Source organism: Rousettus aegyptiacus, unplaced genomic scaffold (assembly GCF_014176215.1).
Source record: "Rousettus aegyptiacus isolate mRouAeg1 unplaced genomic scaffold, mRouAeg1.p scaffold_m13_p_7, whole genome shotgun sequence".
Taxonomy (NCBI): Eukaryota; Metazoa; Chordata; class Mammalia; order Chiroptera; family Pteropodidae; genus Rousettus; species Rousettus aegyptiacus.
The window spans coordinates 21,137,785-21,246,951 of record NW_023416310.1 but is presented as its reverse complement, the minus strand read 5'-3'; the positions used below and the strand labels follow the sequence as shown (position 1 = coordinate 21,246,951).

The following is a 109,167-nucleotide window of genomic DNA, read 5'->3' as shown; positions in this document are numbered from 1 at the left end:
AATTATTTAACTATATTAAATATGAATGGTCTAAATACCATAACTAAAAAGCAAGATCGATAGATTAGATGCAGATAATAAGACCTTAACTACATGAAATGCTGCATGCAAGAAACCTACTTTCAATATGAAGACTCAAATACATTAAAAATAAAAGGATAGAAAAAGACATGCCATACCAAAAGTAAGCTTCAGTGACTATATTAGTATTGGACAAAATAGATTTCAGAGCAGAGAATATTACCAGGAATAAAGAGGTTCGTTTTATAAGAAGGTCGGTTCATCAAGAGAACATAACTGTCCTAAAAGTTTATGTACCTAATAACAGAGCTTCAAAAAATGAACAAAACCCAATAGAATGAAGAGAAAAATAGACAAATCTACAATTATAGCTGGAGATTCAACACTCCTCTCTCAATAATTGATAAAACAAGTAGAAAATCAGGATATAGAAAACTTGAGTAAGACTATCAACCAAATTGACCTAATTAACATTTATATAGAACATTTTGCCCAACAGCAGAATATATTTTTTTATTTCAAGTGCCAAGAACATTTACCAAGATAGATTGTATTCTGGGCCATAAAACAAGTCTCAATAAATTTAAAAGGATTGAAATCATACAAAGTATGTTCACTGATCAGTGAAATTAAATTAGAAAGCAATAAAAGATGTCTGGAAATTTCCCAAGTATTTGGAAACTAAATAACATACTTCTAAGTAACCAAAGGGTCAAAAGAGAAAGAGTATTTGACTGGTAAGGATGTAGAGCAACAGTAATATTCATTCATTGCTGGTGAAAATGCAAATGGTACAGCCACTTTGAAAGACAGTTTGGCAGTTACTTACAAAACTAAACATATGCTTAGCATACAATCCAGCAATCATGTTCTTTGGTATTTACACACCTGAGTTGAAAGCTTATAATCACACAAAACCTGCATAAGGATGTTTGCAGAAGCTTTATTCATAATTGCCAAAACCTGAAAGCAACCAAGATGTACTTCAGTAAGTGAACAGATACACTGTGGTACATCCAGACAATGTAATATTATTCAGCACTAAAAAGAAATGAGCCATGAAAAGATGTGGTGAAAAATGCATATTACTAAGTGAAAGAAGGCAATCTGTGTGATACATACTGTGTGAATCTGAATCTATATGACATCCTGACAACTATGGAGACAGTAAAAAGAGCAGTAGTGTCCAGGGACTAGCTAGCAGGGACGAGGGACAAATAGGCAGAGCACACAGGAATTTAACACAGTGAAACTGTATGATACTGTAATGGTTGATATATGTCATTTTAAATTTCTCCAAGCTCATAGAATGTACAACACCAAGGGTGAACCATAATGTAAACTATGGGCTTTGGGTAATAATGATGTGTCAATCAATTGTAACAATGTGTGGAATATTGATAAGTGGGGGAGTCTGTGGGGGAGGGGTATAAGTGAAATCTCATTTCTTCTGCTAAAACTATTCTAAAAAATAAGGTCTATTTAAAAATATTGGCAGGGAGAAGTATTTTCAACTGAATGAAAATGAAAACACAACATGCCAAAATTTGTGGGATGTAACTAGAGAGTGCTTAGAGGGAAATTTATAGCACTAAATGCCTATATCAGAAAAGAAGAAAGCTCTCAATTCAGTGAAAGCTCTTAATTCACATTAAGAAATTAGACAAAGAAGAAAAAAGGAAACCCCAAGTAAGCAGAACAAAGAGAATGATAAAGAGCAGAAACCCATAAACTATAAAACAGAAAATGGAGAAAAATCAATGAAAACATAAGCTGGGTTTTTTGTTTGTTTGTTTGTTTGAGAAGATGAATAAAATGAAGGCTATTCTATAGGCAGGTTCTCCAAACAAGATCCTGCCTGCATAGGTCAAGGTGGGGACTTGCAACACCTCTTCACACCCAGGAAAAATGACAAAAGAGGTGGCCAAGTAACGAGAAATACTACTTTCCTACATGTTGGAGACTGATCTAATACCACAATCAAGTAAGCCCTAATGTGTTCTTCCGTGAGGAAAAAGCATAGGATTTTTTAGTTCCTCCCAGAAAGCTCTTCTTACCTAGTCATATGAGAAGTTTCTATATATACTTGAAATTTCTAAAACAATATTTCTTCAAATAATTCTAATTTCTGACTTCACATTTTAGACATTCCTCTTTCATCTTTACTCCATTATTCAAAGTTTATAAATTTAAACAACTTCATGTGTCACTTAATTTTATTCCATGGCTTTTTAGCTTATTGGCTTTCTGTTTTCTTCTACGAGGAGCAAACTTTAAATAATTGTTTTCCCCCAACTTAAATTGTAATTATTAAAATAATTTTTTTTCTGAGAAAGACTTGGGTTTAAACCTGCCTTGTATCAAATATGTGACCTGAGACAAATTACTTAAGCTCTCTGTCTCTATTTTCCCATTTAAAAGTGGTGTCTTCACATCTTTTATCCCAGTTAAATCCCTCAAATACAGTGCCAGAAACATGAAAGCCCCTCAGGAAGGCTTCTCCAATCACTTTCTGCTCATCCTCACCCCTGCAAACCTAGGGCAGCCTCTAACAGCGCCTAGCCCACAGCGAGAAACTTCACTGTGGAGAATTCTGGACCTGGTAACCAAAAGCAACACATTACAAAGACCTCTTGGTTTAGAAACATTCATAACCTGAATGTTTCCAGGTGATTTATTTAGAAACTTCCTTTAAAAAGGAGTCAAACAGAAGGAAAATTAATTTTCTCCAGTCCTATTTTTTTTTCAGAAAAGAGATTTATTTAAGAGAATTTATAGGCAATGCCATACTCATGAGCAAAAGCTAGGAAAGTTTCCTTTGAATTCCCCAAGTGTGCTTTTCAAGATGCAGCCTTGTTCCTTAAACCACAGAGGTGGGTAAGTACCAACCATGAGAACTGACACTACCTACTCCTTCTGCCTTGACAGACATCACTAAGTGATTTTAGCATCTCTTTCATTAAGGGTGTTAGTCTCAGAATCCTTCTCTATATGGTTCTTCAGGCAGTCACAACTATCTGATCTGCCCAGGCAAAACCTATGCACCATCGCAGCCAAAGGCTTTCTGGGCTCTCCCTACCCCCACTGTGGTGAAGACAGTGTAACTGCAAACATTCATAGATATGAGGAGAGAATTTTGTACTTTTCTCCTGAGCAAGAAAAAGTTTCCCAATCACTTGCAGCTGGAACAGGTGACTGGGGAAGGGCTTGGCATTGTTGTGGATGTGCAGGATCAGGAGCATTCAGAAACCTCTTTGGGGACACCGTCGTGGCAGGGAGGGCTTCCTAGGGCATCTGGAAAAAATAGTTGCTGTCAACCAGACAGTCTCTATGCAACAGGGATTACTGCCATGGCTGGATGGGCTTGTTACTCTGCAACAGGTTTCACAGGTAAGGATATAAGAGACCCAAGTGGATAAAGACTGTTTACTATATAGTCAACTTCTTTGTTCCATGGGACAACACCAAATAAAAGGGGCCAGATGACAGGCTGCGTGAGTGGCAGGACTATTCTAATGGCTAGTGAATTAAGCTACATCTGGACCCTAAGGAGGGGCCAGGGGGAAAATCCTAGGCATCACTGAAACCGTGTAGGCTGAAAAAGAATGTCTTATGGACACTTTCTAAGAGATGGAGAGGTGAATGAATGTGGCCTTGTGAAAGCTCTTTGCAAACTTCCTACCTTACCAGGTTCTTTGGATGATCTTGGGGCATTTCAAGCAAACTTCGGTCAAACTGTAGCTGAGCCTTGCCCAAGTGGCCTCTGTGGAGTTAACAATGTTGCCAGAGTGCTAGGCAAACTTGATTATACCTGCCGAGAAGGACTCTCATGGTTAACAACACAAATTCATAATGAGTCTCGCGGTCATTCCTGACAGAGGCCTCTCACTACTTTGCATGTCAGGGAAAAGCCACACACTGAGCTATCAGCCTTCTGCATTGCGTACCAGCCTTCTGAGTCAATTCTTTTAAATGAGTTCCTGGTATTGACTTTCCCGCTGAGACCTGCCTTGTCCAATCAGAACTGTGCAGCTATAGTCTCATGGCATCTGACCAATCCGAGCAACTCCATAACGACCAATAAGAACGTGTAATTATGACCAATCAGGACCTTGTGATTTGGACCAATCAGAATGGTGGGATTTGGAGCCCTCATTTACATAAAAATGGACCAATCAGTAATCAGGGTGGGAACTATATAAATGGCAGCCTTCGGAGCTGTCTCAGTGGAATGAACTTCAGGTTGCTATCAGAGGCTTCATTTCTCTGGTTTGCAAACTTTTCACCTGACTAAAGTCTCTTCTCTTTCTGCACTTTCGAGTAGGAATTTTTGTTGGAGATCCATGTCCTTACAGTGGCCACCCCATTTTACTCCGTGTAAGGAAGCAAATATGGGAAAAGTTTTTACCATGGAGTCTGGAGTCGAAGAGTGCAGACCGACAGACCTGAACTGGCTTTCACTGGAGGTAATTATTCTAAGATATAATTAGAGTTTGGTCAAAGAAAATTTCCCTGAGCAACTTGTTTCTAAAATGTTTGGTGATGTGAATGTTCAGAGTCCCTTGAAAGCCAAAACAATTCATTAACCAAATATTTTCTCCTTAAAATAGAAAGGTTGGGAGAAGTTCCACATTGGGACCTTCCTTTTCACCCCTCAGCTGCCTGGAGAGGTGCAAAAGGCACTGGGCACATCCAGGTAACTTTCTAGGATCTTGGATTCCATGCTGCAGAGTAGAAATAGAGAACAAATATATAGGCACAAATTGTGTAAAGCTGAAAAGATGGGAGCTGGAGGAAGAGGGAAACACAGCTGAGAATAAAGTAGCTGGTGATTCACAGGTGAAAAGAGAGGAGAAAACAGGGCTGGCAAGGAGGCTGTTCTGTAATCAAGAAAGCACTACAGCTGGAGTCAGGAGTCTCAAGGTTCACTTCCTAGTTCTTCCCATCTGCTGTGTGATTTGGGCCAACTTTTTAACCTCTCTGAGCCTCACTGTCCTCATTTGGAAAACAGAATACTAATTGAGGATGTAATGAACTATGAAAATATGTTCATCTCATAGCTCAGGGGTCACCAACCCTTCGGCCACAGACCAGTACTTGTTCGTGGCCTGTTAGGAACTGGGGCTGCACAGCAGGAAGTGAGCAGTGGCAAGCGAGCCAAGCTTCATCTGTATTTGTAGCTGCTCCCCAATGCTAGCATCATGGTCTCAGCTCCACCTCAGATCATCAAGCATTAGATTCTCATAGGAGCACCGGTCCCTTGTGGCAAAAAGTTGGGGACTGCTGCCATAGCTGACTCCCAATTGTGGTTGTCATTCAAGACCAGTTTCTAAGTATGGAACAAAAATGGTTTTGACATACACATTTATTTCACAACACGAATTCTGTGTGTATTCAATGACATGGTGAATGTAAAGCTGCACTACAGTTCGTGGTACATTGGGATTTCATAACTGATGCCTGTGATTGGTTTTATTCTTGTCACTAGAGTTTCCCTAGGCCTCCCCAGCCTGGGGACACAGATAAAGTCATATCAACAAGAATTACTTAGTGTTATTGGCTTGTCCTCACTTGGCATAAGACCAAGTATTTCCAGGGCATCTGAAGGATGTCCCAGACTTGCTCATGAACAAGCCTGTGGTCCTGCCAGGATGGTCTTGGCTGCCCATGTGGACAACCCCCACCTAAGGCTGCCATGGCTCCACTGGTATTTTGTTTCCAGAGATCTTTGCTAACTGCCTAAGATTAGAATGACTCCAGGATGAAAGGGTTGATTTTCCCCTTCAGGAGAATGCTCCATGTCTGTAGGGAGAAACAGGCTTGTGGGTGTTCCAGGCCTTGCATTTAGGTCACAGAAACTGGAAAGGTCCCCTGAGTTTTCACATTGCGTTTATGCCCCAGTTCAATGAAGGTATTCTCTTAGGAGAAAACCAAATTACACTGCTACTTTGCCCTTCAGAAAACTTCATCTGCTCATTTATTTTGCTTGGTGTGTATCTTAGACAGTCATTAAACAGCGGTCTGTAAACTTCAACTTGTCCCTGTTCCCTCTTTGGCTTTAAAATGCCACACAACCCCTCCCATCCCCATTCAGATTGGAAAGAAACTCCCTTTCACTCTGATTGCAAGGAGAACTTGTAGAGTAGGGTAACTGAAAAAAATCAGTATCATAATATCAAGATGCAAGTTTACCAATGCCTTGGGAATGTCAGACCAACAATTAAAATTATTTTGGGTCTTTTTTTGGTGTTTACATAGTCCCCATGGCTTCCACACTCTCCTGTTTTCTGTGCCCTGGGCCGTTATGTAAAGGCTCTTTGTTGAAAACCCAGATTCCAAGTTGCCATTAACCTGAATACACCCTGCTCACCTCAATGAAGTGTGAAACTAGAGGAGTTGCAGAAAGGAACTATTCAGCCAGAATTGTGTTTTTTATAAGACTCAGCTGCCAAGCCGAGTATAGCATTTGCTTACTTGGGCAGCTTGTTTGCTACAGGCCCAGTATGTGTAAGAGGGATGGCAGGAATAAAGTTAAACTCAGTATTTTTTCAATTATAGAACATTAAAAAAGAAGAAGAAAGAAAAGAAAAAGAGCAAAGCCTGCATTGAAATTGTGGTCTTTCAACCAAATTGGTTTTCTGTATGGATGGTTATTGAAATAGTACATTTCTCTCCAGTAGTATATTTCTGCTAAAAGCAGAATTGGATCCCAGAATCAGCACCTCTGCCTTCCTGACAGTCTGAACAGTTTTCAATTGCTAATGGCCTATAAACTAGTAACATCTTGTAGCCTTGAAGCCAAAAGGAATGAAAGGGAGTCTTAGAGAGACAGCCATTGGTTTTTTTGGGCATAACTTCTAAGTAAAATAGAGGAAGACTATTTTCAGCCTTCATTTGGTTTTCCAGACTTAGGTACTTGTGGACATGCTTTTTTCAGCATTCAAGACAACCTAATGCTTGAAGGAATTTTGAAAGGTTATTAATTGCAAGGTGGTCAGGTAGAATAATGTGGATCATTGGTGACCCTACTGAAGAAGGCTGCATCATGGGGTCAATCTTTTCTGGAGGGGGAAGTTTTACTCTGTTTCCTCTGCAGGGCTGTTCAACAATTTCCAAATGAAGATCCTTCTGGAGGAGAGTAGAATGAGAGGGCTATGTGGTTCTCCTGTCCTTTCCACTTCTGAGACTTTGCTATCTCCCTGACCTTGGAGTTCATGAGTTATTCTAGTTTCCATCCAAAAATTTCTTCTTTGCTTGAGTTGCTGTGAATTTAGTTTCTGTTACTTGCAACCGAGAGAACTTTAATGAACACAGCTTCCATGACCTGGCCCCTGCCTCTCCAGCTTCATTTCCTGTCTTGAGTTTCATACTGTCATTCTCTCTGTGCGTCACACTGTTTCATGACTCCTTGCCTTTGCTTTTGCCATTCTCTCTGCTGGGAGACCTTTTCCTTCTTTCTTCATCTGGCTAAAATAGGCAAAAGCAAGCCCAGCAAGCCTTCCCAACCTTGCCTGTCACATCAGTCAGATGTTATCTGTTTATGTGTGTCTCACACTGGCCTCGAAGCAGGGACCAGGTATTCCCCAGTGCCTATCACAGTGCTTGGTACATAATAATAGTGCTTAAAACATGTTTGTTGATTGAATCTCATGAAAGTAAACAGAAAATAGAACTTTCTTTTCTGTAGGAAAAATGAGAGCAGAAAGTGAGGAACAGAATAACCCTGTGGGTAGATACTTGAAGAGGATTCTAGTCCTATAAAAACAGTGACTATAACATATGTTAATGAACCACATAAGGATATTTGAAAGAGTGGTACAGTCTGGATGGAGGTTAATCTTCTATTTTCCCTCTTCCTGAAATATCTTTGACTCTCATTCTACCAGTGCCATTGTGTTAGGGGTTGGCACTGCCAGATGACTTAGACATAGTCAGAACTAGACTTAATTCTCATTCCCTGTATTCTGTGTCCCTCATGACATGTGTGGATTGTGTCTCTTATTGAGAACAGATTAAAAAGATTGCTGGAAAATAGGTAGGTCATGATTCCGTAACCAGAGGACCTCAGTCTATCCGAGCAAGTCAGAGAGGGCTCCAAATAAGAGGAGGCATTTGGACTGAGACTCGAGCGATGAGTAGGAGTTTAGCAATGGGATGAAGAGCCCAATGTGTTTAGGGAGCTACAAGGACTATAAACTATAGATTAAAATCATCCACCCTAAGTGAAGGTGGGATGGCTGTTCAGAGGACCAAGAGGAGTGACGGGGGAAAGTGCAATTTGCATTGTACATTTAATAGACCCTGAGAGTACACTTCGTAGAATTGTACATACATTTTAAGTTGTCAAGGTTACTAGCAAACACCCTATGTAGCCACTTTGGTTATTTTATGTTACTATTTTAAGAGAGAAATTGGTTAAGTACATAGATCCTGGAGTCAGATTGCCTAGGTTTAATTCCCAGATCTCCCTTTATCAGCTTTATGACCTTGGGCAAGTTCCTTGACATCTCATGCCCTGGCTGCATGATCTGGAGAATGTGAATAATAATGGTACCTCTCTCAGCAAATCATAGAGATAAGATAAGTGAGTTAACACATGTGAAGCCCTTAGGACAGTGCCCAGTGTGTAGCAAACACTCACTGTTAGGCACTATTACAATTTAATTTCTCATGAGGTTGTTTGCAATCACCAGTCATGCACTTTGTGCATAATCCCATGATGTTAATTATACGATTTTAATTGTTCATTTGTGTGCGGTTTCCTACTGAACTGTGAATTCCTCAAAGGCATTAGTTGAATAAATGTCTCCTTTAAAAATAATTGAATTCATGCTTTTAAGCATATTTCCTACTTACTACATTTGTCTGTTGGTAATCTAAGGGGAGAACTTTTCTTACGAATGTGACTGGAAAACAACATTATAACTTGGAAATTCCTTTTTGAGGCTGAAAATCCCTGGACACACAAGCATTGTCTTCTTTGTACACCCATGCCAGTCTCCTGAGACTTCTGCTGGAAAACTTGCTTCATGGAGCTTTTGTCTTGTTCAAAAGGGTTTAAAGAACCTAGAGAATAAGAACTATCTGAACCTGTCAGTGAGGTTGAAAACTTTTAGCAGAGCCTTGTTGCAAAAGCTTTAGTGAAGCAACTTCTTTCAAAGGGCTCTAACTCCTGAGAGGTGAGATAATTGAGTGGAGTTTAGACATCATATGCACTCAGAGAAGCTGGCCCAATGCTCCTTTGTCTGCTTGTTTTGATTGACTTAGAGGAGAAAGAGTGTGGAAGAACTTTTTTGCTGAGACCACCTTAGGAAGAGATTGGTTCCAAGTCTGCAGGGCCCAGAGAGTTCTGCAAAGGCTAGACCAGAGTCCAGGAGTGTGCAGAACCAGGTGTGTGTGTGTTGGGTAGGTCTGGGGTTGGGGCTAGGGTTCTGACCCCGCCACCTGCACCCCAAGAAGGCAGTCAAGTGAGTCAGTAGATTAGAAGACAGAAGATCTGAATCCTACTCCTGTTCCTTCATATTTGCTGCACAACATTCTTCTGGTCTGGGTTTCTTTGTTGCCATCAGAGGGTTTGGCATGAATTGTCTCTAAGGTTCTGTTTCTAGTGCCTGATTTTAGTGCTGCTCAACAGTATTGGTCACAGTTTAGGTTGAGCAAGGTAGTGTTTACATCTAAGTCTTCTACGTCACCCAAACTGCTTGGTGCAAACTCTGACCTCATCCAATTCCACTCCCACCCCAGCCTTCCCGCTGCATTGTAGGGAGCTGCTCTCAGTTGTCCGTGAGCTCCCCAAAGCCCCCATCCCTTCTTGCCCCCATTTACCTGAAAGCTGGTTGTCTTCTGCAGCTTCCCAAGTGGAGGCCGCTTGTGCTCCCTCACTCCATGGGTGTCAGGCCTGGAATGGGGTACTTCCGCTCTTCACCCCCATTGCTCTTCCCATCTCCCTTTCTTTCTCCCTCGAAGCACCCGCTCCCTTGAAGACCTAGCCTCAGCCTTCCATCCCCGTCACTGCTGCCCTCTCCCAACCTCGCAGTTCTCTTCTCTCATTTGCTGAACATACCAGAGCTTGGATCACTATTTCTCTCTATCCTGAGTTCTGTCACTATCTCTGGTGACTTGGAGATAGAACATTTTGATAATTCCATAGCCTCTGAGCACCCCAGTCATCTTGCTTTCCTCCACACTCAAATATTTATTGACGGCATACAGACAATGGGCCCATTTGAGGAGGTTTCATTTAGCTTCAAAATTATAATATCTATAACTAGGGTGACCATATAATTTATTTTCCAAACTGGGACAATTTTGTAATAAAAAAGGATACCAAAATAATATTATTTTGGGAAATATTTACTTATTAATGACAGATAGATTTTATATTAAGCCCCCTACAAAATAATTATATTTCAAAACTATTTTCCAAAAGAAAATTATTCTTTAAAAAAATTAAAATAACGTGTGTTTACATTGAAGCAACATTGAAAAAAAATTCCTTTATATTGATTATCTACATATTCAAGTTCTTTAATTAGTTTCTTAGCTGAATCTGTCACTCACTAATAGTGTGTTGCTGGTATCCTTATAAGAATTTCCTTTTTGAAGATAGTTTTTACATTTCGAAGTTTTTGAACATATTTGTTTGCAGTTGCCTTGTCTTCAAAGTAAAATGAATAGTTAATAAAATTTAAATTGCTAACATGTTTAATTAATTCTTTTCTGTAGACAACAATACTTTCAATTGATATGTTCCCTCTCCAAGTACTAGAGATTTGGTAAGCTCTATAAAAATTGTGCTAAATGAATATCTTCAATGCAAAATTTTTTATGTAAATATTTTTTTGTATTGACACAGGTGCTATCTTTTTGCCTCCATTCAGAGTAGCATTGTTCAACACTCATTTTTACAAAACATAACTTGTCAGGTAATCATCTCTATTTATGATTCTTTTAAATGTTTCCCTGTTGCACATGAGTTCTTGGCAGAAGCTAGACGTAAAAAATGGAATTTGACCAAATTGATCCCAGCTCATTTTAATGCAACTATTAATAGTAATAGCTAGTTAACAAATGAAAAATCCAGGACAAATGCCAAACTGGATGGGATCCTGAACAACAGGCATAAATAGGGCTCTCCCAGGAAATAGCTATAACACTCCTGCTCAGAGGTAGCTCGGTGGTTGTCAGTCCTGGCAGCATTTCATCAACACCAGAGAGCTCTTCAAACAGGCCGACGTCAGGCTCCCTTCCCAGAGACTCAGATTTTGCTGGTATTGAGATGGGGCCTGAGAACAAGTGTTTTGGTCTCCAAATGATTCTAATGTGCAGCTTGAGTGTCTGTACTAGCCTAATGCACCACTTTTAAATCAACTTGGTTCTCCTGGGTCATTTCCCGCCTGTTTGTAAAGCTAGAGGTTACAGGAACACAGTGATTTAGATAATAGAGAAGCAGGTTAATCAGGAGAAGCCATGCTGCTGCCACATTTTCTCTGTACTCCCGTGGATGTGTTGTTACCTTGGACCAGGAGTGAATGCACAGCAAGTGCTCTGGGGAACAAGAAGAGCAGAGGGTGGTGGCCCCGCCACAAAGCCTGCGAACACTACTCATGACACAGTCAGAATGATCACACGAAATTCTTTTAAATATTTAATTAAGCAACTCCTATATTGTCATGACAAAAATGAAACTCGTTGAGAGTTACAGAGTTCTAATGAGAAATAAAAAATAAAATAACCTCACAAAAGCTTTGGTTAAGCCTGTCATAAGTGTTGTACTCTATTCTGAATAGTTATTTTGAACACAGTTGTCAAAGTCTAAAATCCCCAGCACCCTCAGAAGGATGTATCATTCTGGCTCATTCTACAGATTTATGATCACCTTTCTAACTCCGAGTTTTGAAGTATGAAACACCACACTGGTAAGGAATAGTAACGGCACATCGTTTCCCCAGCCCCATGGGCCTTGCTGCCCCGTGGAGCACAGGGGGTCCCAGAGCCAGTCGGGAAAGTGGCATTTGCCGGTGCTTCGCCTGCTCTGAATTCAGTTCCGAGGCCGTGAGTTGAACTCTGTACAAATGTTCTGGATGACCTTGGGGACAGATTTGTAGAGGTGGTCAAACTCGTCCACAAAGAAGGCGTGGTCCTTGGCAGGGTAACTGGCGATGATATCCAGCTCGTCCTGTGCAGCCCAAGCAACGCCTATGGCATAGGTAATCACTCCTGTGGGGACAAAGTTTAGATGAAGCAAAAATGCCCAAGAAAAGGTCCTGCTAATGAATCCTTGCCTTCCTGTTGCTCTGTTGCCTGTTGCATTGAAATGCAACCAAAGCCAAAAATCAGAAATATGCCCCAGAGCATGGACATCTGCTCTATGCCAAAAGTAACAAAATTGATATATTTGCTAGCTCTATAGTCGTTTGAGGGTGAAAAAAAGACAACATGGAATAAATGCATGATAAGAATTTTATATCTAGGAGCAGCAAAAGGGATGATATTTTGGGACAAGTGAAATTTTTGTTGCCATGCAGCTCACACCACATGGCACAAGCCTGCTGTACTGGTGTGTAGAGCCAAACAAAATCTCAGAGAGTCTTACATGCATCAAAAGTCAGTTCAAGATCTTTTTAACTAGAACAGTGGAATTCAATCACTTTAGGCTTGAGAGTGACTTTACAAGCCACAGAATCTAAATTCATGCCAGTGCAGAAATCCTTCCACAAGGATCTGGAGAGATAGCCACCCAGCATCTGCTCCGTCACTGCCATGAAGAAGGGGTTTCAAGATAAGGAAGTGGCCAACCATATTCAATGCTGCAGGGAAGTCATAAAAGATGGCGTGGGGGGGGGGGGGGAGTGCTTATTGGATTTAGAAAAAACAAAGACAAGACATGGATAGTTTGGAGAGAGCAGTGTCACGGTAGTAGATGCCAAAGAAACCGGATGAATTGCTGTGAGTTGAGAGTGAAAAGGGAATGAAGACACAGGGACGAGCACACATAGCTAATCCTTTCCACAAGTGCAGCCGTACAGGGGAGGGGCAGGTGGTAACGGGAGCAGAACGTGGGGCCAAAGAGATTTTTAAAAAATAGTGTTTAGGAAGACAGACTTGAGGATATCTAAATACAAGTGGGAAAGAGTAAAGTGAGATTAAAAGAGTTAGACTGTAACAGGGAACCGGAAGCCCCAGGGGGCAGGGGTAGATCCAGAGACAAAGCATCTGTTCTCAGTGGGAAAACTGGGTGACTAACTAACGGCCTGGTGTATGGTTCTCAATTTGGGTTGGGGGCATCTGGTCAGCAGGTACGTGACCTTACTCTGCAAAAGACTATATCCACGCCCCCTTCAGACTCTCCAGAGTAGGGTGAGCAAGATGGCTGCGAAACAGAGGGCAGAGCCTGGGTATGGCCTTCCTGCCCAGACATCTCTCTCCCAACTGCCCACAATGGCTTGTCACCATCTCTGGTGTCTTTCTGAGTGCCTCGTCCGGCTGATTGGAGAGCCATCACAGCTCGCATGGTTGTCCCTCATTAAGTTGCATTTATGCTGCTGGTCTCTTACCTCTTCAGTGTCTTCTCTTAATCTTGTCTACACTGGGAAAATCCAGCTTTGGGCTTTAAAAGGCTGGCAAGTGGCAGAGTAACAGCTTGCTGCAGAATGGGGCTGGCATAGACTAAGCCCTCATTTCTGCTCAATAAAAACAGTGCAAACAGTGTTAGAAATTTAGTTTCTCAGATCCTCAAGTCCACCCTTGTTGTAGAGAATCTTGTACTAGTGATTCTGACAGATGCTCACCCAGCCTTGGCTCGGACATTTCCAGGGACACAATGCTCCTTGCCTCCATGTAATTTGCATCTATTGGTCCTAGTTCTTTAGAGCCACCCAGGATATGACAGCCCTTATAGCTCCCAGGACATCTTTTTCAGGAGGTACATGTAGAAAAATAATTGAGAGTGGAGCTGAACATGAGCTGGGGACAGAAGTTTGGAGAAAGTAGAGGAGTCTTACAGTTAAAAGCTGACCCCCTTGGCTCTGAGCACCCACTTTGGAATTTTGGGTACGTTGCTTCTGAGCCTTAAACGATCTGCACTCTGCTAACGTGAGCACGCTGGCCATCTACCATTCCACCATTATGAATATGCCCCACAGGCTCCACTGGGGTAAATCACTGGGAAACCTTTGCCTGAACCTCGTGTCTGGTTCCTTTGGTTTCCAGAACTACTTGTTTGTTTTAAGGCTTGTTTTTTCATATTTGCCCTTCCTCGTTTCAGGAAGAAGTATAAACAGCTTTAAAGAATACCTGAGGTACTGCGAACAAAAGGAAGAAGAAGAAGAAGAAAGAAAACTACCCCTGCCCTGAGTGAGTACTGTTCACTAGCACTTATCTGTAGGATGCTGGTGTTTGCCGACTACGTGGTTTGCTTTTGTTATCATCACTAGCATCACTTGAGGTTTTCTTTAGGTTGGTTGTACTTTTGTGATATGACACTTTTCAGAACAGTGATTATACGTAGATTCTGTGCAAGAGGCATTAAATGTTACTGATTTTCTAAAAATGTATAAAAATATCTCGTTCTTTTTTTTTCATGGTTTTAAACTCTCTGTTGCCCTTGTATAAATTTGTATATGGAAATGTCGCTTTAAATATTTCGAAAGAACATTTCTTTGAGGTCTTCCTTAACCCCCTGACAACTAGTTAGCTGCTAATTGCCAAAATAGTACTTTTCTTTGAAAACATCGGTTTTCTTCAAATTTAGTCTTCAATAGAGACTAAAGAGTCAAATTCCTTTTCGAGGCGTCGCACCTTCCTGCGCACTGACTCAGGGCGCAGGATGCGAAGGAGAGGGCTGACGTTCCCTGTCATCGCAGGCCTCGGGTTTGCCAGCGCATGAAACCGCCTTGCTGCTCCCTGCCATGTTCCTTCCTCGTTGCTCAGAGGGGCCTGCGGTGTTTAATTATACCCCTCATAATACCCCCTGTGGTTTTGAACATCCTATTAGGTGGTAGACAAAACCAGTGCATGAAAGAGACAGCCCCTTCCTTGGCCCACCCGCCCACCGAGCGTCAGAGGGCTGCCAAGCGCCGGACTGGCTGGGAAGACCAGCTTACCTTTGTGATGGGCGGCCATGGCTGGTATTCGGATGTCATCATAGGACCGCCCGTCAGTGATGAGGATCATTAACTTCCTCTTGTTGGGCTTGGACTTCTTGAAGAGCTGTTCCAAGGCGAAGCTGATGGCGGCCCCCGTGCTGGTCCCACCGCTCCAGTAGCCCACGCTTTTGATGGCATTGAGAATGTCTGGCTTGGTGCTGTACGCGTCGAACCCAAATTCCAGCCGCTGCTCGTAGGTGTACTGCACGGCGCCGATGCGCGTGTCCGTGTCTGAAATCTCAAACTCTTTGCTGAGGTTGGCCACGAACTGGAGAACGGTGCGGAAGTTGCCCGTCCCCACGCTGCTGGAGCCGTCAATGACGAAGCCGATGTCGGCTGAGTTGAAGCAGGTCTTGCTGCAGGCCAGTCGCTCCGTGTCACAGACCCGCTTCACCAGGGGCTGCACAATCTTGTGGAGGCTGAACCAGCTCTGCACGCTGAGCGAGTAGAAGCCATTGGTCCTGCACACGGCCTGGAAGACAGAGGGAGGGATGCCCACTAGGTCAGGGGCTGAGTTCTCCAGTCTGTGACCGTTACCCTCGGCCAGGGGAAGAAGCAAACGGACTCTTGTTTTCTGCACTAGTTCGTCTCCTAAAGCTTTTTCTTCATCTCGGTTCACCTAGTTGGGCACTCGCTGGGGCAGGAACCCCTCACGCTATCTCTGGACCCACTCCTGCTCCCTCAGCTGGGTGTCCGTTTAGTGGAGAGCCATCTGTTAAGCAAATCCACAGGGACAGATGAAGAAGCACTGCTTACAGCTTCATATTCATACCTCTGCAGATTCCTCAGTTCATTTGTGCTGACGGCCAGCCATTAGACTGGCACTGGTGAGCACCAGCGCTTGAGAGGATTAGAGAAAGCTTTTGTTTTGATTGGGGACACATGAGAAATAGCTAAAGAACTATTTCCAGAGCAGCCCTGTACCCAGCGAGAAGGGGTCCCACACGTGTATCAGGTGTTGCACTAGATGCTCTTGGAGAGATTCTCCCATTAAAATCCCACCTTCATCCTATGCACTGGAATTACAATCTCCCTGTCATGAAGGAATGAACTGAGGGCCAGCTGGGAAGGGACATCCCTAAGTCTCTGAGCCTGGAACACAAATCTCTCTGCCTTTGAAACTCAAGCATTGTTCTCCAGACAGCCCTGCCTTCAGGCAATGAGTATTTATTTACTTATGCCCAAGCTCAGTCCAGGAAAAATGAGCAGCCCAGTCAGTGCGCTGTGGCCCTGGAAGAGACCGGGCTGGTGTTGTGCGAGTGTGACATTTCCTCCTTGCCACTTCCTCTCCAGAGGTCACAGACCCGATGACTCCAGATGAACTCGTCTAATTAAAACATTATTTTAAAACGAGAAATGACTTAAAAGTAGCCTAGGAAATATTTTTAATTGGTTTAGAAAAACCTAAATGGGGTTCACAGAACTTTCCATGGACTAGGTGACATTTGAGATGAGTGTTGGGGCTGAGCTGAATTCTAGCCGGTGGGCAGAGAGGAGGGCTCCCCACCAGGCAGCCCCAGCAAAGTCAGAGCGGTGGTGCTGGGCGTGGGCAGGAGACCAGTGCCTGAGCGCAGGCGCCTGTGGAAATCATAGCAGGAGCACAAGAGCGTGTTTGAAAACATGATCTCTCTGACCTGGTTCAATATCCCCCTGTCCTTAACTATTGATTGGTTAATTTGCAGTGTGCACACATGCACATGTGTGTGTGAGCAAGTATATGTGTGCCCATGTGCGTGCTCGTGTGAAGGCTCGCTGGGCAGCCTGGTTGAGGCCCCTCGCACTGTGAGAGGAGCCTCTATGTGAGATCCTGGAGACTCTGCTCCTCCCACGGTGCTGGCCTCAGTTTACCAGGTACCTGTGGGGCTTTGCCTTAAGAGTGTCATTCCAGGTTTCAGAGGTACTAGTCCTGCACTGGAGGCTGTCTTACCTAAAAGTGAACTTAACACCCATTTGAAGGAATGAGAAACATGGCCTGGGAGGCTGTTACAACTCTGCAAAGTGCAGGGGATCCTTGCTTTGGTGGGTCTCTGGGGAGTTTCAGACCTTGTTTGCAAAGTTGGACTCCATCACGTACTGCTTCTCATTTTCAACGGCGCCTTCAATGGTGATGAAGAAAATGTTGATTCCTGACTCTCTTGCAACCCTTGAAGCCTCCTCCACCTTGTCCGTGGGCCAGCCGTCCACCATCACCACAGCCACATTGGGAGCACTGCCTCTGTTTCCATTGGCTTTGGAAAAGAAGTTCTTGGTTACGAAGGAGATGGCCCGGCCTGGAAGAAAAAGAAAACTCATGCTTAGAGTGATTATGCTGATTACAATTATAGGAATAGATCACAGCAGCAAGAAGAGGTTCAGAAAAACACCCTCAGTCTCTCCCTTGTTAGTTTCTTTGCTTACCACATCAATTGTTTTTAGGTGTACAGTTCAGTGGTTTTGAGTACCTTCACTGTGTTGTGCAGCCGTTACTACTATCCACTTCCTTCTCCAGTATTACTTTAACCCTTAAACATCTAATTCTCTCATATATATATAAAGCTTTAGGGACCAACAAGCAGGTGAGAATGACTGTCATGGGAACAAAAGGGGTCCCTTTTCTGCTTGGGTGCTAGAACCACACTCAGCCCCTAAGCCGGCCCCACCTTGTCTCTCAGAGCGTGGGACAGGAGGAGTTGACCTGGAGTGATAGGAGCCTCTGCTTGGCCCCTGCAGCTTGGGGTGAGCCCAGTGCTCCAGGAGTGCTGGGTATGGAGGGCAGTATCCAGCGTTCAGTGGTACCTTTTGTTCAGTTCCATGCGAGGGCACAGGTTTGGCTGGCCAACGAGGCGCTGTTCCCACTAAGAACTGAGAGACTGTGTCTTAGCCCTGGCCATGCCACCTACTGGCTGTGTGGGCCTAGGCATGTCACCCCATGTCTCTGTGCCTAGATTTCCATGACAACAATCTTTCTCTGCTGAGAATACTGTTGTGAGGTATATTGAAGCTTCCAACATTCCTTTCCCAAGCATACATTTTGTACTGTCCTGGGTCTTGAGGAATTTTCCGAGTCAGCGGGGGTGACCAACTGTCCCAGTTTGCCAGGACTTCCTCAGTTTTAGCACTGAAAGACCCATATGCTTCTGGGCAAACTGGGATGACTGGTCACCCTACAGTCAGCATAGCTGCAAACAGTAAGACAGGGCCCCTAACCTGGGTTCTGTGGACCCCTAGGGCACTGGGATGTGTATTCATAAGTCCCCTGAAGTTGTACAATGTTTTGCATGTATGAGTATCTATTTGGGTAGAAGGATAATAGCCTGCAGGAGATCCTCAAAGGAGTTCTCGGTCTAGATAAAAGCTAAGAACTACCTTCTTGAGACTAGGGTTAATGTCATTACTTAATGCTTTTCTGGTTTGGGCCAGCATCCTGGCTCCACTGGCTAGTATAATCTTACCTGTCAAATGAAAGAATCAAAAGGTTACATATGCAGTTGCTGGAGAAATGTCTTGGAGAACCCATGTGACCTGGCTGTGTAGAACACAGTTCCTACAGGAAAACCTTGGCTGCTGAGAAATGCTTTTATAGCCAAGGGATAATATCCCCCAAGGCACCCAGCAATCCCCCCCTGGTTTAATATTAGATGCCTGTAGACTGAACACAGGGAACCATAAGATCACCTTGACCTCACCCAATCTTAAATTTGGAGGTCATGGTCAATTAGTGCTCCAAACACATTCCATCCACCATCCAGCATGTCTTGAAAGCAGAGGCTGGAATCTGAAAACTACGTTGTTGAGACTCCCTCACAGTTCCGAATTTCTTTTAGTTTCCTGAATTAATGCAGGTGCCTGAGATTTAGAAGATGAAAGTGGGGCAGGTGCCTCTGTTTGGGCTGCAGCTTTGTTGGTGTTGAGGTGGTGAGATGCAGAGCATTTGTTTTGTGGGTGTGAAAGGTGCCAGCAAGGCATAGTTTTGGAGCTGGCAGCTGTATCAGAAGCTTCCTAATCATGGTGGCTTCCTGGCTGAAGCAGATTCCTGAAGAGACGATGGTGGCAGAGTTAAGAAAGTGATTTCCTGATCTTGAAAGAGGCAGGTCCTTGGAGGTCCTGGGTCTGCAGGAAGCCTTTAGAAGCCACCTTTGAAAACAGCCTAGAATCTTCCCGCAAGTGCTCCATGCCAAGTGACTGTGGCTCACTTCTCCATTTCCTTGGACTTCGATGGTAGAGACAGGTTCCCTGGGAAGTGGACAATCAGCCCTTCCTGGGTCTCCAAAGCCAGACCACGATTTATAAATTTATACATGGGCATAGCTCATTGGCAGCCTTTGAGCTTGGTTAGCGTGAAACTGATTCCTAATGCCCAGTTACCTCTGGGTGAAATGATAACATAAAGTTTCTCGAACTGCCAGCTGAAGACTAGACCTTGGATTTCTGGTGTCCCTGTTGCCCAGAGGCTCAAACATCACAGGAGACTCAGTTCAAAGCAAAGGACATGTACCTCTTGGTATAGTCATCACCATAACAGCAACTGATTAGAGCAAGATTCCCAAGGGGCGCTGTGGGACTTCCCAAATGGAACTGGTTAGGAAGCTTAATGTTAAATAGTAGATGATTGAAGACCAACGAGGAAACAGTCACAATAGTGGCCCTGCTTATCCTGAAGAATGTTGTCACCCCAAAGAATCAGGCATGTTGGAACTCTCCAGCATGTGTGTGACGATGATTCTTACCCCCTGAATATATGATACAGATATAGTGTGACTCATTTCTTGATGGATTATTATTTCCTCCTCCTATATGGAATATTAGAAGATGATCATGTAGAAAGAGAACCATGGTAGTAAGATAGAATGCTTTAAATGTGATCACATACCTACCTACATTAGACAGCCCTCCTCTCTGGGTAATTTTTTCTATGGCTGCCTTCAGATCTTGGGAATTCATGTGAGTCTTGAGGTTAAATTGGGTAGCAGGGTTGTCACTGAAGAGTCAGAACAAGAAATAAAAATTCGATGGAAAGTTATTACTTTTGGAGGAAAGCAGAAATCATAGTTGATTCTTTTACATACGCATAGAATGGAAGCTGCTTAAGCTTTAACTCATACAATGCCCCAGTGTAGACAGAAGTCATGATGAGAAGGAAGGACTGGGTTCGTCCACAGTGTATGTAGAGGAGAGTGGGTGGGTTCTGCATCAGAAGCTGTGGGTCCTAGTTTTGATTGTGCCATTTTTTCTAGCTGTGTGACCTTGAGAAGTCATTTAACTTCTCTTGGCTTCAGTTTCCTTATCTAGGTATATTCATATTGCTAAAGAGCAGAACCATTGTCAAGTGGGATTTTGCAAGTGTAAGGATGTTCCCAGGCTGACCCCAGACCTTTCTTTCCAGGAAGAACATCTCTACTGTTAGCCACTCCTTGGGTTACCCCTCTTACTGGAACTGCGTCTTGACACTCGTGTCAAGCAAAAGACATCCCTTCACCTTTTTCATTTTGTGGCTCCTGTGACTGTGTGAGAATATTCAAATCTCACTCAAAAGGTCAGCATCTATTTTATTGAAGCCTAAAAAAAGATAGTGAGAGAGGAGGTGGAGTGAATTAAGTGGAGAAACAGAATGAGCTTCCTTCTCTAGAGAGGAGTCTTTTTGGGGAAATTATGCGAACAGGCTTGGGAGCAGCTGAGCAGAGGGTGTGGAAAACCTTTTATGAGCAGGTGGAAGGCGTGCGGGGTGGGATGAGGGTGCTGTCAGGTGGCTGTGTGCGCCCACACCCAGGATGAGGTGCGGATGTGCAGTAAAATCCCACCTCGTGAAGCGCTGACACTCAGCTGCTGGCGGGGCTTCGTGGGAGTGTGACCTCTCAGGTCACACAGGGCCCCCACACTCCAGGGGAGCCTGCACTTGGTTCAGGGCTGCCATCCTGAAATGCTTAAAAATTTTTGAAGAAAGGTCCCTGTAAATTATGTGGCTAGTCCCGGCCACAGCTTACTACGTCCCTAAGGAGAGGTAGAAGATTTTTAAGAATAGCCTTTCTACAAACACCAGGAGTGGATCCAGGAAGAAGCAGTGTCAGGCAGTTTCAAGGGGATTCCCAAGGGGGCCTACAGTAGCGTCCTAGTGAGTCCATCGTAGGACCTGGCAGTGCAGTCACCTAGGAGCTGGTCCCAGGACCTGAGAGGAGACATTGTCTGCCCCGTTTCCTCCCTCCCCTTACTCTGTCCCTATTTTCTGATCTTCTTAGCTATCTCAAGGTGATCTACATTAGAGGAGAAAAAAGCCTCTCGTGAAGAGGCTGGAAAGAGGCGCCTCTATCTTTCGCTGTATTAGTGAATATGAGAGGCACAGGCTGCTTCTTAGACAAAACCAAAGCAGCTACCTTCAGGGAAGACAAAGAAAAGTGTAAAATAAGCTCAACCAAGGTGAATGTTGGGGTAAAACCCAACCAGGTGAAATACTAACAGATGAAAACTGAGTTCTAGTTTAGGATTAAACAAAAACAGACAACAACAAAGCAAACTGTAGAATGGAGAAATGCAGGTGTTTAGCCTACTTGACCTTACTCTCAACCTAAGTGTGAAGCCTCATGAACAGAGGCCACAGTAATACAGCCCCACCGGCAGGTCACAAAGGAGGAGGAATCAGTGACATTGCTCTCTTGCTTTCATGGTTATATTCTTTCCCTCAAGTACAAGGGCTTTCACATTTATATTCTTACAGACCAATTTTAGTAAATGTTTCACTTGCTTCCTAGCTATACAGGCTCAAAACCTGGACTCCATCTTTACGTACTTAGAACCCATCAGTGCCTGCCAGTCAAGTCCCACAAATTCTTCTATATACGGTCTTGCTTTTACTCCCTCCTCTGCATTTCTATGGTGACTCCCTGAGTTTAGGCCCCCTTACTTCTTGCTGGTTCTCGGCAATACCGTTTGTATGTGTGTCTGCTAGAGAATACATCCTCGTGTTCAGCTCCGACTGCAGAATCCCTCTGCTCAAAACTCATCAGAGGCTGCTGTTGTTGAACTTCACATTTCAGCTTCCAAAGCCCATCTATAATTTAGTTCCAACCTATCATGTTCATTCTCTCTTGTGTGCACGCACACACTATATTCTACTGAGAATGAGCTGCTCACTGTTTCCTGATTTTTTTTGCTTTGCCCTTTTGCTCATTAATTCCTTCATCTGGAAAACCCAAATTGTGTCCACCCTCCAAGCTCCAGCTACCTGTGTCCCTGATCCCCAGCTGACCGCTTCTAAGCCTGACTCAGCTTTCTCTAACTCACAACACCTCGCACAGTATGTGGCACCTGCAGGTACTCAGTTAACAGTATTAAAGAAACAAAGAGGTCTTCTTTCTTCTTCTGTCCATCTCTACTTCTAAAAGCTGGTATTCCCCAGAGTGCCATTGCCATCATGCATCCCAATTTAATTCATGTGTTTCCGTGGGAGATATCATCAACTTCACTGACCACTCACATGCCGGCAGCTGTTTCATGCACACTGCTTGGTCCTCTACTGAACCCCAGATATATGCACAATGACTTCCATACATCTCCCCCTGGAAGGCACCCTGTGATACGTGGGGGTAGCCCACAGCTACCTCAGCTTTGCTATTTCGACACTGAAGTCATTTATCTTCTAAACCTGCTCCACCCAACTGCCCGCATTCCCTTCCGTAGTCCCTCTTCTGACTCATTTAGTCATCCCAGCAGTATGCATTCTTGACACACTCTGACACCTTCTTCATCAAATGCCCTGTCCTGTCGGACCCACCTCTTAAATATCTCTTGTATCTCGCCCATCCTTTCTATCTTTGAGTATGGACTTTCATCTCTTTCCCATACTGCATAAACAATGGCGTCTCTGTTGTTTGTAGTGTCTCTATAAAGTCACTGTGAACATCAAATCAGCAAATACTGAGCCATTGCTCTTAGAGGAAATATGGGGTTAGGCTCCTGTGGGCCTTCGGTCACAGCATTTGCACCAATAGGTCAATACATAAACTTGATTCATGTATGTTTCTGTTTGCAGACACCCAATTTAATATACGTTTCTTACAAATAATTATATGCAATATTTCTATATAATAAAACCTGATCTGAGAAAGGCTTAACATTTTCCTGACCCTGGGTAATGTTACCATACATTTCTTTGCTTTCAGCCTCACAAAGCTATCCACTATGCTTTTTTAAAAAATTAGTTGTCATTTCATGAATTCATAAGTTCAGCCACTTTTTCATAACTTCAACTTGTACTATAGATGTTACTTTAGTATTTTCCTGAGCAGACTCACATACAGATCAACAAATTTCCTGTCTTTTTCTGAATGTAGTGAATCATTGATTGATTAACACTGAACTCATGGCCAACAGCACTATAACTCATGCTTAAGGGAAGGTTATCGAACACTTGCATTTTCGCAATAAGCACATCGCAACCTTCTTGCACTGAGGACACTAAACTGCATTTCAGCGCTACACTTAGGGACCATTTTATTTGTTTAGTTTTAAAAATTGAGGTATAATTGACATTTGACATTGTGTTAGTTTTAGGTATACAACATAATAATTTGATACATGTGTATGTTGTGAAATGATTAGAATAAGTTTAATTAACATCTATCACCACACATACTTACCATTTGTGTGTGTGACAACTGTCTTAGTAACTTTCAAATCTATGATACAGTATTATTAACCATAGTCACTATGCTGTCCATTACGTCCCCAGGACTTATTTATTTTATAAGTGGAAGTTTCAGCCTTTTGACCACATTCACCCATTTGACTGGGGACCATTTTAAATAGCAAAATCACCAACAGAAAGCACAAAAACATGGAAAATGTGGCACAAAGCAGACTGTGAAAAGGACACGTGTTTATGGTACAAGAGCTGCCACAGGAAAGCAGGGCGGCTTCTTGTTCGATCTCAGCTGGGAATGTGTGTATGTTAAGTGACCTCTCTGCATGTCTACAAATAACTGCAAAAGTGCCGTGTGCAATTGATTTTGGAGTTACAAATAAATTTTAGTTGGTAGGTGGATTTGAGATATGGAATCTGCAGATTATGAAGATCAACTGTAACTTAATTGAGAACAGGTACTATGTCCTAGTATTTCCTATCCCTAGTCCTTAGCATGCAGGGGATAATAGATAACTGTAGAATAAATAAAGCAAGCAAGCTCAAATGTCCTCTCCTGCCTTGGATCATCCCGAGTGAAGTTGAATACTCTGCCTCCGAGCTTCATACTGATCACGCTGCCCCTCTGTTACGTCGTAGAGGTAGATGAATCCATCTCCAGAGGCAGAGAGATGAAGTATTCATATGCCCAATGAATAGATGCTTTTAATTTTATTTCATGTTATTTCTTTTAAAAATATTGCCTCCCACACTAGATGGCGAAGTCCTGAAGAACAAAATCTCTAGCATATTTATTTATTTTTAATGAATTGAAAGGTTAGATTGGACGACCTCTAAATTCAGTCCAATTACTAAATTTATGATTAGGGGCAAAACTGCAGAGATCATCCATCCACCAAGGGACTTACAGGAAAATGTAATCTAGGAAAATGTAATCAAACTTCTTAGATGAATTTTACATCATTATCCCCTGCAAATGGCATAGTGCTTAGTACATGGGAAACACACAACAAATCCTTGTTAAATTGTAATGTAGTTAAATCATGGGAAGGAATGATAAGTTTTTCACCTGCAGATGCGGTGGCTCTCGGTACACGGTGTGTATGTCCTTTTTCAGGATGTATGGGCTGGTGGCCTAACACCTTAGCCTGCCTACTTTTCAGAGATAGAGGCTATTTAAAAAGTTCAAAGAGGCATGCCACTATATTTTTATGCTACTACCTTTCAATTTGTAATTTTATTAACAAGATATCATTAAAAAAAAAATTTTTTTTCCTCAGCCATATCAAAGCTTTTCTTTGAAAATAAGAGGAGGAATAAACAGATGCTTATAGCTTGAGGAGAAAATATAAAATTGGTTTATGTTTGGAAGAAGAGTTAGGATTAATGAAGAGACATTATGGAAAGCCACAATTTGCCTGTGCATATAAAAGGATTATTTTTGCAATAGGAATGATCGCCCTGTGGGTGTTCAAGACGAAAGACCACCTAGGGGAGACAGGCACAGGTGATTCCTAGGAAGCCTTGGGGCTTGAGGGCAGGGACCTGGGGCTGACTGACCATCAGTGTCATCAGGCCCCCCTGAGGACCAGACTTGCCTGCAAGGCATTTATGAAACTATATAAGTTAGTAGGCTTCCTTCTGGAAGAAACTCAGTTTAGTAGGTCTAGGTTGGGGTCTGGGAATTTCTTCTTAAACGAGGTATCCAGGTGAATGTTTTATTCAGGAACATTTGGGAAGCTCTGGATTCCAGAGAATCTCTAAATCCCTTTCAATCCTAAGGTTCCCATTCAGTTGAAGTCCCATAGTCTACTGGTTTACCCCTTAACACTTCAGTCACATGAAATGAGCTTCTCAAATGAATTTTTGTGCCAGTAGAGACATATTAACTGATCATATTCTCTGTGGCAGGAACCTTTCAAAACTGTTTCCTCCGAGAAAATGTCACCTTAAGGTTATAATAAAATAAACTAATTATATTAAATTTAGCCTTTTAATTTTCTTAATGGCTAAAATGAGACTTAGTGATGGAGATGAACCATGCCTGTGAAACCAGGAGGAAGTTCTAGGGTGAATCTGGTTGCCCAAAGCGATGCCTTGCCCGTGGCTGCAGGTTTGGTGGCAGACTTGTCCCTTAAAGGCAATACCTGGCTTAGAAAGACATGATTCTGCCTTCACTCCCTCAGTGGGCTGAGCAGCAATGGCCAACCACACCTGCTTTTGAAAGACACTGGTCTTTCTCACATTTCCTAGGATCAGAGATAGAGCACGGGTACTTATCATCAAATTTTGTTTTTAGATGAATGTTTCATTTTGTTTTGTTTTGTTGTTTTGTTTTGTACTTAGTAACAACAATCCTACCCATCCACCAGAAACTAGAAAATTAACCTGCAAGCCTCTTCCTGCTGGAGGAAATGTGGATGCGATCAGCTGGCCTAGGAGCATCCAACTCAGGCTCGCTTGTCTGTAACCATGTCAGGGGGCTTGGCAAGTGCTGGGACATGGGATGTCTTGGCAACAGAGCTTCCCAAACTCAGACATGCATCCAATCACCTGGGGATTTTGTTAACATGTAGATTCGGATTCTGTAGCTCCAAGCAAAGGCTGAGAGCCTGTCCTTCTAACAACCTCTCAGATGACGCTGTGGATCACACTTTGTGTGGCAGTGTCTTAGTGGATGCTGTAAGAATCAAGAAAATCCGCAGTGGAGCTGCCAGTGACAAGAGGAGGAGAGGAGAATAAATCTAGAGCTGGGAAGAGAAAGGCTGAGAAAAGCGGCCCTCTGGGCTGGCAACCTGGGAGAGATGGGAGGGGCCAGGGCCCGGGATTCGCAAGAGGCTAGCACAGGCCTGAGGGAATATTTGTGCCTTCACTGCTGCTTGTACAGTAGTGTCACCTGGGGAGCTCTAAACATTAATGATGCCTGGGTCCCACACTCAGAAATCCCGATTTAATCGATCCGAGGTTTGGCCTGGGCATTGGGACTTTTCAGGAGCTCCCCAAGTGGTTCTAATGTGCACCGGGGTGGCCATCTGCTTTTCTGCGGAGACCTAGAGCTCTAGGGAGAATGATGGGGGATGGGGGGTGGGGAGGCTGGGATGAGCCCTGTGAATGTGCGATGGGAGTTCAAGGGGAACCTGAGTGAAGTGGTAGAAGTCAAGTGCAGCCCTCGTTTTATTTGTACCTCCGGGAGACCTGCATGGCGGGGAATAAGGTTTTTGTGCAAATCGTATTCACAGCTCACTCAGCCTTGAGACTGTGTGTCCCTGCGGAGTGTGGCTCAAGGGTTCACTGGCTTGTCTCAGAGAAGAAAGAAGTGACACGGTGGGGTCTTTGCAAGTGCTGTTAGGCCCCGGAGAGCCCTTCCAGGCAGAAGATGCCGGCCGTCCAGGGATCCTGTTGGTTCTTGTACAGCAGGGTAGACTGTGGGGGCGAATCGAGCGCAGGCAGGAGTCGGAGAGGCCTGTGTTCCTCCCCAGGGGCACTGCCGCCCCGCACCTGGGAAGCTGAGCTGTCCCTTCCCCTCTCAGGAAGTTGGGGATTCTCGACCTTAGCTCCGGATTGGAATTACAGATTAAAATACTGCCTTCTGGGTATTTGCCAGATTCTGGTTTAATAGGTCTGGGGTGAGGCCCAGGCATCAGCATTTTTCAAAGTTCCCCAGGAAATACCGATGTGAGGTCAGGGCGCAGGCAGCGCCTCCCTGCTCTGAGCTCCTGTGGCACTGAGATTTCCTTCTCCGGGCCTCCCACTCTTCCTCTGCTGGAGGCACAAGAGAGTGTGACCGAATGGCCTTGCCGGTTGTGTGTAGTTTCCTGTTTCTGCTGTAATCAGTGACCACACACTTAGTGGCTTAAGCAATACACACTTATTAGCTTACAGTTCTGGAGTCAGAAGTCCGACTCAGGTCTCCCTGGGCTAAACTGAGATGTCCTCCGGGCAGTGTTCCTTTGGGAGGGCTCTGGGGAGAACCCATTTCCTTGCCCTTCCCAGCTTCTGGAAGCCGCCCACATCTCTTGCCGATGGCCCCTTCCTCCATCTTCAAAGCCAACCATTGTAGTTTTCTGATCGGTCTTCCATAGTCACGTCACCCTCTAATTGACAATAGCTGGGAAAGGTTCTCTGCTTCTAAGGAGTCATGTGATCAGATTGAGACACCTGGATAATCCAGGATAATCTCCCCATTAAAGTCCTTAACCGTAATCACACTACAAGTCCCTTTAGCCTGGTGAGGCAACACAATTACGGGTTCCAGGAATTTGGCCGTGGACAGATTGGGGGTACTGTTATTCCACCCACCGCATCAGACCTGACACCTCACTTCTTCCCTCCACTCTGGCGGTCCCACACTTGGTGGCTTAGCTAATCCATGGTGGCCTCTGGGCTTCCTTCCTGCTTTTGGGGTGAGGGCAGAAAGGGAGGCTTCGTTGAGTGCATGGCTGAGGGTCTTCTTTCTGGGGCTGAGAATTAAGAGAAAGGAGATACAGCCCAACTCAGAGCCCCTCCCTAAAATACGGGGCCACTGCCACAGGACCACCAGCAAGTAAAAGTCTGTTTCATTTTTAAATGAAGAGACACCGGCATTTCGCTTTTTTCTAAAACTGTTTTCCAATATTGACATCCTAGGGTTGAACATAAAGTTCAGAAGGAAATGTACAATTCTGTTACATTTATACTGAAACGGGACTAAAACGAAGTCGGATCTCGGGGGCATTCAGCTCCCGTGGATGCAGGCTGCAGCTACAACACAAGCTACTCGGCCTCGTTCATTCTCTTTGCCGGAGTTCTGCTAAGAGTTACTGGCTCTGGCTCTTCTTCATTTAGCCTGTTGGTAGGTATTAAGTGCGATCACGAGCCTGTTGGCCGTATAATTATAAAGCAGAATGTGTGTGCAAGGCAAGGGCTGGATCCTTGGCCTTTTGTTCAGGCACAGTGTCTCAGGCTTCAGTTTGGTGAAGAGCTTCAATCATCAGAAGCTTTCTGGGCAGATGAGCAAAATCTTTCCTTTGAAGTGAATTTTGTTTGACATTTTAGGGATTAACCCAAGATGTAACATCTGCCCTTTTCCCAGTGGTCATGCATTTAGCTGTGTGTTCTTGGGAAAGCCACTCAACCTTTCTGAGTCTGTTCCAGATGCCACCTCTCTTTCTTACTGGAGGTATATGATGATTTTGGAAGGAATGCTGTAGTTGCTGAAAAGTGAGAGCAATTGTGGGTTCTGAGGTTCTGCGTGCGTTGGGGTGGGGATGAGGAAGGGGGGAGGGAGCATGCCAGTATCACCATGGTCGAGGTTCTCCCGGTGGTCCTGGACCAGAGCAGAACTGAGCCAGTGCGAGGTGAAGTTATGGAGGAGCAGAAACCAAGAGCCTGGCAGAGGATGATGCTGGTCTGCTGAGAGGAGCATCGAGTAGACCAGTAGAGAGACAGAGAGGTGCAAGGAAAGAAGGAAGGAAGGAATGCCTGATGTCTTGTCGGTCCTGTGATGTAAGCCTCCCTTCCTGTAGGCTACCAGGACTGGTTTTCTGTTTCTTGTACCCAAAAGATCTTTGCATAGGATACTTAGGAATCAGGGTTTAGAATGAACATTGCATTTTGTAAATCAGACCATTTTTATGCTTCTTGTATTTTTATTTCTTTTTGCCTTTTGTTTTCTGTTAATGGCTATGAGTCTTTTTAATTCTAAATTTCAAAGTCTAAATTTAGACATAAAAGTCTAAATCCTGACTCAGCTCTCCTAAGGAAAACCAAGGGAAGGAATTTTCCAGGAGAGCCTTGTAGACCCATGAGAAACCTGAGGGAGGGGACATTTCGAGGTACAGAGTCCCCCCTCCTTGACCAGCTCCTGCCCAGCCTCAGCCTCTCTTTCGAGTGCTTGTTCTCCATGGTGTGGTCATTTCTATTTGAGCCTCATTTCCTCTCTACCACACGAGAAGGAGGAACTGGGAACTTTCTAGGGCCACAGGGCTCTGTGATTCCCAGGGGTTCGTAGAGTGGGCATTAGAATCGGTGGGGACCCCAAAAGCCATGAGAGGAGTCAGTTTCCCAGCCAGCCCAGCACTAGCCCCTCCTGCTTTTCTTTTTCCAGAAGCACAAGCCCAGTTCCTGCATCTACCTCTGTCTCCTTACCCTTTCCTGCCTCCCTCTCTAGGCACAGAGACCATTTGGCAAAGAAAGGATCGGAGGGAACCACCCAGGTGAGGAAGCCAGGCAATTTCAGCTGGGTACGTGGATTTCCCCTCCGGCTTCATCATACCCTTCTAACGCCTCGCTCCGATCCATTGCGTTCCTCGCATTGCACCGGTGGATGTATAACCTCAGTGCATGTCATCATTGATCACCCCACCTAATCGAAACCTGCGGCCAGAAGGGAGAGGTGGCTCGTCCAGTCCGTTAGCCCAATATTCATTTGCTGGATGGCTTCCGAGTTCAGAGCGGGTCACTGAACTGCAGGATGCCGGGGCTGGCAGGGTCCTGGCAAATCATCCACTCCGCCCACCCCGTACTTTACAGCCGGCAGCACTTACATGGATCGGTTAAGCAACTTGCTTAAGGTCACACAGCAGAGCTAAGGGCAGACTTCAAGATAGCCTGCCACCAGTTCCCTGTGCTTTCCACTCCACCCTGTCGCCGAAGGAGAGTGGAAATGAGTGATTCGTTTGTATGAGCAGTAAGTGAAAGAGAACAGACACATTTCCCTTACGTGCTCTCCATTAGTAAGGACCTCGGATAGAAAAAAGATGAATAGCGAAGGCATTTTTAGAAAGTGGAACCGGAAAGCTTGGGGATAAACCCTTCCCTGCAAATGGTGGTCACATTAGAAAAACATGAGGGAAAAGGTTTTTCTGAGGAGGAGTCTTTCTTGAACCGTTTTTCCTTCCCTGCTACATGTGTTCTTTAATCTGTGTTCTCAACAGCACACAACACTATTCCGCTGCCATTTTTCTTTTCCTTGACATATTTATCACCTAATTTTCATATGATGCTATAAACTTTTGTGTACGCAGCTTTAAAAGCAGCTATTTTTATTGCAAGATGACACACCAAGCTTTGGACCCCCCCCCCCCCCAATAAAACTGACTGGGGCCATCTGGCTCTACAACGCTTGCATTTCCTCCCTGGAGAAGCCTGCTTTCCATTTGCTGTCTTTAAAAAGTGACATAGGAATGAAAATAGGTTGACATTTTGAAAACAAGAAAACAGTGACCAAAACCCTTTTTCTATTTCAAGGTAAAATCCTCAAGATAGATCGTTTAACATTGAGAGTCGGTTATTTTCATATATTTGACTCTAATAATATACAGATGCCAGTTAACTCATCTACTAATTTTTCTTCACAGGCATAGAAGATAATATTAAATGTGTTACTGGAATTTAATTCTAAAAATACAAATGTTACATGCTCTTATGAAAAGAGAGCGTTTTTGGTTATTTCTTTGGACAGCCCAAAAATTAATATTCTAGTGTCTCTGATATAACAACCTGAGTTATAATACTGCTCTGAGAAATCCACAGGAAGTGTTTGAAGGGTCTGGGGACTCCCTGGATGTTGTCAGATATGAATGTTTTTAGTTTTCAGGAGGAGCAAATAAGCTGTGATTGTCGCTTCTGGGCAGAGACACCAAGGTCTATGCCAGTTTCCACTTCCAAGGTTTAGCTGAAGGTCTTTGCGTGGGGGGAGGGGGATGTCATGTTGTGTCCAACTGTGCTTTGTGGAAAGTGAGGTAATTATCCTTCCCTTAATGGTTCTTGGTCAAAAGTTGTCTTATTATTTAAGTTTTGTACTTGCTTTATCTTTTCATTGTTTGCTTATTATCTGTCAATATCTGTATATCTTTTTTAGGGTGAAATCTATTCATATTTGAAATAAGGTTGACTTATTAGCCCAAATAAGAGAAAAGGTTGAGATTGGTTGTTGATATGCACCCTCAATTTCTACCCCAACTAAAATAATAAAATGAACTGGGGACAGTCACCTGGGTGCTCAGCTGAGTGATGGGGACTAGTCCCCTTCCCACTCTGTCTCCCCATTGCCTGGTGAGCTTTTCCAGTTCCAGTGTAAAGGCCTAAGGTATCTGTTGAAAGAGAAAGTTTAACCCAAAGCATCGTGTTGTCTGGGCATCTTACCTTTAGGTGGATAGGAGAGAGACAGGGTACAGCCCCTCAGACAAATGCTCTAGCAGTCAGAGTTGAAAGGGGTCCACCCTGCTCTACAGTTGAGGAAACTGATGATGAGAGAGGTGAAGGCTTAACTCAAGGTCACACAGCGGAGCTAAGACTTGAACCCAGAATCCTAATTCCTAAATAAATATGTTCTCTCCTAATCACAAGTGCAAATTCCATTTACTTACAGGTGTTTATTAACCTGTTCTCTTCTTGTCTCAGATTTCTTAAATGGCATCTGGACTGCTTCAGTTTCTTTCATTTTCATTCATATTAGGGAAGAGAATGAATTCGTGTCCTAGGATATGTTGGTATTATTTGTGGCACAAAATTAAGTATGTGGTTTTACCTGGTTTCTGATCAGAATAGCACTTACCTATACTGAACAACACCCATCAGTGGACCAGCAGGGCCAATGTCAAGAGCTTGCGCAATGTCAGCCAGGAACTGCTTCTGGATTCGGAATCGGCGTTTGCCAATGCTTGCGCTCCCGTCAATTAAAAATGACAAGTCAACTTTGCAGTCTGAGGAATGGAAAAGGGCTGTTATTCTGGTGACTTCTCATTGAATTCACCTGTGCATCTTCTCCCCTCTTTCTCTACCAGAGCCCCCTGAAATTCTAATGGCAAGAAAGGGAAAAGAAGTAGTAAGATTCAGGGAGTATTCATTTATTTACATCCATAACAGATTTTGCTGGGCATCAAGGTCCTAGACACTTGGGTGAGTACTTATCACCAAAACTGTTTTAGCTTTCTCTGCATCAGCCATAGTTATAGATTTCTAAAGCAGTGATTTCCCGGACAAGTTTGGGAAGGTCCCCAGAATGGTTTCCCAGGCTCAGACCACATAAGAGCAGATGCTCAGATGTGGGAATTCACTAAGACTGAGTCTCAGGGGCTTATGGTCTTCACTCTCATTCTAACTTGTTAGAATCATGTGCTGGGTCTTTATAGAGGTATGAAAGAATCTTTAAGTCCAGTGCTGAGGGGCTAGGTTTGTAGAATGAGAAATTGATACCAATCTTCTCTCCCTCACTTGTCTGGCTAAAGCAACTATAGAAATTATCCACATATATTTACAGACATGTTTGTAGCTATCTTATCTTCCTCCCTCCTTTTAGTTACGATAATGACTAGATCAGTTCTGGATAGTATCTGGTTATTATGAAGGTGGGGAGAATAGTGGGCCTGCAAGCTATTTTCAACTTTTCAAACACTAATAGGAATTGAAGGAAAACCACATAAACTAATAGAAATGGGTGTCTTCTTTGCTCTCATCTGAAATGATATCATTTCAGTAGGATAAAACCAATTATTCAGTGCTGATCAGAAGTTCTTATTGGGAGGTATATAGCCCTTTGATTAATAAAAAAATGAGGAATGAATTATTTAACAACTGCAATTTGGGAGACAAAATATTTCAAAACAGAGTTCTGTGGCGGGGTGGAGGAAAGAGAGTAAAGTTAGGAATTTCTGGGCTTCTGCATTCAAGAGGACATGTGGGCTGCCCTTTGTGGTTGGGGGATGCAGCTGCCCAGACAAGCCTGGATCTCTAAGTCCTGCAAGACCATCCAAGGGCGCTCTGCAGTTTCTGTTCCCTACATTGCATGTTGCCTTGCTTCCACATGATGAAGTCCTCCCATTCTGCAGAAGGAGAACCTCTGCAGGCAGTGAGGGTGTTTTTTAAAGTGAAAGCAAGAAATGGACATGAATTGACACAGTTTTAAGCAGGACTGTTGAGCAATATTTATTAAGGAGTGAAACTACAGAATTGACAGATTAAGGAAAAAAGTTATATCTGAGAATGTGCTTTACTATCTTGCAGTGGTTCATGGCAATCAAAACCAGAGAAGTGGCTATGACAGGGACCTCTCTGGGCTTGGCTAACTCCACTCCATCCGGAGTTAGTGCACTGGCTCACTAGCTGATCTTGCAAACTTTTACTTCCTGTCTGCCTGGGCAGTGACTCTTCCTGTTCAGCTGGTTTCTCCTGTCCTTCCTGCCCCCAAACTGCCTATGCCCAAAGACGATCCTTGAGATGAGACTTGGGGAAAGCAAATAAATCAAGAAGTGGAGTTGAAAGATGTCACTAAAGCCTGGGATAAAGTAAAAGAGAAGCAGAACTGCTTATGTCTTGTCAAGTGGTTGTACCCCAAACCGCCAGTTCCTTTTTTTCTAGGGTCGGGCTTGAAATGTTAATTGTTACCAGCAGGTGGCAGTAGTGTTCTTTAGGGCTTGCTGCCCGCTTGCGCCTAGGGTTTGCTGGAAATATGACTCTCAGGCACCACCCAGACCTAAAGAATCAGATTTACATCTTTGCAAGATCTCCAGGCGATTCATGTGCACATTAAAGTTTGAGAAGCACTTCTGAAGAGGGGTTTTCCTTCCAGATGCCAGCAGAGTAGATTAATATGCCTTTTTAAATGAGCACTTTTTGGGGGAATAACTATTAATTAGATTAAAGGCCAAAGGGGACTTTCATTTAAAATGAATAGAGTGGAATACATGAATTTTGTAGCCTCTGTTTTGGTTCTTCTTGGGCCATTGTTTTCTTCCTTATTTATTACATCTCGAACTGTGTTCGGGATGGGCATGTTCATTTTATAGGTGGGTTTTAAGAAAGTGAGGTGGTTTTCTATTTGCTTCTCTTCATTCACTGGCCTAATGGCTGATATTGGGGTCACCTTTGTTCTCCCTTTCCCCAGAATGTTTTAATGACAATGGTTCTGTCTCAGGGCATGTGCTCACCGAGACCAAGTGGCTTTTTAATATTGAAATAACAACATGCTGATCTGAAGATGACAATGTCAACTAAAGAGGAGGATTAGGTTATGAAATGTTTAGTATGAGTGATTTATTATGGTCACAGAGGATAAAGGTCGGAGGATGAGGAAGGAAAGGCAAGATATATTGTCTACAGGAATCAATCTACCAATTTTCTTAATTGTTTTGGTTTTCTCCAGCAAGGTACACTTTTATAGATGAATGCTTTGTTTTGGCCAATACATTAGGCCAATGTTTCTTAACCCTGGGTAAGTATCAGTCATTTATGCAGCTTCAACAAATATAGATGCATGGGAATCACTCTGGGCTGTGCTTCTCAGGGGTTAATGTGCAAAGACTTAGCCTTGATTCAGTATGTCCGGGGTGGAGCCTGAGATTCTGCATTCCTAATGGGCTCCCAGGTGTCATCGATACTTCTGGTCCCCAGACCATACTTTGAGTAGCAAGATCTAGAGAGAGTGGTTCAAGTAGGTATGAGGCAGGAATTGGGCATCTTTAATCTTTAAAAATATCTTCAGATGATTCTCATATGCAGCAGCATTGAGGCTCACAGCCCATTGAGGGCTGACTTTTAGCAACTTTCTGAGGGAATTTGCAAATGCTCTCATTGGCTTACACACCTTATTCTCCCTCCTAATATTCCTCCTTTTCTTTGGTGCCTCTTTTCTGGTATCCTCAGGTGGCTTCTCCTCCAGCTCTATTTAGTATTAAAATTCATCAGGTTTAAATCCTCTATTTCTTCTCACTCTACCCTGTCACATTTTCTATCCTCATAGCCTTGATTTTGAACCATAGTTCATCACCTTCCAATTCTAAATGTCTGGCTGGGCTGTTCCTTCCTTCTGAATGTCAGATCTGGGTAGTCAACTCTCTGTTAAACCGAATGTCTTGCAGATGATGATAGACATAAGCGATTTCCCTGCCCCAACCTGTTCCATTGTCAGTGGTCCTCAAGGCAGTAGCATCTACCCCGGTTGCTCAAAGCACCTTCACCTCCAACCCTCTAGATTTTTCCATCTTTATATCTCTTGAATCTGCCTCTTTCTCTCCATTTCCACTTCCAACTCTAAGCTCTGTCATCATCTCCACTGGACCAGTGCCCCTCCTGGTCAGCCAGGCTCTTCATCCTCTCTTGTCTCCCCATTCCATCCCACCCTGTTGTCATAGTGATGATTTAAAAATCTGATCCTCTCCCCCTCATGCACATGGAGAGTTTAAATCCTTCAAAAGCTTCCCTTTCCCCTTAGAACAAAATGACAGAAAGGGGAGATAAATAGATCCAGGGTAAAAAAGAGGCGGGTTTGGGTGGGAGTGGGTGGGTAGAGAGGGGAGAAAGCAGATCAGATGTCAAAGCCACTCTGAGTTTCTAGTTGTCAATTAACTTACTTGGATCTCCCTGGGATATTGGTTCCAAAGGCTGTGTGCTTAATTCTTCTTTTGGAACAAATCCTGGAAAGAGCAGTAACACTTTTGGTGACTTACAAGAACAGGAAGCATCTGGCCTTACCCTGGGAATGGGGACATAATGGATATTCACACCCAGCCCAGAGGGCTTGGCTTACTGCTAACTGTGCTCGATTCCACACCACCCCCATCTTAAGAGATAAGAGTAAATTTATATTTACTGACAGTCTACTAAAGACACAGTACTCAGCTAGTGCTCAGGGGAGGTTGAAATCCGAAGACTTGAGTTCTGTCCTGTAATGCCTTTTAACTTATTCTATTGGAGTCTCAGTTTCTTTTATCTGAAAACTTTAAGCACTCGGCCAGCGTAATTTATCCCTCTGTAAAATTCTGACAATCTCGAGGTCAGGGCATGTGCTCACTCATCATATAAACCTACACTGTACCCACTACATGTAGGTCTTCAGTTACCATTTGGTGATTGAGTCAGTGAACAAAGATGAGTGAGACACGAGGAGTTGGATGTGGGCTGGAGGGGAAGCGAGAAGATACAAGTAACTCAGACGAATACGAGGGTCTAAAACGCAACCCCTCTGAGATTAGAGGAAAAGATGCAGAAGAGTTCTGTGCCTCAGGAGGCTGAGTGTGTGAGCTGAATTTCAGCCAAGGGGTTTTCCTTAGAAGCCCTTTACATGAGAGGCAAGATCACAGATACATCATTTAAGGAATTAAAGGCAATAAAGAATCCTTTTTGGCTTGTAAGAGCGATGAGCTTTGCATGCAGAGGGAAACTTGCAGAACTGGAAGTGAGTCTCCCGTTTTCAGGATGCCCAGAAATGGCCTCCGACAGTCTCCAGCAGTGGAGGAAGGTGCTGGGGGCCCTGATCTGTACGGAGCTTTCTCCTGGCTTGTTAGTTTTTCCAATTTGCAAAGCCCATGATTTCATCTCCTCATTAAAGGTCAGATTGCTCAAACCACTTCCTCACATTATTTTAAAAATTCTCTTTGGGTGTCTAATGGCATTTCTCAGCCAGGAGCCTCTCGGGGAACTGCCTAAGTCTCCATGTTGGAGGGAGGGGAAGAAACGCAAGTCCGGAGGCCAGGTCCTGTCCTCTGCTCTGTCCCTCGCCTCCCAGTAAAATCTGCCCTGACACCAAGAGCCAAAAGGCCATGTTTACTGTTGGAGCTTCATATACTTAGCACAGTAAACAGCAAACAGCACTCATTCAAGTGAAGGGAAAACCTGAATCCCATTTGCAAAGGGAAATAGAAGGAAATCAAAGCCTCTCTAGAAGGAGCAGGGTCTCAACCCATTGTAGGGGCAGAGAACTCACTCCCTCTGGCTCTGTGTCTTCACAATTTGTTTTTCCCTGTTGTTATCCAGTGTTGTCCCTTACCCCAAGCCTCCCTGTGGGAGTTCCCAGGTACCTTGTGCATGGTCATTAGACCCAATTGTGGGAAGTGAAAACCCTAAAAAGCCTGCTCTTTATGAACTTGGCCTCTGCACCCCCATCTGGATTATTAAACTCCCCCTAGTTCTGTAATCCTGTGACTCATGGGCTAGTCGGGTGAGGAGGTTGGGCTGTATAATTACCTGCATCTAAAAGGACTGATCCAAGTTTCCACAAGTCTGTTTCCCCTGATTTTCAAAATTAAAAAGAAACGTGTTATTTAAATGAAACCATCAGAGGCTCTCAAGTGAACCCCCAGGATGATAATATTTTTCATTTGTGGCAGAAAGTTCAGTAAAGGGGCATGGGACTAGACTTATGGACGAAGCAACCTGAAATGTGTGGGATTTTGTTTTTAAGTCTTAAAGCCAAAGAAAAAAACATTTTGTCTTTTTCTTTCATTCACTGTGCACCGAAATCATGGAATAATATGCATCCTGGTATTCAAGGGACCTTAAGAGGTTGTTCAATCTCTATGAACCCCACAGCATGCTTCTACAACATCCCTACCAAAGTGAGTGGGTGGCCAGTGCTTGAATACCACCAGAGACAGGGAACTCATTGCATATACAAAGTAGTGCATTCCTTCTTGGACTATCGAGACTTTGAGAAAATTTTTCATTGTATTGATCTGAAATCTTTATCCATCCCTCTATTCACCCATTCGTTCATCCATCCACCCATCCACCCATCCATCCATCCATCCATCCACCCACCCACACTTATTAAGCACCCAATAGGTGCCCAGTATCATTCTAGGTACATATGTCTCACCCAGCCCCCTGTCTGTGTTCTCTTCCTTGGAACTACACGGAGGAAATTTGGCCCCATCAGGGAACAGGCGGTCCACTCATTTCCTGAGGCTGTTTCTCACTGTGTGCCTCAAGCAGAATAAAACAAAGTGGCACCTGCTCTTCTACCTGCCCCCCTCTTCCCCAAACTGGTACCGATAAAGTAGAAAGGGTGGTTGGGAAGTGGAGATTATTATCCAATAGTCTCCGGCCACTTGGGGAGAATCATGGCTGGGAGGAGCTCAGAGGCAGCACAGATATGTTAGGGAGCCTCATAAGGACAGCAAAATGTCTGTTTCCCTTCCTCTCTCTTGCCTTACTCCACCCCCCACCCCCACCCAGCTCAGAAAGCTGAAAACTGAAGGCATCATCAACTGTTTCATGTCTTAAAGACCATCAGCTTTGCTCCATGCTGGAACTATAAACACACTCAAAGAAGTGATAATTTTCTTCATACAATTAAGGTGCCAACCTGTTTTGAAAGGTACTCTGTACTCTTGCATATTCTGATTTAATGGTGAGAGCTAAGTTTAATTTAGCTCAGCCATTAACCAGGTGTATGACCTTGAACAAGTCGCATGCCCTCTGTGAACCTTAATTCCTTTGTGAATAACATTAGCAGATTGGGTGAGATGATTGCCAAGTTCAAAATATTTATGATTTATGTTTAAACCTTCTTTAGCTTATATCTCTATTGCCACCTACTGGTAAAAATATGAACTTTGCCCTTTCAGCACTCTTGAATGTTATGAAATTAGAATTCTGGGTGCTCTATTAATTTAGCAGGAGACAGACAATTCCCTGACATCAGGAGTTTCCAAGCCTCATACTCTTGTCCCGAAAACCTGTCCTATTTGTGCCATCTGTTGGAATAAGTTTGAAACAGTTCACTTTTATCCAAAAGCCGAGGGCCAAAAAAATATTTGGTCAGCCTGAGACTTGGTATTTTTGGACTGGGTATTAATGAGAAAGAAGTAAATTTGTAAGAACATTTGTATTCTGGTGTCAAAGAGTAATGGGTAGTGTGAAAAAAAAAAAAAAAAAAAAAAGAAGTTAGAAGACCTGCCCTGTGTCTACAAACACTAGCTGGGGGCTTGGGGAGCTTGTCTACCTGCCCCGATCTTAAGTTTTCTCCTCTGTGAAACTGAGGTCCTAAGTCTTGTCCTGCCCTGCCTTACATGGCAGTGAGTCCAGAATCACTCTGAAAAGTACAAGGCACTCCTAAATACAGGGAATTATTTTTGTGACTATCCTTGCTTGGACGTCTCATAGATACAGTCAGTGTCTAAGAGAATTATTGGTTCTGAATGATTTTCATGGTGAAAATGTAGAAACTATTCACAATTCCTGAGAGCGTGCTTAGAGTCAGGTGCTGACCAAGCACTTTACAAGGTTAAGTCACAGTAACCCTGTGAGTTAGACACAACCATGATCCCATTTTCACAAGTGAGCAAACTGACGCACAGGGAGTGGCAGAGCTAAACTTGCTGCTCAGCAGGCAGGCTCCAGAGCCTGTACTAAACCTCTGTTTACCAAACATGAGGAGCCGTTGTGGCTTTAAAGTCTCAGGTGCTTGGTTAGGCCACCAGAGAGCACACCACCTGGCACACCACCCGTAATGTGAGGGCCCAGCACTGTCCCTGCTCTGAGGCCTCGGTGCTGATCTTTGCACTGGTCACCAGAGAGCACACCACCTGGCACACCACCCGTAATGTGAGGGCCCAGCACTGTCCCTGCTCTGAGGCCTCGGTGCTGATCTTTGCACTGGTCACACAGCTCCTTCTGTCCCCTGTACATCTGGAAGTCACCAGCCAGGGGCCGAAGTGGGAGTTGCAACACTTGGCCCTGAGGGCTCTAAAGTTTTATGGGACAGAAGCACAGATGGCCCTTCGGCTTCCTGGTTTCTTCCCACTGACTCCCTCAGGGCTGCAGTTTTTAGGAGGGGGCCGTTGCAGAGGCAGTTAGGGGGATCTCCACGCGGCCCGTCCCGTCCCGTGGCCTGCCGTGAGGGCTGTACGTTTCCCTCGGAGGACTTCCTCTCGTTGTAGTGAAACAGGAAGCGCTCAGAGCGGCTGCAGCTGTGCCGATGCCGTTGCCATGCCAGCAGCCCATCACACAAAGCCTGTGAGAGAACGCCCAGGACAGTCTGAGGTCCTGGGCACGAGCCATCACACCGCGAAGCATCGACAGGCCCAGCTTTACAAATGGTGTCACCCTCCAAAGCTCGGGGTGCGGTATCTGTTTGGGACCTGGCGGCCTTTTCTCATGGACACATGAACTCCATGGTTAGGTTTTCAGGCCAGTGAAACTTATTTGATCAAAAAGAGCTCATGGCACCATGAAGCCAGACAGCAAAAGGATGGCTCTGAGGAACTTAACTTAAATCCTCAGGAGCACGCCACCTCTACCTCTCCTAGGGACACAGCAGGAGCAGCCATGCTGGCCCAGGTGGCTGGGCGGGGCCGAGCCAGCGGGGCGGGGCCTGCCTTTGCGCAGTGTGTGGGTGTCTTCTCTCCACCTGCAGGCGCTAAGGGGGCTTCGTGAGTAGCTGGGGTCTGAGCACTCTGGGGCTAGCAGAGGCTCCCAGGCCAGGGCTCCCTGGCACTTCATGGGAGGGTCTCAGGTGCTCAGAGCAAAGTTGCAGTGATAATGGAAGAGGGAGAGGAGCAGCAGAAACGGGTCAGATTTGAGGGTAAGAAAGGAGCTGGGAGTATGGGTGTGGGTCAGTGAGATAAAAGCATGAAGAGAATGGAGAAGAAACGGAAACTCAGGCAGAGCTAGAGAAAGAGGTAATGAGGTTAGAAGAAGGAAATGTGGTCAAATTCTGAAAGCCACCTTGGGTTGTTGGGCAGTGAAGAGCAAGAGCTGGAGATTAGGTGCCGTGCCTTGTCACCAGCCATCCCCCTAGGCATGCTTTGTCCTGGGATGGGCCAGGTGGGCTCATAGGCTGCCCCGGTGGGGGGGCCTCTCAAGCAGAGGGCCCTTGGGTATCTGGACTGACAGAAATACTCTCTTTGACACACTGAGAATAGACAAAACCAAGAGATGTCTCAAAGACTCGAGTGACCTAGCGTTGAGCCACGGAGGCCAGCAGCGTGTGTGGCGGGACGGCATTTGCCAGTGCAGCAGAGAAGGGGTGCTGAGCAGCCGGCAGCCTTCCCAGGCTGGCATGCACTCCGGCAGGTTTCTGGAGAGCAGCTCCCAGAGCATCCTGCCTCTGGACACCCGAGGGGCTTACTCGGGGTCAGCTGACCTGCGGGCAACCAGCAGTCTTATTTTGCCCCCTGTTAAAAGTGCCCCTAGTTCAGATTTGTCTTGAAAGTCAGCCAAGCTCTGTGCTTGGCTCTACTTTTGGGAGTTGCAGAGGAGGCAAAGATCCTGCCCAAGGGGATGAGAGGAAGGACTGCCCACACTTGGCTGCCCGAATGGGCTCACGGGCCTGCGAAGGCCTAAGGTGGCCTTGGAGTCCTTGCCCTGCCCAGCGATCTGATTCGTAAGCCCTCTTCCCAGAACAACAGCATGTATGTTGGCAAAGGTACGACTGCGAAGCATGTAGAAGCTGCTCATCCCACCCAGGGGACCCTGTGGAGCCCCTGCTCAGATCTGTCATCAAAGCAAAACAGAACCTACAGTCCCTAGGAATCTTTTAACATGTGGAGAATAGACAGGTATCCCCCAGCAAAAGAAAAACCTGACTCTTCTCCTTGGAGGTCTGGGCCCTCATCCTAGTGCCCTGTGGCTGCAAAGAGAATCGTGTACTTCTATCAAGTCAGCGGGCTCAGGGCCCAGAGTTAGTGGAAAGCATCTAAGCTCACTTGTTTTTCCTTTCTAATTACAGCAGGTCTCAACAGCATCACAGAGAAGAGAATTTGCTTCATCCCTTTGCACTCCCTGTGCTTGGGACAAACTCTTTAAGGAGTGCACATAGAAGTGTAGAAAAGGGAGCCAGAATTCATAGCAGAATTCCTGGAAGAGAGAGAATATATTTCTATCCCCCGTATCATAGAAGAACCAGAGTGAAATCAGCTCTGCCCTTTCCTGGGAAATGATAAACATTTCTCTTTTACCCTAGCTTCTCAAGTATAAACCCCAGAGAGTATCCCTTCTCAGGCTTGTAAGAGCCTAGGTACCGAATTCTTAGGAATGTCTATCACAACCTTCACAAATTGCCTCGAGGGAACGATGATGACTGAAAGCTTTGCTTATTTAAAAGCTTCCTTTCTTTACTTACAAGTTTCCTTACAAGTTGAGCATTTGAGTAGTATCTTTTGTTGGCATAACTGGTTTAATGCTCTCTGTCCAAATCTAAACCAAATAGCAAGGTTTTGGAAAGACAAACCCCATGTAAACAAGCTTAACTTTATCAGTAGCTAGAAAGGTGAGTTCAGGTTCTTACCTGAATTGCCGCGGGGGCTGTTTTGGCTGCTCGTGATGGTGGACCAGAGATCTGTAATAACATTTGACTGGTCAGAGCATGAATTTTAATCTAACTGTTCTCATTCTTTCCATGATCTAACCTAACAAGACATTAGCAAGGTCAGCACTAAGGTAATGTTTTCCCTTTGGGCGGTCCGTACCTGCCCTGGAGGAGACATTGAATTGATTGGGGGTGAAGGTAGGGGTGGGGATTTAACTCAAAACACTGAGTGAAAATTCCAGGTAACAATAACCCTTGTATTTCACATGTTTTACTAAAGTGACATATTTATTTCTACTCCATTACTCTTAAAATAATTCTCTTCAACTGTGCCACTCCTGAGGAGGTCAAAGGAATCCTTCAATAGAAATGTCATTTAACATTTAGCTATTTGCTTAAACTGTGTTAACATGGTATTGATGCAAACAGTATTAACGTTCAGTCATTTTTAAAGATACACAATGGGTTATCCTTAATTACTCAGTGAGAGAATCATTTATTATTTATTGGGCAATTTCTCTGAAGCAAGGTTTTAAAAGGGAGGAGGGAGATTCTGTAAAGAGAAATGCAAAGTCCCTTTGGGGAAATAGGGGGCCACATGAAAACCAGCTGAGGGTAACAACCAAGTTTCATGGAGGGGAAGAGATAAGAGGTCATAGAAAAACATCAGTTTCTCTTGCAACCAAATCTATCAACCATCAACTTTTTATTCCCTATGTCTTTGTTCCAATTACTTGGACACAAATTCCAAATAGCTTTATTTTCTCTCTGATTATAAAGACAATATGTGCTCGCTGTAAGAAATCACCCACAATGCAATCTCTCTATCCTAGTATATAATCTCTACTGGTATACAATTTCGGTGTATAGTGTTACGACCCCTTTCATATGCAGCGTTCTCAGGTACAGCATGCAATTACAAACATGAGATTGGCACCCATGCTGTTTGGTAGCCTGCTTCTTTGACCTCACAGTCTGTCACAGGTCAGTCCTCTCCTGTTGGTAAATGCACCTATCATCAAAAATTTAATAGCTGTATAGTAGCAAGAATCCTTTAACTGTTCCAGTGATGGACAATTAAATCATGTTCATTTAGTTTTCTATTAGGAACAACATCTATGTCCAGGCTTCTTTTCACCCTTGACTGGTAATTACCTTAGGATACATTCTTATAAGTGCAAATTCTGGGTCATTTCTCTACACTCTTTCCATAACTGTGTATTATCACTTTCCAATGTGAATTGGTGAGAATGGACATCTCATTGCTTAATTTGCACTTATTTTATTCCTGATGAGGTTGGACATCTCTTGTTATATTTATTAGCCATTTATAGTTCTTCCACTGTTGCATTCCCGGTCGTGACCTTCACACATTTTTCTTTTGGAATGTTTCTTATTATTTGTTAGACCAGATTTTAAGAAAAACCTCCAGATACCTTAAGGAAATAAAACTTTCTGAGATGAGCTAAATGTTGGTGAGAAGGGAAATTGCATGAAGAAGGGATGGGCAGTTATAGATGCTGATCTCCTTCCTGTCCCAGGTTTCACCACTTCCTCTTCCCTAGCTGCTCAAGGTCAGAGGGCAGAGTGGAGTAGAAAAGTGGATGATCAGCCATCACCATACCTTGCCACTAGCGCTCTGCTCTCCTTCCCTGGTCTACTCTTCCATGTGGACCCATTCAAACTGTTAGATCAGCTAAGGCGACCATGGCATTTCTCAAAATGAGCCTAACCGGGAAAACAATACTGGGCCTAGAGGGATTTTACATCTTTTCCAGAGCTCTTCCTCAGCATATCTATGGATGTGGTTCTCCAGGCTGCCCCCTCTGGCCCTGGGATGCAGCTCTGCAGTCCTGGCTCCTGCGGGTGCTGAGGGAGTCCTTGGCCTTTCCTAGGAAGAGTAGCCTTGCTCGACCCATAAGTGACACTGTGGCTCTTGGTGTCCTCACCCCACCCCCAGCCTCGACTCATTCCTTAATAGCTTTGTACATTCACAAGTCAGTTCAGGGGCCACGATGAGGCCTTAGTATTCACCCTCATCTTTCTTGGAGTCCTTCCACCTGGATCAGCCCCTCTTCGTGGGCCGGGAGAGACCCTGTCTTTTCTACTCTCTGCTGGACTCCCCCAAGCTCCTGCATCCTGTCTGAGAGGCAGCTCTTGACCTCATCGTGGAGCAAAGATGATTCATAGACCCCAAATGCAGGTTGCTCCTTTTCCAGCTACATACTTCTCAGGTTTCCTAAGATGAAGTGACCTGCTGCAGGAATCTTGGTGGGATGTGTTCTCTGATGTAGCCCAAGATCCTAGAATGGTGCTTGACACATAGCAGGCACTCAATAAATATCGGCTGAATGACTCAGTGAATTAGGTGTTACTCGAACACTCCCATCTACAACCACTGTTAAAATCTTTTAACTATAATCGCATACATAAGAGAAAAAAATCACTTGATAAATGCGATGACAGCAACCCACTTGTCTATCAGCAATAGGAGAGTTATTCTCTTATAATTGGCGGAATGTTTTCAGCTCATTTGAAGAAAAAAGGAGTTATCCCTGTATTAAATATTATTTAAGATAGTTGAGCTAAAATATCACAGCAAATATCTATAGCCATATATTAAAACAGGTATTCATGAAAGTAGGTTGGTGTTTACCAAGGGCTGGGGGAAGGGAGAGACTAGGGGGACATTATGAGTGACTTAATGGATATAGGTTTTCTTTTCGGAGTGATGAAATGTTGATTTGATTGTGGTGATGGTTGCACAACTCTGTGAACACACTACAAACCATTGAATTTACATTTTCAATGGGTGAATTGTATGGTATGCAAAAAGTATCTCAATAAAGCTGTTATTAAAAAAAGACATAGGCATTCATACATCAATTTTCACTTCTCTTCTTTCCTACAGAAAATCCTTTGAGTAGCCACACAAGTTTTTAAAGTCCTCTTTCCCTCCCTCCTCCCCAATTTGGCTCCTTTCTTAGCAATTACGGTACATGCTGCACGGAGGGCTTGCTCTGGGCGTATTTGCCTAGCAGTCTGTGGGGCAGCATAGGCGTGGGTGCTGGACGAGGATGAAGAGGGAACACTGATGGACTGGGAGGCTGTCGTCCAAGGCCCCTGTCCCCAGGCCAGGAAAAATGAAGCTTTGCCAGGTTGGGAGCCACTACTTCAAGTTGCTTGAGGCTTTCTATAAGCGCAGGCCCAACTTGCAACAGGATTTCCAAGCGCCCAGTGTAGCCAAGTAAATATACCACATGTTTAATTATATGTGTTATGTGAAAAATTGATGTCCACTAAGGAGACACCAGGAGCAAACAACTTACTCAGCTACTCAAAAATCTTTGGAAGAATCGAGGACTCTAAAAGTTAAGAGCCCAAAATTAAGAAAAAAGAAAACTTCTGCTTATTACACCCCATTTTCTCTTTCGCTGTCAGGCATAGTGTGTCTGTGTTTAATTAGCCTTAGTTGAACAAGAATAGGATGGCAGGGAGATGTATTTCAGAAATTATTTTTATGTGATTTTTATTCAGGAATTTTATATCATAGCTACTTCCAGGAGTGGTTCATTGAATGGAATAATGGAAATCTCTATTTCAGAGGGTTGTTGGGAAGATTAAATAGAATAATCCACAAAGGGCCCCCAGCACAGGGAAAGCATGGGCTATGTGCATCCCGTCATTATTTATTGTTAATCGCAGTGGGAGAGAGCTGTGTCCACCACTCTCTAATTTCGCCATCACATCCATGTCAAGGTGGGTCAGGCCCTGCTCGTGTGACTCTTCATTAGTGCCTGGGGTGTTGGTTTATGTCAGGGGCGTCTCCTGCAAGGGGTGTCACAGGAGGACCAGGCTGCTGGCGTTCAAATCCCAGCTCTGCTCCTACCCAGTCGTGAGACTTGGCATCAGTTTCCTCTCTGCTTTACTCCTTGGTTTCCTCATCAGCATAATAAATTAGTCAAATCAAAAGTAATGTATCTACTTGATAAGGTTGTTATGAGGGTGTAACAGGCTCATATTTGAAAGATCCTCAGGAGAGTGTGTAGCATATTGAAAGTGCATATTCGTATTTGTTGGATAAAAAGATGGATAGAGAGCTAGCTGCGCTCTGATATGGGGTGGAGGAAGGGGCAGAGGAAGGCCAGGCTATGAGGCAGTAACGTTTGGAAGATGGAGGTGAGGCCGAAAAGAGCAAGTCCTGGGCACTTTCTCCTTGAAAGGGAAAGTGGCACCAGGCAGGAAATAGTTAGAAAAAATTGCTGAGACAGTAGTGACACTCCAGCTGTGGAATCTTCCAGCCCCTTGCCAGAAGGCCTTTAGAAATGAGGTAGGTGCTTATTAGCCCAGGATGGCTTACACATAAGCTGTTTAGAAACTGGAGACTGGATTATCGATGAGTGCTTAAGGTTGTGTATTACAGAGATGAATTCCATAAACTGGACTTGGGTAAAACCTAAAACGTGATTGAAGAAACGGGTACAAGTAGTAAGACAAAAAGCAATCAGAAAAGGACTAAAAATTTTAGCTCTGTGGCTTTTGCTAAAGGTTCTTTTGGTTTTGTTTGTTTCTAGTATTTGAAGACTTCCAGGAGTTTGTAATTTGTCACTTAAAACTCAGCAGCGTTTATATAGAAACCTACTATCCATTCAACTGAGCTTTTGTAAAAATGGGGATTACGTAATGGGAAAGTTTCAAGTAATACCCTCTCTTCAAAAGTATGGTAACAACAGTCCTATTATTGAATCTATTTTAAGCTCCATCTACATGGTTTGCTTAGATTTTGGCTTTGTCCTGAATTATTATCATTGGGCTCAAGTTTACTGCTTAAATCTTGGAAGACACAACCTCATACCCCTGGCCTAGGTGTCAGGCATTCCCCGCTTACTCAAAAGGTGGAAGATGGGCACTGCGTACAGGCATTCAGACAGAGCTGTCACTTCAGAACCCAATCTCCCACTTTATTAGCATGTGGAAACACACAGTCTACCTACTTACCCAGGTCCCAGCTCCTGTGGCCCACAGGCTGTAGTCTGGGGCTGCTGGTGGTAGAACCTGCAGACAGGGATGGCTTCGGCAAGGTGGTGTGGGTGGCTTTTACTAGGGTGGTCCCTGGCGCCTGCATCAAGGTGACTGGCTCTGCGGTTGTCCCTGGAACTGATGGCTTCTGATAGGCTTTTGTGGTCTCACCTGTAAGAAAATGAATTACACTGGGGCTGATAAAACAGTCAGCAGACTCTTCAGGAAAGAAATAAATGTTTATTGGACACTAGTTATGAGCAAAGACCTGTGCCAGCCACTGTAGAGGCTGAAATCTACCTGCCCCAAAGGAATGGATACTCTGGATGGAGCAATAAGCCAATACACAAGCCAAAGATTAAATAACTATAAAGTACTTAAATGACAGTTCAAACTGCAGCAATATAGGCAAGGCGGAATGTGATTAATTGCCAAATTAATTTTCCAGGTACTAGAAGCAATGGGTCATGAATATATTTTTTTGCCGTTTCAATTAGCATTGGTCTAGGGAGAGAAGATACTTTCAGGGCGTTAACTTTTAGAGACTGTATTCTGGATTTCTAGTTTGGGTTGGCTCATGACTAGTTAATTCTTCTGGGTCCCAGTTTCCTCATCTGTAAAGTAATGGAATGTATTAGATTGTAAGGATCATGTTGATTCTATTTCTAAACTATGTTCTTCATCCACGTGTGATGATTTAAATTGCTTCCATAATTATTTTTCAAATTCAAACATTTTTTAATTACATTTATCGGAGTATCATTGGTTAATACAATCATATAGGTTTCAAGTGTAAAATTCAATAATACATCATACGTGTTTTGCATTGCGTGTTCACCACCCAAAGTTAGATTTTCTTCTGTCACCATATATCTGACCCTCTCTACCCCTATGTATCTTTCCCTTCTCCCCTTATCCTCTGGTAATTACTAAACTGCTATCCGAGTCCTCAAGTCTCTGCTTGTTTGTCTTGTCCATTTGTTGCTTTCAATTTTATATTCCACATATGAGTAAAACTATATGGTTCTCAACTTTTTGTCTGGTTTATTTCACTTAACATGATAATCTCAGGATCCACCCATGTTGTTGCAAATGGCAGTATTTCATCTTTTCTTACAGCTGAGTAATATTCCACTGTATGTATGTATCACATCTTTATCCAATCATCTATTGTAGGACACTTTGGTTTCCATGTGTTGACCACAGTGAATAATGCTGCTATGAACATTGGGGTGCATATATCTTTGTAAATGTTTTTAAATTTGGGGTGTAAATATCCAGAAAAGGGATTACTAGCTCATAGGGTAATTCTATTTTTAATTTTTCGAGGAACTTTCATACTGCTTTCCATACTATTTGTACCAATTTGCATTCCCACCGGCTGTGTATGAGGGTTCCTTCTTCCCCACAATCTCTCCAGCACTTGTTATTACTTGTCTTGTTGATAATAGCCATTCTAATGATTTGCATTTCTCTAATAGCTAGTGAGGATGAGCATCTTTTCATATGTTTGTTGGCCATTTGTATGTCTCCTTGGCAGAGGTGTCTGTTCAGGTCCTCTGCCCATTTTTTAATTGGATCGTTTGTTTTTTTTTGTTGAGTTGTATGAGATCTTTGTATAGTTCAGATATTAGACCATTATAAGAGGCATTGTTTGCAAATATCTTTTCCCATTCAGATGATTGACTCTGCTTTGTTGATGGTTTCTTTTGCTCTGCAAAAGCTTTTTAGTTTGATATAGTCCTATTTATTTATTTTTGCTTTTACTTCCCTTGCCTGGAGGTCAAAGTCATAAAATCCTCTTCAAATCCAAGGTCCATGAGTTTAATATCTATGTTTTTTTCTATGCTATTTTTTGTTTCAGGTCTTATATACAAGTCTTTGATCCATTTTGAGTTAATTTCGATGTATGGTTACAGAGAGGAGTCTAATCTCATTCTCTTGCATGAAGCTTTCCAATTTTCCCAGCACCATTTATTGAAGAGATTTTCCTTTCTCCATTGTATGTTTTTGGATCCTTTGTCAAAAATTATTTGCCCATATACATGAGGGTTTATTTTTGGCTATACAGGGTCATTAGTGCTTCTATACAAATCTGATTATTTTTTGTTCTACTTCTTTAAAAAATGCCGTTGGGATTTTGACAGGGATTGTATTAAATTTGTATATTGTTTTGTGTAATAAGGTCATTTTAACTATGTTGATTCTTCCAATCCATAAACGTGGAATATCTTTCCATTTCTTTGTGTTTTCTTTAATTTCCTTTAATAATGTCTTATAGTTTACAGTGTGTAGGTCCTGCACATGCTTCATTAGGTTTGCTCTCACTGATGTACTCACTCGCTCTGAGCTCCAGAGCAAGTGGCTACCCAGTGGGCATTGGGGATTGTCTTCAGAACCATGGCTCTGTGCCAGAAGGAGATACAAAATGGTCCCCCAAGTGAAGAGTGCCCCAGTCCTAGGAGGGAACAAATGCCTGCTGGACCCCACGGGGGTTATGCCAGCTTCTATAATGAGGGTTTTGCCAGCATCTGTATTAGTTTCCTAGGCTCGTCCTATGCTGGCTCATTACGTGCCTCATAGTTACACGTGAGGGCAGGAAATCTAATATTCACTGAGAAACTGCTATGTGCCAGATACTATGAAGGCCTCTTTTACATAAGCATTTGCATTTGAACCTTAATCATAATCCTAGAGGTTGATCTAAGTATCCCCATATTTAAGATAAGAAACAGATTTTCTAAGAGGTCCAGAAATGTGTCTTAGGTCACAAACATAATAGATAGTGGAGCCAGGATCTAGGCCCACACTTGTTTGATTCCAAATTCTATACCTTTTTCTTCAAAAGGGAAACAAAGGGGAAACCAAGTCATGAGTAGCTTCAAGATTCCTGAATGTGGATTCCGTCAGAGGGTGGTCTCTCTAGCATTCTGATAGAAGCAGTCTTACCCTCAAGACAAAGGGAAGAGGTGGCTTTGGTGGGTATAGGCAGTGAGGGCAAAAGGTTCCTGGGAAGTCATACTTACTACCATAAACTTGGACTTGATTTTCTTCTGTGGCAGGGGTAGCTGGTCAAAGGGAGCCAGACGGGGGTTTTCCTGACACTCTTGCTCAGCATCCTTGAATAAAGGTTTGCTTTCTCTTCTCTTGTTGCTATGCCAGCCATGTGCCTTTCCAGCTTTAACTTCTACAACCCAACACTCACCTGTTTTTATTTAGCTCAGAGTAGCTTGAGGCTCTAGCCACATAACAGCTGCCTGCCTGTGGTTGTTTACTGCCTGGAGGAACAGCATTTAAATTTCAGAAATGTCTGTCTTCAGCAGGAGATGCACAGGGCATCAAGATGCTTTCCATTTTTTGAGTGAGAGAATTTCTCTTGGAAGAAAGTTGTTATGCTTTGGGTGAGGGGGTCATCCTAACCTGATCTGCCTGTTAACTCACATTCTTGGAGAGATCAGGAAGCATTTTATAGGGGCACGCGGAGACTTGAACAGCTGCTGACATCTCCTCTGGTTCCCCCAATTTCTATAGGAATTTTATCATTTAAGAAAGAGTAGCAACAAAGGAGGCCACCATTTTCCAATTCTCACCGGAATGTTTTATTCGAGTTGGTGAAATTCACTCCATGGTAGGACTATAACTTTAAAGAGATGTTCCTCTATTTTGAAGCTGAATGAGACCCTAAATGTCCCCTTTATGTTAAAATCCTTATAGTTTAGGGTCTGTTACATAGAAGGTGCTCAATACATGATTATTGAATGAATGAATGAACTTAATTTTTCCCACTCTGACAACTATAAATGATCTTGTAATACGATACTAACACCCGGTAAAAGTGTCATGGAAGGTTGAGATGATTTGTTAGAGGGGGACAAGTGACATCAGCAACACATAGTTGATATTCTAGCCATGGCTTTTGCTCATTTTAAATCAACATGCAAGAAGGGCTGCCTGGCCCTCCCTTACTCCTGCTGGACATCAGTGACTCAGGCACATGGGCGAACTATGGTAAGCCAGGCCATGGTGCTTGGGGCAAATAGAGAAGTTTTGGAACTGATCTTTGCTGTGGAGAATGTAGAAATCAAATGGATTTTATAATCTAAGCTGTCATTTGGCTATAGTGCCGTCTCCTCCTCTCTCCCCATAACTTTCCCTTCTTTGAGGGGATACAATCAGCATTTGAATGCTACATGGGCAGGTTGGAATGGTGCCCTTGGGCAAGATATTCAACCTTTCCAAGGGTCAGCTTCCTTTGCTGAAAGGGTGACCCTGGCACTCTGCCTCAGGGTCACTGTGTAGTACAGGTGTCTGGCACAGAGAAAACACTTGATCATTGATAGCCATAGTCACAGAGGTTAAAGGGACTCTTGCTGTTGTGTGGATTCTGGATAAGGCCCAAAGCTGAAGCCACAAGGCCCCAGGACCCCTGTTCTAAATGAGGAGAGGCGCCACTGAACTTCCCACAGGTGGGGCCACTCTAGTCAAACCTGCACAATCATCAGCCCCACCTCACCCAGGACAGTCAGCAGAAGGGGGAAAAAAAAAAAAAAAAAAACAGAATAAGGGGAGAGGTCAGTAGCCATATTTTGGGGAGAAGAGATTTCAGGGCGAGAGGATCGTCCCTCCCTTTTTTCACACTTTGTCCTCTCGAAGCCAAATGAAGGGGTATCAAGAGACTCACTCACCAACCACAAGAGCCTGCAGGGAGGGGTGATGGGCCTCTCGCTCCTGCCGATCTTTCTAAGCAGCAGCACCCACAGGCCCACCTGGTACACTGCAGGAGCAGAGCTTGCAGAGAAAGTTTGGGGGGGGGGGGCATATTCTTGGAGTCTAGCAATATTCTCTCTCAGGATAAAGATAAAGGTGCTTGACATGTGTCCCCTGAAGTTGGGGGACTAACTTGAACATAGAGATTGTTTCTGTAAGAGGAAGGGCTACTGCTCGAGGGGCTCAGGCCTGCAGGACTTAGAAGGCCAAAGGTGAAGTGAAATGGGAAGAGAAAGGTGATCTCACCCATCCTAGTTCCACTCAGACCCCTGAGGGGAAGAAGAGAACCCCAGCCATTCCCACAGTTCTGTGTGAAGGAACTGCCCAGGAGGCTGCTGGCTGAGGCATGGGACACCTAACTCAGATCTCTGGCCCCTCACTAGAGAGCCAAGATTTAGCTGAACACTGTCGCCTAAGCCCAAGATATCCATACATGTCACCTACTTAGAAATCACTGAGAACCGCTAACCTAGATGAGACAACAGAGAGGTCAGGAATACTCTCCCTCCATCGGCTGGCCAGTCACTTAAGGAGACCTCTGTCACCCATTCTTCTCCATGCCCACACCAAAGAAGACAGGCAGTATCTCTGAAATGCTCTATGAGCCCTCACAATCCACTGCCAGCTTGGGGGGTGGGATGGGGAAGAGCTCTATCCTTGCACTAAAACCAAAGCAAGTCCCGGTTACTGGAATAATTAGTGTCATTAAAGATATAGTTGGAGCAGTAATGGGGGGGGGGGGCGGGGATGAAAAACATTTCCTGTTTATACACCAAGACTTCTCAAATGAGGATTCTTCAGAGATGTTGTTATTAGCATTAAATACAAAACAATAAAACAAAACAAAACAAAAACAGCATAATGGTATACAGAGAGGTTTCTAGATCCAGAATGTCTGGGTTTGATTCTCAGTTCTGCTATTACTTGCTGTGTGGCATAGGGCAAGCTACTAAACTTCTCTGTGCTGCAATGTACTCAAACTGTAAATTAAGGCTAAGTAAGAATAGTACATACCCATGGTGTTGTTGGGTTGATTAAACACAATAATCAGCTCTTAGAACACGGTAAATCCTCAATAAATGCTACCTTCTATCACTATTCTTAAGTCATGTTCACCTTAAGTACATGAACACAATGAGCTAATCCATTAAGTTTCTGGAAACAATGCAAAGTCCCGTTATAAAGCAACTCACAGCTTCTCTTTATGTGGGAAACCAAAGTACCACTAATGACACAATATTACATAGCACAGTTCCCACTTTAACATAGAAACTTAGAAAAAGGTATTTTCTCCCTGTTCCCCTTTTGTGGTTTGCGTGAAGTTGGGTCATCACAACCTCAGGGATAGCGTATCTTTGGCTTGGGTTATTCAGATTAGCTACTTGCTGTTAGCCCATAAGCCACATCCTTCTCTTCACTTCCCTTCATTTCATACCTAAGTGGAGACAGCCTTTTCCCTTTCAGCTGCCAGGAAATATTTCCAAACAGAATGTCATGTCATCTTCTAAAGTTAGTAATACAATAAAATTTAAGACAACAGTTATTCTGAGTGAAAATGGCACAAACACAGAGACAATCTTGGAAATGCGAAAACAAAAACAAACAAAAAAATTAAAAACCTCACTCTTCAGCCCCAGCCATCTGATCCCATTGATTTTTATGCCCATGTTCCTGGCATCTGTTAAAGTATTACTAGAGTCAGTAGAGCTTGACCAGTTTAGATGTTAATTTCTACACTATCTTCTAAAACACAGTACTGTGTGTTTACGAATTCAGAAGATTTAGATGAAATCACTCATGAACACTTGCCTGCTTTGGCAGCTTGGCTTTTAGGCGATGAATATGTAAGAGCCGATGGATAGGTTACACCCTTTGGGGGTTTACCTTCTGCAAAAGAGAAAAAAATATATAATTTATTTGTAGAACTAGAGGTTTTAGATGGTTCTGTTCACTTAAGATGATTCCTCCTTCCAATTTATCTCTTGAGTTCAATTAAATCAGTCTCCCCCACACCGAGTTGTTGATTACAATAAGAAAGTCAAGTGGCATTTTGTTTTCCTGTAGAGCCTATGTTTTATTAATATTAGAAAGGAAGTAATAAAATCTCCATGACTCAGCGTTAACATTAGCAACGCTTATTTTTCCCATGAAGATGTGACATGGAAGCTGAGGTGTTCATGCATGGGGCTTGAAAAGTTTAATTAGGTCAGTAGATGGATGTAAAATATTCCCCATCTTCTCCTTTAGATGCCGGAGAGCTTTGGCCACAGGCTGGCTATGCATGAATGGCTACATCTTACTTTCACAGACCCTGTGGGATCCATTTGAATTCCATGGCACTGGCACAGCTGAAAGTAGGTAAAGGTAGATCAGCCTTGGAAATAAGCATTAGTTGCCCACCCGGGGAGAGAGGGTTTGTATGCCAGGTGAGGAGAGGGACTGCTAATGTATATAGGTCCTGGAGACAATGGAGGCATGCGAAACAATGTCAATCAAGTGATGGAGCTGGGTAAGCAAGTACCAAGCCTGATATCTCTGAAAATTGCCTGAGAAGGCTGCTGCCCACAGTCTTCCTCCGCCGTGAGGTCATGCCTGAAATTCCGCTGTGGACACCTTGTTCCACAAAGAAATGGAAATTGTCCCTGAATGTAAACACCCCCAAAGGCAGGTAATTTGTCTCACCTCTTAACTGTTGAATTCCCAGTGCCTAGACACTGTCTGACCTGTAGTAGATGCTCAGGAAATATTTATTCACTAAAGGAATATCTTAGTGCTTAGATCTCTGTTGCATTCAAATACCCTTGGGAGGGGTGTCTCGCATGTTATCCAATATCCCCATTTAATAACAAAAGCATTTTAACTCTCAACCTTAGAGAATAGGATGGAGCTTGGGAAGGGACGGTGAGGAGTGTCAGGTGGAGAGCCCAAGGAGGTGGAACAGGATTTAGCGTGTGATTTTGCCAAACACTCTATTGGCACAAAGGATCATAGGGTCATGAAGCAGAAAGAATAACAGGGTCTCAGGAAAGGCTTGAAACTGAGAGTAAAAATATATAGGTTTCTGTTTCTATTTTACCATTAGTTAACTGCCTTAATCTTTGAGACTCTCTCTCTCTTTTTCATTCACAAAATATGGACAATGATATGGACCAACCCACTATATAATGATGTAGGATCTAATGAAAAAAAAAATTTTAGAGCTATATATTATCATAGAGATGCAAAAAGGTTATTCTGGTATCACTCAGAGTGGGAATGAGGCAAAAGGTTTGGGCTTGAGTTACTTCATCTTATTAAAGTCACCTGGGAGCAGAGTTTGCCATTTCCAGGTCCTCCACCCTTGGGCCTGCTCCAGACAGACAACAATTAGGGTTACTTAAGATCCAAAGAAGGCCCTTGGCTGTGGCCTCACTTTATCAACTAAGCACTGCAGAGACATTGTCTCTATTTCCTATTCTTACATCTAAAATCCTATGGTTCTTTCCGTTTCTGTTCAAAAGGAAAAGGGGCGTGAGCTCAGTTTTCCAAAATGGGGGTCAAAAAGCAAATGGGCAGTTTTAGGAGGTCCCTTTCCGACACTTCTCATCCCTGGGCTTAGGAAAGATCGTGCTGACTAAAAATGCACAGCTTCCCTTTTGCCCCTCTCCTAAACCAAAGCGAATGAATTACAGGAGTACAGTGACATGTAAAAATGAGAAATAAAAGCCTTGAAAATAGTCTAGAAGTATCTGAACCTTCAGACGAGGGTTCTGACGTGATTGGGTGAAATTTGTTGGCGGTGAGCTTCTGACCCATGCAGAGTGCGGGTGGCCGCCAGTCAGTAGATACCCTTACACTGCGGTGCACTTTTCTAACTCATCCATTTGAAAGATGCTCCTAGTCATCGCAGAAGCACAAACGTTTTATATCATTGGCCACAAAAGTGTTTTCGGTTAAATGTCGCTAGGTGGAATGAAAGCTGATATTCGTAGGAAATAATCTCAGCAGATTGCTTTCTATTTAAAATCCCCAAACATCTCTACCCTCGTGGAATTAATTTTTCTTTTAAACCTCTATTGGGACTCTTGAATCACTAGCTAAGTACTTTAGATCAAAATATTCTTATTTCACTGAGAGCTACTTGGTAAACACCTATGTGGAGATTATATTTCTCTCTGTGCTCAACAAATTTGCATTGTAGACATTATTAGCGTTTTCACATGACCCTTATTATGAATTCTTTGTTACAAGGCGAACCTCACTGTACTGTGGTTGCCGACTATCCACTATCTGACTTAGAAACCAGTCTAATTGGAACCCTAAGTGTGAAGAGGAGTGGAAATCTCTTCTTTATATAAGAATACTAGCTAATAAATGTGAAAGAATGACAGAATTGGAACAACTATAATTTTGCAATTACTAAAGTAATTTTTGCTACATCAAGGATCATTAATAATTGTCAAAACTGCTGAGTGAAATTTTTTAGGAAACAAGCTATTCACGCTGTTGGGAAGTATTGCCCTGCAAATTGCTTATTAATTACAAGGTATCTTCACCATGGAGGGAGATTGTAAAGTTATCCAAGTAATCAAGTTTAGTCTTACCGACAATTGCGCAAACTGACATTATGTGCCTCCTGATAAGGGCGTTGTGATAAGACATAATGGATCTGCTACGATACTACCTCAGCAGTATCCCTGTCAAAATATTTTACCTGAATGAAATGATGAGGAAACTACTAGACATATATGTGGTCCAGATAGTGCGACATACTACTAGACAACTAGCTGGGACTCCAAATATGCCATTGCCATTCATGACCAAAAAACATAGTGTGGTAAGATAGTTACAGTCCTAGGTTAGAGGACACTGAATAGACATGATGACTAAATGCAATAGTTGCTCTTTGATTGGATTGTGGATCCAAAAAGAAGAAGAAATTACTATGAAGACTATTTTAGGATAATTAGATAGTGAATAAGTACTATTTATTAGATAATATTATTGTATCAATGTTATTTTTTTAGATATGATGCCGGTATAGTGGTTATTTAGGAAAATGTTCTTGTTCTAACAAGATGTGTGCTGAACTGTTGAGAGAGATAAAGTGTCATGATGCCTGAATTTATTTTCACATGGTTCTGAACAAAAAAAATAGATAAATGATAGGTAGATAAATAAAGCAAATGTAGCAACATATTAACAATTGGTGAATCCAGGTGAAGGGAATATAGGTATTCATTGTAATATTCTTTTAATTTTTCTGTAAGTTAAAAATTTTTCAAAATGTTGGAGAAATTCACAAATATAAAAAAGGAAAGGAGTCTTGATAGTACAAAGATATTTGGTTACCTTTTCACTGTGAAATCACACCAGTCATTAGCTCAGTGACATTACATCTTTGGAAAAGAGGGTAAAGAATAAAAATAATTATCTACAAAAATTCTATGGCACTAGATAGAACTGATTGACTAGTGAAACAATTATTAAATAAAAAGAAATATCAAAATTGGAGCTCAGTTCTCCAAGAGCCTATGTCCCTATCTGTTCATTTCCCAGAAAAATTCAAGGAATGAGGTTCTAGATATGAGACTCATTGGGCCTAACAAAAGGAGTATTTCAAAAACCCAAGTTCTTAAATGTAATTCACTTAATTAGAAAGTTTGATTGGACTTATAGATAGCTGCAGTGTGTTTAAAATGAGTAATTGGAGCCTTTTAATATTTCTGGACTTGGTAGTGATTTATCGCTGTAATTATAATTCATTGTTTCATGATCCTAATTATCAGAAGAACTAATGCTTCAGATTTTTATGAAGTGAGGTGGGCCATAAATTAAAACTAACAGCACATTGAAAAGAACACATTTCATCCTGTGAGGTCACTTGATCCAAGTGCCCTTGTATAGCAGGATATTTCCCCAGTGCGCAGGCTTACCCGAGATGATGAAGGATTCTCGCCACCGTGGGAGGGACAGGGACTGGACGCCATTGGAATAACTCCCTGTATAGCCAGACTGTCCGGCTACTTTCCGAACAAGTATTTTCCCTCCTGAATTATCAAGCACACCACTATAAAGAGAGAAAAAAAAAATTTTCTTTGAAGAACAGAAAATATTGTTTGATGTGATCAATAGACTATCCAACAAGCCTCTGTCTTTATATAGAGATATGAAAGATGATTAAGAAAAGGTTTCATCTTGACCTGCAGCCCACCCCTCCTTCTCAGGGCCCAGCATCTGATCTCCCAGTTCAGATGTCATTCTTTTGCTTCTTACAGGACCTGATTGCTCAGTCAGGAGTTTCTCTTTGTCACCATCCTTCATTTCCTTATTCCCCCTAGTTTTTTTCTTTTTTTAAGTAAAACTTCTTTCCCGACAATTTTCAATTTGGTTTTGTGACACCACCGAATGACTCCAGTTATTTCAAAGGGTGATATGACACTTTAAAAAGCAAATTATTCCTTTTATTTGGGCCCAGGAAGGAAGGTGTACAGTTAAATTAAACTGATTAAAAAGAGTCTCTAAAGACTGAAACCGTTTCTTTAATTTATAGGATTTCGAAGGTTTTAGATGCTGACATGACAGTAACTGAAATATCTACCTCTTTCCTTTTATGTGAGACAGGGGCTCCATTCTGGTTCCTAAATATCACTTTTGTATTGTCATTTCCTCACCACAGAGGCTGAAATGGCTCCTTTGGGTATCTGTAATTTATGGCACAGAGGAGCTAAAAACATACTTAGATTGTTCCCATCGACACCCTTCCTTCCCTCCAGAAATAAGAGTCGCCATTTCCTGCTCTCCCACCTTCATGGTGAGTCAGCAACTTTCAATGCTCAACTTCTCAATGACCCAGAAGGAAAAAAAAAGGGGTAATAATACTTGACATGTAAACCAGTGAATTGCTTTAAAATCATTCCCACATATGGCATCTCCCTGGGTCCTCTCCGCAAACGTGATTCGTGGAGTGGAGGGAATGCTGCTCCCGGTTCATGGAAACAGGCTTGGACAAGTCAGGTGACTCACTCCAAATTTTGGAACTAGTAAATTGCAAGGCAGCGATTTGAACCCAGGACGAACCGACTGGGAATCCTGGGTTTGTCCACCTTGGTCATAGATGTCTCTCAGGATTCAAAAGCACAGGTACCTCCTGACACTAACTGCTCATCGTTCCCTCACATCTTTGCAACTCTGCTTTTCTCTTCTCTCAGAATCAGGTTACCTCCCTTCTCCCGGCTGCAGCCAGGCTGGGCTCAGCATCCCTGACAGGCGACATGATTCTTACTCATGTGTCTCTGTTCATTCTGCTCTTTTTCGCTTTGGAGAACCTGTTTTCAACTTCTGCCTGACTAGGCTGTGTCACGTGATCCCTCACACCTTCTCCACAGAGATTCATTCAGACATAACTTTGCTAGGCCCCTTCTTAGCAACACCTTAAAATCCTGTCTCACAACTGAGACTCTGATTTTATTTGGTCTTGTGCTATTTCCTAAAAATTTCTTGAGTAACTTTTATCTCTTAACTAGATTTGAAATTTTCTTATGGAAAGGATGATGTTTTATGCATCCATATCAGAAGGCCCATTGGTGGTGTGCGGGCTCTGCTCATACTGTCTTTCGAAAGCCAATTGTTAAGCTTTTAGGACTGCGCGAGAGGGTTCGTTTCACATTGACAGCTTGAAATTAGCTATGGTGGGAGTATTTGTACCACAAAAATTGGTAAATCAACAACCCCAACTTTTTTGAAGAGCCAGTTGTTAAACATTTACCAGTATACCACTGGCGTAAGGTGAGAGTTCTAATTATTGAAAAGTAATTATCCCATGGTCCTTTATAATTAATGGGGAAAATAAACATAACTCTCTCCCTTTTGTTCTCCCCTAGAGAAATTATTTTGTCTTTGGATTTATGGTCCATCATATTGAGGAAACGTGTGTGTGCACGTGTGCACTTGCTCTTGTTTAAGAGTGAGAAGGGCTGTAGCTGCAACTCACAGTGAGGGGAGGGGCAGGGGAGGCTGTGCTGAGCTTCCCTCGGGCTGTTTGAAGGGATTGGGGAGGGCCCAGGGGGGTTCTCATGCTGGCCTGGACTGCTGATGTCCTTGGTGAGGGTCGTGTGAGACTGAAAACCCAGACCGATGAAGATGAAGGCCTATTGTGTTCTCGTGAGATGTTCTGCTCGCAGAAGAGAGTGAAGCCTCATCTTGTGGACTTAACTAGAGGATGTGGATGTTCCCAGACATCTCCTAGAGAAGGACAGACCCTGGAGAGGTCAGCAGTCCAAGAAGGAAAATGCACCAGACACTCCACCATCATGGGTGATAACTGGAGGAGGGAGAGAGCCTGAAAGAGGATGTGGTTCCACTTAGGAACCATATGGGGGCAGAGCCACGGTAGTTTGGAGAACTTCTATAAATATGACCTCATTTGTACCTGTCCTGATTTGGTGGTACTTCACATATATTCTCCGAAAGAGCAAATCCAATTCCACTTCTTAGTGTTTCTCAGACATCCTGCATGAGGCTGAACATGGCCTTGGGGTTTACCTCCTTCCCCAACCTGGTTCCAGGGGACTGGGATAAACTGAGAGCAAGCTTCTTGGCTCAGAGGTAAGGGACTTGCTGCCCTTTTGAATTGCTGTCATTTCCAGGAGGGCATCTGGTCAGAAATTAGCGGAAGCCTGCTCTGCATGGAGAAGGCCTCTTTATTGGCCCATCTCAAAGCCATTCTCTCTCCCCTCAGCATTTGGTCCCACTTTAAATACAGAGGTTAGTTCAGGACAAGACTGAGCCAAAATATGATGTCTCATATGTTCTTTATCTCTTTGGTTTGAAAGACTCAAGGGAATCACTCATAAGACATCTGATTATGGTATATTGTATGAATATTAAATCCTTTAAGCTGAATATTAAACCTAATTGTCTAAACCATAGCATGCTCTCTCTAACTTCCCAGTTCTGATGGTGGGGGGCTCTGTCGGGGCAATGACAGGAGGTTCCATGCACACTTTCTATTTTTTAAATTCTACCTTCTGAAAACAGACTCTGTAATGAAATATGTGACAGATAGTATCCAAAATTCGTATCTGTTTTCGCTGAAGATGTCTAGTCATCCTCCCCATGGACAGGGATATTTCTTTCCTGCTCTCTCAGACACTGGTCCAGGAAGCTACAATGGCACTACACTGTTCAAGTAGCAAACTCGTTTTTTGAAACAGTCAGGCTCTCCTCCTCTGACTCTGTAACCCTCATCCGTATTCCTCCCAGCAAGTTCCTAGGCTCCAACCCAGCTGCTGGGATTGCTGAGTCCTGATCTTTGTCAAGGCCCTTATTTTCTCCACAGAGGCGTGTCCATCTATCATAAAGCCTTTGCCAGCTCTTAGTGCTCCAAAGTCCAGGTCTCCCTCATGTCCTCACTTTGTACAGTGCTGGGACCTCCTGTTCTTATGTGAATGTGTTATCTAGGCTCTGGGCTGGAAGTCAGTGGACGTGAGTTCTGATCCTGAATGTACAACTAACTAGCAATTTAATTAACTTCCCTATGCCTCTGCTTCTCTTCTAATAAATGTGAATGCTAACAACAGTGTTATAGGATTGGGATGAATCCTATAGAAGGAGGGAATCATAGTGTAGGGATTACTGTCATTATGATGACATCTTTGGTGAGATCAAATTAATTCATGTGCCTCTGTCCTGCACGGGAAACATAGACAGGCAAGAGAGTGCCAGCAAGTGCCAAAGGAAGCAAGTGCCAACCATCTCTGATCACAATTGGAAAAAAACAGGCAACTTTAAGACAGACTTAGCCTCTGCAGCAGACGTCAGTGTCTGCACAGACACAGACTGGGGAGTGCTGATGCGATGGAGCTGTATGGGCAAGTGCATATGTGTGCAAGGATGTATGTGAGCACGCACATGTGCACAAGTATGTGTGGGAGGCATGCCCATGCACATGTGTGTAGATTTGTATACCCCTTTCTTTTCCGCATGGAATTGATTTCAGAGTGAAAGGAAAATATTTTAATTCCATAGCAGAGTTAAGAAACGACATTTAATATTGTTTTTCTTTAATATTCCATTATTTATCTTTAATAGAGCCTTCGTAGCTCTGCTCCTATTGAAAAACCAGTTAGGTCATTATCCTGCTGCAGTGATAGGGAAAAGAGGAGTATGGCCAAGAAAATCTACTAGTAATTCTTAAGTCTTAGTTTATATATAGAATTTTTTTTTCTCACTGCCTCTCCAAATTTCAGAAAAGATAATGGCTAGACACCTTGAAAGGGAATGAATTTTATACCTTCTCCCCTCTCTCTGGCAAAGAAACAACTGGGCAATCAACTGACTGACGTAAAGGAAAAAGATACCAGCAGCCTGAATAATTCAGAGACTCCATTCAGCATTTGGTAGCTGAGCAATGAATCAGGAGCCATGTCTCAAAACAGTGCTGGGTGTTGGTTAGGAGCATGAGTGCTGGACTTGGGTTCGAGTTCCTACACTGACACTAAATTTTAATAGTGGGGCTTTAGAAAAGCTATGCGACCTCATCATCTTCAAGATGTGAATAACAGTAGTAGATACACATAGGGCAATCATGAGAGTTAGATAAGATGACATAGGTAAGGCACTTGATGCATACATGTTAGCCTTGTTAGCAAAGATATTAAGTAAACACACATTTCCCATGTTTTGACTCCAAGCCTAAGAAAAAGAGGCATGAGAATTCTGCAAAGGTCACTTTTGCCTATTCTCGTTTAGATAGTGACTTAGTCTAAAGCATGTCATGCTTCCTGTTCTCTTTCCTGGATCCCGAACCAACAGCTGACCAAGGAGTCCCACCTTTCACCCTCCTTCTCACTCTTCCTGTTCCATTTGTCTCAGGTGAGCACCATAGCTGTGACATTTCTTCTCCGATCTTCTGGGCCTGTCTTAGTCAGGCCCCTATTATTTCCTTGCTCAGTACATACGAGTACAAAAAAAAAAAAATTCTTTACATCCTCAAGGACTTTGGTTTCCTTGCATGAACATGCAAGAGTAGAATTCTCCCATCCTTGTTAAGGTGCCAAGAGAAGCCAGTCCTCCTTTCCACAGGGTGCTGTGAAAGGAGACCCAGGACCGCGCACCACTTCTGTGCAATTCCATGGACCAGGGGTGCCAGAAGAAATATATGGTGCTCAGTCGAATTTGTACATTTTTGTTAAATCAGGCAGCCCTGCACTGGGGCTCCCCATCCCCACCCCGATTGCTAATTCTTAAGTAGCTCAGAGCTACCCACCTGTGAACAGCAGCGGCACACACGCTGGAGTAGGACGCATAGACATCTGTGCCGTAAACGTGGTATTTGGGGTCTTGGCACCCTGCCGGACATTTCACGACGAACTCGGGATTGATTATCTTTCCAGCTTTGACATCACAGTTGATCTGAGGCACATCTGGGAATGCAAAATGAGCTCATAATTATATCTTGTGGTTTAAGCTTACATATGGGATGACTCCGTTAGATCATAACTGTTTGTTTATTTAATCTCTAAAAGCCAGAGCCTCGGCTGCCACTAAATTTCCTCCATATAATGAAAGCAAAGATGTAATTAGGATATTCCTCAGTCCAAAAGAACAACAATGACCAGCCATTGAAGTTAACTGCTGAGAGCAAAAACAAAAGGCTCATTCCTGTGTTTATAGAAAAAATGAAATAATTGACGATGAGAGCTGTGGGAGAAGACCCACCTCCAGTGGCCAGAAATATCATCTTGAGTCAATGACCAGAGAGTCCTGGTGTTTTAGATGCTCTGGAGCTGGCTCAGGAAAAGAGAGAGCTCTCAGACAACCTTATAGGTAGATAGGCAAACAAGGGAGCATGGATGTCGGGGTCAGGACTGGTCAGGATGAGGTTGGCCTGCTGCCGCAGAGGTCCTGCACTGGAACCTGGTGGGAGGAAGGGGATTGGTGGGGCAGGATTAGATGGAGGAAGCTTGAGTACCTGTGTTCTGTGGGGAAGTGGGATGCAGTGGAAGATTTTTGAATGGTGGAGACAGATAGTGAAAGTGATCTTCTGTCTTGGTCTTAGAGGTTGGCTCCTAGATCCAGACTCAAATGGGAGTGATCTTTTCTCATCTGCCACAATACTTGGTGGAAGGCTGGGAACTCCCCTGCCGAATACCCAAGGAAAGTTCATTCATTCTTTTTCCTTCTTCCATTTTTGACTTTGTGACTGAAATTGCAAAGCTAGTACTGTCTAGGATAGTTGGTGAGTCATCTGGAGCTGAAAGCTAGCCTAGGGACGAGGTGGGTAGATGCTCTAGTGGCAGTACCTGCAAGGAAGTGCAGCTGCCTCTTCCCTGAAAGAAATTTCCCTCAAAAACTCCTGAAGGAAAAGGTCTCCCAGATGATGCTATATGGATGTCCTTTGAACTGGAAATGTACTCCATTCTGGACTCCATTCTTCAGAGGGACTCTGAAGCATGAGCACAGTTCATAGAGGAAGGAGGCTCAGAAGGGGTCTGGAAACCCCCAGATGTGAGGGATGGTTGGCAGAAATGGGTTCTTTGGCCATAAGAAGGAGAGAATTTGGAGGCAAATGACAGTTGCCTTCATAAGTAGGGCTGTTGTGTGGTATGACACCAGAGGGCAGTGTTAGAATTAGAGAATAGGGAGGCAATTTGGCCAAGCAATTCCTAGAACTTGAAGTTGCCCATTGGAAGGAATGGATTGCCTCATGAGCAGTGAATGGGCTGCAAGTATGCAAGCAAGAGACCCGAAGAGTTGAAGAGGGGATTTCCACATTGGGTGGGAGGTGGAAGTAAAGCCCCACCCAGTGCTAAGGGTCTGTGATTACATGGATTCAGGATCTCTGCCAGGCCACCCACCCTCTAACTGGGTTACTGAGATGGTCTCAGAGTTGCTAATGGCTTCCAGCTGTATCCAAAACTTTTTATTTTAACCCTTATATACCTGAGTGGAGCAGAGATGCATTTCATTCAAACTGGAGAAAACTGAAGTTAGAGGTCCTGCTCTTTTCTTGAACACCCCTCCCCGATAATCTGTGCACTCTGGGCTGGGCCAGCATGGAAGTCTTCCTGGGAGCCCAGAGGCTGAGTGTGATCACAGGCTAAAACAATTTGTGGTCTACATTAAGAAGTGGAGCACTGTGCTTAAAACAGTTTTGTGGTTTCATTCTCCCTACCACAGGTTGCCTCCTCTCCAAAGTTATTTTCTTTTTGTCTTTCATTTTTTTAAACCCTGATGCTCGAGGCCGCATTCACTATTTTGAGTCTTAGAGTATTTTAGTTTTTTTTTTTTCTTTTTTAAAGGCAGTTTGGAGGCTGAAGATGCCAGTCTCTCCTTAAATTAGTTAATTGTTAGGTCTCTGGGTGTAACTGAATGTGTTTAGTTCTCCTTTCTGCAGATCTCTTCCCCACTCCCAAGTGTATCTCCTCCCTTAGATGGAAAAAAAAAAAAAAAAAAAGAAAGCATTCCTTCTTGGTTCTCAGTTATTTGAAATAGGAAGGGACAAGCTCTGTGAACTAGGGCTCAATTGGATGTAACTTTGGCTCCCTAAGATTGTGGCTCTCCCGGCAAGATAGCCTGAATCTTCTGGAGTTGAGTAAGTGGCCATACGTAGAAGCTGACTGCATGAGCATCATACAGTGATTAAACTTACTGAAAGCCTGCAGGGTGCACACAGCACATGCAATAGGATTTTCCATGAAAACAGTTGGTTTAAAAAGACAAGGAGAAACATGTCACGTGGGAATATTTTCTTCCTGCTAATCACTTTCCCCACCCTTTCTTCTAAGGGGCATTTGTTTTGTTTTGTTTTGTTTTGTTTTGTTTTTTTGTCTTGCTTTTACATAGGCCTGAGAAGTAACTAAAATAAGATCCGCTTTATCTGCACCCTCTGGATTAGCAAAATTGGTGGATCGACTTGTCCCATAGGAGATGGGGGGAGGGGTGAAACGAAACCAAGTACATACGCTTGTGTATTTTGGAAAAACAGTGTGGTGCCAAAGTGAGGTTAAAGGTCAAATATTTGTTAAATTTGCGCAGAATATCAAACTGGAGAGAGTGAGCTAATTAAAATTGTCAGAGAAGTTGCCCCAAACACTGGAAATACAATGTCTAAATCCAGCCGGGAAGAAGCAGCCATTGGCATCTTTTGACAGCTCTTCTTTGACTATACGGAAGCCAGTTTATTTATTCACAGCTATTTGTGAAATACTCTGTTGTCTTATAACCTTCCAAGAATCTTACACCAATCTACTTAAGGCCCAAATTAAATGATTTATGTTTGCATTTCCTCTGAATAGCTTCGAGCTACTCCATCTTACAGCTTAGGCTTTCCTTTTCTCTTTCTTTCTCTTTTGGTGCTTAGACTCATTTTCATATCTCTCTTCCTCCTTCTCTGGGTTTTATCTCAAAAGTGCAGAAATGAGACTTCTTTAAGAGGATAACATTAAGGCAGTTCATGAAGTATCATTTTTAGGTCTGAAGGGAGCAGGAAGACATCTGGCAAATGCCAAACAGAGAGTTGGGCACTGGGGGTTTGGGTGCCGTGTCCCCACTATTAACTTCAGGTGAGAACTTTTCAGAAGCCATAAAATGGTTTACCCCCAGGAACATTTAGAAAAAGCAAGAGAGACTTCCTCATTCCTTCCTGAGTGGACAGTGCTGGTGGCAGTGAGGTGACCCTGGGCTAATGTCACAGAAATCCTGGAAAAGCCAGAAGGACTGCAGTAGAACCATTGCACAGAGACCTGTTCCTTGGCTATCTGCTCTGCTTCTCCCTCATGTGATCCCCTGAGGTTACCTTGCCTTCCCATGGTCACTGTCACTTTTATGATAGAGCTCATGTTGGTGCCTCTCAGAATCTGCCAAGGATTTCTTCTCAGAGGCTCTTGGCACCAGCCACAGGGAAAAGGAAAGAACCACTTGCAACTCAGATGGGTTAGAGCGGTAGGATAAGCTGCAGATGCTGCTCACCGAGGCACCATCTCTGCCGTATTGATCTCAGAGAGTTCCTGGGCAAAACTGGTACTGTCTCAGCCACTATTTTCATGAAATATGAAGCAGAACTGCAAATGTTTGTTCTGGGTTGGGTTTTCTGCCTGGTCTAATAACAGGGTGATTATTGGGCAATGTCACATACAATCAGCCAATGATGTAGCAAGCCAAATGAAACTGTATACTCTAGCTCTTATTTTGCCATTCATCTTTTCAATGATCCCAGGCAAGCCACATTGCTTCTGGAAAACAAATTTCCTAATCAATTCGAAAAGGCCACTGTATGTACATTTACCTCCTGGATGTTAATGAGGAAGAATTATTATGACATACAAGCACTTATGCATAAACGGTTTTCCTATTAACCAATTTTGTTGGACTGTGATATTCAACTAGAATAAAATCCTATTTTAAGAGAATCATGCAAAAGAGTTAGCTTAACAAAGCAAAAATGACCATTAAATAAAATTGGAAGATAAATGCTTGCTTCTCCTTGATCTTGACATCCAGTGATCAGATCACGTTAATCCTTCCTTTGTAGTGACTTTTCGCAGAGCATGCTTTTCCACTTTTCTTAAGCAGTATTTGATCATTTTTGATTCAACTAAAATTGAATCTTTGGTCAAAAATTATCAATAGCTTTTTTGCTGCTTTCACGAAAAATTCCGAAATCCTTAAGACCTTTCCAGAGTCTCCTCTATGGAACTTCTGGGTTTGCCACTACGATCCCTCTTACTTTCCAAATAAATGTTATTTTGCAGACTTGGCTTGTGTCACTTCTCACACCTAGAGTGCTTTTTCCTTTTATCTGTTGAAATTCTGATACTTTTTCCATGTTTCATTTATATCTTCACTCATCTACTAGAATATATACTCCGTGAGGGTAGGGATTTTTGTCCATTTGGTTTACTGCTACGCAACAGAATGCCTGCTAAATGATTGAATGAATGAAACCAATCCATTAGCAAGTCCTGTTGGTTTTATTTTCCAAATCTGCTATTTCTCTCTACTTCCATGTCGCTGGTCCATGTTGCTGACATGTCTTGTCTGGACAATTAACACAATAGCTTCCTATCTTGTCTTCTTCCTCTGATGTTGTACATTATTTGCCACAGCCCTTTCTACATTGAATAGCCAGTGTGATGCTTTAAAAAATGTAATCATATTTCATGATTCTCCTGTTTAAAATCCCTCATTGGCTTTCATTTGCCCTTAGGATAGTGTCCAAGCTCCTTAAGATGGTTTATAAGGCCCTAAAGGATTTGCCTCCTAAACTCCTCTGTATTTAATCTTTTAACACTGTTACTTGGATAAGGAAAAGATGACAGCCAGTAAAGGCCTGGAAGAAGGACCTTCCAAGCTGAAGAAAGAGCCAGGGCAAAAAAAAATCAGATATGAGAATGAGGTTGGTGGTTTGAAGAACATGAAGGAGGCCAGTATGCCTGAAGCACAGTGAGTGAGTGAGTGAGAGAGAGAGAGAGAGAGAGAGAGAGAGAGAGAGAGAGAGAGAGAGATGAAAAGTTCTGGGAGGTAAGCAGGGATCAAATTACATGGGCACTAGACAAATTAATAGTCCACCAAGATGTTGTTAGTTGTTTATTTACTAGAACTCTTCAGGACTATACAATATTCTTTTCAGAAGAAATTTCTTAAAGAGCCTGCCTGGGTTAGAGGCTGAGCTTTCAAAGGCAGTGCCTGGTGTGGTACCCCTTGGGGTGGAAACTTTGGGCATGGGGCTTTCCCACCTCTGCCGAGATCTCATCCTTTAGGAAACAATGGACTTGCCCAACATCCAGAGATAACACAGGCTTAGACACTGAGCAGTGCAGGGGACCTCCCTGAATGCTCTAGATTGCACAAAGCATCCAGGGAAGAAGGAAGTTCCTGTTATGGTGGAATTTGACTTTCTTAGTCCCTGGCAACTGGCAGTTTGCAGTCAGACTAGATTTGATTTGGAAAATAAGGTGATGTGATAAGTCAAGTGTGGTGGAGTAAAACTGTACTCAATACAACTGTGCAGGTGAAAGCAAAATATTAGCCAGTAGTGAATAGTCATACGTGGGTGGAAGGAGTAGAGCTGTGGGCATGCACTCCATTTATTTTCATCTTTGCTTTCCTCTTTGTAAAACCCCCGTGCAGGGTCATTTTCAACATATGCTACCTTTCAGGTCCAAAGGGCCCCCAGTGGAGATAAGCAATGCCCGTGAGGATCACCGAGGGTCATGAGCAGACCAAAGAAGTGGAAGGAAGGAAAAGATGATGACAAGGAAAAGAAATAGCAGAGGAAGTAGTGAGGAGAGAAAGAGACAATGACCCCAAGCAACAGTAATCCTCTGCGTAGACAGAAGCGATGGCACCGGCATGGCATACGGTCTCAGGACAAGCCAAGGGAAGGTACTCGAGCCGGTTCTTCTTTTTCCCATTTTCCTTGCATCTCTTTTACTTTATTTCCTGCTTGGCTAACCCTTGATCTTTCAACACCTTTATCTGCCTCAAGGCAATATGGACTTCATTCCTTATTTCTGGCTCACTTGGGAGAGAGTATTGGGAAATTGTCCGGGGTTGAATCTCACATGGACCTGAGTTTCAGATCTGGCTCTGCCAACTTGTTGGCGCCACATCTTGGGGACTAGATCCTCAAAAGTCAAGAGCAGTGGCACATGTGTCATAGGGGTCAGTGAATCATCTGTTGACCAATACACTCTAACTGCCTCCTCGTTAGTTTACCCTCAGTTCTCTGGGTGGTGAGGACTTTTGTTCTTGAACGAACACTGATGAATGTTGAGGGCTGGCTAGAAGAGTGGTCAGAGGACACTGAAGAGCTGTGAGTTCACATTCCTATCTTTAAGCTGCTCTGATCTTGGTTCCCTCTCTAGTCCACCAGTTCTCAAATTTTACTGGGCATCAGAATCACCCAGAGAGCTTGTTAAAACACAGATTGCTGCCCTACTCCAAAGAATTTGGAATTGGGGGCCCGGGGTGGGTGGGGTAGAAGGCTCTAGGTGATGCTGATGCTGCTGGTCCAGGAACCACTAACCTAGTCTGTATCACATTTTCACGTTAGGAAAGCCAAAGTCATTTGTTTAAAGCACCGCTTTTATGATTTCACTTTTCTGCTTAAAACCATCCAGTAGGTTTTCGTGAGATATGTTTTGAAGTGTCAGCTGTAAGAATGAAATGATCAGACTTGCTTTGTTTGGCGAAGAGGAGGGAGGCGACCGCCTCTTCACCGGCTCCTCTTAGGGTGTGTCTCTGTGGGACACGTGCGATAGGCTAATAAAAGGCTGACCTTTTGATTTTACGGTGTGAGGTCTCCAGACTTCTGACCCTTGGATCCATAAATACTTAGCTCCAGAAGGAGCTCGGTGGTCTTTAGCTGTTCAAGAGATAATTGCGAGGTGTATGTTTTTATCTCTCAAGGCGATCAGAGAAATCGTGATTGGCATGTAAATCTGTAATGCTTACTCACAGATAAATTATGTCCTCTTTCTTCTTTTTTTATATTTTGGTTTCAAAAGTTTTTTGTTGTTGTTGTTGACGGGATTATTTTATTTCCCTAACACAACCCTTTCCACTGTGCATTTCTGTGAGAAACACTGTGCCAACCTAGGCTGATGCAATTAGATTACCTCCCGCAGGAATTTGAGATCAGACCTGAGAGACCTGATCTGGGTGGGGAGGGGGCGGGATGGGGGGGGATAGGGAGGATGGCGGGGGGTGAAGGGAGAGGCAGGGAGGATGGAGCAGACATACAGAGAGAAACAGAGGCTGCTGTTCCTGCCTTGGGTTCTGTAAGCTACTCCATGTCCTGCCCAAATCTCCTTTCTTTGCTTAAGGAAATTGGCCTTGGATTTCTGCTAACTGCAACCAAACTTACCTGCACCGAGATATTCCCTGTTGCCTTCATGCATAAGTCCAGATTCCTGGCCATAGTAACAAAGCTCTTCAAGATCCAGTGCCTATTTATCTCACCATCTCAACTCAATATGTTCCCTTCCTGCTTTATATTTCAGTCATATTTAGCTATTTTTTTTAGCACTTCCTTTTTTTTAAGGACTCGGGCATGCTGTGTTTATAACACTCCTTTCTCCTCATCTTTGTCTGGCCAGTCCCGGTTTGGCCTTCAGATATCAGTATAGGTATGTCGCTTCCTCCAGGAAGCCCTCACAGCTACACAGCTGCTTCTCCACATTCTCAGTGTACCTTACGCTCCCGAGTCCTAACACCAACATAAGACATCATAGTCGCCTGGTGACTTGTCTTTCTTCCTTCCTAGATTTTGAGCTCTGTGAGGATATAGACTGAGTCTTCATTGCTGATGCAGCTGGGTGTCAAACACAGTACCTGGTACTTGGCTGGCACCTAATAAATGCTTGTCAGGTGAATAAATGATGTGCCTCCCTTGCCATTAGTCACCTACCCCAGCAGCAGATTGAGTGTTGAGTAGAAAAAATGAAAACTACTTTGGCCTCAAGCTATAGACAATAATTTGGAAATACTCCTGAGGTAAAGAATCTGATATCGCCATGGTTTGGGAATATCCTATTACTTTCATTGTCTCTTTCCCCCTCTTATTTAATGATTGTGCCAGAGTTTCTAATTAGAGGAAAGGCCTCATGCGCTTATGAATTCAAATGTGCTATATCGCTAGGGAGATTTTAAGAATAAGGTTAGAATTTAGCATATCAGAAATTCAATCCATTTGAGATATCTCAAAAGAGGTTTGCTCTTGGGTCATTTAGCACAGACTTTCATAGTCACTGAAAACTGTTGTCATGGTAATCATGGAGCCTTTCATGGTTTCTGTATATGAGTTAATGAAGATACTGGGAACAGCCCAAAGGAATTCACACTTGGGCCTGCATTTGTCTTCATATTAACCCAATCATTGTTTTGAACACACATCTGTCCCTGGGCCGATTCTCTTGGCTCTTGTCCTTGACAGGAATAAATAAACAACTGATTCCTTTTTAGTATTTCAGGCTGGGAGGCTGTGCATGGCTGCCCTTTCGGTCTCATTTCAATGGGAAATCGCACATAGAGGGTTTAAAGGAGCAGAAGAAAAAGAATGCTGTGTGAAGCAAATCTCTTTATCTCATATTTTTAATTTTGCTGATTTCAAGGCAAAAAATGTAATGCCTATGAAGAAGTTTCCGTTGTGGAGAGCATAGAACACCGACTATATCTGAAGACTTTCTTTTACTGTCTTTTCTAAACATACCATAACTCTAGCTTCCATCAAGTCTACAAATTTAGATCCAGGTACCTCAGTGTTCTCACAACATTTGAGTGTGAGATTTTCCATCTATGTCCGGTCTTGCTAGTTACCTCCCCATATCTATTCTCCCTTCTTTTCTAGTAAGAGAACCCCTTACTTTTAGCTAGGCATGTGGATGCTTGAAATTAAGATATTTCCCATCCTCCCTTAATGACGGTCGATGGTATTTAGGTAGAAGAGGTACATTTGAATTTCTGGACTTTAAAGGGAATGGGTATATGCCCTTCATCCCTTCCTATTGATTGAAATGTGAGCGTGAAGTATGGAGCTGAGACAGTCATTTTAGACAAAGAGTTGGGACCACATTGAGAAAAGTGGAAGGACAAGACAGAGGAGTCTGGGTCTTTGAGGACTGGGAAGCTTTTATAAAAGCCCAGACTATGCTTACAGGAGAGAGAGAGAAACTTCTGTCTTATTTAAGCAACTGTTATTTTGGGTTTTCTGTTATCTAATCTTAACTGATATACCGGCCCAAAATGAAATTTATTTTTCTTTGTTTCCACTGATAGAGTGTGATGCCTCATGAGCTTTCCCATGAGATTTACCTTCTGATTCCAGGGCATACTGGAAGGTGGGCAGGACCTTTGAATGAGACAGACTTAATTTTCTGGTATGGAGAATTGAGACATCATTTCAATGGCAGTAAAATACCTATTCCAGATTAGCCATAGAGACATAGCGTCGCCTCATCTTCGTATGCGTATTTCTAATTTTTCTAGTGTAGTGAAACCACATATCTTTCACCCTACAATCAGGACTCCTATCTCAAATGCTTTTTGGAGTGAGATAGGTGATAAATAAGAATCACTACTAATTAGTCTGAGTGTAAAGTAATTGATATAAGAAAAAAGCCAAAACCAAAAACACCCTTCCAAATTATCAAAAACAGGTGTAATGACCCTCCACATGGGAGACATAAGCCATGTATCAGTGAGGAATTACAATTTTACTTACTGAATTTAGGCCTTTTAATCTTTGTCATTTCTTTATTTGAATGTATTCCAGTCACCAGCAAAACTACAGAAGAAAATACACAAACAAGAAAAGCCTAATTAATATTTTTTCACTGAACACTTTCTCTCTTTGACCATTGTATTTGCCTCAATCTCGCATTAAAGTATTCTCTTTGGTGAAACTAATTTCCCCATATATTAAGATTAGGAAATAAGATGTATTGTCTGTATACTTAGCCTCTCTTGAAAAGGTCTTTCAGGAATACCTTTTGGATAACTGTCCTTTATTTTGCTGTCTTTAAATTTCAACACACCAATCCTACTACCTCCATTTTCCAAAGGAGAGAATGTGATTAGCTTGGTCCCAGGAATGAATGACAGAGACAGGATGAGCACCCAGACCCTTCTATGTTCTTTCCCCTGTGCCACACTGAGTTTCCACGTGGCCGGAGAACTGCGTGCGCGTGTGCATGTGCGTGTGCGTGCATGTGCGGCAGAAGGAGGGCTGCATGGAGGGGATGTGTAAAAAGCCCCAGAGGAGGGCTGTCTGGGAAAGGGAGCCGAGGAGCACGGGGACTGGGAGGTAGAGGGAGACTGGTCATCAGGTCTGCGGTGGACCTGCGTGCCCCTGGTGGCCCAGGTGTCTGTACCTGATTATGCGCCCCACAGAGGTCAGCTGCAAATGGCTGAGCTTCCTTCTCAGAACCTTCCTTCTGAGGAGCAGAACCTCAAGCAGCTTTTGGAAACTGCTCTCCTTCAGGAAGTGTGACAATAGGGGAAGAAGGGGGCCCTCTTTATCCTTTTTAATTTTAAAGTCACATTACCAGTTTGGGCCTTGTGTTTTTCAAAAATAACATTCACTGATTTTATTACCAAAACAATACACATTCTTTGTAGTAAAAATATAAAAAACACAAAAAGAAGTACAAAAAATATAGATGAACACAAAACTATTTTTAGTCTTTTTTCTATGTATAAATTTATTCATATGAGTACTTTCAAATAAACATTCAATCATGCTCATACTGTTCACAATGCTTTATAACTTATTTCTACTTATTTCTGCAAACTTGTCATTAAATGTTACTCTCACAATAATTTTAATTGCCCACAAAGGATTGTACTATATGCATGTATTGTAATTCAGCCAATCTCCAATTTAACGTAAACAGATCCATCTTTGCACTGATCCATTATCATTTCCTTAAAATAAATCTCCAAATAGGATTTCTTGTCTGAAAGCTATGCGCACTTAAAATTTTGACATATATTCTGAAAATTTCTACTAGTAATTTTTTTTTATTAGCAATGTCTGAAAAAGCTCACTTCTCTGTACTTATACTAATTCTACCAGTAGACAGAAAAGCAATGTGGTTTTTGTTGTTGTTGTTTTGTTTTGTTTTTCAAAGGGCTAGTCAATTCTATTCTTCTTCTTTACTCTCTAGGCATTCTTCCACCTTACCCACCAGAAGTTGGTACTGCTTTAACTCACTCCATTTCAGCCACTTCTCTGAGAAACCCACTTTCTGGATGGGGTTGGGTCTGGAGGTGAACATGAGGCAACAGAATAATCAAAATAGGTATTTTATTTCCGTGTGTGTGTGTGTGTGTGTGTGTGTGTGCGTGTGTGTGTGTGTCTTAACAGAACACAGATGCTCAATTTAGGTAGAAATAGACTTAGGAATTCTCGAATTGGAAACTGTCATTAAAATAAAATGTGGCAGTGTCACCAAGTGTTTGTTTGTTATGAAAACTTTATATCTTCTGGTTTTCTAGCTAATTTGTGCCAATGGTGCAGCTACTGAATTATCCCCAATTTTGACTACTGGCATTAGTGGAGACCTTGGACAGTTGACATACCATGTCCTGTATTAACAGAAACATGAAAGAGAACTGAGTGAAAACCAAGAGTCTAGCCAAAAAGAATGAAGGTGGACATTTTTTAGGTGTTATTTACTTCAGGGGTTTGGGTGGGTGTGAGTGTCTTGGAGGTCTAATTTTTATAATAGTCTCTGTGTCATTTATTTCTGTGCCCAGACCATATTTTCATTTTATACACAAAAACAAACACCCAGAATCCTAGAATATTTTTGAAAACAAGTACTATATATATATATATATATATATATATATATTATACGAGTTAAGTAGATGGTCTAAGTGAAATAGTAATAAATTTGGGTATCCATTTTTGTGGAAAACCAAATCCTGTCCTGTCCTGGGCCTGTATGTCTGTGGTAAGTGGTTTATAAGTCTCAGTATCACTAGGACCATAAATATTTCAGTAAGACCACCCCATCACTTGCATTTGCTCACTCAAGACCCTCCAGCCGAAAACCATAGCTGGGTTCACTTTTACAGCAGTGGTTAATAAAGTCATTATTTTCAGTGGTACACGAGGGCCCTTCCCTCAGCTCAGATGCTTGCTAATTAAAGCTCTGCAAAGACCACTCCTCAAGGGACTGGTCAGTAAGGCTGCAATGCACATGTGCCCTAGAGCAAGTCTTCATTGCTAGAATTGCAAGACCTCTCTTGCTGCATTAGAAATGGTGAATTGCATTTGAACTCAGGTGAGGGAAAATACAGTCTTGTGTGTGCCTTTCTATAGAAAGCCAGTTAGAGCATTGAGATGGCTGATGCTCACTTCAAAGTAAGTGAAACACAGGTGTGAAAGCCCGTCACTTCTTTAGGAGTAGCTATTTATCTGACTCCCAAGGCCATTCGTGTCTAGAAGCCTTGAGGAAATTATATCTGGAGACCAAAGTTCCAAGACAATCATAATTTACCAGCTATGCAGCAGTACTTCTCAATTGTTAAGGATTTAGTGTTCCAGTTTTGAGTAACATGAAGAGTTTCCACCTTTCGCTAGTAGTGCTTGAAATTTCAAAACGCTGAAATTACTTTTTCCAATAAAAACACTTTCCCCATTTCTCTCTCTCTTCCTCTCTAGTGCGGTCATCAGTACAGTGAAGAGATCTGAGGTGCAATTGTTCTCCAATTAAATTTAAATAAATGATCACTCAGGTAATTTATAGATGGAGAACATATACTTGAATTAGCTTGAAACAATGTTCAATTTCATTAATGATAAAAAATGTAAGCTAAGGCAAAATAGCTAGATGTTTTCCTATATTATATTAGTAAATATTGAATACAAGACTAGACTTAATCCTGACACAGCTTTGGGGTCAGGGTGCCCCAGTCACTTTACAGAGTCTAAGCAGGTAGAGTCATTCTGGAAAACTTTGGGAACGTATTTCAATGACCTTAAAAAATTTATATTTTTTTGTCTTAGAATAGATACCCCTAGGAATATGTCCCAAGTTATAATTAGAGATGTAGACTAGATTTATGTAAAAAATGTTCATTACAGCATTAATGGTCATCTGGAAATCATGAAATATTGGAAATGTTCCAAAAGTAGGGGAATCCTAAGCGTTTATTACAAATGATATGTAGAAACATATTCAATGAAACGAGATATGTTCAGCTCTAATCCTAAGAATGATTCTGACAAAGTTATAATATATGTAGAGAAAAATTATTGGAACAAATATGCCAAATGTTAATAATCCAATGATTGTGGGAAGAATAATTTTAACTTCTGTTTTATATTTCTGTATTTTTCCCATTTAAAAATATATTTCTCATATATATTCTATACTTTATGTAAAATATTTCTTTAACAATTAGAAAAAGCCAACATAATTGTTTTTTAATTTGGTCATATTGAAATCATAGATACTTACAATAACGAAGCGTGCTTTCTGAAATCATTGGTATGGTTAATATGAACTTGTGTTCCAGTTTTCCTGTCCGTAATGAGTTATAATCAGACCATTTACTTTCAAGAAAACTTCTAATCAGTGACCAAATCAGTGAGTACTTACTGAATACTTATTATGTGTCTCTGGAACATTTCTAGAAATGCCTCATTCTAGCCCATAAATTTTTCGTTAGATCCTTTTAGAGCCCCTCAAAATACCAACACTGGTGGTGTTGACAAGCATTCTCTCCTCAACCACACTTTAGTCAGGTTCCTCTAAGCCCTCTGCTCAACTAGTCTTTGACCTTGGGCTTCATCCTTGTTGGACCTGCAATGCCCAGTTTCAGCGAGAATCCTGTTTAGAGAGTATCCTGTGCCCTTGATGTCTACTCGCTCTGGTCTGCCATTAGTAAGGATGCTGTTAAGTTGCTTCACCAAAGATTGTCCTACCCTTGAGGTCTCCTCTTAGTAATTTCCATCCACTGATCCCTGCGACCTCCTCCTTGGCTAGAAATCCCCACTTTCCTTGTTGTATTTGGAACCGAGCCCAGTTCTGTATTGAGGTCTCTTTTCCCCAGTTGCAAGAGTTTATGATGAAAATCTGTTTTTACCACTTTAACCACTGTCCAGCTCTGATTTTTACAGAGTCCACAATGCCTTCCTGAAAACATTTATAAAGCAGATCATTTGAAAGTAGTTCAAATTTCCCCCATGCTTTAATTTGATTTTACATACTCAATGAAATGTCTAACGTCAAATAAATCAGAGCTTCATAGCAAAGACAGGACAACATTGTCCACAATCACATAAATAATAAAATTATGCTTCAAATCGTACAATCTTAAAGCTTGTCGGAGTGTTGGAAGTCATCCTTTTATTTTATAAAAAAGAAGCCAAGGTCAAGGTTTACACCTTGGCTAAAGCTACAGTTCTTTGGAGACAGAAGTTAGAAGTAGAATGCAAGTTTGCTGGCCATAGCCTTTGCCTCATCATTCACTCGCTCCCCATGAATGCAGTCATTGTTTATACGTGGTGCTCCAATGATAGTGGGCAGCATAAAACTCTGCTATGTCATAAATTTAAATATATCTAAGCAAACATGCTAGATCTGATATATATTAATTAAACACTTAATTGACATTAACTAAGAGAGCTTTTGGGGCATCACTGGATAGCTATGTGATATGATTTATAATAAATATACATATTTTCATCTTCTGGCTTCAGTTTTGGCCATAATTCTGGCTTGCAGCTTCTGAAAGCCTTGAAATTTCCTGAGTGATAAGAATATTGGGATAATGTTTTCTTATAATATATATTTTTTTGGTCTTCAGTTCCTGAAATCATTTCAGAGTCATAAAAATGAATCAGATATTGAGTTATTGGTAACACGCCCCTTTCAATCACATCTAAATGTATGTTAATGAGATGAATTTTGAGCATCCCCTAAAGATGAAAGAGCTGGTTGCCAGGGGAACCAACCATGAATTGAGAATTAGAATGTTCATTCTCATCCCTTGATTTCCCAAGAGGGGAATGGGGCTGGAGGTTGAATCAATCACCAATGGCCAATGAGTTAATCAATCATGCCTATGTAATGAAGCCTCCATAAAAAATAAAAAAACAAAAGATAGGGTTTGGAGAGCTTCCAGGTTAGGGAACCAGGATGATTCTGTGCCGCTGCACCATGACCTAAACTCTAGGAGAACAGCTCTTTTGTTTAGGACTTTGTCCTATGTATCTCTTCATCTGGCTGTTGATTTGTGTCCTTTAATATTCTTTATAATAAGTCAGTTATCTAGTGAGTAAACAAGATTCCAAAAAAGGATCATGAGAACCTCTGATTTATGCCAGTCAGTCAGAAGCACAGGTAACACCCTGGACTTATGGTTGGCATCTGACTATGGGGACAGTCTTGTGGGACTGAGCCCTTAATCTAGAATCTGATTCTACTTTCAGGTAGATAGTGTCAGGATTGAGTTGAAGGAATTGCTTGGTGTAGGAGGAAAAACCTACACCCTGGGATTGGGCATTATGTAGTGGGCTGATATGATTTCATATCCACTTGTTTATAACTTAAGTTGTTTTAATCCATGTGTTTATGGCAAAGACAAAAAAAAAACAGTTGGTTTTAGAAGTTGTTTTAATATAAGAATGAAGTAAATTGTGTTAGGATGTCACCATCTCATTCCTTGTCATCAATAAGCAGTCAACAGCCCAGCTGCTAACAGGCTCCTAGAAGTTTATCGATAAGAACATGTGGGGAAGCAACTATGGTAAGGAGACATTTAAACTATAAATAGTGAGAGTTCATGAGGACTATCCCAGAGTTTTCAGTTTGGGTGAAACACTTTGCTGACCTAAATAGCTGTTTGAAGACCTTTGGGACATTAGCTCCTGTATTGGAGAGGTACTCTTCCGCAGTCAGTGGCAAAAGTCGCTCGCTGGCCTTGCGGAGACCATCCTGCCTGCCAATACCAGCACTGTCATATCCTAGAGGTGCGCCCCAGCACTGTCATATCCTAGAGGTGCGGCTGTAAGTCTAGTGGTGGTCAGCTAAGCCATCTCTCCTTAGTGCCTACTCATATAAAAAGGTACAGCTCATCTGAACTTGGGCTTTATTACTTTCATCTCTCCTTGCCTGGAACAATAGTGTAATTAATTTATCATTGCCTTTGAAGTGTTATTTCTTTATTGGCTTATGAAGAGATGTTATTTTCTATGCTATTGGCTTATGAAGTTTCCACAATGAACCTATGTTAAATAAATTGCTGGCAAAGACAAACTCAGCCTCTAATCATGATTTGCTGCTTCAAACATAACAGTTGTAGAATTGAACTCTACTACCTTAAAAATCGAGCGTCCCTCAGGAGAGTAATTTATTTAGGAGCATTTCTTGAGTGCCTATGAAATGTGTTGAGCACTGGAAATGCAACAATGAGCAAGACACAAGCTTTTTAGGGGGAGCCAGACTAACGGTGAGGTGAATGCCATGCAGCCACAATGGGATTCGATGCAGGCCCCCGAGGAAGCACACAGGAAGATGGCCTAATCAAATGGGGGGAAGAGGGAAATTTTGTGGGGGTTTGGGAATGGGAGGAAAAGCATTTCAGGAAAGGGAACAGCATAGTCAAAGGCTTGGAGGTGACAAATGATATGACCCTCAGGGGAATGAGACGGTTAATACTTCCCAGGTCCCCAGAAATCAGGGCGGGTGCTGAGGCAGAAAGGAGAGCAGGAGAAGATAGTAAGAGCCTATCAGGAAGGGATGTAGGTTCCTTTGTAAAGACAATGGGAAAACACTGAGGAGTTTAAATCAAAAGAGTGGTGATCAGAAGTGGGCGTTGCTGAGGTTAATCAGGGTGTGGAAGGGAGTGAGTGAGAGGGGTACGTATTCCGGGAAAGAGGAAATTGTAGTACTGAGGAAGGGCGATGGGGAATGGCCCTGGAACGGAGACAAGCGGTTGCATGAGAGAGACGCCAGGGAGGCAGACAAGCGAGGGCAATCGAGAGGGGAATTTGTGATAGGAGCTTCCTTTTCCTACTTTGATTTCTTGCTTTCTGAATGAGCGCCCCTGAGGGGAAACATGTTTTGCAGAAAGGCAGGCTGAGAGAGGGCAGACAAGAAAAGAAGGTCAAGCTTCCCTTCTTGCTTCTGTAATGGGGACTTGGCAGAGTGTGCAACAGCCTCAGGGTTGGTTTTGTTTGTTTTACAGTAGCTAAGTCCTTCCTCTTCCTAACCCCCATATTCTATCCTATGTGAGAGCCCCTTTGCCTTCCCAGCTCTGTCGCTTCTTTCTCTCCCGGTCCCCAACTCTGCCAGGTAGACTCCCTCTGCACAGATCCTGGACACTCTGACTATATTATGGGTTGAGTTGTGCCCCCCCACTGATCCATATGTTGAAGGCCTAGCCCCCAATACCTCAGAATGTGACTTTACCTGGAAATGGGGTCATTACAGACGTAATCAGTTAAGTTAGGACACAGTCATTGTGGAGTAGGTTGGGCCCCTAATCCAGTATGACTGACTGGTGTCATTATAAAAAGCAGGAATCTGGACACACACACACATGCACAGAAGCCCCCCTCCCCCCTGCCCATACACACATGCAGAAGCCATGTGAAGATGAAGGCAGAGATTGCGGTGATATCAAAGATTGCCAACAAACACCAGAAGCTAGGACAGAGGACAGAGGACAGAGGCATGGAATAGACTTCACTTTCACAGCCCTCGGAGAAACATCAACCCTGCTGACACCTTGTTTTTGTACTTCTGGCCTGTAGAATTGTGAGAGAATGAAATTCTGTTGATCTTAGCCACCCAGTTTGTGGTATTTTGTTTTGGTATCCCTAGCACACTAGTATGGATTGTCTGTGAATCTTCCTAGGCAACAGTTTCACAGGGGCAGGGTCACTTGAGCTGACCAGGCCGCAGCACAATGGGACAAGATTAACATAAGATTTTCCCCAGGCTTAGTGCTAAACCCATCAGCACTTTTCCTTCTTCTGGTTGACCTGCTGCTTCTTGAAGGCAATTCTCTGGTGATAATGGATGAATTTAAATGGTTTCATCTCTAAAAGTCTGAGTTGCCAATGGTCCAAGTAAGGCCATGACAATGATAAATTTTTTTGAGAGCTTAAGAAACAAGTAGACCCCCTAAATTCACAATCTGTAAATATAGTGTATATTTGTTAGTTGCTAAAGAATACACACATAGATGTGTGTAACTGTATATAATATGTAATATGTAGATACACATTGATGTAATGGATATACTTGCTGTATATAAAAATATATATACACATACATCCTGAATTTAATTTACACTTAGCATTCTCACTTAAACGATTCCAAAATGTTTATCATCAAAAGATACACTGTGCTGTTTATATGGGCTGTTTAAATCTTTTCTTGGCAGAATTCTTCGGACCTTAGGAGAATGTTAACAGTGTATCCAGATACACATATAAATGTACTTACCAAGGAACATTTCAATAACAGATGCCTTCATAGTGAGGACAACGATCCCCATAAATATCAAAATGGCACCCTGGAGAGGAAGAAACAATAACATCATCATATTTCAGCCAAGAGTTCTGAATTGGATGCACCGAGTGTGGGGCGGTGCTGCTTCGAGACTTCCTGTACTAGCTCATAGAGGTGGCAGTGGCCAGCACACTGGTGCCCAGAGAGTCTGTTCTCAGTGACGAAACCCATTCTAGCCACCAGCCTCCCATTCTTCGGAGATTTTGTCTTTACTTAGAACTAAAGAGGAGATAACTTGATAATTTCGAGAACATGTTCAACCAATTTTTTAATTAGGACACAAGCCACGCTTATGGTATTGAGAGAATGTTTTAAGATTACAAAAAAAAATAAATATCATTCATCATTAATTCCGTAAGTATTTATTAAACTCCTATTATAGGGCTAGGTATTAGGTAGGAGGTGATAAAAAATGAAATTAAAAAGCAGTTCTTGCTCTTAAAAGACATATAATTTAATAGAAGTGGGAAAATATATGTGGACACAACACATTAAAGAATGCACAGGCCCCCTAAAAAGTATAGGGGGAGCTTAGAGAGCAGTGATTCTCAAACTTTGCCGTATGTCGGTATCATCTGAGACTTTTAAAAGACCTCGATGCCCAGAATCAGAATCTCTTGGATGTGAGGTCTAGGCATTAAGCTTTTAAAAAATCTCCCCAGTTTGAGAAACAGCAGCATAGAACAAGGCTTCCAAAATCTTAATGTACATACAAATCACCTGAGGATCTTGTTAAAAATGCAGATTCAAATTCAGAAGGTCTGGGCTAGTGTCAGACTTTCCCCAAAAGGCCAGGGAATTTTAGGGGAAGGAGAGATTGTCAGCCATGGAAATAAGAGAAAGTCTCATAGAGGTGGTAGCAATTGAGTCAATTTTGAAAGATGAACCGAATTTGAATATGTGGAAATGGGATAGAAATGACCAAAGTGGGAGAATAAGCCTGCCAAGATTTACTCATACCACCGTTAATTGAACATATGCTGTGACTATATTGTCTTGAATCCTCACAGTAAGCCAGAGTGGTAGATTTTACGATCCTCATTGAACAGAGGAGAAAACTAAGGCTTAGGAAAGTAAAATGTCATACCTGTGATGACCAGGCAGTGAGTAGGATTAGAACAGAGGTGAGAGTAGGTGGGAAGGATGTGTTCTGGTCTTAAGCAATAAGGAAAAACATTGTAGAGAAGTTAGACGTAAAGTCAGTTTGCTTTTTATGATACTTATAAGCTAGCAATTCGAAACAACATCAATGATAAAGCACTCCTCCCTTCTGGGGCAAATGGCTTCCATTACATCTCCTGCCACAGTGCCATTGCTGTGTGACCTAAAGCTGGTATTCATTCACAGCCCTACACTCTGCTGTGCTCAGCAACATGCTGGTAAACCAACTATCTTGGGGGTGGGGGGCGGGAAGGCCCTGACTAGCAGTGTTTGTCGATTGTGTGTTGTAAATCCTCCTCTCATGGCTGATTTTGAAGCCATCGAAGTGCAAGCTTGTATTCAATATTTAGATACAGTGCTATGCAGAGTTTCTTAACAACAATAACAACAACAAAACTATTAGATGATAGTAGAGGTAGTAATACAAGTACCTGATGCAATTAACTTAAATAAAACTGTTTAGTATATGAAAGATTTTATTACGAACAATTAAATTAGGCAGCTGGAGTAAACCCAAACAGAACTGATCACTTTGCTAATTTCCAGCAACAATTGCAATGTGTTAAATTTCCCAATTAAGGTAGTGGACCACTGATTAAGTAATCAGCAAATAATGGCCTTTAGCCTTAAAATAGAAATAAAATACATACAATCTATTTGGCAATTTGATGCTTAAATTGCTGGGTCATATTTTGAGAACAGAGTGATAACAAGTACAATTTTTTTTTTTTTTTTTGCCTTTTACTAATTTGAGATGTTCAGAACAACTTACATCTTTTTAGTACTGAAAACTTAACTTTCCTATGGGATAAATGTAGTATGTCAAGCTGCCCTTCTGGACCCATTTAACCAGCCCCACCAATTGGCTGTTACCATTCAGCATTGCAGCTTTCACTTGTGAGTCATCCTTGACTTCCCTTTTTTTTTCTCCTACCGCACATCTTTTCTATCAACCTAGCCTGTTGGCTCTGCATTCTTAACATTTCCAGAATCTGACCATTTCTCATCATCTTTACCATTGCCACCGAGTGCAGGCCGCACCTACTCTCTCCTATATTACTGCGATTAGCATCCTAACTAGGCTGTCTCTTTCTTCCCCTGCACTCTGCAGTCCCAAAAGCAGCCAGCAGGATCCTGTTTGAAGTCAATCATGGTATTCTTCTGGCCAAATTTCTACAGTGGCTCCCCACTGTACTCAGAATGAAAGCCAAAGTCTTCACAAGTGGCTCAAGAGCCTATGTCAGGAGTCACCAACCCCTGGGCTGCGGACCTGTACCAGTCCATGGCCTTTTAGGAACCGGGCCACGCAGCAGGAGGTGAGTAGTGGGTGAGCAAGCAAACCTTCGGCTGTATTTGCAGCCACTCCCCAGCACTAGCCTCACCACCTCAAGCTGCACCTCAGATTATCAGGCATTAGATTCTCATAGGAGCTCCAGTCTTTGGTGCCAAAAATGTTGGGGACCACTGCCCTACATGGATTGGCCACCACTGGCCCCTGTGATCTTATTTCCCACTACTCGCCCCCTCACTGAGCTCCAGGTACACTGGCCTCCTGGCTGTGTTTAGACCTTCTTACCTCAGGGACTCTGCACTTACTGTTTATAGTCTCTCGAAGTGCCCTTCTTCCAGATAAAAACATGATTTACTCCCTCATGTTTTCAGGTCTTTGCTTGATGTGTCTTCTCTTAAGACTTTCCCTAACCACCCAATTTAAAATCGTAACCCCTCTCCTACTCACCACCAAGTGGTACACCCTATCTTTTTTCTACTATCTTTTTTCCCATGTCACTTATCACTTCTGACATACTCTATCACGTGCTTATTTTATTCATTATTGTTTGTGTTTTCTGCTGGAATGCAAGTTCCTGAGGGCAGGGATGTTTATTTGATTTTTTATGTGCTCAGTAAATCTATGTCTAATCAATGAGTAAGAAATTAGGACTCTCTTCTTTCCCTAGGAAATAAAAAAAGGAAACAAAACAAAGGGGAGATAACCTTGTGAATACACTAAAAACTACTGAATTATACACTCTCAAAAGTGTATTTAGTGGTATGTGAATTATATCTCTATAAGTACCGTTGATAGTCAACAAGCAAACCAAAAGGGAAGATAGATTGCAGACAGAAGAGCTTTCAGATCTGTTGTACAACTTGAGAAGACACGATGGACCTGCTTTTTGCATGCCAGGGTGGATGAATAAAAAACACAACAGGATTCCAGGAAACACACCATCCCCAGAGAAGGGAGATATTACCCCAGTGCTGACTCATCGGTAATGGAACCTGACCAGAATCACTCTGGCCTCTTGGAATCAAAATGCTTTGAGGTTTCTTTCTCACCACTTCAATTTCTCTCCTTGCTCGGTCGTTTACTCAAACACTTAAAATGTAAATGTGCCTTTTAAAATGTGTGAAAAAAAAAATTCAGCCATTTAAGAAGCAGGGTTTGAGGATGGCCACCAGCACTGTTAAGCAGTTCTTGCAGGTGCTCCAACATCAAGGAGCTGAGGGGTAAACGGTGCATAATGTTGAGACCTTAATTCCTCACATGTTCACCAGGGTTCTAACAAAACTGCAACAATGGGGGTTTTCAAAAGAATGTGTTACTGATTCACAAATTTATAGATCATGCCATGAGATATAATATAGAGTCCTGAATATGAAGTTCTGGTGAGACAAATGAAGCCTGATTGTGAAATAAAAACATACATTAATGTAAGTAGAGTAGCTAACCCATATAAATAGATCTCTTATTGTTCAGATTTAGAAAAGAGCAAGGTAATAGTAAATAATAGTATCATATTTATGTGGTTTTTCACAGTTTCATCCATGTGGTAGCATATGTCAGGATTTTTTTAAGGCCGAATAATATTCCATTGTATGTATATACCTCATTTTGCTCATCCATTTATTGGTCGATGGACACTGGGTTACTTCCCCATTTTAGTTATTGTGAATAATGCTGCTATGAACATGGATATACAAACATATCTTTAGGACCCTGCTTTAAATTCTTTCGTGTATATACCCAGAAGTGGAATTACTGGATCGCATGGTAACTCTATATTTAATTTTTTGAGGAAACTCCATACTGTTTTCCAGAGTGACTGTACCATTTTACTTTTCCATTAACAGTGCACAAGGTTTCCAATGGCTCCATATCCTTGTCAACATTGATTTTCTGTTTCTTTTGACAGCAGTCATCCTAATGAATATAAGATGGCATCTCATTGTAGTTTTGATTTGCATTTCCCTAATGATTAGCGATGCTGAGCATCTTTTTATGTATTTTTGGCCATTGTGTATCTTCTTTGGAGAAACATCTATTCAATCGAATACTTTGTCCAGTTTTTAATCAGGTTGTTTGTTGTTGTTATTTTTCTTTGTTTTTTTTTTATTGTTGAATTTTTGAAATTATCTGTACATTCTGAATTTATTATTCCCTTATCAAATATATGATTTGCAAATATTTTCTCCCATTCTATGAATTGCTTTTTTATTCCTTTGATCGTGTCTTTTGATGCACAAAATTTTTAAATTTTCATGAAGTCCAATTTGTCTTTTTTTCTTTTGTTGTCTATGGCTTTGGGTGTTATATCCAAGAAATCATTGCTAAACCCAATGTTTAGAAGCTGTTGTCATATGTTTTTTCATTAAAACTTTATAGTTTTAGGTCTTACATTTAGAGCTTTGATTCATTTGAGTGTTAGGTAGCTGTCCATCTTTGTTCTTTTGAATGTGTATATCTGCTTTTACTGGCACCATTTGTTGAAGAGACTGTCTCTTCCCGCCGCATCCCCCACCCCCACATTGAATGGTCTTGGCACTTTTGTCAAAAATCATTCGACCATGTATATGAGAGTGAATTTCAAAACTCTCTTATTCTATCTATTGGTTTATATGTGTGTCTCTGTGCCAGTACCACACTGTTCTGATTACTGTAGTTTTGTAGTCAGTTTTTAAAATCAGGAACAGTCCTCCAGCTCTCCTTTTCTTTTTCAAGATTTTTTTTTTTTTTTTTTGGCTTTTGGGGCCCTTTGATATTCCATGTAAGTGTTTGGATAGGTTTTTCTATTTCTACAAAAAGAAAGTTGGGTCTTTGATAGGTATTGCATTGTATTTTTAGATTGCTTTGGGTACTATTAATATCTTAACAATATTAAGTCTTCCAATATGTAAATTTGGAATATGCGTCAATTTATAAATATCTTCTTTAGTTTCTTTAAGCAATGTTTTATAATTTTCATTGTACCAGTCTTTCACCTTCTTGATTAAATTTATTCCTAAGTGTTTTATTCTTTTTAATGTAAATTGAATTATTTTCTTAATTTCTTTTTTGAATCATTCATTGCTAGTATGTAAAAATGCAACTGATTTTTTGTATGTTGACTTCGTATACTGCTACTTTGCTGAATTCATTTATTAGTTCTAACTATTTTATTGTGGAATCTTTAGGATTTTCTGTATATAAAATCATATCATCTGCAAACAGGATAATTTTACATCTTCTTTCCAGTTTGGATGGCTTTTATTTCTTTTTCTTACCAATTTGCTCTGGCTGGAACTTCTAGTACTATGTTAAATAGAAGTGGTGAAAGTGGACATTTTTGCCTTGTTCCTGATCTTAGAAGAAAAACTTTCAGTCTTTCACCATTGAGTACAATGTTTTCTGTGAGTTTTTCATCTGTGGCTTTTATTATGTTGAAGTATTTCTATTCCTAGTCTGTTGGGTGTTTCTATTATGAAAGGGCATTGAATTTTTTCAAATGCTTTTTTTTTTGCATCAGTCAAGATGATCATGTGTCTTTTTCCTTTTGATTCTGTTAACATGGTATACTAGATGAAATGATTTTGTATGTTCAACCATCCTTGCATTCTAGGAATAAATCCTACTTCATCATGGTGTATAATAATTTTAATATGTTGCTAAGTTCAGTTTGCTAATATTTTGTTGAGGATTTTTGCATCAATTTTCATAAGGAATAATGTATTGATAAGGAAAACTGTAGTTTTCTTGTGGTGTCTCTCTCTGGTTTGGTAGCTGGGAAATTCTGGCCTCATATGTTTGGTAGAATTCATTAGTAGAGTAATTTTTTAAATTTCAATAATAGTTATTGCTTCAGGGAAAGAGAACTGGGTTTATCAGAGATGGGAATGAATTTTACAGTTTCGTTATATTTAAATCTTTACCCTGTGCATATATATTAATGAATCAGAAATTATAAAATGTTCTCTTGGGAAGACTTAACATATACAGATAATGTTGATATCAAATGAGAAGCTGCAGTAATCTCCTAACCTACTCTTTGCTCCTTGCTTCCCTTGCTCCACATCGCCCTTTCCTGTAGTTGGAAAGGGTCCACTTCCTAAAGCACAGGTCCAATTGTGCATTTGCCCTCTTAGAACTCTTCTTCATACTCCACTTATTCTCTACAGAATAAAGCCCAAATTCCTTAGTGAGGCATCAAAAACCCTTCATGAAATGGCCCTACTTACCTTTCAAACCATCTCACTACGATTCTCTTCTATAATCCTCTCCTCTGACCCCAGCACACCCCAGGCTTTTGGTCTTTTCTTTGTACCCTGCGAATCAGTGTTTTGGCTCATGCTCTTGTTATTGTTCTAGCTGGACTACCTTACCGCTTCCTATCTGCCTCTCACAGCCTATCCCTCTTCCAAAGTTCACTTAATGAGCCACTTCTTCTATGTAAATCTCCCTGATTTCCTAAAGTCAAAATTCGTCTTCATTCATACACTCATTTAATAATTCAGAAAAAAAAATGTGTGTGTACTCTGTGCTAGCCAGAGAGGAACAAGATGCAGGTCCTATCATCAAGTTGCTTTGAGTCTTCTAGAAGAAGACTCTAGAGGGAGACTGTGTACTCCTTATAACATTTATTGAATACATACTAAATATCAGTAATATATTAACTCATTAAATCTTCACAACAGCTTGATGCAGTAAGGGATGTTTATTGCCTTAATTTTGGAGGTTAGACATTGGAGGCATGCAGAGCTTAGGTACTTTGTCCAAGGTCACAAGGCTGGAAAGAAGGGGAGCTGGAATTCGCACCAGGCATTCTGAGACAAGAGGCCCTACATTTGCATTCCACCACTTGACATAACTGTTTCATGATAAGAAAGCACACTTCCCTCATCTGCATTCTGATTCAAATGGTCTGTGCTGGTCTCAATATTGTTTTAAAGCTCCCAGGTATCTGTACTGCGCAGCCAGAATTTAAAACTTCTGCTATAGAGGATACAGTGATGGCAAAAAGGGTGGGTGGCCAAATAGGCCTGGGATATGGGAATTGGAAGAGGCATGGATTAGTTTAACTGGCAGGGGACAGAATAACTTCAGAAACTGGGAGCTGCATGGCCAGGCTGGGAGATGAATCAGACTACTAGGGAGGAAAGAGGAGGCCCTGTCGGCCTTGAATGTCATGCCTAAAGAATGTGGAATTGATCCTTTAGGCTATAGGGAGACATGGAAGGCTTAAAAATTATTTTGGCATTCATCATTTTTAATAAGCCCTCTAGAGGTTTGCTTGAGCCACTCAGTTGCAGAAAATATGTCCTAGTGGACATGTAGGATTTATATAATGCTAGTGCTTGTCTGCTCTATGATGCTACATGGGGAGCACCTAACAATACTCTTTGTCCATGAGGCAGAAAGAGCTAGTGTCCATCTGGAAACATTTAATAGTTATGAGAGGCTCGTGCTGTATTTTCAAAATGCCAAAAATCCCTTGAGGACAGACATATTTGAATGAGGAGAGGCCACATCTGTGGCCTTGCTTTCTTCATCTCTGCCTGATGTAAAGCCTCAGCTGCTTATCAGTGGATATGGGTTTATCTGGTGAGGATGGAAAAAGGAAGGCTGATGCTAGAAGGGGCTTCTACAAGGTGGAGGTAGCCTTGATCTGCACAGAAACCTTTACATAATCGTATGCCTCTGGGCTGGACCTGAAACACTGCATTTCCTGTTGCCATTACACCAGTGATCACTATTATAAATCCCTCAAGAGTCTATGAAAAGAGGGAGAGAGAGAGTGAAACAAACAGTAGTTTTTCTTTCTTATTTTTCTTCTCTTTCCTATTCTTCCTTCTTTTATCTTAAGAAAAGATTAACAGCAAAATATAAGCCAAGTAGGCAAGGAAGGCAAGGGAAATTTTGCCTCTTCTCAATATGTTGGCTCCTAAGGATGCACCACTCTACCTGAAGATGTGCTCCCGGCTAGGCTATATGGACTGGACACTGTCACTTGCCTAAGCGGAGTACCTGCTTCCCCCCTTCATCCTTCTTTACACCACCCCAATATGGTAAAGGGAATAAATGCAGCCAGGAGCTATCCCCAGCTCCTGGGGTGGATACTGATTCCGTATCCAAGCCAAGGATGGTTATACAACAACCCAGATCTCTTATCTTATCGTGCTCTTCTTACTGTATCAGATTTCTCATGTTATTGTAAATTCCAAATGATTCCATGGTTTATTATATGATATTATTATAAAATAGAAGTTCCACTCCTCATTTGTATAGTCTGGTTGTATCTTTACCTTTAAGCTCATCAGACCCTTGAAGTAAGTGTCTCAAATATTATGCTCAGATGCAGAAATAACACTCACTGAAATTGAGTGACTCAGCTTGGTCAAGAGCTTATGGTCTGGGGGAAAAAAGATAGGTCAATCGATATCTCTCTTGAGATATTTTGGAACCAGGACTCCGAAAGCCTTGAAAACTGTGGGAGCCACACTGAAGGCCGTATGGGCCCTGAATAAGATGCAGCAGGTGAAAGCAGAACAACATGGGGAAGAGAAGGCCTGTGGGCCTGGGAGAAGCAGGGAGAGCAGACGTCTTATTCTCTGATAACTTCTCAGGCCTCATTTTCAGGCTGAAGGAGGTGCAGCTGGACTGGGGCTCCTGCACGTAACATAGATGTTTCTGGGATCGTTTACTCCAGCCAATTTGAATTGGTTTCTGTTCCTTAAAGCTTTGACTAAAACCCTTTTCATCTTTGTTGTTTCACTTATCTCCCGTTTCCCTGAAATAAGTAGTAGTAAAATGAAAAGAGCACATGTGCTTGTCTTTGCGTAGTATCAAGGCAGAGATTGGAGAGCGGTATCCAGCTCTGGAGCCAGGCTCTGGGAAGAAGTGTGACAAAAAAATCTCATGAGCTGTAGCAGCCACTGAGAAGGAGAAACACAGCCCCCATACCTGGGACAATCTGGGAAGAAAAAAAATGAGAGGCGGTGACCTTGAAACTGTGTTGTAAGAATGTCACTGCAAAGTTCCTGATACATTTGTAGTCATGATTTACAACCAGGGATGATTTTGACCCCCAGGAAAGACTGGGCAATGTTTGAAGACATCTTTGATTATCACAACTTGTGGTGGAGGAGGCTATTGGCATCTAGTGGGTAGAGGCCTGGGACGCTGCTAAACATCCTACGATGCATAAGACAGCCCCACAACAAAGAATTATCCAGCATGACAGGCCAATAGTGTCAGAATTGACAAACCCTGATTATGAGAATGTTTAGTTTCAAGTGTATTTATAAGAATGTTATGCTTACTGACATTCCAATCTAGGAATTTTCCATAAATATTATAGGTAATTGTTTTATGACTAAAGTATGACCTACTCAGGATTCCTTTCTCCAGGATCGCTTCTGATTACCACATAGAGCCAGGGCAAATCCTAAAGCAAAGATACTCATGCCTGGGCTGCTGGATGGATTAAAGAACTCACGCATGTATCCAGTGACAGATATATGCCTATGCTATTAGGTTCATTGATCCATGTGGCATGTTTCTACATGTCAGAAAACCAAAAAGGGAAAGCCTTTTTCTGGTGCATGTTTTTAGGCCATCATTTTGTACCTTGTTAAGAACTTGACATATGGTAATGCTTACCACATCCACCAAGGGTTCGACCAACAGTGATTTCTAGTGAAACTGCAAATGGTAATTACGTTTCTGAAGTGGTAGTTTAGATCTTATATTGCCAGTGGGAAAAAATACTAGTTTGCAGGCATGCCCCCAAATGTGCTCTAAAGAACTTCTAAGTTATTTATCCTCTGTAATGGAAGGGGGCACGAAGAGCAGTAAATCTGGGGGAAGGGGTCTCGGGCCTCAGTAAAAGATGGGGTGGGCATGACAGCGCCTCTTTGTTGCTCTGGAAACTGTGCGTGGTTTCAAAAGTTCTCGTGGAGCTTTGGAAGATGAATTTCTCTCATCTGAATCTTCTTTACCTAATGTGTTTGACACTGTGGATTAGCCCTGCCTCCTGCTTCTGAGTGTTCTCCCTTGGGCGTTGAGGTTTGTGGTTGCCAAGGGGCTGTCCACTGTGAATTTGGAGCTGGGTACTTGGTTCACTTCAACTGTGATCCCCAGAGCCCTGACTGGCCTGAACACTCTGTTCTTTCTGGTCTGAGGCACAGAAAAAACAATTTTTTTTTTTTTTTTTTTTGCATCTGGCAGATCCTTCCAGCTGAGGTAGGAAGGAAGATGAGGGTGTGTCTGTAAGATTCATAGTATCTTCCTGTCTGCCTCTTGGTAAAGAGTGTGTTTGTCTCAGACAACAGGATTCCAGCTTTCCCCAGGCTGCCAAGAGGCAGGCATGGGGCTACGGATCAAAGCACATTTTTGAATCCTAGCAACCCGGGGCTTAGGGGAATGGAGGGTATAAAGGAGGGCAGTGACTGTGGCTGAGCAACTGAGGGCTATTGAGGATTAAGTCCCAGAAATTGGTGGCAACCAGCAGAAAGAGAGTTATTTCGAAGTAGGAGACCCAGATCTCCAAAGGGAACCATGCATCTTCACACTTCGGAGGCCCTGTCTGGATCATTCCCAGCTCTGACGGAGGCGTCAAACCCTCTTTCATGCCCCTCTGACCATTTTGGCCCAGCTGTTTGGTGGCCTGTTATACAAGATGAGATTGGTATTTTTTTTCTTCTTCGTGGAAAGTTTTAGAAGTTTAGAATCCACTCCAATAGTAAAAACTACCATTTACTGAATGTTTACCACATGCTACACCCTGCACATATGTGATCCTCCCAGAGAAGTGCTATTATGCCCATTTTACAGAATAGGAAATGGTGGCTTAGAGAACCTTAGTGAGCTGTCCACTTTATAAAATGTCTATATAGAAGAACCAGAATTCCATCTGAGGCCTCAAACATTTAACGCCACTCACTGAACAATTTATCATACTACAGGATAGTTTCAGCTTTCTTTTTGCCTTAACACATACATCATTGGCTTTTTGAAATACTTTGTTGACAATAGTAAAGACACACAGTGTAAAATATATACATTGTACAATAAAGCTGTCTTAGTGATAATGTCAAGAGATTTTTTTTTTTGAGTCATATTTGAGCCTGAACTTACTCATAGCTTTCTCTCTCACACAGATGTTATTTAGGGCAAAGCGATGCATCGAGCATATTTTTAAGTTTAACCAGTAGTAACACACCCATCTAAATAGACATTTGAGTGTATTGTAATTGACTGTGTAATGGGATGTTAAAATGGGATGATCTTTGTCTTAGGTTCGGCAGACGCTGAATACCAGCTACTTCCATGTTCCAAAGTGGTCTTGAAGCGCCTCTTACTCTTGCCTGTACTGGGTGGGAATGGGGAGACCACCGGCAGTCTGCATGTGGAGAGGGAGAGGGGGAGGGAAAATGCCAACAGCTTTCCTAAAGTAATTTCTGCTCTCCAGTCTCCAACTGCCCTTTGTCTTCTACAACCTCTGGTATAGTCTGGCAGCTGAAAATCCTAACTCTAGGTCACCTCTTTTGGTTGCCCAGTAACTCCATTTGAAGTTACTGAGCAGTGCTGTCCCTTGGGTTTGGGGTGCAGTGGACTGGCGGCATCTGATTTGTGACGAAGACATCTACAGGAGAGGAAGTAGCTTATGGCAAATGAGACTACCTGTGGCAGGGTCAGCCTGGGGTCGTTTTAGGTCCTGCCCTAGCCGAGTGCTTGGATGGCCAAGGAGACCACAGCACAAAGCAGCTGGAGACAGATCACCAGTTTCTTAGGGGTGAAGGGAGGAACTGTAAACACTCACCAGAGCAGATTCTTATGTAACAGCATCTGCTGACTGGAGGCAAGGGGTCCCCAACAAAGTCAGAAGTGCCCCATGGGAAGAAGAAACAGCTGTCAAATCCTGCCAAGCCCAGTGAACCCAGATGCCAGCTCACCATAATACCAGCTAGTAAGGCCTTTCTGTCCCCTTTACCCTTCCTGTCTGCGCCCACTTCAAGTCTAAACATGGAGAGACTATCATTAGCAGCCAAGGGGAAGAGGGACAAAGGCGTAAGGCAGAGAAAGAGAGAAACCAATCACGTTCAACTCCCAGTGCAGAAAGCAAGCCTGGAGACGGGGGTTAGAACTTCACACTGTGAATGCCATTTTAAAGGTTTTAAGTACTACCTAAGTCTTACATCCCTATTAATGACTGAACTGAGATTGTTTGGGAGTATAATAAGAGCAAGGTCTTTTTAAAAACTCTAAGCGTGATCCGAAATATTCAGATTTCCTCCTGGGCAGAGGCAAGAACTACCCACAGAGAGTGCGTGAGCGGGAGTTGGTGACATTTGGGGAAAACTGAAGAGCATTAGGATGGCACTCTCTGTGCCTGCCTCCAAAGTACACCCTGGATCTCCCTCCCTTTTCTCCTCACCCAGCCCACTCCAGAAACGCTGGCCTCCCAAATGTGGTCCTACCTCAGGGCCTTTGCATTTATTCCTTCCTCGGCCTGGAATGCTCTTCCCCAAGAATCCACGTAGATTGCTCCCTGGCTCCCTTCACCTGTCTCTCTGTTTCAATGTCTCTGTATCAGACATTTATCTGACCATGCATTGCTGATCACCACCCACATCTCGCTACTTTGTCCCGCCCCCTTATCCTACTGTCTTAGGTTTTTCACAGCCCAGATCACCACCAGACCTCCTGCGTGTGTTTGTTTATTGCATGCTCACAGATTGGCAGCTCTGGGAGAAAGGAGACTATTTTGTTCACTCTTCTTCCCAAGCACATAGAATTATGGATGACACATGGCGGTGGCCCAATAAATATTTGTTGTTGCTGTCATCGAATGTTGTCTCAGCTTCTCTAAATTCCTTTCACCTTCAGAAGCACAGGTTTACTCACTATATTATACAAGAAAGCCAGTCTGGACAAGTCGGCTTGTACTTTTACAACCAGAGCATGTTTTCTCTGGAACACAAAGGAACCCAGAGGAGGGAATTTATTCAGTGCTGAGATGCCAGTGACCTCTACCCTCAGAAACTACACACTGGGTTCCCCCGAAGGAGTAGATTTTTTTTTTCTTTTTGAATCTGACAAGGAATGCAGAAATAGAGTTCCTTCTCACTATCGCCTGAAGGGCAATTTTTATGAATTTTACCACATGTCCATACAAAACTTTCGTCTTTCTCTCACTGAGGGAAAGAATTTGAGAAATTTTTACTAGAGTCTTGTCAATGTAGTGACCCTTATCAGAAAAAGTGATTTTTGAGGTAATCAGAGTCACATGGAAGATTCTGCGACTGACTGCAAACTTTACCCCAGCATGAAGATAAAGGACACCTTTCGGGGACTGGCTACTCAAAGGGCTTGACAATGATGCCCGCTCCTTGACCTTTCCCCTGAGAGTCACGTCTTCCCAACACACCTGAAAAGCAATTCGCAATCCAGGCAGTGACCACGAATGACAGAACTCTCCCCTCCTCCTTCCCAATAACCCGACACCTCCACTTTCCTTCATCATTATCAGTGCGGTGCCTCCACTTGTGAGAAAGAATACTTTTCTTCAGAATTTTACTTGACTTGAAAACGATGTTTTCAGGGACGGCAAAGATTAATTTGGTGCAGTGACAGAAAAACCAGGACTTTGTGTCACTGTTGTCTGGTGGGTTAAGAATGTGAGCTCTGGACCTAGACTGCTTGAGTTTGAAGTTGAGCTCCATCACTTACTGTGTGACCTCAGATGATTTGCTCTTAGCGCCTCAGTTTTCTCACCATTTTCCCAATTATTCTAATTGGGAAAGTAACAACCCTCCCCATATGATTGCTGTTAGGATTAAATGAATTAATATATGAAAAGGGTTTAGGAGAGTGCTTTGCACATAAGAACAGCTCTGTTAAGTGTTAGCAATTATTATCACTGGTTAATCATGATTGCCATCCATATCCTCATCATTCTTATCACCATTGTTTTGCAAATATGGCCATTTAGATTTAATTTAGGACTTCGAGATAAAGCAACCGACTGAATCTCTCTCTGCAAGATGCTGTCTATGGTTAGCCAGGGCTTGAGTTTTGGACTTCTTGGTAAAGGAACCACATAGGTTTGTGACTGCCATTGAACCAAATTCTTCTAGGACTCCAGAAAGGGAGCAATTCCGTATTTTGTTCCTTCCTTCTCTGCGTTGAGATTTGTAAGGATCTTTAGCCAATCTCCCTGAACATCTTCTAGATGGTTGTAAGGAACTGGAGCACAATCAAATGGCTGAGGAATGACATCCAACATTCTTAAAAAGAATTGAAAAAAAAAGCATCTAGTGAAGTAATGTGAAGCAGAAATGGACCTAAATATTTTTTAAAGTCATAAGGCCAGAATAAAATACAACCAAAATATTCTCTAAACCTAATCTAAACCAAACCGATATGTTTTTCTTTTGTTCTGAGACCCTGGCTTGTGAATTTGACTCAGGAAAGGATTTTGGCCTCTGTTATCTTAGTTCGCCTTTCTCCCTCAGGACACGAGCCATGGAATGTGGCAGTGGAGTTCGGCCGTGTCACAACATCTGCTGCGTGGGGGATTTGCCTTTTGCAGGTTGCCACAGGATATGCAGCTTTTATAAGTCTCAACTCAGAGCATCACCTGGCGCCTGCTTCGTGTACTTCCCTGGCAGCCCCAAGTCTTTCAGATAGCCTTTAAAGTTTGCAGTCTGTTGAAGAGAAAACGCGTTCTAGTTGATTAAAAACAAATTCTAAATCCAGTATTCACAACCGTTTGTTTTACAAATGAGGTAACCATAGGAAAATGCAATCAACAAAACTGAAATTGTTCTTGCTCCATTGTGAACATGGGGCTTTGGGAATCTTGTTGGATCTTGGCCCTTTATCTCCTGGTCCATAAACAGGAACTCTGCTGGATTGTCTCAGACTGACTTAAATCTGTATGTGTGTAACTTTTTAATGAAAATTTTCTTTTACAGCTCACAAATTTGCTTCTTTTTTTATGTTGTCTATTTCTTTAACTCGTTTTGTTCTTGCATTGTTTTTCCCAAATTCATTAAGTGGTCCTGTGTTCCTTTGTAGCTCTCTGCACATCTTTAGAACAATTATTTTGAATTCTCTATCAGGCTGTTCATGTGTCTCTGTTTTGGCAGCTCAGTTGCTGTAGGTTTACTGGTTCCATTGGTGTGTCGCGGTTCCCTGATTCTTCATGATTCTCGAAGCTTTGCATAGTGTATGCACATTTGAAGAAGTCGTCACCTCTTCCAGACTTTATGGACTGACTTCAGTCAGGAAAGAGCTTCACCTGTACCGTGGGTGGTGGCACACTGGGGCATGCTGTGATCTGGGTCTGGTGGCACATAGCACCAAGTGCGGGGACTTGTGGAGGCATGGTGTTGTGACAGCTCAGGCTGCTGGGGTCCGCATTGTCAACTACATAGTCCTTAGTGAACACTGCGGGAGATCTGCAGTGGCTGGAAGGGCTGCTGGGGTCCTCAGTGATGCTTCAGGGCCCAGCAGCTAGGGACTATGGCAGGCAATGGCGATGGCTACAGCTGGTGGTGTGTGTGCACTCAGTTGCAGGGGCAAGAGCCAGTTACGGACACACATGTAGCGGTGAGGGCCAGGGCCAGCAGCAAGGACTGGGGCCACCCGCAGGTGCACTAGTAGCTGTGGCTGCAGGGTCTTGCCACGGGCTGCGCATAACAGTGGAGGCTGGTGACAAGAGTTGGACTGGCCAAGGGCAGATGCACAACTGGAGAGCCTAGCTGCATGTGAGCCCAGCGGGGCAGGCCAGTGATAGCAGTCAGGACCAGATTTGGGCTGACAAGTGGCTGTGGAGGCCCTGGCTGTTTGTGTGCACTGCTGTGTTGTCAAAATTTAATAACCGGCTCTATCAAAAAGCCATTTATGATGCCTAGCCTAAATTTTCCCCAATATTGCTCATTTCTTGTTCTATTCTCTGCACTAACAGAGGCTGCTCACTGCCACTTGTTCAAAGACCTATCATACCTGTAAAGAGTAGCAGGTTCTTTTTGCAGTTTCTCTCGCTCACACTTTGTGAGCCAGGGAGCCAGGAATTCCACCACCTCCTGCAAACCACAGACGGACACATTTTTTAAGCAGCAAGAGAGGGACCTTTGGGGTTTCTCAAATTATAGACATCACAGAAGGTGCCTCTCTTACTTGTCATTTGCTGATTAATTAGCTCAGATCCTCTGGATGAAGAGACGGCAACACATTTTTAATAATTGCATTAGTATCACATGATTCAATAAATCTATTTGCTTACCACAACCAAAGAATTAATGATTAAAAGTTTGAAGAGGATTACAATTACTTAGTTTCACAGCTGATCTGATTTCCTCATCCAAGTCACACATAATAAAAAAGTATTTGCTAACATTTGGGTGCTGATGGTGTGCCAAGCACTGAGGAAAGCTTTTTGCCACAATCCAGTGAGGTAGACACTAATAACAGAGCCCTTTTAGAGATGAGAAGACTGAGGCCCAGAAAGTTGAAGTAACTTGCCAGAGTTAACACATTTAAGAGGCGGCAGAGCCTCCTGCCTGACAGACTCCCACAGGATCCATAGTATAGGAGGGCTACTTTGCCTTGGCCTTTCCTGGAAGGCCTTACATTTTGGTATTTGACATTATCTCCACATGGTGTGTTAGTCACAGAAATATAACAGAGAACTGAAAGAAGTCTGTCATACAACTTGGACCACACTGTCTTCAACACACACACACAGACACACACACACACACACACACGTTACATTTATGTAACATAAAAATTATGTCACATTTCATTTTTGTATGCATTAAAGCCTTTAGTTAGATAAACATAAACATTTTAAATACAACATAATCCTGTAACCTTATTTTGACACATCTTCATTTTTGTGACATACAGAGTCTCAGCAACGAAATTGGCCTGGCCATGTCTTCACATTTGAGAGGTCCCAGTGCACAGAACCAAAGAATTAGGAGGGAAACTTAGAGACTATCTTGTCTTCTTCATGTCATATGTGAGAAAATGGAGACACAGAGATGTCGAGTAACCTCCCCAAAGTCGCACAGCTAGAATGCCCTTCTACTGACAGAACAGTGTACTTGTCCTCTACCCACTGCTATTGTTACCTGGTTTATGCCTCTCAACAAGCAAGAAGAGATGTTACATATGTGGACACGAGCAACAGGAATATATATCCTAAAGGCCATAAAAGATTTATTTTAAGGCCAATGACTCCTTCCAGTATAATGTTTTTTTGAATATGTGCAGAAAAAAAGATTACATTTCTATACATTTCACAACCTTTTAGAATTGAGATTCAGTATTAAGCCTCATGGCTGGAAGGGTGTGTGTGCAGGCATTGCTATGTCTGTTTTTCAGACAAGTGTGTAACCTTTCCCAAGATAACACAGCTAGGTAGTGGCAGAGCTGTTCCTGTAATTTAGGACTCCTGGCTTGAGACATTGCCCTGAACCACACTGCTTTCCTGTATAACAACATGTCTCACAGGAATTACAGATGAGAACAGCATAAGCATTTTTGTTCTCCTGATGCTATTCATAAACCATTTCCAAACCCAGTGTACTTTCTCTGAAAGAAACTATTCTTCGTGTGATCAGTAACTTGGAAAGAAAGATAATTAGATCTTCTAAATGATATTCAGAGTAAACGTTATTTCAGGATAGATAGTAAGGGTTTCCAATGTTCCTGAGGTGTTTTTCTCAGTAGCGAGGTGTAAGACATATTTAAATGAAGCTTAGTCTGGGAAACCAGCATGTCGTAATTAAAAATGCAGCCCTTGTAGTCTTGCAATTCTTTGTCTAAAGTCCTTTTACAAAAAAGGGTATTTTAATTCAATAAATAAAAGAGGCACTTCCAGCTCCTACCAGCGGCAGAGCTACCATTTGCAGCCCGACACACACAACAGAGAAAACACACAAACAAACAGTGTTTGATCTTGCCTTGCTGCAGGGCATTTTCATCTTTCAAGAGACCGAGGAAAAAACAACCTCAGAACTTTACCAAGACTTCCAAATTTGTTGCAACACAACGTAATGGCAAAATGCCGTTTCTTGGCGCTCACATTTTTTGAATAACCACCACGGCCAAGAATGCCTGGTTTTGCTTTTACAATAAACCCAAAGAAAATCTTGAATTCCACTCTTCAATTTGGAGATGGCAAAGATGCCGTAGGTTGTTTGGAGCAAATCATAGAGTCTAATAATTTAATTTTATCCTTTCTGTTTAACCTGTGCTCAAGGCATTTATTTCATGTATATACTGGTTTGACGCTAATCATGCTTAAAAGAGATTTCATACCCTGTTTTCCTGGGCAAAGTTGAGCTACAATAGGAGGCTTAACAGCGCCAGCCTTTTCTCGGGCTTATCAGTAAAAAAGCATTCAGCCTAAGAAAACACTTCCAGTGTAAACAAGATACAGAGCTGCACATCTACCCACATTCCGCTGAGATGTGGCTGAATAGAGAGAAGCACAGGTCCACACTAAATAATTTCTCTTTTAATTTAGCATCCATGAGCCCATTTCTCTTACTGCTTTTGATATATTATTATAAGCAATTTGTTACATTGCTATTATATTCCATATAGGAAGTAAAGTATTGAAAAGGCAAGATAATACACTTAACCATACTTTAAAGTGCTACACAAATGTCATACTTTTCAACTTATTTTAATTATAATTAAGTTTATTTAAAGATGCAGTGAAAATCTTGTTCTAATCTTAACAGTGCAATTTATTTACAGTTGACATACATAATATTAGTTGTTTACAAGGATGTCAACAATCACCCTCATCAGTCTTGAGACTGAAATTCGTGCAGACTGACCGACTACTTGGTCAAGGTATGTAGGTATTGTAGTTTCTTAATGATAAATGCATTTTAATATTTTCATGATAAGGAATGGAAAGCAAACTAGCTACATAGCTTAATAATTTATCGGACATACCTTGTTTGAAGCAAGCAATTTTTTTTTTCAAGAATTTTCCACCACACAGAATGGATGTCCTTTTTTCCTTAAGCTTTTCTGCATTACAAATTCCATCCAAATTATTCTAAAGAAGAAATGAGAAGAGGTCCAAGCACCTTTTCTTTTCAGTGGAACTAAGCAAACATTCCCATCAACCTCTCAGCACTTTGAAAAGCACATTTTACACCACGCACAAGCACACATACACATACACACACAAACACTCACACACACACTGTTTCTCACACTGGTTTTAGTGCTGAATTAGGCGGTCCTCTCTCAAATTTCCACTCCCACTTGCTTTTCTTGGGGGGGAGGATAAGAATTTCTAAATATTCTTTTCTAGCTTAAAGCACACATACTCAGTAACAAAATTCTACCATTAGAAATTTTGAAATGTAGAACCGAAGCACCTAGATAAAATGAAAGATGAAAATACATAATTTAAAAACAATTTAAGCAAGGCAATTCTATTTTCTCTTTCTTTTTTTCAAATGCTAGTGAACAGCTGGATTAAACTGCATAAAGAAAGACAACTGCAAAACTCACCAAGCTGATTTTACTGGCCACTCATTTTTGGAGTGAAAAATACTTACTTTTCCTACACGTCAATGCCATTTTTTGGTTTGATTCTCTTCGATCCCTTCTGCATTTTGGTAAGCTTAATGAAATGACTGTAGTCTATGCTGCTAGTAACAGGACACAAGATAATAATAGTGCAAAGCAAAACCTGACTCATGCATGTTTTGAAAATCTGGTGATGGATAGCTCACAGCATTAATGAAACCTGCTGATTTAAGTTATTTACGTATCAGTGCCATCAATTAAATAGAAGGGATTCAGAACCAAAATACTCATTAGCATGTCACAGCATTATAAAAACAGACCACAAAGAAGTACATCTGGCGCCCCTCCTGAGATTCAAATGTCTGTGAGAATGGCAGAGCATCCTCCTTCCAGCAGGCGGGAGGTAGCACAGAGCCATTCCTCCTCCTGCTGGGGAATGTGCACTCACGCAGCCCCAGGAGATGCCGCTTCCTCCCTGGCAGCCTCCCACCCTCCTCGGTGGGCCCTGGGATTGCTCCTGATTTAAGATTATGGTTTAAGTGTTATTTAATCTTCTCCCTCCTCCATTTGCTGCTGCATTTAAATTATTTCTCAATTCTGTTTTTTTCTTCCACAAAAGCGTGGACCTGTTTGTTGGTGGTAAGAAAGGGGCTGCCACATGGAGGGGTGGCCTGCCTCACCATTTGAGTCAGGGAAGGTCCAGAAGAAATGTCAGTCCAAGCAGAATTAATAGTATAGTACCATTGATATTAATAATAATGTTCATTGCCATTGTCAAATACTTATTTTTGCTAGGCATGGTGATTAAGCCTTCTACATATATCATCTCATTTAATACTTGGAAAAATTTAGAGGGGTCAGTACTATTACTTCTATTTTGCAGAGAAGAGAACTAAGGCTCATAGAGATAAAGTGACTTTCCCAGGGTTATCCAACCAGAAAGGCAAGAACTGAGATTCAAATACAAGGCTGTCTGACTTGAAAGCAATGGCAAGGTGCTATGTTAGGACTTAGTGCTTGTCTTCTGTTATTAGTTTAATTTGTTTTCTTATGATTAATAAGGCAGAATCAAATGTACATGTATTAAAAAACATATGAAGAGATGCTTAAAGAGAAATGCCAATTAAATAGCAATAATGTTTCAGTGATGAAAAATTTTGGAAATAGTGATAGTTATACAATATTATGAATATAATTAATGCTAATGAATTGATTATCTTAAAATGGTTAGAATAGTAAATTTTTCATTATGTATATTTACCACAAAAAATAGTTAAAGAATAGAAATTCTTTTTTAAGAAAACGATGAACTATCACTTTATTTTCTTCAAATTGCCCAAAATTAAAAAGCTGGAAAATGTCCATGGCACACATGTGTTGGCCCTGATGGGCTGTTGGCTGTGTAGACAAATGTGGCTATTCTAGAGAGCCATCTAGAAGTACCTTGTTACATTCATGTGTACCCTAGGACCTGTGAAACTCTGTGGGATATTATAGTCTTCATGAGCTTCTTGCCCAGGGCCATGAGAAATTCATCCCTGGGAAATGAATGAGTTAAGTATGCATAGTATGAAATATTATGAAGTAGCTAAAAGCAAAAGACTAGATGTAGGATTAAAGCATCAATCCTCAGACAAGATCCCCTAAGTTAGACTATTGGTTTTAGCACCTGACATTTGGCAAAGTAACCTAATCTCTCTGTTTCTTAGTTTCTCCATCTCTAAAATGGGGAAAATAATAAAACTGGTATTACAGGGTAATGATAATTAAGGGAATGAATATTTGTAAAGTTCTTGGAACCTTGCTTCATATAAAGCAAGTACAATGTAAGTGTTTTTTAAATAGATAAAATGTATATCAATACAACTGTATCCATGCTATATGACCAATTACCACAAATTTACTGTCTTAAAACAGCACACATTTATTATTTCAGAGTTCTATAGATCACAAGTCTAGGTGCAGCAGGCCAGGTTCTGTGCTCTCGGTCTCATAAGGCTGAAATCAAAGTGTTGGCTGAACTGGGTTCTTATCTGGAAGCTCTGGTGTAGAATCCACCTTAAGCTCATAGAGGTTGTTGGCAGAATTCGGTTGCTTGCAGTCGTAGGACTGATGTCTCGGTTTTCTTACTGACTGTCTACCAAGGGCTGTCCCCCACTTTTAGAGGTCACCCCACTCCTTGCCACATGGCCTCCTCCATCTTAAAGCCAGCTATGACATGTTGAATCCTTTTCATACTTGGATTCCCTCTGAATCCCTCTTCCACAACAACCCAGAGAAAGTTGCTTTAAAAGGGCTCATGTGATTAGGTTGGGCCAGTGGGAAAATCTTCCTATCTTAAGGTCAACTGATTAGTAACTATAATCACATCTGCAATTTATTTTGCTCTATGAGATACCATCATCATGCCCCAGGGGTGAAGATTATGGGAGCCATCTTAAAATTTCATCTCCAACAACTATTGATTTAAAAACATTTTTCTGAAGGAAAGTAAGAAACAGAATGAGAAACATAATACAAAACTGCAATGGTTAATTTTGTGTGTCAACTTGACTGCAACTTGGCTGGGCCACCAGGTGCCCAGATATTTGGCTAAACGTTATTTCTATTTGTGCCTGTGAGTGTGTTTCTGGATGAAATTAGCATTTGAATCTGTAGACAGAGTAGAGAAGATTGCCTTCCCCAGGGTGGATAGGCCTCATTCAATCTATGGAAGGTCTGAATAAAATGAAAGCCAGAGTTAGAATTTTCTCTGCCTCTCTTCAAGTTGAGATATTGGTCTTCTCTGCTTTTGCACTAGAACTATACCCCTAACTCTCCTGGCTCTCTAACTTGCTGATTGTAGGTCTTGCCTTTTCAGCCTCCAATATCATGTTGGCCATTACTTACAGTAAATCTCTCTCTCTCTCTCTCTCCTCTCTCTCTCTCTCTCTCTCTCTCTCTCTCTCTCTCTCTCTCTCTCTCTCTCCCTCTCTCTCCCCATCTATCTATCTACCATCTACCTATCTATCTATATATCTTTCTATCTATCTATCTATCTATGTCCCTACCTACCTACTTACCTACCTACCTACCTATCTCCTATTGGTTCTGTTTCTCTGGAGAACTGAGACAATTACAAATACAATTATAAAAATTAAAATATATGCACATGAAACAAAATACATTTTACAAGAACTCTTGTGAATGTATACTCACCATTCCCATGGAACTTCAGAGCCTTGTAGTTGTTGCCTAGGGCTTCTCTCGGATATCTAACATGGCTCACATGCTCACCTTCTGCAAATCTTTGCTCAAATGTCACTACTTCTTGGCCACCCTGTTTAAAATGGCATCCCCACCCCCAGCATTTTCTCTCCCATGTCTCTGTTTTATTTTTCACCTATGGTTGCTCCAAAGTATCAGTTCTTTCCTAAATAACTGTTTGTCATTATATAAACTTAGTGTTTCAGTCTTGTATTGTATTTAGTACAAAAACTCAAATCTCTTTTAGAACATTCCCTAAAAGTTTTTATTATTATTGTAAACACTGAACTTGATGACTCTTTAAACTCTTTAAAATACTGCCTCACTTTTTTTTTTAACTGACTCTAGAGATAGAACTCAGGGAAATCAATACACTCTTTATATCAAAAATCCATTCTTTTCTGTGACTTTTAAAACTGCAGGATGGCAATTTAAGAGTCTAAGTAAGGAGGTAGCCTTTTCAGACCCTCCTGATGCTTTTACTCTATGCTGATATAAAACACGAGTTACACCTTTCATAACAGAAACTCACTGAAATGTGTAAAGCTATATTGTGTTTGATGCTACATCAATTTTTCAAAGCAATTTGATTTACCTTGTATTCCTGTATAATAGTTTTTAAACTTTTTCTCTGTGCACTTCTGTAGAAGCTTACTGCAATGATCAGGTGTTATTTTAGTTTTCTGGACACTGTTGAATGCCACTGCTAAAATCTCATGTTTGTGTAGTGTCATTGTGAATGCAAAATTGGCTAACAAAATTGACTTTTGTTAAATTTATGTACTCACTATCTGTTAGAAGCAAAATTATTAGAAGAAAAACATACCTTTAAAAAAATTGATGGAGTCACATAGATAATTTATGAACAGGTAGACTATAGATTGACTATACCCAACTTTTTCGGCACCAAGGACGAGTCCTCCTATGAGAATTAATGCCTGATGGTCTGAGGTGGAGCTGAGCCCGTGGTGAGAGCACTGGGGAGTGGCTGCAAAAACAGATGAAGCTTCACTTGGTCGCCTGCCGCTCACCTCCTGTGGTGCAGTCCAGTTCCTAATAGCACTGGTCCATGGCCAGGGGGTTGGGGATCCCTGCAATGGGTAGCCAAAAGAAATTTTGCCAAGGAATGTAAAAGAGCCTCCAAAACTATAAGAATATGTCAGAGGGAAAAATTGATTAGAGATTAGGTAATAGTAATTGATTATGATGCAAAAGGTAAATTCGATGGTGCAAAGATGATAGTAGACCAATAGAATTCATCTTCTTCCTCAGGATATTTTTTTTTAAAAAGAATGTTAAGAAGATTGCTACTCCCAAATGCTTCCCTGAAAGAAATGAACTGGAACCACTACATGCTGGACAACACCCAAAATATTCTAGGCCAAATTGCCAAAAAAAAAAAAAAGAAAGAAAGAAAGGAAAGAAAAAAAGCGGATAAATCACTGTGATTGCAATTGCACAAAAGAGATTTGAAGACCTAGAGGATGATACTGGGAGTTGGAGATTATAGTGTAGATGCCAGCATGAAAAAAGGCTGCTGGTCTGGCAGATTAGAAAAATACAAAAGTACCTTATTCAAAACAAGGGCTCAAAATAGTTGGCAGGAGAGTATAGGCCTTATAGCTCCCTTTTATGCCAAGTAAGCAAATGGAGTCTAAAATAAAGGATTGGTTCACTGAACACTGGTCAGCTCGGGCTCTGTTCATCTAAGCTGTGTCGTGCTGTGCGGTGCAACTCTGCTCCTCACTCGAGGCCTGTGGGTTGGCTAATGAACCTCTGTTCTATAAGTGTTTATTTTGGTGCCCGTGATGCGGGGCAGCAACTGTACGGACAAAGAATGCCTCAGGGTAACAGCAAAGTCAGAAGAGGGCAATAGGAGATATGTAAGGTCTCTTAAGACTTAGTCTTAGAACTGTCATGCTATCATTTCTGGCCCATTCCACTGGCCCAAACAAGTTTTATGACTAAGCCTAAAGTCCAGGGACAGGGAACAAGATTCTATCCATAAAGAGGCAATGGCAAGGTCGTGGATGAAGAAAGGGGTGAATGTTTTTGTAGTTCATGCACTGGCATATTTTATCTGTGCCTATGTTTGTCATAGTATCTTTCTTTCCATGCCTTCTCTTTGGATTCAGATTTCTTCTAGCCAATAAAAATATTCAAGAAAATGAGAATTGATAGATACTTTTTTCAATTTATTTTTTTAAAGAATTGATAGAAACTTTAACATAATAAAATAAATATGCATTTACCCTAAAATTGCATTATCTTACTTAAGGAGGAAACTCTAGAGGCATTTCTACTGGGATCAGAAACTCAGCAATGATACCTACTATCTCTAATATTATTCAACATTGTAGTAGAGATGTTAACTAATGCAATTTGACAGGAGAAGTCTATTAAAGAGAAAAGAATTGGGAAAAAAGAGTAACATTACATTTACTAATATAGAAATTGAGAAAGATGTGTGTGTACCTACATATATATCTCAGTTCTGCTTGCTGAGAATGCATAGAAGCAATGAAACCCCACTACCAATGACCATGTGTGGAACAAAAGCTCAGTTTCTGAGTTTCATTCTTTGATAAACTGAATCAGATATCCTTAGAAAATACCTGATTCCAGGATGGAGGATGGGAAACTATAAGATATGCTGGGAAAATTTTGGAGCCAGTAAGTGAGAAAAATGATGGCAACATGTCAAAAGTATACAAGAGCTAACTTGAAGGAGCTCTCAATAGCCAAATCTAGGACAATCTGAACAATAAACCAAATAATGATATTAATGAATTAAAAGATATAATAAAATAACAATTTTGGGTTTGTACTGATATAAACAAATCATTAAATAAATAAATAAATAGGAAAGAGGAAAGCTTTTCTTTACAAATATGTTAACTAGTAAATAAAGACAGAATGATGGAAATAGAAAATTACCGTTGAGTGGATAACAGAGTCGCATGTGAATAGATGATATGAAACATGATATTCATGTAGTCTCAAAGTATCTACTCTGAAAATATTAATTTAATAAGGGAAAATAATATCTTTACAGTGGAAACACTCCGAAGACACCACACCACTTAATCTAGTGCTTATAGTTTACATCATTGGTAATTAGACAAATTGACATCATATGCCTCCTAATGTGATGTTCTGGGAAACACACAATCTCACTTCTGTGATATTCTTGCCAAGAAATACATAACTGACTAATTATGAGGGCACATGAGACAAACCCAAATAGAGGAATGGGAGTAGTAGGGTAGTACTTTTCAAAAGAGCCAACGTCATGAAAGGCAGAGTAAGGAGCTGTTGCAGATTAAAAGGGACTCAGGAGATGT

General features: G+C 42.1%; 1 protein-coding gene across 6 annotated transcripts; it reads right to left on the bottom strand.

The window, feature by feature from the left end:
- Window positions 1-10,957: 10,957 nt before the first annotated feature.
- On the bottom strand, window positions 10,958-102,230 carry VIT (vitrin). 6 transcript variants are annotated; one of them, XM_016162517.2, is made up of 16 exons: window positions 101,990-102,230; window positions 99,017-99,096; window positions 82,522-82,591; window positions 73,776-73,838; window positions 63,819-63,975; window positions 58,486-58,619; window positions 54,380-54,457; window positions 47,783-47,974; window positions 42,764-42,814; window positions 37,720-37,764; window positions 36,108-36,170; window positions 32,315-32,462; window positions 20,021-20,124; window positions 17,211-17,437; window positions 15,126-15,639; window positions 10,958-12,240 (listed from the first exon to the last, which is right to left on the bottom strand). In XM_016162517.2, the coding sequence occupies exons 3-16, from the start codon at window positions 82,571-82,573 to the stop codon at window positions 12,062-12,064; spliced, it is 2,007 nt and encodes a 668-aa protein (XP_016018003.2). In that variant the 5' UTR covers window positions 82,574-82,591; window positions 99,017-99,096; window positions 101,990-102,230; the 3' UTR covers window positions 10,958-12,061. The 6 variants fall into 6 exon arrangements, with proteins under 6 accessions (XP_016018003.2, XP_016018002.2, XP_016018004.2 ...); XM_016162516.2 differs by lacking the exon at window positions 99,017-99,096; XM_016162518.2 differs by lacking the exons at window positions 99,017-99,096; window positions 101,990-102,230 and adding an exon at window positions 95,485-96,358.
- Between the last annotated feature and the right edge of the window lie 6,937 nt (window positions 102,231-109,167).

Coding starts and splice junctions, on each gene's coding strand:
- VIT (XM_016162517.2), bottom strand. CDS start 82,573: ATGGGGATCGTTGTCCTCACTATGAAGGCATCTGTTATTGAAATGTTC. Junction 32,463..36,107: donor AATATCCCAGGGAGATCCAA/GTAAGTTAATTG, acceptor TCCATTCCTCAG/ACTGCAAAGTTGACTTGTCA. Junction 15,640..17,210: donor AGTCCAACTTTGCAAACAAG/GTCTGAAACTCC, acceptor TCTGTCTTCCAG/GCCGTGTGCAGGACCAATGG.